Consider the following 144,179-nt stretch of genomic DNA (forward strand, 5'->3'; position numbering starts at 1 on the left):
TGTGTGTTCTTCGGGGGTCTATGAATTGTCACACCTTTACTACCGTGGGGGATTATCAGTTGTGTTTATCTGATTGGTCAGTTTGAATGTCTCTCATTTGGGTTTTAGTCACATGGTCAGGGAAAGGATAAAAGAAGATTGTAACTGTTGCTCTGGCTCTTTGATTCTGTTGTTGATGATTCTGTTTAGTTTAAAATGTTCTCCTTGGGTCGAAAAAGAGCGGCAATACGGTGGTTGCATCAATTTTTTCTTGTTTTCCTTATAATTTTATACTTTCCGAGCAACATAGGAGAGACCATGGGTCGAACTACAGTCAGTTTATGTTCATTTGAGATGCAAGTCTAGATGTCAACAGGGACCCCATCAAGAAATTGATTATTTTATGTTTTATTGATATAATTTTTTCCCTCTCTATGTCTATGTTCGTAGAGTGAGTGTTGCGCTTTTGTTCTGAAGTTTGTCAGTTTTAACACCGCCAGTTTAACCACTTAGAAATTAGGGATGAAATCAAACTCTCTTGCATGAGGACAAGCCTTCTGAGATTGCAGAAATCTGACATACAGAGGATTTACACGACTATGAGACAGTTACATCTGGTTTAAAATCTGATGAGGGTCTTCTTCAGACTTGACCTCTTCTTTATAGTCTTCATACTTTATAGTCTTTAGTTATATTCTCTAATTGTGTTCACAAAACGTTAGCACAAAAACGTTATTTATCGTTCATGGAAAGTTTTAGCTGTATGTTAATTTTTCAAAAGTTGCTACTTTCAGAACATTAAGAGAAGATTCCAAAGTAACATTCCCAAAATGTTTGCAGAATGAATGGAATGTGTCCTTAACGTTCGCATAACCAAGAACGTTTTTAAACATTTAACACAAAGAAAAGAACATTCAGAAATAACGTGTTCATGGGAACGTTAATGGGAACTTAATGGGAACGTTAGCAATAGTCTTTTGTTAACAACTGTTGTAGGCGTCACTGATTATGTGCTTTTGACGCCCAACGCGACGCGCCTAAACAGAGTCCACACACACACACACACACACACACACACACACACACACACACACTCACGAGCAGCATAACGTCTGGTGATTTTACCATGGATTTTACCCGAACTCTTTAGCAAAGTAGCAAACTAGTTCAGTTTACAAGCTGTTTACAAGTCTCCCCAGAACAGTGTGAATCTCGACATGTGTGAATCTCGCGAGAGTTTGACAGTGAGAAACGCTTCCGGCGCTGGACGCTCACGCGAGGTAACAGAGAACACGATCGGTCATTATATGTGAAAACAAACACGACCATTTCATGATTTCAGTAATAATACATAAACGTGACCTTTAAGGAGGCATTGTAGTATGTATGACATTTTAACACGCTTCTATCATTTGCTTTTATTTGATTTTCAAATGGTTCCAAACCCCCATAAAAGCCGTGCAGTATGGCAGCTAAAGTATATAATAAAGTGGTTTCAGTGCCACTGGTCTGATGTTACTGAGCGACTGTGGACCACTAAACCCCTCTCTCCTCTCTCTGACGCCTAGTGAACACGATCTGTGTTCCCCAAGACTGAACTGACATTATAAAGTCCGAGTCTTTGTGTGTGTCTAAACCCAGCTAACACTTCATGTTCTAAAAGCGTGAATAGTGATTGACAATGTTTCTGAAATGTCTACATTTCTTGTCGTGATTAGAACACTATTGAAAGGATACGATAATGTTAGTACAAACTTACTTTTGTTCGCAGTTCAACGTTATTTTAATGTTTATTTGTAACATTCCGAGAACGTTGGAATAGCAAAAATCAACAACAACATAATACTTGATGTTGTTGTTCTAGCTAAGGACATTTCCTGTTAACATAGAGAATATTTAAGAGCAAACATCATTAACATGTTTCAAGAATGTTGTTCTAAGAACGTTTTCTCTCAGCATCATGAAAATGCATATAAAATATTATTAATATAAGAATGTTCTATAAATGTATTTTAAAGAACGTTTCACATAACATTGCAAAACATTAGTGAGCGTTGTGGGAACGTTCCCTGTTAGCTGGGAATGTACAGCATCAGACCAGCCTTAAACCTGGCGGTTGTCATTAGAACATATTATTATATTGTAATATTTTTATTTAGAATCCTATTTACAATTTTATGTTTCCATATTGTTTCTTGCTTCAATCATGACTTCTATTACAGTTCATGTGTGAATACATACAGTCAAACCAAAATTTATTCAGATTTCAGACACCTTCAACATTTCTCACATTATCACAGTTTATTCGCTATAAGTTAGAAAATGGTAATAAAACATGAGCAGAACTCAGAGTTATCAGATCAGTGGATATTTCACTGGTTTTGTCTGTCCTTCTGTTAGACTCTCACACATGAATTATGTTGAATATCTGTCAGCTGTTAAATTTAACTCCACAATTAGATAATACCAGTTTAGCTCAACCAGTGACCAAGCAATGCTTCATGTTGTTCAGTCTGTGTGTAAAAAGAGCATTAGCAATTACAGAAAACACACTTCAGCAGAACATGATCAGCTCAAAGTGGAGGAATCATATTTGGTCCCAAATTTTTACAGGTAGTCACTGTATGAAGAATATTTGGGTATAATATGTCACAGTTTACTTTATTTTGCTCTCCTCACTTACAGAAATGAACTATAGAACTATCTGGTAGTCTGAATAATTTTTGGTTTCGGTGTAAATGCCAACTCTTCTCAGTTTGTGTATATGTTTTTGTGGTGTAATATGCAGCTTGTGTGTCAGTTTTGCAGTGTAAAGCCAGCAGGTGTGTGTGTGTGTGTTTCAGATGTGTGACGGTCTCCTGATGGAGGTGTGTGTGGACTCAGTCGAGTCAGCCGTAAACGCAGAGAGGGGAGGTACAAGTTCACACATATTCTTGAATATAGTTTAGTGAAAATTATATATATCTTCAGATTGGTGGCATTGAATATTGCACATTTCTGTTGAGTGTTTTGTAATTGTTTTTTGGGCAGCTCTCATGTGTTATCGTGTGTGTGTGTGTGTGTGTGTGTGTGTGTGTGTGTTCAGGAGCGGGTCGTATCGAGCTGTGCGGTAACCTGCTGGAGGGAGGGACGACGCCCAGTACAGGTCAAAACACACACACACACACACACACACACACACACACACACACACACACACACACACACACACACACACACACACACACACACACACACACACACACACACACACACACACACACACACACACACACACACACCTGAGACCATCAGTTCAGAGGGGTTCTTTAAACCACAGACGATGAAGAGGATCTACTCTGTTTTCCCATGTTCATCTTTCTTTAGTGTGTGATGTTGCTGTTTGATCATGAAAAAGGGAGTTATTCTCTATATGAGTGTCAGTGTTTCTGAACTCCTGAAACGCCTCCATTGTAGTCTTGAGTTTCTTCCGGAAAACGAACACGTCACAATATTTCTCATTATAATAATTCATACGCAGAATAAAGGGGCGGGGCCTGGTTGAGTTAGTTAGTAGCGTGTGTGTGTGTGCTCAGGTCTGCTGCAGGTGGTGAAGGAGAGCGTGCGGGTCCCGGTGTTCGTGATGATCCTCAGTGTGTGTGTGTGTGTGTGTGTGTGCTCAGGTCTGCTGCAGGTGGTGAAGGAGAGCGTGCGGGTCCCGGTGTACGTGATGATCCTCAGTGTGTGTGTGTGTGTGTGTGTGTGTGTGTGTGTGGTGTTCGGGATGATCCTCCGTGTGTGTGTGTGTGCTCAGGTCTGCTGCAGGTGGTGAAGGAGAGCGTGCGGGTCCTGGTGTACGTGATGATCCTCAGTGTGTGTGTGTGGTATTCGTGATGATCCTCAGTTTGTGTGTGTGTGTGTGTGTGTGTGTGTGTGTGTGTGTGTGGTGTTCTTGATGATCTTCAGTGTGTGTGTGTGTGTGTGTGTGTGTGTGTGCTCAGGTCTGCTGCAGGTGGTGAAGGAGAGCGTGCGGGTCCCGATGTACGTGATGATCCTCAGTTTGTGTGTGTGTGTGTGTGTGTGTGTGGTGTTCTTGATGATCCTCAGTGTGTGTGTGTGTGTGTGTGTGCTCAGGTCTGCTGCAGGTGGTGAAGGAGAGCGTGCGGGTCCCGGTGTTCGTGATGATCCTCAGTGTGTGTGTGTGTGTGTGTGTGTGTGTGTGCTCAGGTCTGCTGCAGGTGGTGAAGGAGAGCGTGCGGGTCCCGGTGTTCGTGATGATCCTCAGTGTGTGTGTGTGTGTGTGTGTGTGTGTACTCAGGTCTGCTGCAGGTGGTGAAGGAGAGCGTGCGGGTCCCGGTGTACGTGATGATCCGGCCCCGTGGAGGAGACTTCATGTATTCGCACTGGGAGGTGGAGGTGATGAAGAGGGACATGGAGCTGATGAAGAGTCACCGGGCCGACGGGCTGGTGTTCGGGGCGCTGACGGGGGACGGCCGAGTGGACACTGAGCTCTGCGTCGAGCTGATGGGTAAGACATCACCGCAGTTTCACTGACGCCTACAGCTCTGGGCTCTTTGGACCGGACCAAAGAGGAAAAGTCATTTTAAGGATGGAAGTTTGGATGGATGGATGGATGGGTGGGTGGAAGGATGGAAGGATGGATGGATGGATGGAAGGATGGGTGGGTGGGTGGATGGATGGAAGGATGGATGGATGGATGGATGGATGGAAGGATGGATGGATGGATGGATGTGTATTACTGAATTGGTTTTGTATGATTACAGAGTTCTATCATTTGAGCATATTTCCAAATCTCTTGCAAAATTGCCAAGTTTTATCTTCAATTTTAATTGATCATTTCTTTCCCCAATGTTATCAGAGAGAAAATGTTTTGTTTTTTAAAGAAATTTTTCTTTTACCCATTATTTTCAATTCTTGCTCCCAAAGTAAATTCTTATAAGTGGGAATGTGAACACATCATGTTTTAGTAATGCATATATTTATTTATTTTTTATTTTATTTTTATTTGTTATTTATATTTAACAGCCGTCGGATGCTTTATCTCTGTTCTCCACAGCGGCTTGTCGACCTCTACCGGTTACATTCCACAGAGGTAAAACGGCTCTTACTGAACAGGATGATGAGTGTGTAATAAACAGCAGTAAGAGGTCATTCTCTGAAGAACTCCTGTGTCCTTCAGCCTTCGATATGGTCCAGGATCCAGTGGCTGCGCTGGAGGTTCTGGTCTCGCTGGGCTTCGAGAGGGTTCTGACCAGTGGCTGTGACAGCTCTGCACTGGAAGGCTTACCTGTGATCAAACGACTGGTGGAACAGGTCAGGTGGCACTTCATCTGGACTACTCTAAGCTAAATGGAATCCATTTTAGAGTTGCCTTTTATTGTGGACAGCCTAAGGCACACCTGTGCGATAATCCTGCTGTCTAATCTCAGCATCTTGATATGCCACACCTGTGAGGTGGATGGATTATCTCGGCAAAGAAGTGCTCACTAACACACATTTAGACAGATTTGTGAACAATATTTGAGAGAAATAGGCCTTTTGTGTACATAGAAGAAGTCTTAGATCTTTGAGTTCAGCTCATGAAAAATGGGGGCAAAAACAAAAGTGTTGCGTTTATAATTTTGTACATTCAAATTGTAAAGGCAATATTTAAAGGTGCTGTGTGTAACCTTTTCACTCTACTAAAGCATAAAAATACCATAATCTGTTTGCATATATTGAGGAAACATGCTGAGTTCACACACTCGTTTCTCTGAGAAACACTTCTACAGCCGGTTATTTTACTCTGAAATGTGTGTTTCCAGGCTGGAATGTTTGTTATTGTTTTGATCTGTGATACCGCACGTTTCCAATGTGCCAATTTTCATTGTCCATTGCGCTCGTTCCTGTTGCGTGTCTCAAACTGGCGACCCGTGAGTCTGTGGAGGCGGGAGAAACCACGATCTCTGATATGTTGAATCGGACTGCAGTACCTCTTTTCACCACTAGTCAGTGTTGTAGTCGAGTCACCAACTGTCGAGTCCGAGTCGAGTCTCGAGTCCCAGTGTTCGAGTCCAAGTCCGAGTCACCAAAGAAGAGTCCGAGTCGAGTCACCATTACCTGAGTTCAAGTCCGAGTCGAGTCTCGAGTCCCGTGTTCAAGTCCGAGTCGAAATTATATACACTTAAGCCAAATCAAGCAACATTTTTTAGGCACTCTTTCTTGCAGCTAGACATGTTCATGATATCACTAGAATTGCCTTTGACCTTAGTTCAAATCATTGTCAACTAGCTGTGGCACGATTATTTATTTAATTGTTTAAATACATTTTTGGATGATCAGTCAAGTGGAATGGATAAAGAAAACAAAAAAGAAAGCCTAATTGGACAGAGGAGGAGAAATGCATTCTTCTTGACGAATATGGTAAAAGAAAAACAATTTTGAAATTTTGAAAAGCAAACTAAATCCCAATGTAACTGCGGCAAAAAAAACAGAAAATGAAGTGCTATAAGCAGTTGTAACTCCGCAGGAAAAGAGTGGTTGCGATGTGTGACATAGTCAAGGTCGCCGTCTAGTTTGTTAGCTAAAATAAACATAATTGTGTTATTGTATGATAAGCGGGATTAAGCGCTGAGCGCGTCTGATTTTGGCTCAGCGCCAGCCATAGCACGAAAGCACAGTTTAAATCTGGTACCTTTTAATGTCACGTCACTGTACGTTCGCTCCTTAGTGGTCAGCTCAGCTGCTGCAAAGCGTGCCAAAATCGAAATTACTGATTAGATGTAGAGGAACTTATCTAGTGTTAAATGAGTGTTACGTTAACTCTCTCACGAGAATGCGGTGTAAAGTGAGTGACGTCAGTGAGTGTGTTGTCAAGCGAGGAGAGCGAGCGGTAGCAGTGTCTGTGGGGGAAAAAATAGATCACGGCCGGTCTTGGACCCCGAAACAGGAAAAGTTTAACATCTTATATACATTTTTTATAACCTATTTAGTCAGAAACAATGTCATTCATTTGATGAATGCTCAAGTCCGATTTTATATATTCTCGAGTCCGAGTCCAAGTATAGTCATCAGTCCGCGAGTCCGAGTCGAGTCACGAGTCCAGAGAATGAAGTGTCGAGTCGGACTCGAGTCCAGAGAATAAGGACTCGAGTCGGACTCGAGTCCGAGTCCAGGACTCGAGTACTCCATCACTGCCACTAGTGTCATTCTTACAGACTGCACCTTTAATGTTAGAGGGAAAAAGTACTGTATTGTCTCCTGTGTCCACAAGAAAAGCAAATATAAACCAAATCAAGCATCGCATCTTTTATTAAAATTAAACGACATTCACTATTTAAAGTGCATTAACTTTTGAAACAATTTTGTTCTTAAAGGTCCCCTGACATGAAATCTTCAGTTTCTGAGGGTTTTTAACATTAATATTAGTTCCCCTAGCCTGTATTTGGTCCCCTCGTGTCTAGAATTTTCAATCTGTGTAAACCGAGCTTTGGGTATTTTTCTCTTCTCTGCAGCTCAGACCCGCTGATCTTGAATCTCCTCCTTATGACGTCATAATGAGGAAAGGTTACCTCCCCTTTCTCTGCTTTGCCCGCCCGGAGAATTCGGCTTGCCCATGAGAAAACGAGCTAGGAACAGGAAGTACGAACGCGCCGGCGCGATTTTAGTTTTTCCTAGAGAAATAGCTTTGAGATTTGAGTTTTTCCTCGAGAGATATCATGGCTTGCAAACGAGCGAAGCATGGAAGTTGATCAGTGTTCGGATGTACAAATGAACACAAAAGTATTCTTTAGTTCCTTCATCCGAGCCTCTGAAGAAACAATGGGTTAATTTTATTTTCTCTGGAAATGCGCCGACACAACTTCCCAAAGTTTTGTATGGTCCAAACATGTTTCCTCAACTCGATGAACGTCTGAAAATAAATCGATCGAGCTACCAAGCAACAATTTCTGATGTGTAGCCTAATTGTTCAAGTTCAGACAGGTACTTCAAAATCGTTCAATACTGTTTATGCATCAGTAAGTCAAGCCAGTGACTAAAATATCAACTTCACATCGTTTCTTTTAGTAGGATGAAAATAATCTTATTTAAATTCTGAACAAATTATACAGAAAGCGATCAAAGAACAATCTTTCCACACAGCGCGAGTTTATCTGGACAACTCGTTATAAAATCAATGACGCACGTTACTGCACAACGAAGCTCTTACTGTATGTACATCATCGTGTTTGCATTGGTGAAAGCATTAGAGAGAGTGCAGAAACTGCGTTGCAAAGATAAGATCTTCATTCTCGCGATCAACAGACTGTGATCTGCTGCTCAATGCTCATCACGGCTATAGTATCAGATCTAAATACTTTAAAAACTTCTCACGATTCGTTAATCTCGATAGCTGTAATAGTAAAAATGTATAATAGCTGTAGTAAAAGTATTCAAGAAAGTTTCACATGTAATGCGTAGCTATTTCATATGCAAGCATGTCAGCCAATCACAGCAGTGGGCGGTTCCACTGAATCCCACAGCAGACACGCCCCTTCAAACAGAGCGTTCAAATCAGAGGCTAAAATCAGGCTAGGAAAAATGCCTTTTATTTCTAAATTATGACTATTTTTTATCTAAAAAAACATACTAACAATATAAGGGCAACCCAGGAAACATTATAAAATAATAAAATAACCCCATGTCAGGGGACCTTTAAATAACATATAATTTCCTCAATGTGCATGCAAGTAAAATTAGGCTACAATAGTGCGTTAAACTGTGTTTGTGCATCAGTAACCTGAGAAAACACACTTCGACACACAGTGTAATGTAACGTTACTACATGAACACACAACAGCAAACTGCCATTCAGAAACACTCTCTTCTGCTCACTACATCTACGGTACATACAGTTCATCAAAACACACACACACACACACACACACACACACACACACACACACACACACACACACACACACACACACACACACACACACACACACACACACTGAGATTCAGAAACACTCTCATCTGCTCACTACATCTACATACAGTTCATCAAAACACCAGACGCTCTTGATCTGAGCGAGTGCTGAGCGCTTTCTGTTTTAGCTGATACACACACACACACACACACGCTGAGTGCTTTCTCTTCACAGTGTTTCAGCTGATAAACACACACACACTGTATACTGGATAAGCTAACAGAAACACACCGTGTCAGTGACGGCATCATCATGTCTCACGCGAGCGACTCTTGACACACCAAAAATTCGAATGCACGCTTTTTGCATTCGAATGTGCAATTTTTTTTAATTCGACGAATATTCGAATTTCAAATTTTATTGGACAGCCCTAATAAAGACGTTCAGTAGAAGGTATAATGTTCTGCATCAGTTCAGTTTCATCCTTCAGTGGCGATCGACCAGAGCATCGAAGGCTGTCCCGAAACACACAAGACAACCACAGAGTAGCTTTATGACAAGTGCGCTGAAAATGTTGTGCTCAGAAGTTATGAATTGATATTTTGACTTGTTTCCATTATATTATATTTGCTTTTATGACAAAACATTCCAACTGTAATGCATTTTCTCTCTTCACTCTAATAGGCAAAAGGCAGAATAGCAATAATGCCAGGTATGTTTGAATCTAGTTCCTCGTTAATGTAATAACACCTGCAGTGTCCAGACGAGCTCCTGATGATGTTTGCGTGTGTGTGTGTGTGTGTGTGTGCGTGTGTGTGTGTGTGTGTGTGTGCGCGTGTGTGTGTGCGTGTGTGTGTGTGCGTGTGTGTGTGTGTGTGTGCAGGCGGGGGAATCACCGAGAGAAACCTTCAGAGGATCCTCGAGGGCTCGGGCGCTCAGGAGTTTCACTGCTCCGCTCGCTCCAGCAAAGACTCCAGCATGAAGTTCAGGTGTTCAACTCTATTCTCACTGTCCACAACAACATTCTGCTCAACTCTACTCTCACTGTCCACAACAACATTCTGTTCAACTCTACTCTCGCTGTCCACAACAACATTCTGCTCAACTCTACTCTCGCTGTCCACAACATTCTGTTCAACTCTACTCTCACTGTCCACAACAACATTCTGTTCAACTCTACTCTCACTGTCCACAACAACATTCTGCTCAACTCTACTCTCACTGTCCACAACAACATTCTGTTCAACTCTACTCTCTCTGTCCACAACAACATTCTGCTCAACTCTACTCTCTCTGTCCACAACAACATTCTGCTCAACTCTACTCTCACTGTCCACAACAACATTCTGCTCAACTCTACTCTCACTGTCCACAACAACATTCTGCTCAACTCTACTCTCTCTGTCCACAACAACATTCTGCTCAACTCTACTCTCACTGTCCACAACAACATTCTGTTCAACTCTACTCTCGCTGTCCACAACAACATTCTGCTCAACTCTACTCTCGCTGTCCACAACATTCTGTTCAACTCTACTCTCACTGTCCACAACAACATTCTGTTCAACTCTACTCTCACTGTCCACAACAACATTCTGCTCAACTCTACTCTCTCTGTCCACAACAACATTCTGTTCAACTCTACTCTCGCTGTCCACAACATTCTGTTCAACTCTACTCTCACTGTCCACAACAACATTCTGCTCAACTCTACTCTCTCTGTCCACAACAACATTCTGTTCAACTCTACTCTCGCTGTCCACAACATTCTGTTCAACTCTACTCTCACAACAACATTCTGCTCAACTCTACTCTCGCTGTCCACAACAACATTTTGCTCAACTCTACTCTCGCTGTCCACAACATTCTGTTTAACTCTACTCTCTCTGTCCACAACAACATTCTGTTCAACTCTACTCTCGCTGTCCACAACATTCTGTTCAACTCTACTCTCACTGTCCACAACAACATTCTGCTCAACTCTACTCTCTCTGTCCACAACAACATTCTGCTCAACTCTACTTTCGCTGTCCACAACAACATTTTGCTCAACTCTACTCTCGCTGTCCACAACAACATTCTGCTCAACTCTACTTTCGCTGTCCACAACAACATTTTGCTCAACTCTACTCTCGCTGTCCACAACATTCTGTTTAACTCTACTCTCACTGTCCACAACAACATTCTGCTCAACTCTACTCTCACTGTCCACAACAACATTCTGCTCAACTCTACTCTCTCTGTCCACAACAACATTCTGTTCAACTCTACTCTCGCTGTCCACAACAACATTCTGTTCAACTCTACTCTCGCTGTCCACAACAACATTCTGTTCAACTCTACTCTCGCTGTCCACAACAACATTCTGTTCAACTCTACTCTCGCTGTCCACAACAACATTCTGTTCAACTCTACTCTCGCTGTCCACAACAACATTCTGCTCAACTCTACTCTCGCTGTCCACAACAACATTCTGTTCAACTCTACTCTCGCTGTCCACAACAACATTCTGTTCAACTCTACTCTCACTGTCCACAACAACATTCTGCTCAACTCTACTTTCGCTGTCCACAACAACATTCTGCTCAACTCTACTCTCGCTGTCCACAACAACATTTTGCTCAACTCTACTCTCGCTGTCCACAACATTCTGTTCAACTCTACTCTCACTGTCCACAACAACATTCTGCTCATCTCTACTCTCACTGTCCACAACAACATTCTGCTCAACTCTATTCTCACTGTCCACCACAACATTCTGTTCAACTCTACTCTCTCTGTCCACAACAACATTCTGCTCAACTCTACTCTCGCTGTCCACAACAACATTCTGCTCAACTCTACTCTCACTGTCCACAACAACATTCTGCTCAACTCTACTCTCACTGTCCACAACAACATTCTGCTCAACTCTACTCTCTCTGTCCACAACATTCTGCTCAACTCTACTCTCTCTGTCCACAACAACATTCTGCTCAACTCTACTCTCGCTGTCCACAACAACATTCTGCTCAACTCTACTCTCTCTGTCCACAACAACATTCTGTTCAACTCTACTCTCACTGTCCACAACAACATTCTGTTCAACTCTACTCTCTCTGTCCACAACAACATTCTGTTCAACTCTACTCTCGCTGTCCACAACAACATTCTGTTCAACTCTACTCTCACTGTCCACAACAACATTCTGTTCAACTCTACTCTCACTGTCCACAACAACATTCTGTTCAACTCTACTCTCGCTGTCCACAACAACATTCTGTTCAACTCTACTCTCGCTGTCCACAACAACATTCTGTTCAACTCTACTCTCGCTGTCCACAACAACATTCTGCTCAACTCTATTCTCGCTGTCCACAACAACATTCTGTTCAACTCTACTCTCACTGTCCACAACAACATTCTGCTCATCTCTACTCTCACTGTCCACAACAACATTCTGCTCAACTCTACTCTCACTGTCCACAACAACATTCTGCTCAACTCTACTCTCGCTGTCCACAACAACATTCTGCTCAACTCTACTCTCACTGTCCACCACAACATTCTGCTCAACTCTACTCTCACTGTCCACAACAACATTCTGCTCAACTCTACTCTCTCTGTCCACAACATTCTGCTCAACTCTACTCTCTCTGTCCACAACAACATTCTGCTCAACTCTACTCTCGCTGTCCACAACAACATTCTGCTCAACTCTACTCTCACTGTCCACAACAACATTCTGTTCAACTCTACTCTCACTGTCCACAAGAACATTCTGTTCAACTCTACTCTCTCTGTCCACAACAACATTCTGTTCAACTCTACTCTCGCTGTCCACAACAACATTCTGTTCAACTCTACTCTCACTGTCCACAACAACATTCTGTTCAACTCTACTCTCACTGTCCACAACAACATTCTGCTCAACTCTACTTTCGCTGTCCACAACAACATTCTGCTCAACTCTACTCTCACTGTCCACAACAACATTCTGCTCATCTCTACTCTCACTGTCCACAACAACATTCTGCTCAACTCTATTCTCACTGTCCACCACAACATTCTGCTCAACTCTACTCTCACTGTCCACCACAACATTCTGTTCAACTCTACTCTCACTGTCCACAACAACATTCTGCTCAACTCTACTCTCGCTGTCCACAACAACATTCTGCTCAACTCTACTCTCACTGTCCACCACAACATTCTGCTCAACTCTACTCTCACTGTCCACCACAACATTCTGTTCAACTCTATTCTCACTGTCCACCACAACATTCTGCTCAACTCTACTCTCACTGTCCACCACAACATTCTGTTCAACTCTACTCTCGCTGTCCACAACAACATTCTGCTCAACTCTATTCTCACTGTCCACCACAACATTCTGCTCAACTCTACTCTCTCTGTCCACAACAACATTCTGCTCAAATCTATTCTCACTGTCCACAACAACATTCTGCTCAACTCTACTCTCACTGTCCACCACAACATTCTGTTCAACTCTACTCTCACTGTCCACAACAACATTCTGCTCAACTCTACTTTCGCTGTCCACAACAACATTCTGTTCAACTCTATTCTCACTGTCCACAACAACATTCTGTTCAACTCTACTCTCACTGTCCACAACAACATTCTGTTTAACTCTACTCTCGCTGTCCACAACATTCTGTTCAACTCTACTCTCACTGTCCACAACAACATTCTGTTCAAGTCTACTCTCACTGTCCACAACAACATTCTGTTTAACTCTACTCTCTCTGTCCACAACATTCTGTTCAACTCTACTCTCACTGTCCACAACAACATTCTGTTCAACTCTACTCTCACTGTCCACATCAACATTCTGTTTAACTCTACTCTCTCTGTCCACAACATTCTGTTCAACTCTACTCTTACTGTCCACAACAACATTCTGTTCAATTCTACTCTCACTGTCCACAACAACATTCTGTTCAACTCTACTCTCACTGTCCACAACAACATTCTGTTCAACTCTACTCTCACTGTCCACAACAACATTCTGTTCAACTCTACTCTCACTGTCCACATCAACATTCTGTTTAACTCTACTCTTTCTGTCCACAACATTCTGTTCAACTCTACTCTCTCTGTCCACAACATTCTGTTCAACTCTACTCTCTCTGTCCACAACAACATTCTGTTCAACTCTACTCTCACTGTCCACATCAACATTCTGTTTAACTCTACTCTCTCTGTCCACAACATTCTGTTCAACTCTACTCTCACTGTCCACAACAACGTTCTGTTCAACTCTACTCTCACTGTCCACAACAACATTCTGTTCAACTCTACTCTCTCTGTCCACAACCTTCTGTTCAACTCTACTCTCACTGTCCACAACAACATTCTGCTCAACTCTACTCTCGCTGTCCACAACAACATTCTGCTCATCTCTACTCTCACTGTCCACAACATTCTGTTCAACTCTACTCTTACTGTCCACAACAACATTCTGTTCAACTCTACTCTCGCTGTCCACAACAACATTCTGTTCAACTCTACTCTCACTGTCCACAACAACATTCTGTTCAACTCTACTCTCGCTGTCCACAACAACATTCTGCTCAACTCTACTCTCGCTGTCCACAACAACATTCTGCTCAACTCTACTCTCGCTGTCCACAACATTTTGCTGAACTCTACTCTCGCTGTCCACAACAACATTCTGCTCAAGTCTACTCTCTCTGTCCACAACATTCTGTTCAACTCTACTCTCGCTGTCCACAACAACATTCTGCTCAACTCTACTCTCACTGTCCACAACAACATTCTGCTCAACTCTACTCTCTCTGTCCACAACATTCTGTTCAACTCTACTCTCGCTGTCCACAACATTCTGTTCAACTCTACTCTCGCTGTCCACAACATTCTGCTCAACTCTACTCTCGCTGTCCACAACAATATTCTGCTCAACTCTACTTTCGCTGTCCACAACATTTTTCTGAACTCTACTCTCGCTGTCCACAACAACATTCTGCTCAACTCTACTCTCGCTGTCCACAACAACATTCTGCTCATCTCTACTCTCACTGTCCACAACATTCTGTTCAACTCTACTCTTACTGTCCACAACAACATTCTGTTCAACTCTACTCTCGCTGTCCACAACAACATTCTGTTCAACTCTACTCTCTCTGTCCACAAATAACATTCTGTTCAACTCTACTCTCACTGTCCACAACAACATTCTGTTCAACTCTACTTTCGCTGTCCACAACAACATTCTGCTCAACTCTACTCTCGCTGTCCACAACAACATTCTGCTCAACTCTACTCTCGCTGTCCACAACATTTTGCTGAACTCTACTCTCGCTGTCCACAACAACATTCTGCTCAACTCTACTCTCTCTGTCCACATCAACTTTCTGTTCAACTCTACTCTCGCTGTCCACAACAACATTCTGTTCAACTCTACTCTCGCTGTCCACAACAACATTCTGCTCAACTCTACTCTCTCTGTCCACAACATTCTGTTCAACTCTACTCTCGCTGTCCACAACATTCTGTTCAACTCTACTCTCACTGTCCACAACATTCTGTTCAACTCTACTCTCTCTGTCCACAACATTCTGCTCAACTCTACTCTCGCTGTCCACAACATTCTGTTCAACTCTACTCTCTCTGTCCACAACATTCTGCTCAACTCTACTCTCTCTGTCCACAACAACATTTTGCTCAACTCTACTCTCACTGTCCACAACATTCTGTTCAACTCTACTCTCGCTGTCCACAACAACATTCTGCTCATCTCTACTCTCACTGTCCACAAAAACATTCTGCTCAACTCTACTCTCTCTGTCCACAACATTCTGTTCAACTCTACTCTCTCTGTCCACAACATTCTGTTCAACTCTACTCTCTCTGTCCACAACATTCTGCTCAACTCTACTCTCTCTGTCCACAACAACATTTTGCTCAACTCTACTCTCGCTGTCCACAACATTCTGTTCAACTCTACTCTCGCTGTCCACAACAACATTCTGCTCATCTCTACTCTCACTGTCCACAACAACATTCTGCTCAACTCTACTCTCTCTGTCCACAACATTCTGTTCAACTCTACTCTCGCTGTCCACAACATTCTGTTCAACTCTACTCTCTCTGTCCACAACATTCTGTTCAACTCTACTCTCGCTGTCCATAGGGGTGGGAATCTTTGGTCACCTCACGATCCGATCCGATTCCGATTCTGGGAGTCACGATCCGATTCCAGAACGATTCTTTATCTACCCCCCCCCCCCCCCCCCCCCCCCCCTTATTAATTAATTAGTTTACATGAGTAATTAAGTACTTTTTTTAAAAATAATTACAAATTAATTGTTTTTTATTAAAACAGTTGTATGTTAAGAATTTTAAACTAATATAGGCTAACTAATATAACAAATAATAAAGAGGAGCATTGAAAAATATAACAAACAACAAACAAAAAGAGCTTTCAGTAGCCTATAGATTATCTGAACGTTTTCCATTCAAGAACTGTGAGTGATTTTTCTTCATCTTTACTGTTGTTTTTTACTATGACATCATAGACTGCGGGAGATCTATTAAGCTGCATTCACGCACGCATCTCTTTTGAAATAAAAGAAGTAATGCGGTGTGTCCTGTCCGTTTAATCCCTTAAGACATAACTGGCTGTGTTTACGTTAATTTTGCACAAGTAGGCTACATTAAACCACTACACGGAGTCGCACAGCCGCATGCGCGAGCAGTCTCACGACACAAACAAAGCGCGCGTCAGCATTTGAAATTGAAAGCAGCCTTCTGTTAGTGAGGTTCATATTTTAAATATAAAGTCCACTGCATTCCAAACCACATAAACGATGACTTCGTAGAGCATTTGTAAGGAAAATACCGACGGGCGAGACAGCACACTTCAAGTGTAACATCAAAGAAAGCGCGCGTCTCTCACAGCGTATCCTGTGCAATGAAGCCTGTGAATGTCCTTGTAATTCGCTTCAACCTTTCCGAACTTTATGAAAGATTATTTACGGAAGGTTCGAGTGGTGTATGTGTGTGAGGAATTGGAAGCAAGCAGAATACGGGTGTTTCTAAAGCAAACTCAACGTCATCGCACATCTGGTTAAAAACTAAGCTCAGAAACGATCCAGAATCGTTGGAGAGAGAATCGCGATGCATCGATGGATCGATTTTTTCTCCCACCCCTAGCTGTCCACAACATTCTGTTCAACTCTACTCTCGCTGTCCACAACATTCTGTTCAACTCTACTCTCGCTGTCCACAACATTCTGTTCAACTCTACTCTCGCTGTCCACAACAACATTCTGCTCAACTCTACTCTCACTGTCCACAACAACATTCTGCTCAACTCTACTCTCGCTGTCCACAACAACATTCTGCTCAACTCTACTCTCACTGTCCACCACAACATTCTGTTCAACTCTACTCTCGCTGTCCACAACAACATTCTGCTCAACTCTACTCTCGCTGTCCACAACAACATTCTGCTCAACTCTACTCTCGCTGTCCACAACAACATTCTGCTCAACTCTACTCTCGCTGTCCACAACAACATTCTGCTCAACTCTACTCTCGCTGTCCACAACATTCTGCTCAACTCTACTCTCGCTGTCCACAACAACATTCTGTTCAACTCTACTCTCACTGTCCACCACAACATTCTGTTCAACTCTACTCTTACTGTCCACAACAACATTCTGTTCAACTCTACTCTCGCTGTCCACAACATTCTGTTCAACTCTACTCTCGCTGTCCACAACATTCTGTTCAACTCTACTCTCGCTGTCCACAACAACATTCTGCTCAACTCTACTCTCGCTGTCCACAACAACATTCTGCTCAACTCTACTCTCTCTGTCCACAACAACATTCTGTTCAACTCTACTCTCGCTGTCCACAACATTCTGCTCAACTCTACTCTCGCTGTCCACAACAACATTCTGCTCAACTCTACTCTCGCTGTCCACAACAACATTCTGTTCAACTCTACTCTCGCTGTCCACAACATTCTGCTCAACTCTACTCTCGCTGTCCACAACAACATTCTGCTCAACTCTACTCTCGCTGTCCACAACAACATTCTGCTCAACTCTACTCTCTCTGTCCACAACAACATTCTGCTCAACTCTTCTCTCTCTGTCCACAACAACATTCTGCTCAACTCTATTCTCACTGTCCACAACAACATTCTGTTCAACTCTACTCTCTCTGTCCACAACAACATTCTGCTCAACTCTTCTCTCTCTGTCCACATCAACATTCTGTTCAACTCTACTCTCTCTGTCCACAACAACATTCTGTTCAACTGTACTCTCTCTGTCCACAACAACATTCTGCTCAACTCTACTCTCTCTGTCCACATAAACATTCTGCTCAACTCTACTCTCTCTGTCCACAACAACATTCTGCTCAACTCTACTCTCACTGTCCACTCTACTCTCTCTGTCCACAACAACATTCTGTTCAACTCTACTCTCTCTGTCCACAACAACATTCTGCTCAACTCTATTCTCACTGTCCACAACAACATTCTGTTCAACTCTACTCTCTCTGTCCACAACAACATTCTGCTCAACTCTACTCTCTCTGTCCACTCTACTCTCTCTGTCCACAACAACATTCTGTTCAACTCTACTCTCTCTGTCCACAACAACATTCTGCTCAACTCTATTCTCGCTGTCCACAACAACATTCTGTTCAACTCTACTCTCGCTGTCCACAACAACATTCTGCTCAACTCTACTCTCTCTGTCCACAACATTCTGTTCAACTCTACTCTCGCTGTCCACAACATTCTGCTCAACTCTACTCTCACTGTCCACAACAACATTCTGCTCAACTCTACTCTCTCTGTCCACAACATTCTGTTCAACTCTACTCTCGCTGTCCACAACATTCTGTTCAACTCTACTCTCGCTGTCCACAACAACATTCTGCTCAACTCTACTCTCGCTGTCCACAACAACATTCTGCTCAACTCTACTCTCGCTGTCCACAACAACATTCTGCTCAACTCTACTCTCGCTGTCCACAACAACATTTTGCTCAACTCTACTCTCGCTGTCCACAACAACATTCTGCTCAACTCTACTCTCGCTGTCCACAACAACATTTTGTTCAACTCTACTCTCGCTGTCCACAACAACATTCTGCTCAACTCTACTCTCTCTGTCCACAACAACATTCTGCTCAACTCTACTCTCGCTGTCCACAACAACATTCTGCTCAACTCTACTCTCGCTGTCCACAACAACATTCTGCTCAACTCTACTCTCTCTGTCCACAACAACATTCTGTTCAACTCTACTCTCGCTGTCCACAACAACATTCTGCTCATCTCTACTCTCACTGTCCACAAAAATATTCTGCTCAACTCTACTCTCTCTGTCCACAACATTCTGTTCAACTCTACTCTCTCTGTCCACAACATTCTGTTCAACTCTACTCTCTCTGTCCACAACATTCTGCTCAACTCTACTCTCTCTGTCCACAACAACATTTTGCTCAACTCTACTCTCGCTGTCCACAACATTCTGTTCAACTCTACTCTCGCTGTCCACAACAACATTCTGCTCATCTCTACTCTCACTGTCCACAACAACATTCTGTTCAACTCTACTCTCTCTGTCCACAACATTCTGCTCAACTCTACTCTCGCTGTCCACAACATTCTGTTCAACTCTACTCTCTCTGTCCACAACATTCTGCTCAACTCTACTCTCTCTGTCCACAACAACATTTTGCTCAACTCTACTCTCACTGTCCACAACATTCTGTTCAACTCTACTCTCGCTGTCCACAACAACATTCTGCTCAACTCTACTCTCGCTGTCCACAACATTTTGCTGAACTCTACTCTCGCTGTCCACAACAACATTCTGCTCAACTCTACTCTCTCTGTCCACATCAACTTTCTGTTCAACTCTACTCTCGCTGTCCACAACAACATTCTGTTCAACTCTACTCTCGCTGTCCACAACAACATTCTGCTCAACTCTACTCTCTCTGTCCACAACATTCTGTTCAACTCTACTCTCGCTGTCCACAACATTCTGTTCAACTCTACTCTCACTGTCCACAACATTCTGTTCAACTCTACTCTCTCTGTCCACAACATTCTGCTCAACTCTACTCTCGCTGTCCACAACATTCTGTTCAACTCTACTCTCTCTGTCCACAACATTCTGCTCAACTCTACTCTCTCTGTCCACAACAACATTTTGCTCAACTCTACTCTCACTGTCCACAACATTCTGTTCAACTCTACTCTCGCTGTCCACAACAACATTCTGCTCATCTCTACTCTCACTGTCCACAAAAACATTCTGCTCAACTCTACTCTCTCTGTCCACAACATTCTGTTCAACTCTACTCTCTCTGTCCACAACATTCTGTTCAACTCTACTCTCTCTGTCCACAACATTCTGCTCAACTCTACTCTCTCTGTCCACAACAACATTTTGCTCAACTCTACTCTCGCTGTCCACAACATTCTGTTCAACTCTACTCTCGCTGTCCACAACAACATTCTGCTCATCTCTACTCTCACTGTCCACAACAACATTCTGCTCAACTCTACTCTCTCTGTCCACAACATTCTGTTCAACTCTACTCTCGCTGTCCACAACATTCTGTTCAACTCTACTCTCTCTGTCCACAACATTCTGTTCAACTCTACTCTCGCTGTCCATAGGGGTGGGAATCTTTGGTCACCTCACGATCCGATCCGATTCCGATTCTGGGAGTCACGATCCGATTCCAGAACGATTCTTTATCTACCCCCCCCCCCCCCCCTTATTAATTAATTAGTTTACATGAGTAATTAAGTACTTTTTTTAAAAATAATTACAAATTAATTGTTTTTTATTAAAACAGTTGTATGTTAAGAATTTTAAACTAATATAGGCTAACTAATATAACAAATAATAAAGAGGAGCATTGAAAAATATAACAAACAACAAACAAAAAGAGCTTTCAGTAGCCTATAGATTATCTGAACGTTTTCCATTCAAGAACTGTGAGTGATTTTTCTTCATCTTTACTGTTGTTTTTTACTATGACATCATAGACTGCGGGAGATCTATTAAGCTGCATTCACGCACGCATCTCTTTTGAAATAAAAGAAGTAATGCGGTGTGTCCTGTCCGTTTAATCCCTTAAGACATAACTGGCTGTGTTTACGTTAATTTTGCACAAGTAGGCTACATTAAACCACTACACGGAGTCGCACAGCCGCATGCGCGAGCAGTCTCACGACACAAACAAAGCGCGCGTCAGCATTTGAAATTGAAAGCAGCCTTCTGTTAGTGAGGTTCATATTTTAAATATAAAGTCCACTGCATTCCAAACCACATAAACGATGACTTCGTAGAGCATTTGTAAGGAAAATACCGACGGGCGAGACAGCACACTTCAAGTGTAACATCAAAGAAAGCGCGCGTCTCTCACAGCGTATCCTGTGCAATGAAGCCTGTGAATGTCCTTGTAATTCGCTTCAACCTTTCCGAACTTTATGAAAGATTATTTACGGAAGGTTCGAGTGGTGTATGTGTGTGAGGAATTGGAAGCAAGCAGAATACGGGTGTTTCTAAAGCAAACTCAACGTCATCGCACATCTGGTTAAAAACTAAGCTCAGAAACGATCCAGAATCGTTGGAGAGAGAATCGCGATGCATCGATGGATCGATTTTTTCTCCCACCCCTAGCTGTCCACAACATTCTGTTCAACTCTACTCTCGCTGTCCACAACATTCTGTTCAACTCTACTCTCGCTGTCCACAACATTCTGTTCAACTCTACTCTCGCTGTCCACAACAACATTCTGCTCAACTCTACTCTCGCTGTCCACAACATTCTGTTCAACTCTACTCTCGCTGTCCACAACATTCTGTTCAACTCTACTCTCGCTGTCCACAACATTCTGCTCAACTCTACTCTCGCTGTCCACAACATTCTGTTCAACTCTACTCTCGCTGTCCACAACATTCTGTTCAACTCTACTCTCGCTGTCCACAACATTCTGTTCAACTCTACTCTCGCTGTCCACAACAACATTCTGCTCAACTCTACTCTCGCTGTCCACAACAACATTCTGCTCAACTCTACTCTCGCTGTCCACAACAACATTCTGCTCAACTCTACTCTCGCTGTCCACAACAACATTTTGCTCAACTCTACTCTCGCTGTCCACAACAACATTCTGCTCAACTCTACTCTCGCTGTCCACAACAACATTTTGTTCAACTCTACTCTCGCTGTCCACAACAACATTCTGCTCAACTCTACTCTCTCTGTCCACAACAACATTCTGCTCAACTCTACTCTCGCTGTCCACAACAACATTCTGCTCAACTCTACTCTCGCTGTCCACAACAACATTCTGCTCAACTCTACTCTCGCTGTCCACAACAACATTCTGCTCAACTCTGCTCTCTCTGTCCACAACAACATTCTGTTCAACTCTACTCTCGCTGTCCACAACAACATTCTGCTCAACTCTACTCTCGCTGTCCACAACAACATTCTGCTCAACTCTACTCTCGCTGTCCACAACAACATTCTGCTCAACTCTACTCTCGCTGTCCACAACAACATTTTGCTCAACTCTACTCTCGCTGTCCACAACAACATTCTGCTCAACTCTACTCTCGCTGTCCACAACAACATTCTGTTCAACTCTACTCTCTGTCCACAACATTCTGCTCAACTCTGCTCTCGCTGTCCACAACAACATTCTGCTCAACTCTACTCTCGCTGTCCACAACAACATTCTGTTCAACTCTACTCTCGCTGTCCACAACAACATTCTGCTCAACTCTACTCTCTCTGTCCACAACAACATTCTGCTCAACTCTACTCTCGCTGTCCACAACAACATTCTGCTCAACTCTACTCTCGCTGTCCACAACAACATTCTGCTCAACTCTACTCTTGCTGTCCACAACAACATTTTGCTCAACTCTACTCTCGCTGTCCACAACAACATTCTGCTCAACTCTACTCTTGCTGTCCACAACAACATCCTGCTCAACTCTACTCTCGCTGTCCACAACAACATTTTGCTCAACTCTACTCTCGCTGTCCACAACATTCTGTTCAACTCTACTCTCGCTGTCCACAACAACATTCTGCTCAACTCTACTCTCGCTGTCCACAACAACATTTTGCTCAACTCTACTCTCGCTGTCCACAGTTAGCTTTCACTGTTATGCCGATGATACTCAGCTGTATATTTCTTCAAAACCCAAACGAAACTTACCAATTCACAAAATTAACGGAATGCATAGCTGATATAAAAAATTGGATGACTAGTAATTTCCTACTACTAAATTCTGAAAAGACAGAGATTCTAATTATTGGACAAAAAACTTCCACACGTAATAACCCAGAATACTGTCTAACACTTAATGGCTGCTCTGTCAAGTCTTCGTCGTCGGTTAGGAACCTGGGTGTGCTCTTTGATATCAACCTTTCTTTTGAAAGCCACGTGTCTAGTATCTGTAAAACTGCATTTTTCCATCTTAAAAATATATCTAAATTACGCCATATGCTCTCATTGGGAAATGCGGAACAATTAGTCCATGCGTTCATGACCTCAAGGCTAGATTATTGTAATGCTCTACTGGGTGGTTGCCCTGCACGCTTAATAAACAAACTACAGCTAGTTCAAAATGCCGCAGCTCGAGTTCTTACCAGAACCAGGAAATATGACCATATTAGCCCGGTTCTGTCAACACTGCATTTGCTCCCTATTAAACATCGTATAAATTTTAAAATATTGTTGATTACCTACAAAGCACTAAATGGTTTAGCTCCGCAGTACTTGAGCGAGCTCTTAACGCATTATAGTCCTTCACGTCTATTGCGATCTCAAAATTCCGGCCAGTTGATAATACCTAGAATATCTAAATCGACTGCTGGCGGTAGATCCTTTTCCTATTTAGCACCAAAACTTTGGAACAGTCTTCCTACCATTGTCCGGGAAGCAGACACACTCTGTCAGTTCAAAGCTAGACTAAAAACACATCTCTTTGACCTAGCATACACATAATACATTATAGACTTCTATAAATTCAATGCTAGGCTGCATAGATTAGGTCAGCCGGAACTGGGAACACTTCCCTTAAATCTTGATGTACTCGCTACATCATAAGAAGAATGGCATCTACGCTAATATTAGTGTCTTTGTTTATCTCGAGGTTTTCCCGCAGCCTGCCGGATCCAGGCCGTGTCCAGATCTGACGAAGGAGATTCGCCTGGACCCGATGACAATGCAGTGCTGAAGTATCCACTATCCTCTCCCTATGGAGGATCCCTTTCCCACTCTACAAATAAAGCGCTGTGAATTCCGGCTCGCGTACCCCGAAGTGATAAAATAAAACAAAATTCTGTATCAAAATTTATAGGCAAGAAAAGTAGTTTGTTTAGGCTGGGTTGTATAAATTACAAACCTGCGCACATATTTTAAAAAGCACATAACTATAGAATTCTGAATGAGCATGTGAACGCCGTCAGCGTTAATCACAGGTTCGCGTTTAAAGTCTGATCATTTCGACGGAGGTGAATCAATCAAAGTTAACTTTAGCTGGAAGTAACATTATTCAAGAACCGCTATAACGCCAAAACAATCTGTTACCTTAAATTATATGTTTATCTCTGTAAAGCTGCTTTGAAACAATTCATTGTTAAAAGCGCTATATAAATGAAGATGACTTGACTTGACTTGACACAACATTCTGTTCAACTCTACTCTCACTGTTCACAACAACATTCTGCTCATCTCTACTCTCACTGTCCACAACAACATTCTGCTCAACTCTACTCTCACTGTCCACAACAACATTCTGCTCAACTCTACTCTCTCTGTCCACAACATTCTGTTCAACTCTACTCTCGCTGTCCACAACATTCTGCTCAACTCTACTCTCGCTGTCCACAACAACATTCTGCTCAACTCTACTCTCTCTGTCCACAACATTCTGTTCAACTCTACTCTCGCTGTCCACAACATTCTGCTCAACTCTACTCTCGCTGTCCACAACATTCTGCTCAACTCTACTCTCGCTGTCCACAACAACATTTTGCTCAACTCTACTCTCGCTGTCCACAACAACATTCTGCTCAACTCTACTCTCGCTGTCCACAACATTCTGTTCAACTCTGCTCTCGCTGTCCACAACATTCTGCTCAACTCTACTCTCTCTGTCCACAACATTCTGCTCAACTCTACTCTCGCTGTCCACAACATTCTGTTCAACTCTACTCTCGCTGTCCACAACAACATTCTGCTCATCTCTACTCTCGCTGTCCACAACAACATTCTGCTCAACTCTACTCTCTCTGTCCACAATACTCCGCTGTCTACAACATTCTGCTCAACTCTACTCTCGCTGTCCACAACAACATTCTGCTCAACTCTACTCTCTCTGTCCACAACATTCTGTTCAACTCTACTCTCGCTGTCCACAACATTCTGCTCAACTCTACTCTCGCTGTCCACAACATTCTGCTCAACTCTACTCTCTCTGTCCACAACATTCTGCTCAACTCTACTCTCGCTGTCCACAACATTCTGCTCAACTCTACTCTCGCTGTCCACAACATTCTGCTCAACTCTACTCTCTCTGTCCACAACATTCTGCTCAACTCTACTCTCGCTGTCCACAACATTCTGTTCAACTCTACTCTCGCTGTCCACAACAACTTTCTTTTCAACTCTACTCTCTCTGTCCACAACATTCTGTTCAACTCTACTCTCGCTGTCCACAACAACATTCTGCTCAACTCTACTCTCGCTGTCCACAACTACATTTTGCTCAACTCTACTCTCGCTGTCCACAACAACATTCTGCTCAACTCTACTCTTGCTGTCCACAACATTTTGCTGAACTCTACTCTCGCTGTCCACAACAACATTCTGCTCAACTCTACTCTCGCTGTCCACAACATTCTGCTCAACTCTACTCTCGCTGTCCACAACAACATTTTGCTCAACTCTACTCTCGCTGTCCACAACAACATTCTGCTCAACTCTACTCTCGCTGTCCACAACATTTTGCTGAACTCTACTCTCGCTGTCCACAACAACATTCTGCTCAACTCTACTCTCTCTGTCCACAACATTCTGTTCAACTCTACTCTCGCTGTCCACAACAACATTCTGCTCAACTCTACTCTCACTGTCCACAACAACATTCTGTTCAACTCTACTCTCACTGTCCACAACAACATTCTGTTCAACTCTACTCTCTCTGTCCACAACAACATTCTGTTCAACTCTACTCTCGCTGTCCACAACATTCTGCTCAACTCTACTCTCGCTGTCCACAACAACATTCTGCTCAACTCTACTCTCTCTGTCCACAACATTCTGTTCAACTCTACTCTCGCTGTCCACAACAACATTCTGCTCAACTCTACTCTCACTGTCCACAACAACATTCTGTTCAACTCTACTCTCACTGTCCACAACAACATTCTGTTCAACTCTACTCTCACTGTCCACAACAACATTCTGCTCAACTCTACTCTCACTGTCCACAACAACATTCTGCTCAACTCTACTCTCACTGTCCACAACAACATTCTGCTCATCTCTACTCTCTCTGTCCACAACAACATTCTGTTCAACTCTACTCTCGCTGTCCACAACATTCTGTTCAACTCTACTCTCACTGTCCACAACAACATTCTGTTCAACTCTACTCTCTCTGTCCACAACAACATTCTGTTCAACTCTACTCTCGTTGTCCACAACATTCTGTTCAACTCTACTCTCGCTGTCCACAACATTCTGCTCAACTCTACTCTCTCTGTCCACAACATTCTGCTCAACTCTACTCTCTCTGTCCACAACAACATTTTGCTCAACTCTACTCTCGCTGTCCACAACATTCTGTTCAACTCTACTCTCGCTGTCCACAACAACATTCTGCTCAACTCTACTCTCGCTGTCCACAACAACATTCTGCTCAACTCTACTCTCACGATCCACAACAACATTCTGTTCAACTCTACTCTCACTGTCCACAACAACATTCTGTTCAACTCTACTCTCTTTGTCCACAACAACATTCTGCTCATCTCTACTCTCGCTGTCCACAACATTCTGCTCAACTCTACTCTCGCTGTCCACAACAACATTCTGCTCAACTCTACTCTCTCTGTCCACAACAACATTCTGTTCAACTCTACTCTCGCTGTCCACAACATTCTGTTCAACTCTACTCTCTCTGTCCACAACAACATTCTGCTCATCTCTACTCTCACTGTCCACAACAACATTCTGCTCAACTCTACTCTCTCTGTCCACAACATTCTGTTCAACTCTACTCTCCCTGTCCACAACATTCTGTTTAACTCTACTCTCTCTGTCCACAACATTCTGTTCAACTCTACTCTCGCTGTCCACAACATTCTATTCAACTCTACTCTCGCTGTCCACAACAATATTCTGCTCATCTCTACTCTCACTGTCCACAACAACATTCTGCTCAACTCTAATCTCTGTCCACAACATTCTGTTCAACTCTACTCTCACTGTCCAGACCAAAATTCTCCTCATCTCTACTCTCACTGTCCACAACAACATTCTGCTCAACTTTACTCTCTCTGTCCACAACATTCTGTTCAACTCTACTCTCGCTGTCCACAACATTCTGTTCAACTCTACTCTCGCTGTCCACAACATTCTATTCAACTCTACTCTCGCTGTCCACAACAACATTCTGCTCAACTCTACTCTCGCTGTCCACAACAACATTCTGCTCAACTCTACTCTCTCTGTCCACAACATTCTGTTCAACTCTACTCTCGCTGTCCACAACATTCTGTTCAACTCTACTCTCGCTGTCCACAACATTCTGCTCAACTCTACTCTCGCTGTCCACAACAACATTCTGCTCAACTCTACTTTCGCTGTCCACAACATTTTTCTGAACTCTACTCTCGCTGTCCACAACAACATTCTGCTCAACTCTACTCTCGCTGTCCACAACAACATTCTGCTCATCTCTACTCTCACTGTCCACAACATTCTGCTCAACTCTACTCTCGCTGTCCACAACAACATTCTGCTCATCTCTACTCTCACTGTCCACAACATTCTGTTCAACTCTACTCTTACTGTCCACAACAACATTCTGCTCAACTCTACTCTCGCTGTCCACAACAACATTCTGTTCAACTCTACTCTCGCTGTCCACAACAACATTCTGCTCAACTCTACTCTCGCTGTCCACAACATTCTGCTCAACTCTACTCTCTCTGTCCACAACATTCTGTTCAACTCTACTCTCACTGTCCACAACAACATTCAAAGGCCAGAGTTTTGTTGCTCTATGGACACTCCTAGTGTCTGTAATGTAAAATAAGTGACCTAACGTGATAAAAATATTGAACAATTGCATTTTAGGAGAAGTTTTAAGAGCTGAATGTTCAATTAATTTAAATGTCTTTTCCAGTCGGAAAAGGAGAAGGATTGATTACACTTTATTATAAACTTTATAACTTTACTATTATGCATTTATATACTGAGTGAGTAATAATATTTAGATACATGTACTTACTCTAGATTTGGAGTTAGGATTGGGGTTTGGTTCGGGGTAAGTTACATGTAATTAGGCATAATTTATAGTTATTACTACAGTAACTACAGACACTGTAAAAATAAAGGGTTACCGAAGGATTTTTAAAATTTCTACACGATTAGCATAACTACACAAATGTCTCGGAAAAACTGTACAAGATGGTTTCATTTGTTAAGATTAGTCCCTTAAAACTCATCTTTAATAATCAAAATTACATATTGAAATGTTTTTCCTTGCGCGGTTCTATGAATATGCAGATGAGCCCCGCCTCCACTCACTCACTCAGCTCAGAGATCCACTGGTTGACGATCACACGTTGATCTGATTGGTTACAAGGTCGTTTGTGACGTCAGAAACGCCAGCGATTTCAAACCGTGTTTTTGAGACTGTCTTTGGTTCACTGCAGTTTTAAGCAGAAAATACTCAGCAATGCTGTCGACTTATGAACTTACACATGGTGTGTCTTAAAGCGTATTAAAAACACCACATAGACACATAAACTACATTAAAAGCTTGATTTTCACCACAGGGGGACTTTAACTACTTTAGTTAACATGAACTAACAATGAACAACAGCATTTATTATTCTTAAATATAATCTCAGCATTTACTAATACATTTAAAATATCTAAAGTTGTATCTGTTAACGTTAATTAATGCTCCGTGAACTAGCATGCAACATTTTTATTAACTAACTTAAAGGTTAATAAATGCTGTCAAATATATTGCTCATTGTTAGTTTATGTTAGTTAACTAATGTTAACAAATGACACCTTATTTTAAAGTGTACCAATGTATCACAGCAGAAAATGCCATTGAAGTGCTGCACAGGGTGTGAAGACTCGGTGCTCTTTGGTTGCTTGGGATAATTTAACTCAAAAATCAAAGTAATAGACCAAGGCACTCGAATTGTGTATAAAAAAAATTAAAAAGCCTTTATTGAATCATGGCTTTTAGTTTTATCTTTAAAATTGGTGACAGATACACCTACGCGTTGCGGCTATTGCCTTCGTCAGGGTGTGTGTAACAAACAAAGTCACAGGTGCATTTTAAGTAGCAGTTCATCAATCTAAATAGCAAACACCTGGTCACACTATGTAAAGTAACCAGCAGGGAGCAGAGTTCAACAAATGAAAGAATATCTTACATAATGAAAGGTCAAATCACAAAAAAAATAAAAAAAATAATAAAAAAATAATAATAATAATAATAATAATAATATATATATAAAAAAAGAAAAAGTTATATAAATCCAAAATGAAATATTTCGTTGATATCTTAATTACAGTATACAAATCAAAGCATAACAAATCGATATTATATATTCAATTAAATAAAGTAGAACAAATAACACAAATCAAAATATACACATCAATGGATGAATACATCTAATAGTACACAATACGACTAGTTTCATGAAAAATATTTTCACAAAAATGGTACAATATCTAGTTCTCCATTTAAACCTGGAAATGTAGTAGCTTTCAGTGAGTAAATTGATTTGTACACTGTAATTAAGATATTGACGAAATATTTCATTTGGATTTATATAACTTTTTTATTTTTTATATATTTTTTTATATTATTATTATTATTATTTATTTTCCTTATTTAATGGTTTTTTTTTGTTGTGATTTGACCTTTTATTATGTAAGATATTATTTCATTTGTTGAACTCTGCTCCCTGCTGGTTACTTTACATAGTGTGACCAGGTGTTTGCTATTTAGATTGATGAACTGCTACTTAAAATGCACCTGTGACTTTGTTTGTTACACACACCCTGACGAAGGCAATAGCCGCAACGCGTAGGTGTATCTGTCACCAATTTTAAAGATAAAACTAAAAGCCATGATTCAATAAAGGCTTTTTAATTTTTGTATACACAATTCGAGTGCCTTGGTCTATTACTTTGATTTTTGTGTTACCAATGTATCTTCCTTATGGCGTTTTAAGATTCTATTAATTTACATGAAACTATTCCAGGTCTAGAAATCACAATTTTAAAGTTTCACGATGTCTTATTATATCGAGGTTTTCTAAGATTGTGGGAACTGTTGTTGAGAGGTTGAATTATCTTGAATTTTAGTTGTTTTAACTTATTTGAATGGCTTTGTAAGCACTCTGTTTGTTCGTCTGTAGGAACTGTAACGTCAGTATGGGAGGCTCTCTGGCCGTACCGGAGTATGCAGTGAAAGTGGCCGACGTGACAAAAGTGCGGACGCTGAACGCCATCGCGAGGAACACTCTCTAGCATGCATGGAGAATCCTGCAACACTCCTGTACAAACTCTTCGACTTCTTCTTCAATAAGGAAATTACTGTGAAACTGCTCTGTGACGATTCAAAACGACAGTTGTAGACGTCAAGATCAGCGTAGCCTTTGGCATTGAGATGATTTGCAGGTGTGAAATAAAATCTCCCAATACTTTTGATTCTCTTTGTAAATGGAACTTTTCTCGCACTCTTGATGATGATGATGATGATGATGATGTCATAGTGGCCACACAACACTATACATCGAGGCAATCACTTTTCAACACACTTTTTAAACTTTTTTGGTTGTTACCTAGTAAATATTGACTACGAACAATACAAACTTTACATAGGTGTGTGAACATAACTAGATGTGAAATACAGTCAAACCAAAAATTATTCAGACACCAGATATCATTTTTTTTATATTGTTTTACTAGTGTGTGCAGGACACTATAGTTCATTTATGTAAGTGAGGAGAGCAAAATAAAGTAAACTGTGACATATTACACCCAAATATTCTTCATACAGAGACTACCAGTGACATTTATACACATTTGGGAGCAAATATTATTCCTCCACTTTGAGCTGATCATGTTCTGCTGAAGTGTGTTTTCTGTAACTGCTAATGCTCTTTTTACACACACACTGAACAACATGAAGCATTGCTTGGTCACTGGTTGAGCTAAACTGGTATTATCTAATTGTGGAGTTAAATTTAACAGCTGACAGATAAAATACAAGTGTTTACAGAGCTTTATTTTGATTTTCAATACTTTTCATTTTAAAATAAACTTCTAAATGTCTGGTCAGTAGTCTCTATGTAACTGAAGACACAATTTAAAATTGTGTGCTTCTAATTAGGTGATAAAAAGCTGTTGCAAATGTTGTATAAAATACACATAGCCCACTCATCTTTGCACCAATAAAATGATACTTTAACAATTTGATTTACTACCAAATTACATGTAATATCTAATTAATTGAACTTACAGTGGAATGTTTTCCAAGCGATTTCCCGAACCTAATGCATGATGGGATACGCTTAGCCTCGAATACTGCTCCGGTGCAGTTTTCACGATAATGCGCGTTTAGTGTGTGTTCAGGGTGAGTGTGACCAAGTGTGGGTATTTGGAAAGGCCATGTCTACTGTTTTAGGAGTACTATGAATTCTGATATAGTCATTTTCACATACTATTTTGTAGGGAAGTATGCGATTATGAATGCAGGACTAGTGTTTCCTGTGTTTATTGTCAGATCTTTTTTATTTATTGATGTATTAGGCACAGGGGCGTAGCAGCCATTATACAAGTGGGGGGGACAAAATGGTGTGGTGATGTGACCCAAAGGTCAGTCCTTCCAGAAAAATGCGGAGTTTTTTTGTGATTGTTGCGGGCAAAAATCCTTGATTATGCGGCAATGGAATATGCAGGATATTTGCAATTTTATGTGATGAAATTGCGGGAACTTGCAAAAACTGCGGTTTGATGAAAAAGAGAAAAACTGTTCTCACTACTACTACCTTAATGTAAAGAGTCATTTCTTATTACTTCCTATGATAAGCAAACATACTACATCACAGAAAGTGCTGGAATATTTCATCTAGTTTTATTTTTTGTTTTATAAACTTACAAAACATTGATGAGTCAAACAAGTTCTGTAGCTTTACAAAAGGAATATGCTACAACTTCTGTAAAAATGAATAAATAAAATATGAAAAAAATGTTTCCTGTTTTACAGCTTTTCAATGATGTTCATGTCGCGTAATTACATCACTTCATAATGTTCCCATGGCAACAGGGGTAAATGGCTGCTCTTGTGTGAAGTAAACGCAACATTTTTCAACTTTCTGCTAAGATATGTGACTTTTTTTGCAACAAAAATGCGGGGATTATGAAATCATGCAAGCCCCACATATTTTGCGTGGAAATCGTCAATTTATGCGACAAAAGTGCGGCGTATTTGAAAAAATGCCCCCGCATAAATATGCAGACTTTGGCTGATTATGCATTGAATCATGCGATCGCATAATCGCGTTTTTCTGGAGGGACTGAAAGGTGATGTTCATAATAATAAATTCTAGATGGAATAGCAATTGGCATTTTACAGCACCCTAGTGCCAATTTTGGGAACATGCCATGATAGCTTAACAACCTATTTTTGTGAAATCATACTCGAAATAAAAAAAATACTGCAGGACTTGGGACTTTCAGACCACTGTGGACATCTATACTTTATTTTTATGAAATAATGATATTTTATGATATTTATTATATTTCAGTTAAACTACACTTGAACAACTTGTATCTTACTTAACAGTTGGACCAAAAAAAAGTGTTCAATGAGTAGGCTATACAGATTACATCTAGCCTACAGTAATTTTATACAACAGACATTTTATAAAAATATATCAATAAAACCTAATCAATGTATTCGGTATTGGACATCAATTTAACATTGACATTAGATGTTGAATTTACATTGAATTTTGGTCACCCGACGTCGCAACCAAAATTTAACCAAATCAACGTCTTTTGACGTGTGCCTGCTGGGAATAATCTGTTATGTCTCATTTAACAGACTATAGACGCTTTTATCCAAAGCAACAAGTAGGAGAGCATTTACACACACTCGGCACAATCCGGCGCGACGTGACGAGGTCCATACGGGTTCTGTTGTCTTACACGTCTTACTGCGTTACAGTAGGTTAAATCATAACAAGGAAACTTTACGTGTGATTCATGTCATCGCGTCGCGACATACTGTAACACATTATACTTACAGTGTGTGTTTGAAAAAAAATAATGTAATCGTCCTCTGATTTTTTTCTGGGGTGCATTAGACGGCCAAACAGGAAAGCGACTAAACGAACACGAAAATTCGCAAGAGCAACAAGAGATTTGAAGCTCATGGCAGACGCGCCCAATAGATGCTTCGCGCTGTGATTGGCTGAATGTTAGCTCACTCAAGTCTAAGTAAAAAATCAGAGAACACAGGCGGAAATATTGGCGCTGGGTCAAAAAAAATGCGGGGGACAGAATCACCTGTTTCTAAAAGTGCGGGGGACGTGTCCCCCCCCGTCCCCCCCGGTTGCTACGCCCCTGATTAGGCATAAACAAAAGAAAAGATAGAATCACAGGACCATTGCTTATTGAGCCAACATGGGACTGCTCTACATCCTCCAACATCTGGATTCCTCCTGGATATCTTTGCCCTGACAGACTCGCTGCTCTTCTGCCTCTACACAAACGACTGCACCTCCAAAGACCAAAGAGTATTTTCCCAGGACATTCAGAGTGCAGTGTTGAGGACCAACCTGAGTCTGCAGTTGAGACTGTAACCAACACTGGGACAGAAGGTCCACAGGATCCTTTGTTAATCTTACAACTTTATTAGATCTCAAGATAAAGAAACAAGAACGTGTTGCCGAAGCTGAAGCGGACAGAGATATTAAATAGAGCAGATCAGACCTGGAGGCTCAGCGATTGGATAAAAGCCTGTGTCAATGCCTTGTCCCCCTATATTTCTTCGCCTTCGCCTGTATCTGGTCTCACCTTCTCTGATGATACTGATCCCAGCACCTCCAAGTCTGACTTTGATGCCAGTAAATGTATCAAACTTGTAACACCATTTAGAGAAGCAGAAGTCAACGCTTGTTTTGTAGCTTTCGAGTAAGTTAAAATGGCCTAAAGACGTGGGCTTTATTGATGCAGTGTCATTTCACTAGAAAGGTACAGGAGGTTTGCTCTGCGTTACCATTGGAACAATCTCTTGACTATGATGTGGTGAAGTCCACAGTTTTAAGTGTATAAGAGTTGGTCCCATAGGCTTACAGCCCAAAATTTTGTTCGCATTAAAAACAGTCAGACAGACGTACGTGGAGTTTGCGAGAGAGAAAAGGACACTTTGAGAAGTGGTATTTTCCCAAAAAGGTTGAAACTTTTGAGCAACTTCAGGAGTTACTCTTCTTGGAAGACTTTAAAAATTGCGTACCAGAAAGAGTTATTGCCAATCTAAATAAACAGAAAGACACTTCGCTTCTGGATGTGGCAGTTTTGTCTGATGAGTTTGTGCTGACGCACCAGAATATTTTCTATTTAAATGGTCAAACTCCTGTTTCTACTCCTTCTGCTGTGAGTTCTGTGATGAAAGTATCCCTCAAGTTTCCTCACACTTGATTAAAAGTGGCACTCACTCAAATTCCAGTGGCAAACCTTTCACACGTACCCGTGACAGGCGAGTTTGTTTTTATTGCCTGGACTGAGTTCCCTGTAAAGAGTGGAAGCAGACAAGTTTGACATCTGCGACTGAAAGTGTTGCGCTTGTACAGTCTCTGCCTAAGTTGAATGATGCTGAAGTTGTTGCAAAGAAAAATTAACTTCACCTGTTGCTCGCAGCGTTTGGGATCTGTTTGTTTACTGTGTGACAGAACGAACTGACCAAAGATTAACCCAGCAAGGGCAGAATTAAGCAAGTTTGTTACCAGCAGCAACACCCAAATAGCTCATCGGGAAGAGCAAATTCTCGCTGTGGGGCGAGCTGTTCTTCTCCTGCAGGGGCAGGATACTTCTTTGTGGAAAAGTCCAGTTCATTATGTCCCTACATCAACTATCGGGGTCTGAATGATATATCTGTAAACACTAACCTGTTGCCGTTAATGTTATCAGCCTTTGAGTGTCTGCAAGAGTCCACCTTTTTCACGAAGTTGGATCTTCGCAATGCTTCCAGGCTCTCGTCAACAATGTGCTGAGCGACATGGTGGACCATTAATTTTTTGTGCGTTATATATCAGTTTTCTTGTGTAATCAGATATCTCTCATACACAGCTTAATTAAATCAGTCACACGCTTGATAGCTTTCTGAAAGACATCTTTACTTTCTTAATGTGACCTTCCCTAAATATCCAGTCCCATTATGCATAGTACACTCACATCTTAAAGATACTGACGATCATTCTAATACATGACAGTCTATTTGGATGATATATAGATTTTTTCGTCATCCTGCCAGGAACATACCTAGCTCGTCAGACAAGTGCTTCTGAAGTTGCTGGAGAATGGGTTGTTTGTCAAGACCGAGAAATGCGTCTTTCATGCAGTCTGTTCTATTCCTGGGGTACATCATTTCGAGGGTGTGTGCATGGATCCCGCCAAGATTCAGGCTGTGGTAAATTGGTCAATTTCAGATTCCCACAAGGCCCGGCAGAGGTTTCTGGGCTTTGCCAATTTTTAATGCCATTTTATTTGCAGTTATAGCCAACTAGTCTGTAACTAAACTGAAGGCCTAAAATATCCTCTGCCAGAGAGACAGTGGTTGTGGTCATTGACCACGTCTTTCGCAATCATGGCCTCCAGACGTCGTGGTCTCTGATGGAACCCCAATTTGTTTCCACATATTGGAAAGAGTTTTGTTGGTTCCTGGGGGCCACCGTTAGAGAAGCAGTCAATCTGAACGGACCAACCAAGCCTTGGAGCGCACATTGTGGTGTCTTGCCTTCTTCACTGGAAACCAATATCACAGTCCCCTCTGCTCACGCCTTTGTCTAAAGGTGTCGACGCACATGGAGAAGGCCAGACAGATGCTTTTCCAGGTGGGTGCACGCACAAAGGTTAAGCAGATTGCCTCCGGTTGAAACCTCCTATATATGCCGTCGGGCGTCGGTCAAAAAGAGTGGCTTTCTTCCAGTGACATTCCTCTCCGCTCCGTTTGTAAGAAATTGCCTCCCAAATTCAAAGGCCCATTTCCCATCACCAAGATTATCAGTCCGGTAGTTGTTCCTCCAGTGTACAGGAAAATTCATTCAGCTTTTCATGTCTCCAAATTAAAGCCTGTTTTTCATTCTCCCCTTAATCCGCCTGCTCCAGTTCCTCCACCACTGTGTGTTGTAGACGAGGAACCAGTATATTCGGTTTATTATATACTGGACTCGAGGCGGAGGGGATGCAGTTTCCAGTATTTGGTGGATTGGGAAGGTTAGGGGTTACGGTTCCTGGAAGAGACATAAGCCGCTTTTCCACAGTCGGGCCTAACAGTTCTCATTGCGTAACTTTTCAATTCCGTGCCGATCCGGGCCAGTTGGTACGGTTACAGTTTCATTTTCCACTGTGGGGCTGATAGCGGCCGCTCTTTGTAATGTAATACAAACGCGTCAGTCGTTTCCTTTGTAACGCGATGGTTTACTGATGATGTAAGATGTAAATAGCGACCGCGTTATGGAGAATGATCAGCTATTGCTATTTAATTTTATTATTGCTTTGTTTACTTCACTCAAATAGCGCGCTTAACCAGCTACAGAGAAACTGGATGTCAGACAACAGACTATATTATATTAATAATAATATTATACGGTTAGCTAACCGTGCTGAGTATTCCGGGCCGATAACGGTTTGTAATCGCGTCATGCTGTACCAGGCTCAAGTGGAAACACAACTGGAACGGTTCCTTACCATTCTAAGAACCGTTCGGCCCGACGGTGGAAAAGCGGCTATATTGGATCACACTCTGATTGATGATTACAATCAACATGTAAATTGTCCTATAATCGCCAGGAGGCAATCTTAGGTGGAGGGGTACTGTCATGGTTCAGGTCTGTATTTTCATTGCTGTCATCTTCCTATTGTGTCTGTCACCCTTGTGTGTGTGACTGACTCATTCAGCATCGAAGCAGCTGAAGAGCTCATACTCACCTGTTCCTCATTTGTTTTCCCCCATGTGAACCCTAGTTCATTCTTTATCAGTTTGTTGTTGTTGTCTCAACGTTTTTGTTCTCTTTTCTAAAGTTTGTTGTTATTGCTCCATCTCTGTGGGCTTCGATTTCGCTCTATGTTGAATTTCTTGTTCATTACTAACCTGCCTGGATCATACAGATTGGACAGTCTGACTGATTTCTTCCTGTGCAAATTCATCGTCTTAATCCAGTCGGCCTTATCATCTGTTATTTGGATTTATTCATATTCCTCCAGGATTATCATGATTGTGTTCACTGTGGACAAAATAAACTCTTTAATTGCTCTCGACATTTAGGTTCAGTTTGTTTACGTTGTGACACCATGTTTAGTACGAAATTGTTGGATGTAAGATTACTTTACATTTTTTCTGTAGTTAATTTTGATCTAGTTGTCCTCTTGTGGCCATGGTGGCAGTCTAAACTGAGGTTGGACCCACTCCTCACCCGAAGACTGAGCTATAATGCTTACTGTAGCCTGAGAAGCAGGTCATTTTGGTTGCAAGGCCTGTTGCCCTCCGATATGCATTAGTGCCCCGCATGAGGCCTCTGAGCTTTAGTGCTTAGATTGTTTGTTAGTTCGAGAACAAGCAAGCATTGGTCAGCATGGCGTAGTCGGCATGGCGTCCCCATAGTCTCCTTCCCTTTCTCTGGGAACCGGGTTACATGCGTAACGTAACCCTAGGCGTTTTGGTTCCACTTTATATTAAGTGGCTTTAACTACTATGTACTTACATCGACAAATAAGTACAATGTACTTATTGTGTTCATGTTGTATTGTAAAACACTTTTGCTGCTATTGAGGTGTGATAGGGCTAAGGTTAGGGACAGGTGTGGTGTTATGGGTCGGTTTGAGGGTGGGTTAAGGTGTAAGGGAAGGGTCAACTGTGTAATTGCATAAACTAATTACAGCTCTAATTACATGCAGGTATTTTTTTAAATATAAGTACAATGTAAAAACATGTATGTACACAATAAGTCCATTGTACCAAATTATTAATTTCATTGTAAGTACATAGTACTTAAAGCCACGTAATAAAAAGTGGGACAAAAATCTTTTTCATTAGAGAAACAATTATGAAGCAAAATGCTGTGTAATTGTCTTTTTGCCTGTCATGCTGATGTGTCCTTGAATGCTCATGGACTCACAGCACACACTGTATCTTATCCTGACAGATGTAATGATTAACTGTAAACATTTTCAGTAGGCAGAAGATCACAATGTGAAAAAACACCTGTCTTACAGTATTTTGAAGAATTTAAGTTATATTTTATACATATACACTGCCTATATATTTTTCTTCATACCCTAACCCTTGTTTGGTATCAATAGTCTTGTATCAGCTTTGAATTTAGACAGCATTTAGTGTGATGTTTTCGTTGTACAACATAAACCTAATCTAATCTATAAAGCAAGAATGTACAGATAATTATTAATTTATTTATTTGTGTGTGTTGAAACTTTTGTGGAATTAAAAATATCCTAAATAAATTACATTACATTTGTTTTTTATATTATTTAATTAAATGTTTTGGTTATACTTTATTTTGATATTCCCCCTGTGGACATTCTTTTGACTATAAATAATGTTTACATGTCAACTAACTCTCAGTAGAGTATTAGTAGACTGTTAGTGTTAGTAGAATAAGTTGACCTGTAGTTGGAAAGTTACTTACAGTTAAGAAAAAGTCTGTTGGTGGACCATCAAAATAAAGTGTTCGCAATGTTTTAAATCAAACAAATTGATAGTAGTTTCATGATTATAATTATAATATTTTTGTTATATAAGACTGACCATAAGTAGCCATCCTTTGTTTATCTTTCTTTAATGATTTTATAATGGCAGGAAACCCTACCTACAACAACACAAGCAAGAGAAAAGAAAACGGAAAATAGCTGTTTCCCATTGTGTGTGTGTGTGTGTGTGTGTGTGTGTGTGTGTGTGTGTGTGTGTGTGAGAGTGAATGAATGAGTGAGTGTATGTGTCTGTGTGAGTATCTCGGTGTGTATGTGTGTGTGTGTGTGTGTGTGTGTGTGTGTGTGAGTGTCCATCCCTCCCCCTCCTCACATGTACATAACCATGGTGCATCTGGACTTTAGACTGGTGAGTAATGAAAACTGAATAGTAATCTCTGGGCTGTTTCTTTTTCAATAAGTGGGGAAAGGTTACATGTGTGTGCATTTGTTCTGTCACAGGGACAGGAGCTCTGAGACGACACTGTCCCTCAGTTAGAGGAGCCGATGTGGGGGACATCTCTCAGAAGACCAGAGTTCAGGCTAGGAAGAACCGCACAGATCACCTCGAGGTTTATGTGACGTGTCCACAAGAGTAAGAACTCCAGCGCTGAGAGAGTCAGTGTGTTTAGTGGAAGAAAAGCATCATCTGTGTTTGCTGCTGGTCAGAGGGATGGAAGAAACATGTCTGCTGCTTTAGAGAAATACTGCGGCTCTGTTTTCTGGGTGAGTTTTGTGTTCAGCTTTTTAAGTTCTGAATGATAATACAGTGAAATTCCACAATATAACAGGCTAAAGTCATGGGAAATTCAGAAAAGAGAGACCAAATTATATTTTATCCAGCTCAGAGTCAAATTATGTAGCTGGAATGCATTTGAATATGACCTTGCTTTATGCGTTCTACACAAAATGCAGCCCTAAATGGTACGACTTAAACGTTTTTAATTTATGATTATTTTGTTTTCCATGACAACTGACATTGGTTCTGAGCAGGATTATTATTGTTAACTAAAACTATTCAAAACATTTCTGTTCATTCATGAAATAAAGCTGAAATAAAATAAAATATAAATATTATTTGAAAAACTTAAAAACTAAACGAAAACGTGAAATGTTGCCTTAGCAATAAACTGAAATAAGTTGAAGTTGAAGCACTCAAATTATTAACTGGAAATAAATAAATAAATAAAAATAAAGTTGAAATAAAAATAAATTAAACCTAAATACTAATATATAATATAACTATATAACTAATACATTGACAAAAGTACATAAGTAAACTTTAAACTAGAATAAATGTGAAAATTTAAAATATAAAATAAAAGCTAATTCTTTAGCCTATTAATAAAACATAAATTAACACTGGTTTTGATCAGTATGTGGATTTGATGCAAGTTATTTCAAGAATATGTAAAATGAATTAAGTCTTAGGCATAATTATTGTAAATTAAAGTTGTTTTAATGAAAGTGATTTTTCAAAAAAAAAAAATACAAATTTAATAGACTAATAGCTAGAATTACATTTCCATTTATTAATTTGCTGACTAACAAAATTTTTAAGTGAATCATTTGAAGCAGATTAAGCTATATATATATATATATATATATTATCACTAGATCCATTATTTGATTCTTTATTTATGTCATGATTATTTCTTTGTTTTTCTTGTTAGAAAAACAAAGAAAGAATCATGACTTATATAAAGAATCAAATAATGGATCTAGTGATAATCATGAAAGACAGACAGAGACAGTTATGGAGTTGTTAGATTATATATATATATGGTGCCATCGACAAAATTTGACATGCAATGCTCAGTATGTCCAGATGTTTACCCAGTATTCTTAATTTTATACTTCATGTTCAAAAGATAAAGGTACGTTAAAAAATGTGTGTGACAGACAAAAACTAGACAAATTAATATACGGTCTGAAGCCTAATGTCCTAAGCTGCAGTTTATAGATAAAAGGTCATTTATGAAAGAAAACAAAAACATTCTATGTTAGATCATGACATTGCATATGATAGTAATAAAAGCACTTGAGTCACACAGTGTTTTCTGAGTGTAACTACAATAACAGATTTAATCATTGACACACACACTCAGCAACATCAGGATGACTTCTGCTCTGAGTTGAACTCCGGCCAGTGTGTCATGCCTTTCATTCACTCTAACGTGTGTGTGTGTGTGTGTTAGAATGCCTCGTACCTGCAGCGGCCGGACCCGGATCTGCCGGTGTGTGTAGAGAGGACGGTTCTGGTCTGGTTCCCCGTGCTCTTCCTCTGGCTCTGCGCTCCGTGGCACTTCACGAGTTTCTGCAAGAAATCTGCCAAAGCTCCGGCCTCACGACTCTACATCTGCAAACAGGTGAAATCAGATCCCTATCATTCATCTCACAACAAGGCAACACTTTATTTTACACTGTCCACACTGTCCTTGTTACATGTTACATTTACTTACATAGTAATGCATAGTTATGCATAATTACACGCAACTAACCCTCAACCAAATCCTAATCCTACCCAAACTACACTGAACAAAATTATAAACGCAACACTTTTGTTTTTGCCCCCATTTTTCATGAGCTGAACTCAAAGATCTAAGACTTCTTCTATGTACACAAAAGGCCTATTTCTCTCAAATATTGTTCAGAAATCTGTCTAAATGTGTGTTAATAAGCACTTCTAATTTGCCGAGATCATCCATCCACCTCATAGGTGTGGCATATAAAGATGCTGATTAGACAGCAGGATTATTGCACAGGTGTGCCTTAGGCTGTCCACAATAAAAGGCCACTCTAAAATGTGCAGTTTTACTGTATTGGGGTGGGGGAGGGGATGGTCCAGTCAGTATCTGGTGTGACCACCATTTGCCTCACGCAGTGCAACACATCGCCTTCGCATAGAGTTGATCAGGTTGTTGATTGTGGCCTGTCGAATGTCGGCCCACTCCACTCCAACGGTTGTGTGAAGTTGCTGGATATTGGCAAAAACAAAAGTGTTGCGTTTATAATTTGGTTCAGTGTATATAGTAAGTACATGTAGTTGCTCAATATTACTCAGTACTTAAATATATAAATACACTGTAACAATGACACCTTAAAATAAAGTGTAACCCACAACAACCATCTTTTTAAAACACAGTCAAATAAATATCAAGTGGAAACTTCTTACTGTAATAACATGTTCTCAGTTCTGTAGGAACAATATCGCTGGATTCACTTTCAGAACGTCTATGTTCCAGCTGGAACACTGACAGCCAATCAGAATCCATCCTGGTTTAACGAGCTCGGGCATTTAAAGAGACAGCGCGCTTATAATAAACAGAAAGATATTGTGTGCTGCTGTTGATGCTAATGTAGTTATAGTTATAGTTATCGTTCTTAATGTGAATAGGCCTTTACAGTACGTGTCCACTGGCGCGGAAACCTGTTCGGTAATCAGAACCGCAACATCCTAACATCCTTTCAAGTGCCAGGACATTACCGTAATCCTACTAATGTAAACAGACAAATATACAACAAATGTTACTACAAACAAAGGACATTATGTTATTTGTTTCAGTGCATCTTTACAATCCATTATCTTACATTCTTATCATAATTAAAACTATCTTTTATGACCTTTTAAATTAATAGTGAATCAGTTTATATATCAAGCCACATAAACATTTGACATTCATGGTCTATTACTCATTCATACCTTTGAGATTTTTATTTTGTTTGATTTTTTTTTGGAATATCATTTCTGTGAGGTTTTGAGCACATTGTTGAGTGCAGATCCTAGTTTTCCCCGTCTGATGTTTGGATGGGTGCTCCTGGTTGGCCTGTTTAGGTTTGTGTATGAACCCCACGCTGTTCATCACATTGTTCACTCGAACTCATTTCTCCTTGGGTCCATCAGATTGTGTGTGGGCTGCTGTTCCTGACAGCGGTAGCGGAGTTAGCGCTCACTCTGGGAGAGGATTACGGGCCGTCGAGTGAATCCACCGCACAGAAACACCCAGCCGTGTTTTACACCAACCCTGTTCTCTTCGCAGTTTCATGGGTACGTTCATCAATCCTGTAGGCAAGCAAAAACACACAGAGCTGCAGACACTGGATGAATGTGTGATGTGTGCAGATAGTGGTGATGTTGTGCCAGGAGTCGATGCGGCGCAGGGTGAAGTCTGTGGACTCCGGGAGCCTGTTCCTCTTCTGGCTCCTTCAGGTGCTGTGTGCAGTTTTCCAGTTCCAGACGTTACTGAGGGAAGCGCTGGCACAGGTACACAAAACACTCACAGAGAACCAAGATACTGTACAGGAGAATGCATGGCAAAAAGTCTCCTTCATTTATATAGCGCTTTTAACAATATGGACAAAGCAGCTTTACAGTGATAATAGGAAATTACAGTAACAGAGATTGTTTTGGCTTTACAGCAAGTCTAGAATAAAGTTATTGTCCAGCTAAAGTTAGTTTTGATTGATTCACTTCCTTGCAGAGATCATTAGTTATTAACTTAGCGGCCGCTAACACGACACCGCTCTAACAGAAAACTCAGTTCATTTACACAACAGTGTTTAGTGCTCGAGAACGCAAACCTTGAAACAGGTTTTAAGGTGATTAATTGTTATAGGTGCATAACAGTAAACTGTAAACCCGAATAAGTTGGCAAAACTTAAATAATTTGAGGTTATCAATTACATCAATTTTTTTAAGTTAAGAAATTTAACGTTTAAGTAAGCAGAACTTGCAGATTTTTATTTTATAATCATATATTTGAATTGCTCTTAACTTGAAATATTTGAGTAAGCTAATTCAGACACAATTTAGAATTATCATGTAATCTCAACTTAAATATTTTTAGTGTAGAAACTTGACTAGCTTTAACCAGCTAATTCAAAAAATGTGACCTTGCTAATTGGTGACATAATGCTTTGATAGCATTAGCATAGAATAGCACTCGATGAATGAGTACATCACTTTAAAACATTTAACATACACTGTTCTCAAACCGAGCTCACGCTCCACTCGTCACATGATGAAACCCCCAAAACCCAACAGAAACTCTTCTAAACGAGCACAACAAAACATTAAACACGACTAAAAACACCTTTTCCCCACTCTCCCTTTTCAGTGTCATGGCAAAGCATGCTATATCAGGCTATATAAGCTGTAAAAAACCCTGATGTATCAAATATGATACTCAACATAAAACACATATGCAAACTTTTTTCAGAAATGGTTATTTTTTCAGAAATGGAATAAATGGTTCCATTTAAAAAAAAAAGGAAGATTTTCTGACTATTATTTCATATGTCATGCGTTACAGGGTAGGCTATATAACGGCACGGTACATGTACTAGTAGGTGTGTCACTACACCAAAAAATTATAAACTAGACACTTTACAAATTTCATAATCCTAAATATCACCACAAAGCAAACCACTAACTTCATCTTTACATATATTCACATATTTACTGTATAGAAAATCTAATCTGGTTGATTGTGTTTTTTTTTGTCTTCAAATGTAAACTCATAATTTTGTCCAGCTCTCAAACAAACATTATGAATTTCTGTAAAGCTCTTTGAAACTGTGTGTATAATGAACATTGACTTGACTTAATTTCATGTTTTTTAAATTGACGGTAATATTGAGAAATGCTGTAACATTAATAAACATTGTTGTTCATTAATAGCGCATGACACAGTGTGTCTAAAGGATCAACGCATGTCTGATCATTCCTGAAATGATTTCCCGCAGGATGAAGTGCCGGATGTCCCACGGTTTTCCCTGTTCTACATCGGTTATGGACTGCAGATCATCGCTCTGGTTCTATCAGCCATCGCTGACCTCTCACCGGAAGTTAAGAAACGCTCACAAACGGTACAGAAAGCATGCGAGAAATGCCACTTGATGTCACTTGTAATAAACGTATATTTCTCTTATGTACTTTCTCTAATTCTTCACAGAATCCCGAAGCAAAAGCAACGTTTCTCAGCAGGATCACCTTTAACTGGTTTAACAGGTGGATCTGAGTTTATTGTGTTCCTTATCTTGCTTTTTATAGTTATTTTGACTGATTAGACCATGTGCCGATGACTTTCTGCGAGTCACTGTTGTGTCTGTATTACACACAAATTATGTGTATATATATACACACATACAGTCAAACCAAAAATTATTCAGACACCAGATATAATTGTTGATATTTTTTACGGTTCGCGTACCAACCCCGAAGTGATAAAAAAAAAATTCTGTATCAAAATTTATAGGGAAGACAAGTAGTTTGTTTAGACATGGTTTGTAGGGAATTACAAACCTGCGCACATATATTCAAATGCACATAACTATAGAATCAATTCTTAATGCGCATGTGAACGCCATCAGCGTTTATCACAGGTTCAGTTTAAAGTCTGTTTAGAGAGAACGGTGTCGTCTTAGCGGACCCTAATTTAATAACAAATGCTCATTTCAACGGAAGTGAATCAATCAAAACTAACTTTAGCTGGAAAAAAATCACATTATTCAAGAACCGCTATAAAACCAAACCAACCCAGCTAACAATGACCTGGCGGTCCACCAGCGTTTTTTGGGCGGCACAAAGTCAGCGGCTTGACACGGTCGGACCTCCGGCGGCACACCATTGGCAAAACGACCAATCTGAAAATGCGGTCGGTCCGCCAGCGTTTTTTGGGTGGCACGCCACCGGCGGCTTTCCGCGGCTGGGCCAACGTCGGCACACCAGTGGCAAGCCGATAGTCGGTCCAGTGTTGCTGAGCACTTACAGGACATCTTTAATTTATAAATGTATATTTATTTTTAATTTATTTTTTACAGTTAAAAAGAATCTGAAAGCACTGAATAAAAAAAATGTGAAACTGACATAGCTGCAAGTAGCTATATCAAAAGTGTTGGTGGTATAAAAAACACTGCCTATAAGCATTTTTAGCACGCGTTCAAATGAAATATGGGGCTTGAGTGTTCGTAAAAACAATAATAAAAAAATCTGATATTATAAAAGTGCCACAATTGTCCCACTATCACGTGCTGGAGTGGTAATTTGCACCGAACGGGTCATATAACTTCAAAATAAGTTTTAAATTCATGATTTAATAATGAGATTTTTATTCAAGTAAGGTTCTAATTCTAGATGTATGTTTGTAAATGCTGCGTGACTTTGACGCGTTTTAATGGACGTGCGCGTGAATATTCGAGTCGCCTTAAAACACTGGAGCAGAGATGAGTTACCATGGAAACGGCGCAGGACGCGTCACCAGTGCAACAGACAAGCAGCAAAACTCCGACTCTCGCTGTTGATTTCACTGCTTTCAGGTGAGTTTAGTCCCTAAAATCACACAAATAATACACACAACTGTTCTTGACACTTCTCTTACTTGTAATTGACACGCTTCTGTTGAATATTTACTTTATAGAAATGGTTTACTGTCTTCGAGAAAGTCCGTTAGCATCTCAACCGTTTTCAGAAGAGGTAACGTTGTTAGGCTAACGTTATAGCTTGCTTTTGTTTATGAAGGTTTGGGCTTTTAATCACATCTTATGTGTAGATGAGAGGTTTTGATAGTTTTGTAAAGATTTTGCTTGGAAGTGAGCTAATTTATTTAACATAAACGTATGTATTTAACATAAAAGTGCTGTTAATCGATGACGTCACTTACACGACTGAAACTAGCTCAATGGTTAATAAATATTGATAAAAATTGTTCTGTGATTTCAGCAGCAACAAAATAATCCCTCTACAACAGAGGAAAAGTTCCACTACTTCAACATTTCTGAAGAAAGCTGCTGCTGGAGAAGTGGGAAACACAGGTGAAGTGAGGAAGCTCATTAAATAATCTCATATCATTTTTTTCACTATATTTTTCACCTATATCACCATGCATCTGTTCTCATTTTTTAAATTTCTCATATTTACATTTTTTATTTGTTTAATTTATTTTAAGGTTTTGACATCCAAATGTAAGTTACACTGTTTGAGCAATATTAACCCTCATTTTGTGTTTGGGTCATTTTGACCCAGAGAAGATTTTATTTTTCCCTAAAATACTAGTTAATGTCATTGCATTGGACTGAAACTTGGTGACTTTGTTCACAAAGGATATAATTAAGTTATATATCTATGCACAAACTGGTTTTAGTCTGCAGTGACCCTGTTTCAAAAGAATCTTTCTTTCATGTTCTTAGTTTCATCACAGTTTTCAGACAAAATATTATGACATTGTGTTTTGGGACTAAAATGTAAAAATATAGATGTTATAGAACAGACACATATAAATGCTTCACAGTGTCTTGCTTGGCATTCATTTTGTAGCAGCACAATGGCGAATAAGCTCTCTGTGCATGATGTTCTTCATCAGATCATTGATCGAGACACCAGTGAGGAGGAGGCGATGCAGGATGAATCTTGCAGTGAAGGAGCATTAGAAAGATGTTTTAGAAGAAGCCACCACTGAGCTAGAGACCTTGAAACCACTGATGAGCAGCATCTTCTGATGATGAGGGCCAGCTGATGCTACGGTTACATTCTGGTCGAAAGATGTAAGTTTGTCCTGGTCTTCATCCCCACGAGGCAAGGTAGTTTTTCTTCTGAGATTCATCCTCACTAGAATCTCGATCAATGATCTGATGAAGAACATCATGCACAGAGAGCTTCTTCGCCATTGTGCTGCTACAAAATAAATGACAAGCAAGATACTGTGAATCATTTATATGTGTCTGTGCTATAACATCTATATCTGTAAATTTTCATCTTTTTCTGTGTGAGAACATCTAGTCCCAAAACACAATGTCATAATATTTAGTCTGAAAACTGTGATGAAACAAAGAACATGAAAGATTCTTTTGAAACAGGGTCACTGCAGACTAAAGCCAGTTTGCGTGTGTGTGTGTGTGTGTGTGTGTGTGTGTGTGTGTGTGTGTGTGTGTGTGTGTGTGTGTGTGTGTGTGTGTGTGTGTGAGTGTGAGAGTGTATGTCAGATAGATGAATGGATATTAGATGCAGTTCAGGGTAGGATCAAGTTTCTTTCTGTGGAAAAGAATGTGTAATACTCAAAATAGTTTGTGTGTTTTAATGTGTGTGTTTGTTTGGGAAGCGCGTTTGCATGTATCGACACATGCACAGATCCAAGGGCTCAATGTTTGCAAGCACACATGTACATATGTGTACATGAAGATGTTCATATTGTATTTAATATTTTCGAAATTATTTATAAATAATGCTTTTTTTACAAAGAAAATGAGATGCCTACTCTTAGATAAATGAGGCCTATGATTAATCAGATGCAAACAGAATTATAAAACCAGTACTAATTAAAAGAGAACAAGTTGACAAAAAGATTGAATCCAATATTGGGTGATAATATGCATAACAAGTGATTTATAAGCTATTTCTTTAAAGGCCGGTCATTTTTTACCAGGAACACCACAAGTGTTATAGGGGTTTGAACACAACATAATGGATAAGTAAACCTAAAAACATAAATTCTGTTATCCTAATTAAGAAATCATTTTCTGTATATTCTTTCTCTTTTCTGCAATTCACTTCTGCTGTAGCTTCTTTCCTTTTAATAAACCTGTTATTGTATAATATTGTTGGCTCTGTAACAAATGGTTTGTTGTGTTCCTAGATCTTCCATGCTGATGCCCTGCATCGTAGCAGAGTTGAGCTGATCATCATCTCTAAGGCACCATCAACCATACATGACTAGTAAGTAAAACTAAACCAAAGACAAATTTCCACTTGTGGACAAAGGAACTAAACTAAAACTTCAAACATACACTAATGTTAAACACACTAATGTTGTTGGTACAATTTTTTTATGTTTTGAAAGAAGTCTCTTATGCTCACCAAGACTGCATTTATTTAATTAAAAATACAGTAAAAACAATAATATTGTGAAATAATATTAAAACATTTAAATAATTGTTTTCTATGGAGAAGCATCAAATCATCCTTCAGAAATCATTCTAATATTATAATTTGATGAAACATTTATGATTATTATCAGTGTTGAAATCAGTTGTGCTTGTCATATCTTTTCTTCCTTAAGCAGTAATGACCACTGACGACTTGAATTACATAAAACTAACTGTTTACTGAAGTTTACGAACAGGATTACAAATGAATACAGCGCACACACATGGATGTCAATCTCATCACTCTTCTCTCTATTCTATCTGCGCGCTCTCGCCCCGATGCATTTTGGGTCGACTTTTCTTAAAGCTGAACAACCTTGTAAATGACAACACTGTTTCTGTTATTATTAAAGATAATTAATTAAACATTTCTATTCTAATTAATTCACAACAGTGCTGCTTCATATTTTTGTGTTTTTCAGGATTATTTGATGAATAGAAAGGAAAAAAGCAGCATTTATTTGAAACAGAAATCTTTACTCTCTCTTCTGGTCAATTTAATGCATCCTTGCTGAATAAAAATATGAATTTATTTAATTTTTTTAATTCTATTGAACCCAAACTTTTGAACAGTAGTATAAACTACCATTTACGTATGTTGGGTCTATTTAACAATTAATTCTGGAGAGAGAAAAAAGAAAATGGAATAAATTGTTACACTGGTTTACACAAAAATATTAATCAGCACAACTGTTTTTAACATTGATAATACTCAGAAATGTTTAGGACGTTTGCATTGTAATAATGTATGGTGTTCAAATATAAAAATGCTGACTCGTTAGTCATGTTTTCTCATTAAAATCAGACAAGTTCCTATTAATTCAATTGAATGTGAGGGAATAACTCTAGAATAACCTTCCTGATAATGTTTGGGGCCCAGAAACACAATCCTAATTTAAATCTAGATTAAAGACGCATCTCTTTATTCAAGCATTCAATTAACACATCTCATAATCTTGCACTATAAGACTATAAAATAGTAAAAAGTGCACATGATCATCTTTTGCCTGAAATATTACAGCAGGTATGCTAATCTTTCTCCTATTGTTTCCCTGTTTCTATCTCAGGATGCTCGGCAAGTTTACTAGATATTACAGCAGCTCCAGTTTGGATCCAGCCTCACTTGTGAAGACTTCTAATGACACCAACACTCTTGAAGACTTCAGATGATGACAACTATAGATGGACATAAAAAACTGCCAGATATTAACCTTATATTGCATTGGCCCGGTTTCACAGACAATCTGCAAACTTGCCCTTTTGAAATGTTGAAGGATAGCAAAAATTTGTCTGTTTAAAGCCTGGAACACACCAAGCCGACGCTGACGAACTAGCGCCGATGAAAGCCGACTGTGTTGTCGCCTCTCGTCGGGGTAAAAAGCTGCACTTGAACACACCGAGAGAACTACAGGCGACTGTCAGCTAGAATGCGCGTTCTGCGCCTGCGTGTAAATGAGACAATTAACTGTCTATTTCTGCAGATATATTCTCTATATTCGTCATTCAAAAAGGGAAACCGACGCTGTCGGCTGCAGATACACAAACCATAAACAAAGCAGTGTGTGCTTACCGTTCTGAATATCAATCCTGCTAAACACTTTCTTTATTCCACTCCGCTCGTGTTAATATTGAAATATTCAAAGAAGTTTTGACTTCTTTGCTCGCTGTTTTGCTATTATTCTCCTGCATTGACTCTTTCACTAAGCTGAACAGCCAATCAGAGTTCTCTCTTTCACCGACGGCCCGACGCCGATTCAACATGTCGAATCGGCCGAAACAAAGCCGACGAGGACCAATTTCAGCCGACGGCACGGAACCGTGCGGAACACACCGAGGAAACTCAGTCGGACGACGCACAAAAACTGCCCGACGGCCGACCGTCGGCTTGGTGTGTTCCAGGCTTAACTGAACATGACTTTAAACTCATGACTTGTATCTTATGGACTTTACTTTGTTGCCAGAAGATGCTCTCCAGTGAGTAGCAGTCGCCTCTGGCTGATTAAATTATATTTTGTGATTGTAACCATGAACATGCATTTTCTGTAAAGCTTCTTTGAAACGATTTGTGTTGTGAAGAGCACTATATGGTTTTACTATGGTAAAACTATCAACCATGTTATTTTTTTTCAAAACCATGGTTCAACTAGTAATATTGCTGTAATAATTGCTGTAAAATTATGGTAATCATGACTATAACCATAGGTTTTTAAACCTTGGTTGTTGTGAAAATGCTGCAAATGCTGTGGTAAAACCATATGGTTAATTTTCATAAGGGTACTACAAATATACTTAAATTATCCTATAATGTACTTGACTAATAGTCACGTTGAGTAAAATAATCTGATAAATATAAATGTGTTGTTAATTTAATCTGTCCACTGAAAATTAATCTAATAAAAATATATTTGCAACTGCTATTGAGACTGGTGTACATTGCTTATTTTTTTTATCCATTATAGTGTAAGGCCATTTTGGTTAGCATGAGTAACTGATTATAAACCGTGGACCGACCGTGGTCCGCCAGAAAACACTTATTATAAACCAGCGGCACGATAGCGGACCACCGTCGGGAAAGCGGCGTCTGCCGCTGGAGGTCCGCTAGAATAACGATGAGCAAAACGCCAGTGATCCGCCGGCGGCGTCCGCCAGTGGGCCGCCGACTTTGCCACCGGTGGTCCACCACTGGACCGCTGGACTCATGTTAGCTGGGAATCTCTGTTACCTTAAATTATATGTTTATCACTGTAATGCTGCTTTGAAACAATCTACATTGTTAAAAACGCTATATAAATGAAGATGACTTGACTTGAGTGAGTGCAGGACACTATAGTTAATTTATGTAAGTGAGGAGAGCAAGGTGTCTGAATACATTTAGGTTTGACTGTGTGTGTGTGTGTGTTCTGCATAACAGCGTTGTGAATGTTTTCCCTCAGCATGGTCCTCAAAGGCTATAAGCGGCCTCTGGTTCAGGAGGACATGTGGGATCTGAACGAGGAGGACTCCACTCACTGGATCTGCCAGCAGTTCGAGGACGTCATGGCGAGAGAGCTGAGGAAGGCTCGCGGCGTCTTACAGAAGAAGCGAAGCAAGCGGCCGACGCGCGGTGAGGCTCAGAACGGCTTGGCCAAAGGAGTCAGTCAGGATGTTCTAGTTATGGTACGTCTTAGAAAAGTGTGTGTTCACTGCTCCTGTTTACTGCGAACTATTAGTGTTGGTTTGCATTGCACAGACTGAGAAAAACTTAAAACTTAAAAAAACAAACCTCTAATTTATTACAGCCAAATTTATTCGTTTTTCTCATTGTATGGTTTGGGTTCAAACCTTTAATTCTGATGAAATATCTGCAAATATAGATAAACAAATATAAACAAAATCAGCTACAATAATATAATTTTCAATTAGGAGAAAAGATTTAGTTTAACTAATATAAATAAGACCTTAATGTTTGTTGTAATGTCTTTTTAAAATGCGTCATATTTTCTGTTAGGTACTAACAACAAAAGAAATATGAAGAAAACCCACAATAATTTCAGCAGAAAGTAAAACTGTGAAGAGAAAATACTATTAAATCGAAATTGTGTCTCATTTTTTTCTTTCTGTAATAGTAATTCATTGTTTGATTGATTAGTGTTTTGTGATTACCTGTTTTGTATTTAGTTGATTATTTTGTGTATTTAAGAGCTTCATTTCACTCTATTCATTGTTGTGTTGATTGTGGTTTACACACTGTTTCGTTCACCTTCAATCTCTTTCTACCTTTGTATTTCGTTTCTTTTGTTTGATTCAATGAGTGTACGCTGCAGTCCGATGGGCTAATCCATCATAACCATACCATAATCTGTCAAAACCAAGAAAATCTAAAGACTAACTGACACACTCACAATGTTTCTTATTAGGAGGAGACGGGGAAAAAGAAAGACAAAAAGAAAGCGAAGAAGGATTCTGAATCCGACGACTATCCTCAGTCCTGGCTGATTCCCACCATCGTGAAGTCCTTCAAAGGTGTTCTTCTAGAGTCCGCGTTCTTCAAGCTCATACAGGATCTGCTGGCGTTTGCTAGTCCACAACTTCTCAAGTGCGTGCTCTGAACTTCTGCATCGTTTCTCGTGCACAAGACTTAAAGGGTTAGTTCACCCAACAATGAAAATGATGTCATTAATGACTCTCCCTCGTGTCGCTCCAAGCCCGTCAGACCTCCGTTCATCTTCAGAACACAGTTTAAGATATTTTAGATTTAGTACGAGAGCTTTCTGTCCCTCCATTGTAAATGTGTGTACGGTATACTGTCCTTGTCCAGAAAGGAGATAAAGACATCATCAAAGTAGTCCATGTGACATCAGTGGGTTAGTTAGAGTGTGTTGAAGCATCGAAAATACATTTTGGTCCAAAAATATCAAAAACTATGACTTTATTCAGCATTGTATTGTCTTCCGGTTCTGTTGTGGATCCGCGTTCAGTGCCGCTGCTGACGTAAGACGCTGCTGACGTGTGTCTGGTGTGTGTGTGTGTGTGTCTGGTGTGTGTGTGTGTGTGTGTATTCCGGTTCTGTTGTGGATCCGCGTTCAGTGCCGCTGCTGACGTAAGACGCTGCTGACGTGTGTCTGGTGTGTGTGTGTGTGTGTGTGTGTGTGTGTCTGGTGTGTGTGTGTGTGTGTATTCCGGTTCTGTTGTGGATCCGCGTTCAGTGCCGCTGCTGATGTAAGACGCTGCTGATGTGTGTCTGGTGTGTGTGTGTGTGTGTGTGTGTATTCTGGTTCTGTTGTGGATCCGCGTTCAGTGCCGCTTCAAAGCCATATTTATTTGAACCCGAATACACACACACACACCAGACACACGTCAGCAGCGTCTTACGTCAGCAGCGTCTTACGTCAGCAGCGGCACTGAACGCGGATCCACAACAGAACCAGAATATACACACACACACACACACACACACACCAGACACACGTCAGCAGCGTCTTACGTCAGCGGCGGCACTGAACGCGGATCCACAACAGAACCGGAATACACACACACACACACACACACACACACACACCAGACACACGTCAGCAGCGTCTTACGTCAGCAGCGGCACTGAACGCGGATCCACAACAGAACCGGAATACACACACACACACACACACCAGACACACACACACACACACACACCAGACACACATCAGCAGCGTCTTACGTCAGCGGCGGCACTGAACGCGGATCCACAACAGAACCGGAACACACACACACACACACACACACACACACACACACACACACACACACACACACACACACACACCAGACACACGTCAGCAGCGTCTTACATCAGCAGCGGCACTGAACGCGGATCCACAACAGAACCGGAATACACACACACACACACACACCAGACACACACACACACACACCAGACACACGTCAGCAGCGTCTTACGTCAGCGGCGGCACTGAACGCGGATCCACAACAGAACCGGAACACAATACAATGCTGAATAAAGGCGTAGTTTTTGATATTTTTGGACCAAAATGTATTTTCGATGCTTCAACACACTCTAACTAACCCACTGATGTCACATGGACTACTTTGATGATGTCTTTATCTCCTTTCTGGACAAGGACAGTATAACGTACATACATTTACAATGGAGGGACAGAAAGCTCTCGGACTAAATCTAAAATATCTTAAACTGTGTCCCGAAGATGAACGGAGGTCTGACGGGCTTGGAACGACATGAGGGAGAGTCATTAATGACATAATTTTCATTTTTGGGTGAACTAACCCTTTAATGTCTGCAAACATGAAATGTTCTCTCAAAGTTATGAACAAACGTTCTTCCAGTAACATTTAGAGAACGTTCGTTAAAAGTTTTCTGGCCTTTAATAATGTAATGTAATGTAAAAATGTAACTGCTTGTTTCAAAACGTTCAGAGAACATTGATAAGTAAATTTGCATAATGTTTGAAGAATGATTCAATGAAATGTTCCTTAACATTCACATAACCAAGAAAACATTAATGATCTTTAATGATCAGAGAACAAAGCTTTTATAACTTAATGGGACTGTTAGCAAAGCGTTCTTAGAGTATATTTGTGTTAGCTGGGCAGTTTTTATCAGTTATGATGAGTCGTTTCTGAATCTGGTGGAGCAATATGATGTGTTTTATCACAGGTTAATGATAGCCTTCGTTCAGGACAGATCGAGCCACGCGTGGACCGGATACCTGTACGCCGTGCTGCTTCTGCTCGTGGCGTTTGTACAGTCCGTTATTCTGCAACAGTATTTCCAGCGATGCTTTATCCTGGGCATGAAAGTTCGCACCGCCATCATGGCCGCTGTTTACAAGAAGGTACGCTGTAAGATCTCTGTTTTACACCAATTTATAATCTTCTCTGCAATATTCTGCATTTGTGGTTTTAGATATCTGCTGTCACTTTAAAGTGCCACTATTATGCACTTTTTGAGAGTTTTTGTCTCCTAAAAGAAAGAAGTGATTCTGAACCAGTTGTCATTAATTCAGTCTCACTTCTGGATGAACCTGCGTAGGTTTGTAACTAATTTGCATAATGCCAGCCTGTGGTGTTGATTGGCTGAACAGCGTCTCTTAGCTCCGCCCTCAAACACTGTAGTGTATCTGAGACTGGAAGAGTTCGGTTCGTGTTGTTCATGTCGAGAAGACGCTGTTCTCTTTCATAGGTTCACTCAACGCTGCGTAGCTTAAGACGCAGTGGGAACGCCCTCTGGGTGTGCCGATTGTCTGAAGCCCTCATAGAATCACGCCAATTCATTGGCTGATGGCGCGGGCGCCGCCCCGACGCTCTTGCGTCGTCATATTATATTAGCACGCGCGCGCCATCTGCTCCTCAGATCTCTCTGCCTTCACGAAGCGGCCATCTTAGCCCTTCGATTTCGTTTTTTCTGAGCCCGTATATTCGGATTATCACAAGTTTCTTCATCTGCTTCTTCATCTGCACTTCAGCGACTGCGATTAGTGGAACTCTGTTCTCCTTGCGGTGAAGTGCCATGGAGTTTCGTCATTGCCTGCCACCATGCGTTCGCTTTATTGCGAACCACGACCCGCACAGTAAGTGTGTCAAGTGTTTGGGTTTTTCGCATGGGCGTGAGGCTGTTCTGTGACAACCTCCTTCTCAAAACCCTCCGCTCTCGGCTCGCGGTGAGAAGGAGTCATTCGTTCCCCCCTGTCGCGCTCCAGAGGCTGCCGAGGCCTTGTTGGAATCCGCGACCTGGGGCTCGGATGTAGAGCTCGAGGATATAGAGTACGAGCAGACGGGTAGACGGGCCTCCCTCCCTTTCTCTCCCTCCCTCTCACGAGCACGCACGCGGTGTTAGGCCAGTCGAGTTTTCTCATGATTATTTATGCCCCAGCCCGAGAGCACGCGAGTAGGTTTCTTTCGGGCTGGAAGATAGTATTTACACCACAGCGTCCGACTCCGAGGATTTCGGGCCTGCTTTAGCTTCTGACGCTCTCCCGCCTAGCGGCCAGGAGGCACGGCCTACTGCGGCCTACACGGAGCTTATCGACGTGCTTTCGCGCGCTCCTGAAAAGCTTTCCATCGACTGGCCCGATGAGCCCCGCGAGTCACAATCGTCTAAACTCGACGAAAGATTTTTAAGTGGCCCTAATTCTATGCCTGAGCGGAGAAAGCTGCCCTTTTTCACCGATCTGCATCACGAGATCTCCAGATTCAAGGAGCTTCGCAAGGCCACGGATCTGGCCTTAAGGGCCACCAAGCATACTGCGCGCGCTATAGGGAGTTCTATGGCGGGGGCGATTGCTGCAGAGCGCCACCTATGGCTCAATCTCACGGAAATCCGTGATAAAGAGAAGGTTTTCCTCTTAGACGCCCCAGTGTGTCAATCTGGTCTGTTTGGGAAGGCGGTCAACACTGTGGTTGAAAAATTTCGGGCCGCAAAATCCCAGTCAGCTGCCCTCAGGCAATTCATGCCCAGGAGGGCTAGGGAATCCTCCAACCCCTCCCCATCTCAACCCAGAGAACGTTCTTCTCATAGGCTGGATTTTGCCACTAGGAGAAGTGACTCGGCTCATCCCCCGCCTGCTACGGTCTGGGGAGCCCGCGGTCGCCCGTTCCCCCGCCAGCGGCCCCATAAGCGTCTGGAGTTGAAGCGGTCTAACAAACCCTTCACCCCAGCCTCCTCGAATCGTTCCTGACCCGCGGGTCAGAAAAAGGAGAGCCTCCCTCGATCTACGAGGTTGGGACAGACCGCACAAGCGTTTCTGCCCACCTCTCACTTGCTCTCCTTCTCTAAACCTGTCACCTTCGCCACCCAGCGTGTTTCGAAGTGCAGTTACTCCTCAACTTTGTTCAAGCCATCTGGCGCAGGAGGAAGGAGACGCGTTCAGCTTTCTCCCCTCGCACCCGACACGTTTGATACCAGCCGCTCGCATCGGAGACACTTTAGTTTTCTCTCAGGAGCAGGCAGACCCTTTGGTCTTGGTCAAACAGGCAGTGGTGCGTCCCACTACGTGTCAGGACGTCAAGTGCTTTCCTTCACGCTGGACCGCGCCACCCCACGGGAGTCAGCGCATCACCCTAACTCAGGTATGTCCGCCGCATTGCATCACTCCAACTCCTCTATCTCACTTCTTTCCGGAATGGAGGCGTCTACCAGGGGTATCGCCCTGGATCCTCCGCACGGTTCGGCTCGGCTACACACTTCAGTTCTGTCGCCCGCCCCCTTGCTTCAACGGGGTCTGTCCAACCGTAGTCAACAGCGCCTCAGAGGCTTCTGTTCTACAACGGGAGATTTCGTCCCTTCTCCTCAAGGGAGCTATAGAAGAGGTTCCTCCGAAGGAAGTCAAGCAAGGCTTCTTCAGCCGCTACTTCTTGGTCCCGAAAAAGGGTGGAGGTCTGCGACCGATACTAGACCTGCGCCGGCTGAATTTCTCTCTTACAAAGGGAAATTCAAGATGTTGACGCTAAAAGCTATCATATATCAGATTCGGGCAGGGGACTGGTTCGTGACAGTAGACCTGAAGGATGCGTATTTTCATATTCAGGTCGTACGGCGACACAGGAGGTTCCTCAGGTTCGCCTTTGGAGAGAAAGCATACCAGTACAGGGTCCTCCCCTTTGGTCTCGCTCTAGCACCGAGAACGTTTACAAAGTGTATGGATGCTGCTCTGGCCCCGTTGCGACTCCAGGGCATCCGTATACTCAATTACCTGGACGATTGGCTCCTTTTAGCCAACTCCAGGGAATTAGTGACTCACCACAGGGACATTGTCCTTCGTCACATTCAGTCTCTCGGCCTGAGGTTGAACACAGAGAAGAGTGTTCTTGCCCCAGCTCTATGCACAGTCTTCTTAGGGGTGCGCCTGGATTCCGTTCTGATGCAGGCCCGCTTGGCTCCTGCCCGGATTTCCAGTCTTCTGACATGTTTGGCCCGCTTCACGCTCGGCCATCATGTTTCTGTGGGCACTTGTCGCAGGCTGCTGGGTCTCATGGCCGCAGCATCCCCCGTGCTCCCCCTAGGGTTGCTCCACATGAGACCGTTTCTGTGATGGATGAAACTCTCAGGTGCCCGGTCCACAGGACCGGTTTTTCGCCTGTTGAAGGTGTCGCGCAGTTGCTTCCGTGCGCTTTCAATTTGGCGGGACCCTCTTTTCCTTCAGAATGGTGGGTGAAAGCATGGGTGCAGTTTTCAGTCGCCAAATGATTACGACGGATGCCTCTCTAACTGGATGGGGTGCGGTTTTCGAGGGCAGGCCAGCATGTGGGGTGTGGACTGGAGAGACTCTCGATTGGCACATAAACAGCTTGGAGCTGAGAGCTGTTTCCCTGGCCCTCCTTCACTTTCTCCCCTTTCTCAAAGGGCAGCATGTCATTGTCAGAACAGACAATATGGCGGTGGTGTCTCATGTAAACCGACAGGGGGGTTCACGGTCGCGTACCCTGGACAGGCATGCACGCCGCCTTCTCCTATGGTCTCAGGACAAATTCCTGTCCCTGAGGGCAGTCCATGTTCCGGGGGTCCTGAACCTCGCAGCAGATTTTCTGTCGAGGCAGAAACTCAGGTCAGGGGAATGGATGTTGAACCGCCGAACAGTAGCCCTGATCTGGGAAGTGTTCGGAATGCAGAAGTGGGCCTTTTTGCATCTCAGGAGTCATCCCAATGCCCACTTTGGTTCTCCCTGAGCCCCCCAGCACCACTGGGGATAGATGCATTCGCCCACCAATGGCCGATGCGGAGGCTATATGCATTCCCGCCTGTAAAATTAATCCAGGCAGTTCTGTCCAGAGTTAGGGAGAGCGGAGCTCGTCTCCTACTTATAGCCCCATTCTGGCCATCCCAGCCGTGGTTCTCAGAGCTGGTTCCTCTCCTGGAACTCCCCCCTTGGGAGATTCCAGTCAGGGAGGATCTGCTGTCCCAGCTTCAGAGCAGGATATGGCATCCTCGCCCCGAAATTTGGAAGTTATGCGTGTGGCCCATCAGGGGCCGTTAGCTTTAAACTTTGGTCTTCCCGTACAGGAGACCATTGCGAATGCGAGAGCCCCCTCCACGAGAAAGTTGTATTCTTCTAAATGTTTTTTTTTTTAATCGTGGTGTTCGGCACACGCTATAGACCCAGTCAACTGCCCAGTCGGTCCAGTGCTGGAATTCCTACAGGAGAAGTTTGCTTCTGGAGCGGCTGCTACTACTTTGAGAGTGTACGTTGCCGCTATTGCTGCTCATAGAGAATCGGATGAGATCCCCCTGGGCAAGTTGAGGTTAGTCTCAGCTTTTATGCGTGGGGTTAGGCGCCTGAAGCAGTATGCTCCCCTGGAATCCCCTCCAGGGACCTGTCGGTCGTCCTGGAGGGCTTAACGGAGCCCTTAGAGTCAGCTCCAGAGCGGATTTTGACTCTCAAGGTTACTCTTTTGTTAGCCTTGGCCTCTTTGAAGCGGGTGGGGGATTTGCAAGCTCTTTCTGTTAGCGCGTCATGTATTGATTTCGCTCCTGGCTTGGTCAGAGTGACTTTGAGACCGAAACCAGGATATGTGCCCAAAGTTTTGTCCACAGCTTTCCGGTCTCAGGTTGTTAACCTTCGCTCTTTCCATCCTCCTCCTTTTGTCTCTGAGGAAGACAGAAAGCTTAACTTGCTCTGCCCGGTCCGGGCATTGAAGTTATATGTGGATCGCTCTGGTGGTTGGAGAAAATCCAACCAGCTCTTGGTATGTTTTGGTGCTGGGCGCCGCGGGCTTGCCGCATCAAAGCAGAGAATTTCCCACTGGGTTACAGAAGCTATTTCACTGGCTTATGAGGTGTGCAGTCTACCTTCACCTCTTAGCATCAGAGCACATTCCACCAGGGGCGTGGCTTCCTCTCAGGCCGTCTTTAGAGTTGCCCTCCTGGAGGATATTTGTGTGGCGGCAGGATGGTCCTCTCCGCACACTTTTGTCAGATTCTACAGTTTGGATCTTGACACGACTCCAGGTTCCCAGGTTTTGAATGCTTGAACCAGTCGTGTGAGCTATCTGGTCTTGTACTAGTTACGGCAGCGCTTAGCTTGGCGAGTTTGGTATTTCATTCCCACTGCGTCTTAAGCTACGCAGCGTTGAGTGAACCGATGAAAGAGAACGTCTCTGGTTACTGGTGTAACCTATGTTCTCTGAATGGGGAACGAGACGCTGCGTTCGCTGCCAAGCTCCTTGCGCTGCCGACAAGCTTCCTTTTTCGGCAGAGAAATCTTAGGAGCAGATGGCCCGCGCTAATATAATATGACGATGCAAGAGCGTCGGGGCGGCGCCTGCGCCATCAGCCAATGAATTGGCGTGATTCTATAAGGGCTTCAGACAATCGGCACACCCAGAGGGCGTTCCCACTGCGTCTTAAGCTACGCAGCGTCTCGTTCCCTATTCAGAGAACATAGGTTACACCAGTAACCAGAGACGTTTTTTGCTCACAAACCAAATCCACTGTGATGAGATTGATACGGTAAAACCCTCGCCATCGTTACTGTTCGTATCACTGTGATCAAGAGCTGAGATTCAGATATGATAATGAGCGTTTGCTTTCTGACCAATCAGAGCAGAGCAGCTCTCAGAGAGGCGGGGTTTAGAGAGACTGAATCTTTATCGGAGCATTTCAGACACTGAGAGAAAAGAGCTGATGCTGCAGTGGAGATTATGAGTTAAATAAAGTGTTTTTGACCTTAGATGTGTTTAAACCTGTTGTAGGAGACTCTGAAACAACATTAGAATAGCATACGAGGGGCATTTTAACAGTCTAATCATAACCAGTGGATGATTTTGTGATTCCCCTCAGGCATTAGTTGTATCTAACGACTCTAGGAAAGAGTCGACCGCTGGGGAGATCGTGAACCTGATGTCAGCGGATGCTCAAAGGTTCAACGACGTCACAAACTTCATTCATCTGCTGTGGTCGTGTCCGCTGCAGATCGCCCTGTCCATCGCCTTCCTCTGGATCGAGCTGGGCCCGTCTGTGCTGGCGGGCCTGTTGGTGATGGTGCTGATGGTTCCCATTAACGGCTGGCTGGCCACCAAATCCAGGGCCTTCCAGGTGATCACGCTTCACCAACCATCACTCTTGTGTTAGGAAAGACAAAAGAAAACACGGTGACACTTTCTATGAAGCCCATCCTTATAATGAATTATAGATCCATTTATAGTTATTTATAAGTCTGTATTATACATATATTTATAAAGACTCAATAATACCTATACGGCATTATAAGAACAGTTATAGTTAGGTGTTCAAGCACGAAGTGCTGAAAACCTATTGTAATTGTAAGGATTTTTATTATTATTCTTCTGCCGTAAAACGCATCGTGCAGACCAAACCGTAAGAGCTAGAGACTTGATATTTGGGATTAAGGTAGCACAAAAATCGAGGAGAGGTTATCAAAGTATGAGCCCGATTGGCCCATAGGTGGCGCTACAGCGACCAAAAGTACTAAATTGGCCATAACTCCTCAACCGTTTGACCTAAAATCAAGACGGACAAGATGTATATCTCGGATTGTCGATTTGAGCAAAAAAAATTTTTGTCCAAAACCTACTTTTGCGAACTAGTCCCTGGTTTTTTGCCTGATCGGACCATAGGTGGCGCTATAACCGTCAAAAAGGTCTCATTCTTATTAGGTGTTCAAGCACGAAGTGCTGAAAACCTATTGTAATTGTAAGGATTTTTAGGTGTTCAAGCACGAAGTGCTGAAAACCTATTGTATTTGTACCGATTTTTAGGTGTTCAAGCACGAAGTGCTGAAAACCTATTCTAATTGTAAGGATTTTTGGGGAAAAAAAATCCCCTAAAACGCATCGTGAAGCCCAAACCGTAAGGCCTAGAGACTTGAAACCTGGCCAGGTGGTAGGGCCTCAGTTTGGGGAGAACCTATCAGACTATGACCCCGATTGGCCCATAGGTGGCGCTACAGCAACCAAAAGTACTAAATTGCTCATAACCCCTAGACCGTTTGACCTAGAATCAAGATGGACAAGATGTATATAACTTCTGATATAACTTCTTCATTTGGATGGCTATAATAGGGTCACTTCAATATGTAGCCTTGACCAAGAAAGCCTATATCTCTTCAATGAATGCTCAGATCTTCTTAAAAACAAGTCAGAACATGTGACTCTAAATAAGATAAGAAATAATGCATCTATAACAGTTAAAAAGGTGAAAATTATAACATAATGGCATATTAAGCCAGTAAGTGGTATTCTACTGGCCCCTGCTGTTTAAAATAGTCATTTTGTCATGCTACTAACTAATAATTTTCTGTAATTCTTATTTAGACTTTATAAAATCACCATTTTGTCCAAATTCATCTATTGAAGTATTACTATTGACCATTGTGTCACGGACAAATGTTAATCCTGAATGAGACAAAGTTCAAATCACTTTATCTACAACAGAATGTGTGTGTAGTCCCATGTTTCTGGATAAATCCTGAATAATCTGATTAAAAGCTTGCAAAGACATATATTTTAATGGTCTATAAGCATTTCATATATTTTCATAATGACTTGTGTGTGTGTGTTTGTCTAGATATGAATGCAAAAGCACATGTGAAAAGACTTTATTAATAAGTAGAGTGGCCAGCAGAGGGCAGTAGAAGACCACTTATTGGCTCACTTTCATTTTAACAGCCTTGAGTTTCAACAGGATTCTGCACTAAAGCAAACCAGTTTTTCCATGTTAACTGCATTATCCATGCTTACTATAAAATCCATTATATAACAATTACTATTATAACACAATCATATTTTGTCAGAGTGTATCACTTCATTTGTACTGACACTTCACATCAATGCTAGCAATGTGGTAAATCATGGTAAACTGTGGTAGAACATTAGCCTGGTTAAAACCAGACCATCTCAGTTGTAACTGAGTTATGGTCTGGCAAAGCGTCATAGACAAATCATTTCCAGAGGGGCGTCACCAACGGACGTCGCGAATAGACCTAAACCCAATCAGAGCGATGAAGGAGATGACGTATGCAGAGCGGCAGAAACATCTCTGAGTGTTGTTTTTTGCTCGGTTTTTAACAAAAGGGAAGGTTCAAATCGCTTAAAACAGACGCGATAGCTGATTCGACCGAGTGATGTTCGACGGCGGCATCCATCTTTGTAATGTAGGCTACAAAATCTGCTTCAAAATCCCAGCGCTGTCGTCATCGTGTAAAGCCCGCCCCAACGTTTCTGATTGGTGCCTTGATTTCGGCGGATTGGAAATGAGTTTGAATGAGCTCTTTGCCAGACTAACTTTCAGAGCAAATCTAAATTTGCCGGAAGTTGTCTGGGTTTTCCCAGGCTAGTAGAACATGGTAAATCATGGTAAACTATGATAAATCATGATATACTAAGGTAAATCATGCTAGAATCACGGTACTCTATGGTAAATCATCCTAGAACATGGTAAATCATGGTAAACTATGGTAAATCATGCTACAATCATAGTAAATCATCATAGAACATGGTAAATCATGGTAAACTATGGTAAATCATGTTAAACTATGGTAAATCATGCTAGATTTATGGTAAATCATGCTAGAACATGGTAAATCAAGGTAAACTATTGGAAACTGTAGTCAATCATGGTAAACTATGGTAAATCATGATAAACTAAGGTAAATCATGCTAGAATCACGGTACTCTATGATAAATCATCCTAGAACATGGTAAATCATACTAGAATCTGGTAAATCATGGTAAACTATGGTAAATCATGCTAGATGCATGGTAAATCATACTAGAACATGGTAAATCATGGTAAACTATGGTAAATCATGCTAGAACAGGGTAAATTATGTAAAGCATACTAGAACATGGAATATCATGGTAAAACTATGGTAAATCATGCTAGATTCATGGTAAATCATACTAGAACATGGTAAATCATGGTAAAACTATGGTAAAGCATGGTAAAACTATGGTAAATCATGGTAAACCTATGGTAAATCATGCTAGAATCATGGTAAATGGTTTTCCATCTATTATGTCAGTGGTTACATGCTTGCTAAATGTCTTTAATGCTTATGTGCTATAAGGGCTTAAATGCTTGAACACCGCTAAATGCTGCTAGCAGCTTTAATTATTATTATTTTTATAATTACTTCTAAGTCATGCATTTGCTTTTTCAATGCGCATCATAATCCATTATACACTGATTTATAAGTATTAATTAGTCAGTCGTACGGTTCCATGAATGTATTTGTAAAGATGCAGCCTGCATTGCTATAATGCTATTATATTATAGTTACAGTGACATTTATAGAAAGTGTTACCGAAAACACAATAGAAATATAATGTACTGCATCATTATCCACTAAACGCCACATGCTTCTTTTCAGGTGGAAAACATGAAATTTAAAGACTCACGCATGAAAATTGTGAATGACATATTGAATGGGATCAAAGTAAGTGGTTTCCTACACTCCTCTATCACACAGGACACATGAAAATATGTTTTTTTTACGTGTATCTTCTCATTTCTTTGTTATCTGTGTGGTAGATCCTCAAGTATTACGCCTGGGAATCCTCTTTTGAGTCTCAGGTTCAGGGGATTCGAGAAAAGGAGCTGAAGGTGATGAGGAAGTTTGCCTACCTCTCTTCTGTCTCCACATTCATATTTTCATGCGCTCCAGCTCTTGTGAGTATAATAATGTTTTATATACAGTATGATTTTCTATTTCAAGGTACCCCTCAGTCGGCAACACTTTATAACACTGTTCCTTCATTAAAGGGGTGGTTGATTATGATTTCACTTTTCTAGCTTTAGTTAGTGTGTAATGTTGCTGTTTGAGCAGAAACAACATCTGCAAAGTTACAATGCTCAAAGTTCAAAGCAAAGGGAGATATTTGCTTTTAAAGAAATCGTTTTTTTAAGGACTACAACAAACGGCCGGTAGGAACTACACAAGCTTCCTCCCGGGTTAGTGACATCACTAACCCTAAAATTTACATAAGCCCCGCCCCCGGGAACGCAGTCCATGTTGAGAAGAGGAAGAGCTGTTGTAGTCACACTGTGTGCGTCTCACAACAGTTCCTATACAAGCGATTTATAGATTATCCTGACAGAATATGCTAATTGAAGATAGTTAACTCCACATCAGCTGCATAAACTCATTAACTAACCATTTAGAGATGTCCTGTTGCTTCTACATGTTGTCACTTCTTCTTAGTCTCTCCATCTTTGTCTGACTCCGGTTTAAACATAAAAGGCAGAACAGTTTCTGACATTTTAGCGTGTGTCTGCGTGAGGTAATAGCTGCGAGAGCTGCTAACACACACACTCTTGAAGCTCCGCCCACTGTGTCGGGAGCTGCAGCTCATTTGCATTTAAAGGGCCAGACACAAAACGGTGCGTTTTTGCTAACCCTCAAAAAGTGACAACTTTAACATGCTATATAAAAATATCTGTGGGGTATTTTGAGCTAAAACTTCACATACAGACTCTGGGGACATCAGAGATGTATTTTACATCTTGTGAAAAGGGCATTATACCACCCCTTTAATGAATAACTACACAGGACTACACAAAATAGCAGTTATTGATTATCTAATAGTGAACTTCCACATTCATCTTAGCGCTATTACTTACTAATTCATTAATCTGAGTTTCTTGTTAGTTAATAGCAGTTACTAGAGTGTTAATAGTGCGTTACTCGTTTAGTTATTCATTAATGAAGGAACAGTGTTATAAAGTGTTACCACTCAGTCAACAGTGGATTGACAGCAAAGTTAAAAACCTTTTGAAATCCTTAATGAATGAATGTCAGAAAGCAAGCACCCCCTGATAGACACTGAGGTCATGTGGGGTCATCTTCAGGTTTCTCTCGCCACCTTCGCTGTGTTCGTGTCTGTGAGTCCGGATAACATCTTGGATGCAGAGAAAGCTTTCACCTCGATCTCGCTCTTCAACATACTGCGCTTCCCACTCGCCATGCTTCCACAGCTGATCTCCATCATGGTTCAGGTACTGCGCTATCAAGCTATTATTACACCCTAAAAGTGATCAGTTGACTTAACTTAACATTTTTTAGCAAACACGTTGCCTTAAAATTATATAGTAAAATTATTAAGTAAATAACTCCATGCTTAATCGAAAAAATTAAGTAATGTGGAATTGTCAAGTTCAGATAACTTAATTTGTTCAATTAAGCATTAAGTTTATCTACTTAATAATTTTAAGGCAACGTGTTCACCAATTTTCTTTAAGTTAGTGAACTGAACACTTTTTACAGTGTACAATGTAAAAAAAAAGTTGCTGCCTTAAATTTATTTCAAGTACAATCAACTTGAATGTTTAAGTAATTTCAACTCAAAATACATTGTTGAATCTTGTATAACTTTAACTTATTTTGATGAGTTAAACCAATGTAAAAACATATGTTGTCATTACTTATTGATCATATAATTTTTACAGTGTATATATTTATATGGTTATCTATACGGAAGCATTGGGAACACTTTACAATAAGGTTTGTTAGTTAGCATTAGTTAAATACATTAGATAGCATGAACTAATACTGAACTGCAGGTATACAGCATTTATTAATCTTTGTTAATGTTAATTTCAACATTTACTAATACTTGATTAAAATATTGTTAACATTAGTTAATGCACTGTGAACTAACATGAACAAACAACGAACAGTTGTATTTTTATTAACTAACATTAACAATGATTAATAAATATTGTAACAAATGTATTGCTCACTGTTAGTTCATGTTAGTTAATAGATAAACTAATGTTAACTAATGAACCTTATTGTAAAGTGTTACCGAAGCATTTTATTGCTACCTTTCAATAAGCTTTGTTTGCGGTTATAAAAGTATTTTTGACCTTGTTCGAAATCTAACAATACTTTTTCCCATGTTCAGACCACTGTATCTAAGAAAAGACTTGAGAAGTTTCTGAGTGGGAGTGATCTGGACACGACGGCGATAAAGCATGACGACAGCAACAGTGAGTCGGGAACTCTTTTCAGGATTCTAGCTGATTCTGATGGTTTTAGAAAAGCTGCCGTACTCATAATAATTTGTTCAAGTCCAAGTTTCCAGCCAACATATTACGTTCTAAGAATGTTTTGCTAACGTTCACATGGTTATGAAAATGTTATTTCTGAATGGTTTCTAAATGTTCAAAAAACAAAAATGTTTTAAAAATGTTTTTTCTTAATTATACAAAAGTTAAAGTGCCCCTGTAGTAAATAATTACATCAATTAAAACTCATCTTTAATCACCAAAATGACATATTTAATCACCAAAATGACATATTTAAGCATTTTTTCCTTGAAAAAATGTCTTCGTCTTAAAATATCTTGAATGTAACTCGACACCCTCGCCTCATTTAGCATGCGTGGTTCTATGAATATGCAAATATGCCCCGCCTCCACTCACTCACTCAGCTCAGAGATCCACTGGTTGACGATCACACATTGATCTGATCAGTTTTTGAGACTGTCTTTGGTTCACTGCAGTTTAAAGCAGAAAATACTCAGCAATGCTGTCGACTTATGAACTTACACATGGTGTGTCTTAAAGCATATTAAAAACACCACATAGACACATACACAACGTTAAAAGCTGGATTTTCACCACAGGGGGACTTTAAGGGAACATTACATTGTATCATTCTTCAAACATTATGGGAACGCTACTTTTAAATGTTCTCTGAACGTTCTAAAATGAGTAGTAACATTTCTCAAAGTTATGAACAATTGTTCTTCCAGGAACGTTAATAGAACGTTCTTTCAAAGTTATCTGGTTTTTAATACCGTTCTGGTAACACTTTACTTGAAGGGGTGTGCATAAGTCTGACATGACACCTTCTTAAACACACATGTAATGAATATGAAGGAGGGTTTATGCATGTGTATGACAACTGTCATTAATTGTCATTCGCTCAATTATGACATTTTTAATGCAAATATGACATAAGTTTGAGATGTCTTTGTTATGACAACTTGACATTAACCAATACATCATAACCTGTCAGTGTCTTTGTCAAGACAACTTGACATTACCAAGACAACATAAATTGTCATAAACATGGATAAAACCTCCTTCATATTCTTGACATGTGTCATGTCATGATTATGAAGGTGTCATGTCAGTCTTATGCACACCCCTTCAAGTAAAGTGTTACCAGAATGTTTCCATAACTTAATGAGAGCGTTATCAGAACATTATTAGAACATATTTTTCTTATCTGTGATCCAACTATTACATTTCAGAAAAAAAGACTGATGTATAGATAATGTTTTTGTGCTGATGTGATTAATAGAAGCTGCGGTGAGCATGACCGATGGCACGTTTTCCTGGGAAAGAGAAACAGAACCAGTGCTGAAACAGTGAGTTTTGCCCTTTCACTCACTATATCTTTACACTATTACAGTATAAAACAGATGCTACAATGATGAATAAATCGTGATTTAGGATTATTCTGGTGTGTGTGAGTGTGTGTGTGTGTGTTTGTGTGAGTGTGTGTGTGTGTGTGTGTGTGTATGTGTGTGTGTGTGTGTGTGTGTGTGTGTGTGTTTGCATGTGTGTGTGTGTGTTTGCATGTGTGTGTGTGTTATCGTCCAGCTCAGTTTAGTTCTCATATAATGGTGTCAATGCAGGCAGATCAATAATATTGTTGAATATTAAATTAAATGTCCCCAACTAAACAAGCCAAAAGCAAATGGGGACAAAGGCGAAAAAAGGCGACAGGGGCGAGGAACCAAAACTCCATCAGTGACAGAATGGAGAAAAAAAGTGTATGATTATGATTCCGTCAGCATTATAGGTCAGAAGTTTGGAAGAAGATTGGATTGGAACATTCAGAATATTATCCAGTTCCCTCTGGTTGAAGATCGGAGTCACGCCGGTATATAGACGAGTTTGTTGAGGATCAGTGCCGATGGCTGTCGTGTCGATGAGGCCTTACAGGGGAGAGTCTAGATCACACAAGCTCTGCTGACACTTCAGGGATGCGTTGTGGTCGTGTCCAGGCGCAGGTCCTCCATCTGATTTGGATACGGCCCGTATTCGGCTGTAAACCTCGGAATAAACAGAAAGACTAACATTAGCGTAGATGTTTAATAGGGAGCCAATGCAGTGTTGACAGAACCGGGCTAATATGGTCATACTTCCTGGTTTTGGTAAGAACTCGAGCTGCTGCGTTTTGAACTAGCTGTAGTTTGTTTATTAAGCGTGTAGGGCAACCACCCAGTAGAGCATTACAGTAATCTAGCCTTGATGTCATGAACGCATGAACTAATTGTTCCGCATTTGTCACTGAGAGCAAATGATGTAATTTAGATATATTCTTAAGATGGAAAAATGCGGTTTTACAGATACTAGACACGTGACTTTCAAATGAAAGATTGCTATCAAAGAGCGCAAACACACACACACACACACACACACACACACACACACACACACACACACAGGTTCCTAACCGAAGACTTGACAGAGCAGCCATCAAGTGTTAGACAGTATTCTGGGTTATTACGTGAGGAAGTTTTTTGTCCAATAATTAGAATCTCTAATTCTTATTATGAATCATTATTCAATTATTATCTTATTAGAATCTCCAATGCTACATTACTAGAGAGAAGGAATACCATGTCTTTTCAACAGGTCAGGTCTGCCCCAAAAACTTTTCCAATTGTCTATGAACCCTATATTATTCTGCAGACACCACTTAGACAGCCAGCCATTGAGTGAGCACAGTCTACTAACTATCTCATCACTCCGGCGAACGGGAAGGCGGACAGAGCAAATTACAGTGCCTATCATCGTACTTGCGAGTTCACACACATCTTTAACGTTAATTTTGGTGATAATTCTGGCGGAGGTGAACATCATTAGTGCCGACGTGAATAATAATCTTAGAGAATTTACGATTAGCATTAGCCAGCCGTTTTAAAAGGCAGTGTGTGTGTTTGCATGAGTGTGTGTGGGGGAGTGTGTGTGTATGTGTGTATGTGTGTTTGTGTGTGTGTTTGCATGTGTGTGTTTGCATGTGTGTGTGAGTGTGAGTGTGAGTGTGAGTGTGTGTGTGTGTGTGTGTGTGTGTTCTATCTAGCGGTTTTCACTCTGGATCTTAATCGATGTGTGTGTTGTTCAGTGTGTCTCTGGACATTACCCCGGGTCGTCTGGTGGCAGTGGTGGGAGCTGTGGGATCGGGGAAGAGTTCACTGATATCGGCTCTGCTGGGAGAACTGCACTGCCTCAAGGGAAACATTAATATAAACGTAATCAAACGCATCTTATTACGAACGATTACTGTAACTCTTCTCTTCCGACTGGACGTTAGTGGTGTGTGTTTCTCTGCCGCTTGACATTAGTTTTGTGTGTGTGTGTGTGTGTCTCAGGGGTCGGTGGCGTATGTCCCTCAGCAGGCCTGGATCCAGAACGCCTCACTGAAGGATAATGTCCTCTTCGGCTCTGAGCTGGATGAAGAACGGTACCGGTCCGCGGTGGAGGCCTGTGCTCTCGGGCCTGACCTGGACCTGCTGCCCGGGAGAGATCAGACCGAGATCGGAGAGAAGGTGAAGAGCACTGCTTCCCCACCGTCAGTCCTTGAGTCTTTACATATCAGAAAACTGAGACTGGCAAACATTTAGGGCCGTATCATACACCCGGTGCAATGCAGCGCCAGGCGCGACGCAAGTGTGTCTGCCAGTTTCACTTTCAGCCCGACGCAGTTTTCATTTCATTTATTAAGCCCAAAACACACCCATTACTCATTAAGAGAATAAAGGACAACCCTTTTAGACCATGCTCTGCGTGCCGACCATCTATCCTGTCGTTAAACTAGCAAAAGTGTATTCGAGCCGACCTAAGTGCACTTGTGCTGTGAGCTTTAGACCATGAGCTTAGATCCTTAAAATAGGATGAAAAGTCACAGTTGGCATATTCAGTGGTGGATGTAGGCATGATTATAAGGTTATAAAAATAAAACCGGCAGGGAATGTTCTGCATAAGTTTGCTTTTGGTTGTCACACAACCTCCCTGCAACGTTCTGGGAAGGTTAGCTTTTTTTACAATAAGAACCAAGAGAGAACGTTTCCCAGAATGTTCTTATTTGATCATGCACTTAATCAAATGGGAACCTCATTTATATTGAAAGCCAAATCAACAGACTGTCTTTGGTTCACTACAGTTTTAAGGAGAAAATTCTCAGCAATGCTGTCGACTTATGAATTTACACATGGTTTGTCTTAAAGCATATTAAAAACACCACTTTAGTCGCGTTTCCACCGAAATTACCTGGATCAATTTGTCCCAGGGACTTCTTTTCCCCCAGACCTGTTGCTGTCTGCGTTTCCACCGCGGTCTAATGTACCGTGAAGATTAGGCAAATTAGTACGGTGACGCGCACTACTTTACAGTTCCGGCTGGATTTCACCATCTGAATTTAAGCTTAATAAACCCTGAACCTTGTCGTCCATCGGCCGCAACTCCATTGTTGATTCGAATAGCAAACAACTGTTTCTGCATGCACCATGGTGGTTGAAATAAAATGCGGCATGAACTCGACCAATCAGCATGTTCAGCGCCCAAGTCCCCCCTCTGAAAGTTCCTGAACTTTGATAAAATTTCTGAGGGGGAAATATTTACCCGGAACTTCATGTAGACCCTGCGGTGTAAACACACCGAGTACCAGCCCAAAGTCCCTAGATCCTGCGGTGGAAACGCGGCTATATACACATAAACAACATTAAAAGCTGGATTTCCACCCCAGGGGGACTTTAAATACAGTTACCAATAACACCACTCCAATACTTTACACCACTGGCTGTTGGTCCTGACAATGCAACTGCAATAGTGCATATTCACTGTATTTAGGCATTTCCACGGCTTATTCTCTCACCCAGGAAGAGTTCACACATGTGTGGAACGGGAACGGGGTTGGGAAACACTGACTTTGAATGTTTGATGTGTGATCTGCTGTGCCTCAGGGCATCAATCTGAGCGGCGGACAGAAACAGCGGGTGAGTTTGGCCCGGGCGGTTTACAGCTCCGCTGACGTGTTCCTTCTGGATGACCCGCTGTCTGCTGTCGACTCACATGTGGGAAAACATCTGTTTGAACGGGTGATCGGACCCAAAGGACTGCTCAGAAATAAGGTAGGAGACTAATGTCAAAGTCAATACTCAGGCTGCCATAGTTTCTTGAAAAAAAATATCTAATCCAAGGCTAAAAAGCTTACAAATTATAGGCTAATTTCACTGCTTTATTTTCTGTCATATTTTGTTTAGGCTAGAACTTTAGTTCTGAGAAAGTTATGAACAAACGTTCTTCCAGTAACATTGAAGGATTAGTTCACTTCAGAATTAAAATGTCCTGATAATTTACTCTCCCCCACGTCCTCCAAGATGTTCATGTCTTTCTTTCTTCAGTGGAAAAGAAATGAAGGTTTTTAAAAAAAACACTCCAGGATTGTTCTCCATATAGTGAGTTTAATGGGGTCCAACGGGTCGAAGGTCCAGATGTGAGTTTCAGTGCAGCTTCAAAGTCTCGACACGATCCAGCCGAGGAATAAGAGTCTCATCTAGACAAACCAGTGGACATTTTATAACAAATACATAATATATACTTTTTAACCAAAAAGTATGAAAGAAAGACATGAACATCTTGGATGATGTGGGGGAGAGTAAATTATCAGGAAATTTTAATTCTGAAGAGACCTAATCCTTTAATAGAACTTCTGTTCAAAGTTATCTGGTCTCAAAACATTAGCACAAGAAGTTATTTATAAATCATTCATGTATGGTTTTATTTCAGAAACATAAATGTTACTACTTGTTTCAGAACTTTCAGAAAAAATTCAAAAGTAACATTCACAAAAATGTTTGAAGAATGATGAAACGCAATATTCCCCATTCAACCAAGGAAAAACGTTTTTAAAACATTTTGAGTGTTAATAACTTAATTAACTTAATGTAACTTAACTTTAACAAATAGCTGGGATACTCACTATATTATTATACATGTCAAATGCACATTTTCTGCTTGACTTAAATTTCTGCATTGCTGTTCATTTTTTTCCCCTTCTCTTTCCTTGTAGACTCGTATCCTGGTGACACACGGGATTAGCTTCTTGCCGTTTGTAGATGAGATTGTGGTGTTGGTGAATGGGGTTGTGTCCGAGGTGGGATCATACGACGCTCTTCGAGCCAGTAAAGGCGCTTTCAATGAATTCATGGAAACTTACGGCAAAGAGGAAAACAATGCTAATGGCAATAAAGGTTTGTCTACCATCGAACATTTGCATTTCCTGCTGAGCTTCAGATATTGTCCTGAATTCTAAAATAGCCATCTGAACACATTCTGAAAGTTTTAGTACAGGACTTGCAATGTCTACATGATTCATGCTTTATATCTTGGTGCGAGTGGTCTTTCCTCAGTAACACTTTATTTCGATGGTCCACTTTAGACATTCTACTAGCTATAAGTAACTTTGCAACTACAAGTCAACTTCAGAGTTAGTTGACTTGTAGTTGCAAAGTTACTCACAGTTAGTAGAATGTCTGAAGTTGACCATTGAAGTAACCCTTTCCTCATGCTATTCTGATTGTGAATGCCTGAATCTGTCAAGCGGAGTGCAACAGACACATTTACCTTACATTACATTTTGTTACAAACTGCTCCGAGACTTGGGTTGAAGATCCAAAGGCAGCTTTATTGGGACAGTCCAGAATCGTAATCAATATAACGACAAAGGGTCAAACAACCCAAATGAGCAACAGGGCAGAAAACACAGACAAAAGGAAATACAGAAAACAGGCATAAAATTAAAAAAACAAGACACAGGAAACCAGGAAAACGCTCAGAAATACAGTGTAACAACATACAAGACTTCGCAAAGAATGACTGAAAACACAGGGCTTCAATAGACAAGAGTAAATGGGATAATAACACACAGGTGGAAGTAATCAGAACATGATGAGTCCAGGCAATGGTTTATGGGAAATGCAGTCCATGATGTGATAAAGCAGATGGAAGGAGCGCCCTCTGGTGGAGATCATGGGCACTCCAGCTGGTGGTTGTGACAATTCTATTGATTTAGTTTTAACTAATTTTTAATTAAGCTACTTTTTATAACATTATAAATGTCTTTACTGCCACTTTTGATCAATTGAATGCATCCTTGCTGAATAAAAGTATTAATTTCTTTCAAAAATATATTTTTGAAATGTTGTGTGTGTTCATAGATTTGGGATGCATGAACAATAAATGATCTCTAAAGCATTACTTAGAAACAAGTAAATGAAATTAAACAAAGAAATGCAGTATGTTTTTGCACTACTTGCATCAAAACACATGTGCACAAGTCTTCATGCACATAAACGATGTGATTGATTGTAATTGTGTGGTCAAACAGCAGCAGCTCGGGGGTCCGACTATGAAGATATCGACACCCTGCCGGAGGGTTTGGAGCCTCAGGCCGACAGCTCTCCAGAGGACATCGTCTCAAACACACTAAAGAGAGAAAACAGCCTCCGTCACTCTCAACGGAACGGAAGGTAAACCAAACACACCATCGAGAGACATGTTAGAACAACAAAAGATTTTACTCCAGACATGCACTATTTCACACAGATAAACTGAATCCTGCCCCACGTGAGCAAGTATAGAGTGCAAGTCGTCGCACTAATGCACTCTATCGTCATCATGATCTTCACAAATGCAACTAAAATGCAACAACAGACTTTGTTTTGTGTTCACCAAGATTTATATTTATATTTTTTGTCTTTAGTGTGAGAGTAAGGAAGAACAGCTCTCTTCGAAGTAAAAAAGACTCAGACGATAAGAAAGGACAGCGACTGATTGAGAAAGAGACAATGGAGACCGGAAGGGTACATAATAAGCTATTTTGATTCTCCATGTTTTGTCATCTATTTTCCCCCTCAGTAATTGTGTAAATTATTTTTTGATCCATGTACAGGTGAAGTTCTCAGTGTATCTTCAGTATCTGAGGGCGATGGGATGGTGTTACGTCACCTGGAGTTTCCTCATCTACTTCATCCAGAATGTGGCCATCATTGGTCAAAATCTGTGGCTCAGTGACTGGACTAATGATGCCGTAGATTATTTCAACACAACCTACCCGAATCATATTAGAGACACGAGAATAGGTGTCTTTGGAGCCCTGGGAATTGCACAAGGTATGAGCAGAAAGAGGTTTAATAAATACTTTTACAAACAGAATGAAATCGAGGACATGATATTTTTGTGATTTAAAGAGGCTAGTTCATTATTTTGGGTGTACTAGAATAGGTTAACATGCTTTTGTGCAAAAAACACATACTTTCTTTACATACTGTACATTATTGCAGCACCTCTATTTCCAGTCTGTCTGAAACGAGCTGATTTCTACAAAGCCCCACTTACACCTTCTGAAATGCAGAGAGTGCTCTGATTGGCCCGCTGAACTAGTGCGTTGTGATTGGCCTAGATTAGTGTTCTCTGTTTGACAGAATAAGTCCCTTTGTGCAAGACTATGAGCTTTGCGACTCTGCGCTGTGACCATGGACCACAATAGTCATATCCATGTGATCAGCCTCTATGGCCAAACAAACATCCCCAGTTTGATCTAAACCAGATAAAGAACTTAGAAAATATGAGAATTTTCCTGCTTACATTTTGACAACAATGTTTGACATATCAAAAATCTTGTCGCAATTAGCATCTCCAATGTGTGTGAGAATTGCATGAATCCCCATCAACGAAAAAATTCACATTACATCCAAAATGGCAGACTTCCTGTTTATGGCTCGATGAGAACAATTTGTCTACAGAGTTTGGTGGCTGTAGGTAAAACCAACCCCAGCACTTTTGTCATGGTGGCGCTACAGAAACCCCCCAATTCCCCAAACCCCCCCCCCCCCCCCCCCCCCCTTTTAGGCCTTTTCGCAGCTTTTGCCAATGTCTAACTCTGATTTGTGTGTTGAATTTCATTAAATTTTAAGCATGCTAAGAGCCTCAAAAACAGCCAAAATACATGGTTTGGAATTGACTAATGCTGGCGATTGGAAAGAAAACAGACTTGTAAGTGAATGGATATTATGCAGTAGGGAAGTTAATTGAGGACAGTGAAGTGAAAAACATATGTTCTAAGAAATGTTTGCGTTATTTTTGAATGCTCTCTGAATGTTCTAAATGTCCAGATTTTTAAACGTTTTAAAAATGTTTTATTTCCTTGGCTATGTGAGTGTTAAGGGATTCCATTTCATCATTCTTCAGACATTATGTGAACTTTAGACTCTGAGACTCTCGGCTGAAGAGAGATGGACAGTCTATCACAGGGATATAATTTGGTCATGAATTTTATAATAAGAATAAATGTTACCCAAATTTAGTTCACATCAATTACATATTATATACTTGTTAGTCATGATGATCTACATATTAAATGATCAGAAGCATAATAATACAATTGTCATAGCCATGGTGTAGAACATGATAAGTGAAGGCCAGTCATATTGGCATCATCATCAAAGCTATTCTTGGTTTAGACCATAGAGAGTGATCTGATGTAGGAAAATAGGTCTTGTGAAGTTTGGAGAGTTTTAGCTCTTAGTGATGACATGGAGAGTTTAAGTCTTTTGTTTCACAGAGAAAAAAAACGGTGAAAGAAGTATATGAATTATGACTAAGTGACGTTATGTCTTTCTCTGCCAGGATTTCTGGTGTTTTTAGGCACTATACTCCTAGCTGATGGATCCATATGTGCGTCCAGGACTCTACACACAAATCTGCTGTCTAATATTCTGAAAGTACCCATGGTGTTCTTTGATACCACACCTTCAGGACGAGTAGTCAATCGTTTCGCTAAGGTATATATGGGCCCACTTTTAACACTGAACAACACACTTTTGTTGATGTTTGCTATAAAGCCAAAACAAAGATCTACATTGCATTTTGCATTTTGTATGCAATTGCATTGAGTTTTATAATGAGTGGGTCTGTATGAAGGCCAGAGACACGCTCTATAGCATTCTATACACTCTTAAAAATAAGGGGTCCAAAGGGGTGTTTAAACAGTGATGCCAAAGAAGAAGCATTTTTTCCACAAAGAGCACACACACACACACACACACATGATTAAAAAAGTTTAAATTTGTCCTGAAAAAATAGTCACACTTTGTGCTCCTCATGGTAAAAAATGAGCACATAAAAAATCAAACTAATCTAATGGAAACATTCTGCGTCCAAACATATTTATGACATATTTATGACAGGTTGTGTTGTCTTGGTAATGTCAAGTTGTCGTGACAAAGACACTGCAGTTTATGATGTATTGGTTTTTTGGTCAAGGTGTCATAACAAAGACATCTCAAACAATGTCATATTTGCATTAAAATGTCATAATTGAGCAAATGACAGTTAATGACAGTTGTCATAAACATGCATAAACCCTCCTTCATATTCATGACATGTGTCATGTCAGTCTTCAAGTGTTACCAACATGTTTTTGGAAAATATTTATTTCTTATCAAATTTTAAAAAGTATTTTTGTGCAATTTTCATGACAATAAACTTACTTTCATCAGCAATAATCTGCCACATGTCATCTTTAAAAAGAGACCAAACTGCTCCAAAGCATTCAAGATTTAGGAAGTTAGAATTTGGAAATTAAATTTTCTATGCTCAAAAAGTATTTTACAGATTCATATAAACATAGCAATCTAATTGGAATGTAAACGCATCCCAAGACTATGAAAATGACGAAATCTAATGAAAAATTCCTCCTATGATTGGCTGTACTTTGCCTGTTCTTAAACTGAAATTTCGTTTTTCGATTTGGCTTATATTTAGGATATCTTTACTGTGGATGAGATGATCCCGATGTCCTTCAGATCCTGGATTCTCTGTCTTCTCGGAGTTCTAGGGACCTTGTTTGTCATCTGTCTGGCTACTCCAATCTTCACTGCAGTTGTTGTACCAATGGCTGTTATCTACTACTTTGTGCAGGTAAGACAGCTTACAGTAATGCTAAAACAAATAAACTGTATTCTGTGGACACTGGGTTTTTAAAAACTTGGCAACATGTTTTTCTCACATAAGTAAAATAATAAAAAAATTGTCTAAACCCACTTCCTGTATTTCAGAGGTTCTATGTTGCTACATCCAGGCAACTCAGACGACTGGACTCTGTGTCTCGATCTCCCATTTACTCTCACTTTGGAGAAACGGTATCAGGCCTCTCTGTGATAAGGGCGTATGGGCATCAGCAGCGTTTCCTAAAGCAAAATGAGGACACCATTGATCAGAATCTCAAAAGCGTCTATCCTTGGATTGTTTCTAATAGGTCAGAATTGGTAGTAGATACGGAGCTTTTCGTCAAGAGATAAATCTGTGTTTGCTCCTTAAGCATCTAATGTTGCTTGTTGGATTTCAGGTGGTTGGCCATGCGGTTGGAGTCTCTGGGGAATCTGGTGGTGTTTTTCTCAGCGTTATTTGCTGTAATCTCTCGAGACTCTTTGAATAGTGGATTGGTTGGACTGTCCATCTCATACGCCTTAAATGTAATTTTTTCTTTGATTTTGAGCTGCTTGTGAGTCAAATAACATTGCCATTTAGTAACACTGCTTCTTATTAGGTGACGCAAACTTTGAACTGGCTTGTGAGAATGACATCAGAATTGGAGACCAACATCGTCGCTGTGGAAAGAGTGAGCGAATACACAGAGATAAAAAATGAGGTAGAGAATTAAAATCATTTTCATGTGTCAGTTTCTGGATTAATGTCCTAATATTGTTTTTTTAATCTCCCAAACATTATGAACTATAGACAAGCCAAAAACTACATACTACAACTACAATATTTGTGTCTCCAGGCTCCGTGGATCACCAGTAATCGTCCTCCTGACGACTGGCCCTCCGCCGGGAAAATTCGCTTTGAAAACTACAAAGTTCGATACCGGCCTGAATTGGAGCTCATTCTCCATGGAATCACATGTGACATTGAAACCACAGAGAAGGTGAGGAGACACATCAGATTCTTAATATTTTTTATATTGAAAATGCCATGGAGTGATGAATGGTATTATACACTGATCATTATTATACAAGACTTATAGGGCTCTAGTTCTGTATCTACCTTGGTTGTGTTTGACACAGTTGGGTTTTTGGAAGAAGCGATGACTCAAATGCAAAATTAAAGGTGAAGTAAGCGATTTCTGAGAAACACTGTTGATTTTTTAAATCAACCCAAACAAACACGCCCCTCCCTTCATTGCTCCAGCCCCAAAGGGTGTCTCTTTATCATAGCTGAAGTGAAGCAAAATAATGCTTTGTGAAAAAAGCAAAGATGGCGAACGAACGATACGGAAGAACAAAAACTGAACATACAGTAAACAAACCAATGTTATCATGTATAGAACAGAAACAACGTAACCTTGGTGTCTGTTTTCAGGCCTTCCCGCTTAGGTCTCTCCAGCGCTGGAAAGCTCTTCTAATAAATAATTTGAGTCCTGAAGATCTTGGTTGACCATAACCCTTCTGATATTCCTCTGAGCTTTTCTCTATTGTAACATCTCTTAGCCATCACTTTCTACAGTCTTTCTTTAAATCTCCTCTTGCTCACTCTCTCTCCTCCTCCATCATGAGTGGACACGCCCCTACTGCTGATTGGTTTACTATCTCCTCCATCATGAGTGGACACTCCCCCTACTGCTGATTGGTTCACTATCTCCTCCCCCATCATGAGTGGACACTCCCCCTACTGCTGATTGGTTCACTATCTCCTCCCCCATCATGAGTGGACACTCCCCCTACTGCTGATTGGTTCACTATCTCCTCCCCCATCATGAGTGGACACTCCCCCTACTGCTGATTGGTTCACTATCTCCTCCCCCATCATGAGTGGACACTCCCCCTACTGCTGATTGGTTCACTATCTCCTCCCCCATCATGAGTGGACACGCCCCCTACTGCTGATTGGCTCACTCGCTCTCCTTCCCCATCATGAGTGGACACTCCCCCTACTGCTGATTGGTTCACTATTTCCTCCCCCATCATGAGTGGACACGCCCCCTACTGCTGATTGGTTCACTCTCTCCTTCCTCATCATGAGTGGACACGCCCCCTACTGCTGATTGGTTGACTCTCTCCTCCCTCATCATGAGTGGACATGCCCCCTACTGCTGATTGGTTCACTCTCTCCTCCCTCATCATGAGTGGACACTCCCCCTACTGCTGATTGGCTCACTCTCTCTCCTCCCCCATCATGAGTGGACACTCCCCTACTGCTGATTGGTTCACTATCTCCTCCCCCATCATGAGTGGACATGCCGCCTACTGCTGATTGGTTCACTATCTCCTCCCCCATCATGAGTGGACACTCCCCCTACTGCTGATTGGTTCACTCTCTCCTCCCTCATCATAAGTTGACACTCCCCCTACTGCAGATTGGTTCACTATCTCCTCCCCCATCATGAGTGGACACGTCCCCTACTGCTGATTGGTTCACTCTCTCCTCCCTCATCATGAGTGGACACGCCCCCTACTGCTGATTGGTTCACTCTCTCCCTCCTAAGTGTATTATGTGTTCAGTCTATAGCAGGGGTCTCAAACTCAACTTAACTGGGGGCCGCTGGAGGTAGAGTCTGGGTCAGGCTGGGCCGCATCAAGTATTCCACAAAAAATAGTATTCAAGTATTCCAAAAAAGGATTCAAAAAGTTTAAATTTGTTCTGAAAAAATAGTCACACTTGTGCTCCTCATGGTAAAAAATGAGCACATTAAAAATCAAACTAATCTAATGGAAACATTCTGCGTCCAAACATACAGGTCCTTCTAAAAAAATTAGCATATTGTGATAAAGTTCATTATTTTCCATAATGTAATGATAAAAATTAAACTTTCATATATTTTAGATTCATTGCACACCAACTGAAATATTTCAGGTCTTTTATTGTTTTAATACTGATGATTTTGGCATACAGCCAAAAAATTAGCATATCATGAAAAGGGTCTCTAAACGAGCTATTAACCTAATCATCTGAATCAACGAATTAATTCTAAACACCTGCAAAAGATTCCTTAGGCTTTTAGAAACTCCCAGCCTGTTTCATTACTCAAAACCGCAATCATGGGTAAGACTGCCGACCTGACTGCTGTCCAGAAGGCCATCATGGACACCCTCAAGCAAGAGGGTAAGACAGAAAGAAACTTCTGAACAAATAGGCTGTTCCCAGAGTGCTGTATCTCCTCCCCCATCATGAGTGGACACGCCCCCTACTGCTGATTGGTTCACTATCTCCTCCCTCATCATGAGTGGACACTCCCCCTACTGCTGATTGGTTCACTCTCTCCTCCCTCATCATGAGTGGACACTCCCCCCACTGCTGATTGGTTCACTATCTCCTCCCCCATGATGAGTGGACACGCCCCCTACTGCTGATAGGTTCACTATCTCCTCCCTCATCATGAGTGGACACGCCCCCTACTACTGATTGGTTCACTCTCTCCCCCCTAAGTGTATTATGTGTTCAGTCTATAGTGTTTCATCGCCATCTACTGGCCTGGCAGCAGAATACAGCCGTTTTAGTCGTTTTTGTGGATCCGAGTGAATGGGGATCGTTTTGACAATGGTATCGTCTGTACGCGAAAAACTTAAAGAAAAAACTTCTCCATTTTAAGCATATCATTGTTGTGTAAACGTACTTTGAGTTTCAGAATAGGTCAAACAAATGCAAATCAGTTTGTCATCTCTAGAATTTATCTGCAGTGAACAGTTGCACATTAAACAATTTAACACATGATGGAACACAATTAGAGGGATAGTTCACCCAAAAATGACATTTCTGTCATTATTTACTCACCCTCAAGTTGTTCCAAACCTGTATCATATTCTTTCTTCTGTTAAACACAAAAGAAGATATTTTAAAGAATGTTGGTAACCATAGTATTTTTTTCCTGTTTCCCTACTTTCCCAGATCGGCATTGTTGGTCGAACTGGTGCAGGGAAATCCAGTCTGACGAACTGTTTGTTTCGCATCATTGAAGCTAGTGAAGGTCGAATCATCATCGACGGTATTGACATCTCCACCCTGGGGCTTCATGACCTCAGGAGTAGACTTACCATCATTCCACAGGTGCGTTGAGTACACAAGATGTTTGTGAATGGGGCACGGTGTCGAGTTAAAACAAATTAACTCGTGAAACAAATATTGTGTGACACATCATGACACGTGATAGACATTTGAAAGCAAAACTTTATTTTTATATTTCAGCATAAACTGGTAGTAAACAATCTAGCTAACATTTATAATTAATTTACAGCTGAAATATTGAAGGGAGATGTAACAATCAAAGTATCTATCATAATGTACTTTATTAGCATTACAAAAATATCAGCATTGCTGTTGTTCATAAATCTTATCTTGGCTTAAATTTGCAAAATCATTGTTGAATCGAATCGATTTGCTGTCTACTCAAAGATTCACAGCACTAGTAGCTACGTTTACATGCACACCTTTTGTTTCAATCAGAATTAAATCATTCCGATTGGTGAATCCAAACGCAATGTTGACATGAACGCTAAATAAAGCGATCGGATTGATATGCGCATTTATATGTGACAAACATGCTAAGCATCATGAACAAATACATTTCTTGGAAAGCAGCATCTGAGATTGTCCCGCAATGCTGATAAACGAACGCTTTATTCTAGGACCCAGTTCTCTTCTCTGGAACTCTGCGGATGAACCTGGACCCTTTCCTGAAGTTTAGTGATGAGGAAATATGGAACGTTCTGGAGCTGGCTCATCTGAAAGATTATGTGCAGGGTTTGCCGACAGGACTTCAGCACGAGGTCTCGGAGGGGGGAGAGAACTTAAGGTTCGTGAGCTGAATAAACATGAACATGTTCATATGCATTGAACACATGTGCTTTGAATGTACATAATTCAAATGAGTGCATCTTGAGGTAATTCAAAATTGTGGTGATTAATCGTAATACTGATACTTTTCAGTTTGTTTAGATTTTAGGAGTCGTAGCACAATAATAATGAAAGTTAGCTACAGCTAATCCTCTCAGTGTATCTTCTTTGGTCAGGCCATTTGAATTAGAAGCAGCGCATCCTATAATAGACACATTTTAGTGTGTAATGTTGCAGCATGACTTATTCTCTACATCAGTGTCAGTGTTTCTGAACTCCTGAAACGCCTTCATTGTAGTCTTGAGTTTCTTCCGGGTACGAGCACGTCACAATATTCCTCATTATAATAATTCATACGCAGAATAAAGGGGCGGGGCCTGGTTGAGTTAGTTAGTAGTGTGTTAAACTGGCGGATATGGGAAGGGGCGGGACATTTCCCAAACACACTCGAAGTGCTCGACCAATCACAACACACTGCTCCAGCCGACCAATCAGATCACAGTGTGCTGTTCAGAAGGAGGGGCTTCATAGAGACAGGAAGTAAACAGAGCGTTACTGACAGACTGGGAAGAGAGGAGCTGCAACAATGGAGAATATGAGGAAAATAATCAACATTCAAGCAGGAAAACCTGTAAGTCTAGTTTCTGATCTTGACATGTTTATGTGTTTCCACTAGTCTTGGTCAGAGACAGCTGCTGTGTTTAGCCCGAGCTTTGCTCAGGAAATCCCGTATACTCATCCTGGATGAAGCCACAGCAGCCGTGGATCTGGAGACGGACGATCTCATCCAGAGCACCATCCGCAGGGAGTTTTCCCACTGTACTGTTCTCACCATCGCACACCGGCTCAACACCATTCTGGACAGTTCACGGTGAGCCAAGTCCTTTTTATTTATATAGAGTCATTGAATCATTCATTCAAAGATTCGTTCAAAAACACAGATTCATTTGATAATATGAGAAAAAACACTTCAGCAAAACATGGTCAGCTCAAAGTGTCTGAATAAGTTTTGGTCCCACATTCTTATCACAATTTTACTGGTAGTCACTGCATGAAGATTTTTTTTCTGTATAATATTTCAGTTTACTTTATTTTGCTCTCCTTACTTACATAAATGAACGTCTCGGTTACATATGGTAACCCTCGTTCCCTGAGGGAGGGAACGGAGACGTAGGTCAGACTGACCAATTGGAATCTCGCTAGAGAGGCCAATCTACTTCGAGTGAAACTAAAACAAGCCAATGCACATTGGCATGCAATCATTTGCATCAGCTGCGCGTCCTCGTCAGCACGGGTATTTAACAGCAGCTGTTATGATTGCACACTAGTTTTTTGCTGAGGAGCCAAACCTGAAAAAGCTGGCCGCCCCAGCGGGCGGCAGCAGATGTGGCGACGGGACCTAGGTCTCCGTTCCCTCCCTCAGGGAACGAGGGTTACCATATGTAACCGAGACGTTCCCTATCGGTCAGTCACTACAACGTAGGTCAGACTGACCAATAGGAATCCCTACCAAAGCGCCACAGCTGCTGCACCCCATCCAGCGCCCCATGCAAGCCTCTACACCTTCTTGCCTAGAAGGACGATAGGAGGAGGCTACACACAGAGTGTATCTGTCACTGTTGTTCCGTAATAACCCATACAGTGAGATTATTGGATAACACTGGGAAAGCGTGCCCTTCAGTTAGGAAGGAGGACGCTGCGGAAGCCACTTACTTCAAGGAGTTATGTGGGGAATACATATGGACTAGCCCGAAGGCTGTACTACATATGAGATAGTGGGTGACTTAGCCCAAGGGAAAGACACGGGCTTCCGTTAGGAGCAGCCGTGGAAATATACACATATGGGATCCCCGTAGGGTCACACATATGGAACCCAGCCCAGATCCGGTTCTCAAGGATTCAGCGGATAAAGGCCTGGCACCTGGACGCTCCGCCATGTCCGGGCCGAGGGGTTTTTGGAGGACTCAACAGGTTTTTCACTCTGGAGCAATAAGGGTGCACAGTAGGGTGCAGCAAGCCGACAGAGCCGGGCCTCTCGGTGCTTCTACCCGTTTAGGGTGAGAACACGGGAGGAGACCGGCTCTACACGTAGGCTATAATATCTAGCGAACGTGTTAGGTGTCGCCCAGCCCGCAGCTCTACAGATATCTGTTAGCGAGGAGCCACGTGCCAGCGCCCAGGAAGATGCAACGTCTCTCGTGGAGTGTGCATGCAACCTGAGCGGGCAGGGCACGCCTTGAGCTTGGTAAGCCAAGGCGATGGCATCCACTATCCAGTAGGCCATCCTCTGCTTGGAGACAGCCTTTCCCCTCTGCTGGCCTCCGTAACAGACAAAGAGCTGGTCTGAGGTCCTGATGCTTTGAGTTCTGTCCACGTACATACGCAGAGCGCGAATGGGACAGAGCAAAGCCAGGGCTGGGTCTGCCTCCTCCAAAGGCAGCGCTTGCAGGTTCACTACCTGGTCTTTGAAGGGAGTGGTAGGAACCTTGGGCACATAGCCAGGCCGGGGTCTTTGTACCACATGGTTGTCACCCGGCCCGAACTCTTGGCACGATTCGTCGACCGAAAATGCGTGCAGGTCTCCTACCCTCTTGACAGAGGCCAGTGCAACCAGCAGCAAAGTCTTCATGGAAAGAAGCTTTAAGTCTACTGACTGCAGAGGCTCAAAGGGAACATCCTGAAGTGCTCGAAGCACCAGGGAAAGATCCCAAGAGGGTATGGAGGGGGGTCGAGGAGGATTTAATCGTCTCGCCCCCCTAAGAAACCTGACGACCAGGTCGTGCTTCCCCACTGTTTTGCCATCTATGTGGTCGTGATAAGCTGAAATAGCGGCAGCATGTACTTTGAGGGTGGAGGGAGACAGCCTTCGCTCCAACCCTTGCTGCAAGAAGGAAAGCACAGACCCTATCGAACATCTCCGGGGGTCTTCTCGGCGAGAAGAACACCACTCGACGAACAGGTTCCACTTCAGGGCGTAAACACGTCTCGTGGACGGCGCCCGTGCTGAAGTGATGGTGTTAAGTACCTCAGGGGGTAAGTCACCTAGAACCTCCGCGTCCCGTCCAGGGACCAGACATGAAGTTTCCAGAGGTCTGGACGCGGGTGCCATAGGGTGCCCCGTCTCTGAGTCAGAAGATCCTTCCTCAGAGGAATGGGCCAGGGAGGGACTGTCCCAAGGAGCATGAGTTCTGGGAACCAAGTCCGGGTGGGCCAATAGGGAGCCACCAGAAGGACCTGCTCCTCGTCCTCCCTGACTTTGCACAGTGTCTGTGCAAGTAGGCTCACTGGAGGAACCGCATATTTGCGGCGGCCCCGGGGCCAGCTGTGTGCCAGTGCGTCCGTGCCGAGTGTTCCCTCGGTCAGGGAGTAAAACAGCTGGCAGTGGGAGGTCTCTGAAGAGGCTAACAGGTCTACCTGAGCCTCTCCGAACTCTCTCCAGATCAGCTGAACCACCTGGGGGTGGAGTCGCCATTCTCCCGGAAGCACAGCTCGTGATAGCTCGTCGGCCACACGGTTGAGCACGCCAGGGACATACATGGCTCGAAGCGACCTCAGACGCTTCTGACTCCAGAGGAGGAGATGGCGGGCGAGTTGCGACATGCGACGGGAGCGTAGACCACCTTGTCGGTTGATGTACGCAACGGTCGCTGTATTGTCCGTACGGACCAGTACGTCCCTGCCCTGTAGCGACCTTTTCAAGCGGCTCAGAGCGAGATGTACTGCTAGCAACTCGAGGCAATTGATGTGCCAATGTAGTTGGGGAGCCGTCCACACCCCTGACACTGCATGCCCGTTGTACGTGGCACCCCAGCCGGTGGCGGAGGCATCTGTGAAAACCACAGCATGCCTGGAGACCTGTTCCAAGGGGACTCCTGCCCGAAGGAACGAGAGGTCTGACCACGGGCTGAAGGTCTGGCGGCAGGCCGGTGTGATTGCCACCCGGTGAGTGCCATGATGCCACGCCCATCTCGGGACTCGGCCGTGAAGCCAGTGCTGAAGCGGTCTCATATGAAGCAAGCCGAGCGGAGTTACCGCTGCTGCCGCCGCCATATGCCCCAGGAGCCTCTGAAAAAATTTCAGTGGGACCGCTGTCCTGCCTTTGAAAATGTTCAAGCAGTTCAGCACCGACTGAGCGCGCTGCTCTGTGAGGCGCGCTGTCTGTGCGACCGAATCCAACTCCATACCGAGAAAAGAGATCCTCTGCACAGGGGCGAGTTTGCTCTTTTCCCAGTTGACCTGAAGGCCCAACTGGCTGAGGTGCGTGAGCACGAGGTCCCTGTGTTCGCATAACTGATCTCGAGAGTGTGCTAGTATAAGCCAGTCGTCGAGATAGTTGAGGAGGCGAACGCCCTCTTCTCTCATGGGAACAAGGGCTCCCTCCGTGACTTTCGTGAAGACACGGGGAGACAGGGACAGCCCGAAGGGCAGGACCTTGTACTGATATGCTCGACCCTCGAACGCAAAGCGCAGAAACGGCCTGTGTCGAGGAAGAATCGAGACATGAAAGTACGCGTCCTTCAGGTCGATCGCTGCAAACCAATCTTGGGGACGGATGCATCCGAAAATGCGTCTCTGCGTGAGCATTTTGAACGGTAGCTTGTGGAGGCTCCGTTTCAAAACTCGCAGATCCAAGATTGGTCGTAACCCACCACCTTTCTTGGGTACAATGAAGTAGGGACTGCAATGCCCTGACCTCATATCGGCTGGAGGGACCGGCTCTATCGCGTCCTTCGCCAGCAGGACTGCGATCTCCGCACGCAAGACATGGGCATCGGCTGCTCTCACTGTAGTGGAGTGGATGGCCCGAAACTTGGGGGGGCGCCGGGCGAACTGAATCGCATAGCCGAGCCTGATGGTCCGAATGAGCCAGCGAGACAGACTGGGGAGCGCTAACCAGGCTCTCAGAGACCGTGCAAGCGGGACCAAAGGGACCGTAGGCGTACCCGGAGTGGGGCAGCGAGGTGGAACACAGGGATGCGGCTCGGGAGGCTCTCTCTGGGAGGCCGCCCGTAGCAGGGTCTGTGTGTGCTGTGCAGCACTTACCTGGTACCTGGTTGGAGGCAGCAGCTGACCGCCGCGGCAGGATATGCTTGATGGCCTCAGTCTGCTTTTGTACAGCCGAGAACTGCTGGGCGAAGTTCTCGACCGCGTCGCCGAAGAGGCCGGTCTGGGACACGGGGGAGTTGAGGAACCGGAGCTTCTCAGCCTCACTCATGTCTGCCAGACACAGCCAGAGATGGCGCTCCTGGACCACCAAGGTGGACATCGCATGACCCACTGACCGCGCGTTGACCTTCGTCGCACGAAGCGCGAGGTCCGTTGCGGCACGAAGTTCCTGGAGAACTTGTGGATCATGACCACCCTCATGCAGGTCCTTCAGTGCCTTGGCCTGATGGACATGCAGCAACGCCATGGCGTGCATGGCAGAGGCAGCTTCCCCACAGGCCTTGTAAGCCTCGTCGAATAGGTCCGACGAGTACCTACAGGCCCGGGAAGGAAGACACGGTTCTCCGCGCCGAGTGGAGTTAGGGCACAGTTGCATAGCAACGGCCCGTTCTACTGGCGGGATGCGCGTGTATCCCTTAGCTGCCCCGCCATCAAGGGTGGTGAGGGAGGAGGAGCCACCGGAACGGTTTCTGGCAGTAAAAGGTGCCGTCCACGTTCCCGTAAGCTCCTCATGCACTTCCGGGAAGAAAGGCACTGGGGTGGGTTGCTGAGAACCAGCGCGCGCCACCCCGAGATACCAATCATCCAACCTCGAGGGTTCGGGACACGGTGGAGGATTCCACACGAGCCCGACCCCGTTGGCGGCCCTGGAGAGCATGGCCATCATCTCCGGGTCCGTCTCAGGCACCGCTGGCACCCCCGAAGGAGGCAGCGGTGCCGAGTCGTCGTCCGCAGAGAGGTCTGACCCACCCTCCGATGCAGCGATCGACATCTGGTCACTGGGAGCCCCAAAGGAGACAACCGGTACACACCTCGAGGATGGTCCAGCTTTCTCCAATGGAAGCTCAACTGGCTGCGGAGCATGAGAGGGGTGAGGGCTCCTAGGGGGTTGGTTCCCCGAAGGAGACGCGCTCACCGTGATCCTCAGGTCACCCGCGCCCCCGCCCGAAGCAACCCTCTGAGGAGGATTGGAATGAGGCAGAGGCACGGGGACTCCGCCCCTTTGCAGGAACAGGAGTCTCGACCGTAGCTCCGCGATGGTCATCTTCCCACAATGGGTACATGACTCATCCACAAACGCTGCCTCAGCGTGTTCAATGCCCAGACACACGAGGCAGCGTTTGTGACCATCCTGTGAGCCCAGGTAACGACCGCATCCAGAAAAACACAAATAGAAAGTCATCTTTTTCTTTTTAAAAGACGCTCTCTATTTGTGTAAGCTCTTTTAGGGACTGCTCTCACTGGTGCTGAAATACGCAGGGGAACAGTCACTGTGAACACAGACAGGAATGTGCACCTGTCTGTGCGCGATCTCTCTCTCTCTCTCTCTCTCGCTGTCTTTCCAGCTGTGAAAACAGCTTTTGAGCGCTCGTACGGCGCACCTTACCAGCTGTTACAACAGCTTTTTGGTTTTGCCCAACACACCACAGACAGGAGAGAGAAAAAGAAGACTGCTCGCGCTGCCGTGCTGTAACGCCCGCACCGGGAAGGAGAGGTCCAAAGAAGAGGCTCGTAGTCACACTCTGTAGAATTAAACATGAAGCGTTTGGCTCCGAAGCAAAAAGCTAGTGTGCAATCATAACAGCTGCTGTTAAATACCCGCGCTGACGAGGACGCGCAGCTGATGCAAATGATTGCATGCCAATGTGCATTGGCTTGTTTTAGTTTCACTCGAAGTAGATTGGCCTCTCTAGCGAGATTCCTATTGGTCAGTCTGACCTACGTTGTAGTGACTGACCGATAGGGAACTATAGTGTCCTGCACACACTAGTAAAAAAAATCTGGTGTCTGAATAACTTTTGGTTTCATTGTATATGATATAAATGGATTATATCTGCATATTTTAAAATGAACTCCATGCATGTGGAATCTAAACTAAAGCCGCATGTTCTGCTGTCGGTGGTCCTGACCTCTCCTCTGGTCTGTGTTTAGGGTGATGGTCCTGGATTCTGGGAAGATCGTGGAGTTTGATTCGCCCAGTACTTTGCTTCACAAACAGGGACATTTCTATTCAATGGCGAAGGATGCTGGAATCTGAAGTGTGTTCTGATGTTCAACGTCTGTATTTCTCTTCTAGGACCAGGAGGACCAGACCTCTGAAAATGTTAAAGATTTATATACTGTTTGGGTGTTATCCTGTTGTTTTTTTGCTGATGTGTTCTGGCAATAAAGTTTATTAGATTTTGCATTTTGTGTACACCTGTATATTTATATAAAGCCCATGTCAGTTTTGCTCTTTTCAAATAAAAAGAGAGTGTATGAATCAGATTAGGAGCTGTGTATATAAATCCTTTTAAAGGTTCCCATCATGGGATCATTTTATGGATTTAGTTTTAATTCATTTTTATGATACGATATATGAATGTTATGAATTAAGCGTTTTAATTTTTTTATGCATAGAAAGTTTTTGGCATAAAAGGTTCTTTAAACTTGAGTCAAGAACCCTTAAAACCACATTTAACCTTTATTCCAATAGTGTTTGTGTGAAGTTACAGTGGAATGATTGAGGATGTTTCTTTCTCCATAAAACACACTATCAAAACAGGGACTTTATTTGTAGGGAAAATACAAGGAAGCAAAACAACTTTGAGAGGAGAACAGAAAACAACAACAGAGCTGGTTAAAGGGGTCATATAATGGTACATGCACTTTTACAAGTTGATTGTACTGAAATGTGTGTTGGCAGTGCCTGTACACAACCATCATATAATGATAAAAATCCATCCAGTGTTTTTGTTTTAATCTCCTTTTATGTTTTCCCCTGCCTCAAATCGAGCCGTTCGACCGTGTGACGTCACACGCTCGGAAGCCCCTCCCACGATTGTTGATTGACAGGAGCGTTTCAACACAGACCCGCCCTCGCTCGTGAGAGCTGTCAATCATAGTCTGCGCGGACCGGCGCGGTCATTGTTGATATGCTGGAGCACTGTCTATGAGCAGAATGGCGTCTAAGCGATTGTGGTGTTCTGTTCTTGGGTGTAATAACGAACACAGCAGTCATTTTAATGTTCCTAAATCCGAACCGCTGAAGACGCAGTGGCTGAGTTTGTTTTCGAAGGGAATATTCCCAGAGAATGCATAGACAGTATAAGAAGTGGACAGAGCCATCTCATTGGAACTCAGTTGAGACAGTTGAAGCCCATTTTTAGCGATTTTTGAGCACTTCCGTTCCTGACGCGCAGACTCAAACCGACTCAAACTAAGCTTGATGACGTGAGCAACCTGTCTGACAGACGTTAATCTTCTAGTAGCTCTGCGTGAAAATTGCCAACGTTAATCTTGCAGAGACGGGGGAACTTGAGCAAAGAGTTCTTTGGCGTGAGTGAGCAGGAGTAAGTATTCCGTTGCTTTTATGGACTCATTATCTATGGGCTTCTCCCTTGACGGGACGTCCCCCCGATTGCCTGCGAGCTTCTCCTCCTGTCTTTACGGTAATTTCTGTACAGCGCGACAGAGAGTCGAGTGGTTATGACGCAATCGTTAGCCTATTTTTACTAAATCTGTTTCTACGGGGCCATAATGTAACATAGAAGGTAATGGAGCCCTTTATACATTGTCGTGTTTCTTTAGAAATAAATAATGGACAAATGGAGTCTTTAAACGCCTCAGATGTAAAGTTATTCGCTGTCAAAGTGACGCCAAATTGAATGGGAGTCAATGGAAATGCTAACGCAAGTGAAGTTCTGCTACAACATGGCGGCACCCGGCCGGCTCAACTTCCGGTCGATGGATTACCCCCTTGAGAGAATGTCTAGTTGAAGAGAATTGGCACTTTCTGGTTACTTCCGGTTTCTGGACTGGCTGCAGTAACACGTCTCTGTCCATGCGGGGGCGCTCGCAGGCGAGTGCAGAATGAATGGGAGTCTGTGGGGTTTCACCCCCAGAAATCCACTTTTCTCAGGATGTAATTTTTTGTCAAGTAATTTGAAAGTTGCATTCAAAAGGGAGGGCTAAGATAATACACTCAGCTGAAAATTGCATTTTTAAGTTCACTTATCTGTTCTAAAAATCCGTTCAAAAATGTGATGACGTCACATAATAGCAGAATGCTAGCGTGTTCCGGCCAACAAAATCCTAACCTGTAAGAAATCGAAAGGACATAAGTACTCGTTCATTCGACTTTTGGCCTATAATCTATATTGCACTTGTGGAATCAACAATAAAATCTATGTTGATTCAACGACAAGCAGGAGAAAGAGATACATTTAGCCGTTTAGCTCCATAGACTCCCATTCATTCTGCACTCGCCCGCGATCACCTCCAGTGGAATTCTAATGGAACTGCAACCAATATGATACACAATGGGGCTAATAGGAAGTGCCAAGGCTCTCCGTTAGACGGGCTCTGATATTCCCCACGAGCAACGTCAATGCTTTCATGTTTGCGCAAATCATTTCTCACCAGACTGCTTTATAAATGAGGATCAGTATAAAGCTGGTTTTGCTAAGAAGCTGCTCATGAAAAAAGGATCGGTACCAGCTATTCGTGTTCCTGCTGAACCTCTAGAACAACTGAAGTGAGTGTAACGTTTTATTAAACTTTATATTAATATTTATATTAATCTTTGCAAATCGCTAGCTGCACGCTTCACAATGAATGCGTCTAAGGTTTACACTTAGGGTACATTACGGCATGTTTTCTATGTATGATGTTCTCAATATAATTCATAATCTCACGTTTATACTGAACAACACGTTATGGTTATTGTGTTCTCTTACGAGAGTATCTCTCGTACTGCGTAATATCTTACGCTATGGGGAAAACCTCTTTTCCTCGAGATATTGAAGCCAAAAATTATCTTTAATTTTTAATCAATGTAAAACGCTTTGCGGCAGCATGCAGACATAGGCGAGGCGGCTCGCGCGCCTATTGGCTGCCCTGCGGCAAAAGCAGCAGCCTATCGAGAGCGGCTCTGCGTGACGTCTTGACCAATGGGGGCACTTCGCGCCCATTTCGTCACGTCCTGCCAGAAAGGGCGTGGTCTCGCCCTATATAAGCAGGTCGATAGCTGATACAAACTGATTTTCATCTCTTCAGCGAAGCTACACGCATCGCTGGATCCGGAGTGAGAAGCCGCGCCGTCGACGCAAGCCTTCAGCGGGACGAGCCCTTGAGCCTGAAGTCGCTGGCTTTCACCTCGCCGCCTTCAGCCGCCGTACCTGCTGCGCTTTCCGGCGTACTATATATCCTTTACTCTGCTCTGTGTGTGTGTGTGTGTGTGTGTGTGCTCGCCCCGCGACTCACACGTCTATCATCTAAAAGAGCCGCGTCTTTTTAAAGATGCCATCCTCCTGTGGCTCGTGCCGAGCCACACTCAGCGACGGGGACCGCCATGTGATGCGTTTCCTGCCTGTGAGAGGATCATGCAGCTCTCGCGCTCGCCGACGGCGGCTGCCCTCACTGCGAGCTATTGCCTACGGTGACTCTGAGGACTCGCCTGGCATCCTTCAGCGAGACTGCACTTCCACCCGCTACAGTGCCGCGCCGTAAAGCGCCGTACTCAGCGGGTCCCCGAGCCTTCTCCAGCCCGTGAAAGCTCGCCGGTTCACCCGCCAGCTTCACCAGCTTCACTCGAGTCGCTCACTGACGGATAACGGCCGCCGCGCGCGCGCCGCTTCCGCCATTAATGACGACGAGATAGCTGCATCTGTAGAGGAGACCTGCTGCTCTATCCTGGCGTCGTACAGTGAGGACTGGGCGAGCTCTGTGGACCTCCACCTTCTGTCCGCGAGTCGTCAGGGAAACGGGCGAGCATCAAGGCCGCGAGCCCTAAAACCGCGGCTAGCTTTTTTTACGTTATAAGAAATCTACCCCGCCACCCATGGGCGTGCGTCACCGGCAAAATGAGGAAAGAGTGTGTTTTAGTCCCGCCGAGGCCGGACTAATCTCCATTTCTCAAACATTTCTCAGCTCCTCTTAGTTTGAGTGGCTGAAAATGTCAATATTGCAGCAATGAGCCTGTTGTATAACACGCACACCTGCAAACATACCTTCACCTTCCCTGTGGCTCAGTGGCGGGACCCGAAGCCTTCGCGCGAGAGACCCGTGTTCGATCCCGGCTCTCGCAGCAGATAGAAATTTAGTCTCGCCGCGGCCAGACTTCCACTGAAACTTTTCGCTCGTTCAGTTCCAGAAAATGCGACTGTTCCAGTGTATTTTGCAGTAAACAAGCCGGTACCACAGCCCGCTTGCCTGCACATAAATGCCGTTTCCACGGCGACCCAGAAAAATCTTATAAGCATTGTATTTTCTGGTTTTCCGGCCACAGCCGATGGTGTTATGAGTGTAATAAAATGCCCACAGCCCAGTGTTCATTTCTACACACAAACACAGCCCACCACGGTACAGGGCTCGCACAAATGAAATCGACGCATGTCAATTGTGCATTAAATGTAGTGAATGTGCCCACAACCCAGTGCCCACAAACACTACCACGGTTACCCAACTAGCCCACCCTAAAACCCTGCAGGATGCCTTGGAGATGGCTTTGGAGAGGGAGATTGTTTGGGGAACTTGGATGCCGAATGAAAGCCAGCGGCAATCTGTGTCGGTGAGGTCTACTGACGTGGGGGAGGGGATAAGCGAAAGGCCAGCCTGGGTTTCTAAGAGTACTGAATTAATTCGCGCGGTGGCACTGCAACCTGATCAGCGTCCTCGCACACGACCAAGGATGTATTGGGGTTGTGGGCAGACGGGACATTTAGTTCGTCAGTGTCCTAAGCTAGCCAGTAATCCGGGAAATGGGACGGGGTCCGCATGATCGGGGCCATGCGGACCCCCAACACTCATCCCAAATATGAGTTATCACCAGCAGGAGTCTCAAGGGATGGACGGAGGGAAAATGATCAAGGACTGTTGGGGGAGGGTGAATGTGGCCCTAAGGAGTCTGTGATTGTGGTAGGACGAACATGTGTTAGTGATTTTTGTCATGTGCCAATTTTGGTGGAGGGAATTCCATGTTTAGCATTGGTGGATACGGGATCAACTGTGACAGTTATAAGACCAGAGGTAATTCCTGCTAATGCCAGTCTGGAACCCACCACTGTCCGACTACGCACAGTGACAGGTGAACTGGCGCCAATGAAGGGTAAGGGTGTGGTGGGGCTGACTGCAGGGGGAAAGACATCACGTCATTCAGTGTGGGTGGCTGCAGTCCAGGACCCTTGTATTCTTGGTCTGGACTTCCTTAGAAGTGCAGGTTGCCAGTTAGACCTGAGAGATGGCCTGCTCCATTTTGAAGGGGGTCCTGAGGTTGCCATGTCCACTGAAAGGAATGTTGATATGTCTTTTACAGGTCTGCTGGATGCAGCAGCTGCACCTGAGGACCCTAGTTTGGAGCACCACACACTACACTCGCGGACCCATCTCAGCGCTGTCGCCAGGCAACCACAGGTAGATGTTTGCACCACCCCCTTATCCCACACCCCAGCTGACATGCAGCAGGCGGGGATTATTGAGCTGTCAGAAAGCGCATGGGCTGCACCGGTGGTCATGGTGCCTAAGAAGGGGGGGCAGTGGAGGTTTTGCGTTGACTATAGGCGCCTTAATGAGGTCACCAGGAAGGACTCCTACCCCATTCCTCGGGTGGATGAGTCACTGGATCTCGTAACCGGGTCGTCATGGTTCACTTCACTGGACCTGCGCACTAGTTATTGGCAGGTACCACTTGCTCCCGATGCCAGACCGAAAACTGCTTTTTGTACGAGCAGGGGGATATGGCAGTTCAGGGTGCTCTGCTTTGGTCTCTGCAAAGCACCAGCCACTTTTGCCAGGTTAATGGACAGGGTGTTATCGGGTATTCCGCGGTCAGAGTGTCTGGTGTACCTGGATGACATACTGGTCCATGGCCGATCATTTCAGACCTCGTTGGAGGCACTCAGGCGTGTGCTGGTTCAAATAAGTGAGTCTGGCTTGAAGCTGCACCCAGAAAAATGTCATTTGTTTAGGAGGGAGGTGACGTTTTTGGGGCACAAGCTGGGGGGCCAGGGGATTGGCTCGATGGAAGAAAAGGTGCAGGCGGTAAGCAACTGGCCCACTCCTACAACTTCACAGCAGCTCAAAAGTTTTTTAGGGTTGGCCTCATATTACAGGAGGTTTGTGCAGGGTTTTTCCAGCATCGGGGACCCACTTTTCTGCCTGCTGAAGAAGGATAAGTCCTTTGCTTGGTCTGAGGAGTGTCAAAACTCTTTTGCTGCCCTGAAACAGGCTCTAGTCACAGCCCCTGTATTGGTTCCCCCTGAGCTCGCACTGCCCTTCATTCTGGACACAGACGCCAGCAATGTGGGTATGGGGGCGGTTCTCTCTCAGGCGGGGGTTGGGGGAGAGCGAGTTGTGGCTTACTGCAGTAAAGTGTTCAACAAGGCCAAACGCAGATACTGTGTCACCAGAAGGGAACTTGTTGCGGTGCTGTTTGCATTCCGGCACTTTAAGTATTACCTGTGCGGGCTACCTTTTACTGTACGCACTGATCATTCAGCTCTCCAATGGCTAATGCTATTTAAAGAGCCAGAGGGCCAGCTGGCACGCTGGATTGAGGAACTTCAGGCATACAATATGAGAGTAGTACACCGTCCAGGGTCAGGCCATTCAAATGCAGACGCTCTTTCTCGTCGGCCATGCTTTGCCAACGGTTGTCGGTACTGTGATAAAAGAGAAGCCAGGGAAAGAGAGCTGGGGGACCCGGATGCCAGCGGGGCTTCTGTGGTTTGCAAGCATGGCAATACGCCGGCGTGTTTGACGGTGGGGACAGTGGGAGTAGAAGACTGGAGGCATCTGCAAGAGGAAGATGCAGACCTACAGCCAGTAATCCAGTGGGTCCAAACACAGCAGCGACCCCTGTGGGAGGAAGTGGCCATTCCCTCTTTGCCCACGAAGAACTTGTGGGCAAAATTCAAAGAGCTGCGTCTGCAAGATGGGGTGTTAGAGAGGGAGTGGAAAGACCCTGCCACTGGGGAGGGGAGGTGGCAGGTGGTGTTGCCCAGGTCGCTGCGGGAGGGGGTTATCAGGGCTGCCCACGGGACGGTGGGGTCTGGACACTTTGGGGTTTCAAAAACACTCAAACGTGTCAGAAAGAGTTTTTATTGGGGGCTTGCGAGGAGAGATGTGGAGGATTTTTGTCGGCAAAGTGATGGTTGCACTGCCCGCAAGGGCCCGCCTGGCCAGTCCCTCGCTCCCCTGCAACAGTTCCCCGTAGGAGGCCCTATGGATAGAGTGGGGGTAGATGTAATGGGTCCTTTTCCATGTTCCGAGAGGGGTAACAGGTTTGTGCTGACGGCTATGGATTATTTCACTAAATGGCGAGAAGCTTACGCACTGCCTGACCAAGAAGCCAAGACAGTGGTGAACGCGTTGGTGGATGGCATGTTCAGTCGGTTTGGGGTGGCTGAATCCATACACAGCGATCAAGGCCGGAATTTTGAGTCGCGTGTCTTCTCGCTAATGTGTGAAAAATTAGGGATTCACAAAACAAGGACCACCCCTTTGCATCCCCAAAGTGATGGCCTCGTTGAGAGGTTTAACAGGACACTGGCGGAACAGCTGGCCATTGTGTCTGCCAACCATCAGCGAGATTGGGATACGCACTTGCCATTTATCTTAATGGCGTGCCGATCCGCTGTGCAAGACTCAACCTCTTGCACACCCGCCCTTTTGATGTTGGGGCGGGAGATCAGAACACCTGGGGAAATGGCTTTTGGGAGGCCACCTGATGCGCCTGCTGTGCCCCCGGGCCCTGAGTATGCTAGGAAGCTTCAGGACTCATTGGAAGCCGCTCATAATTTCGCAAGGGAGCAGTTGTTAAAAGCGGGGACCCGGCAGAAGCGAAATTATGATCTGAAGGCAAAAGGGCGGGATTTTACAGCGGGAGAGCTGGTGTGGGTGTACAGCCCGCAGAGGAAGATGGGCAGGTGCCCTAAACTGGACTCCAAGTGGGTTGGGCCGTGCAGTGTTCTGGAGAGAATTGGAGAAGTGGTTTACCGAGTACAGTTGCCTCCGAGGGGTAGGAAGGTGGCCATTCACCGAGACAGATTGGCACTTTATAGAGGAAGTACCTCTGAAGCCCAAACACCGGGCTCCTCTACAGTTGTGCCTACCCCGGAGGGGGGGGGGGGGGGGCCCGGTTGCCAGTCGAGCACTTCCAGTCCTCTGGCAGACCCACATGCAGCCACACCAGTTCTTGAGCTGCGAACCTCACATTAAGGTAGCCCGGTTTCAGTTACACAGGAAGGGCAACTGCGGCCTCAGCGTGTCAGAAGGCCGCCGAGACGGTTCAGGGACTTTGTTTGTTCCCTCAATGTCGAGGAACTTTGTGAAGGGGGAGCAGTGTAGCAAGTCTAAAGACGGTTTATGTTTAATATGTAGATGCATGTATTTTCTTTCATGTGTTATGTGTTCTGGTTGTGTGGGGCTTTAAGGCATCTGCTGTTCTTCTGGAGAACGAGCCTGCGCAGTTATGCGGGGCGAGGTTAAAAAAAGAGAAGGGGGTTTCCCTGAAGAATGTTTTGTTTGGATTTTGTGAGGCAAGAGCATCGGGCACACGGGTGCTCACGAATAAAAGAGAGCATTGAAACTGCTAAGTGCATCTATCATTTTCTCCGATCGTTACAATACAATTTAAGGTAACAGAGATTGGTTTGGTTTTATAGTGGTTCTTGAATAATGATTTTTCCACCTAAAGTTAGTTTTGATTGATTCACTTCCGTCTAAATGATCATTTGTTATTAAATTAGGGGCCGCTAAGACAACACCGTTCTCTCTAAACAGACTTTAACGTGAGCCTGTGATAGACGCTGATGGCATTCACATGCGCATTAAGAATTGATTCTATAGTTATGTGCATTTGAATCTATGTGCGCAGGTTTGTAATTCCTTACAAACCATGCCTAAACAAACTACTTGTCTTGTCTATAAATTTTGATGCAGAATTTTATTTTATTTTATCACTTCGGGTAGGTACGCAAACTGAAAAATTCCACAACGCTTCATCTGTAGAGTGGAATAGGGATCCTCCATAGGGAGAGGCTAGTTGGCACTTCAGCACTGCATTGTCATCGGGTCCAGGCGAAGGTCCTTCATCAGATCTGGAAACAGCCTGGATCCGGCAGGCTGCGGGAAAACCTCGGGATAAACAAAGACACTAAAATTAGCGTAGATGCCATTCTTCTTATGATGTAACGAGAACATCTGGATTTAAGGGAAGTGTTCCCAGTCCCGGCTGACCTAATCTATGCAGCCTAACATTGAATTATAGAAGTCTATAATGTATTATGTGTATGCTAGGTCAAAGAGATGTGTTTTTAGTCTAGCTTTGAACTGACAGACTGTGTCTGCTTCCCTGTCAATGTTAGGAAGATTGTTCCAAAGTTTTGGTGCTAAATAGGAAAAGGATCTACCGCCAGCAGTCGATTTTGATATTCTAGGTATTATCAACTGGCCGGAACTTTGAGATCGCAATAGACGTGAAGGACTATAATGCGTTAAGAGCTCGCTCAAGTACTGGGGAGCTAAACCATTTAGTGCTTTGTAAGTAAACAGCAATATTTTAAAATTTATACGAAGATTAATAGGCAGCCAATGCAGTGTTGACAGAACCGGGCTAATATGGTCATACTTCCTGGTTCTGGTAAGAACTCGAGCGGCTGCGTTTTGAACCAGCTGTAGTTTGTTTATTAAGCGTGTAGGGCAACCACCCAGTAGAGCATTACAATAATCTAGCCTTGATGTCATGAACGCATGAAGTAGTTGTTCCGCATTTGTCAATGAGAGCATATGACGTAATTTAAATATATTTTTAAGATGGAAAAATGCAGTTTTACAGATACTAGACACGTGACTTTCAAATGAGAGATTGGTATCGAAGAGCACACCCAGGTTCCTAACTGACGACGAAGACTTTAAGGGATACTCCACTTTTTTTGGAAATAGGCTCATTTTACAACTCCCCCAGACTTAAACTGTTGAGTTTTACCGTTTTTGAATCCATTCAGCCGATCTCCGGTTCTGGCGGTACCACTTTTAGCATAGCTTAGCATACATCATTGAAGTGGACAAGACCATTAGCATTTCTAAAAAAAAAATGACCAAAGAGTTTCGATATTTTTCCTATTTAAAACTTGACTCTTCTGTAGTTACATCGTGCACTAAGACCGACGGAAAATGTAAAGTTGCGATTTTCTAGGCTGATATGGCTTGGAACTATACTCTCGTTCCTGCGTAATAATCAAGAAACTTTACTGCCGTACCATGAGAGCAGCAGGCGTAATGATATGACGCAGCGCCTGAAAATAGGCTACCTTCCGTCAACACAATGGAACTATTTTCAGGCGCTGCGTCATATCATTACGCCTGCTGCTCTCAAAAACAAAAAACTGCCCTGCTCTGGCAAAACAGTTGGAATGAATTGTCTATGAATTCTATATTATTTTGCGGACACCACCTAGACAGTCAGCCATTGAGTGAACACAGTCTACTAACTATCTCATCACTCCTGCGAACAGGAAGTGGGCCAGAGCAAATTACAGTGCCTGACATCGTACTTGCGAGTTCAAACACCTCTTTAATATTAATTTGGGTGATCTCCGATTGGCGGAGTCGAACATCATTAGTGCCGTCGTGAATAATAATCTTAGAAAATGTACGATTAGCATTAGCCAGCACTTTTAAATTTGCTTTGATGTCAGGCGCTCTGGCTCCCGGCAAACATGTGACTATGGTGGCTGGTGTCTCTATTTTCACTGTTCCGTGTGAATGAATCACCAATTACCAGGGCACAATCAACAGAATTCTCAGTGGGTGTTTCACTGAGCGGGGCAAATCGATTTGTTATGGTAATCGGAACGGAAGAGTGGTTTTTTGATCCGCGACTTGAGCGATCCCTCACTGTCACCCATTTGCCTTGCTGCACAGGCAATAATTCAGCCGGAACCGAATCATGTAAAGAGTTCACTATGCTAGGCGCATCCAAAATAGTATATAAAGCTTTAGAACACTTACTATCCTCAATTAAAGTTTGGATGCGGGTCTCTAATTCTGAAATCTTCTCCGTCAGCCTGACTGTCTCCTTGCATTTATCACATATATTACTCACCATGTTTGTTGACTGATTCTTACTCACCTGGGCTTTTTATGAACTCAGAGGCGCGGGCGCGCAATAGAAAAATAAATAAATAACAGCGCACGGGTGGCGCGTTGACAGGCTAGCGAGTTACTAGCGTGTTGTGAACATGGTGCATGAACATGAACATCCTAAAAATCTATGTACCACCTGTCCAGCAAACACAGAGCTACCTTGTTGTCGGATTGGAAGGTCCGGAGTTCTTGCCAGCTTTCGAAGACTTCTCCGATGTAAATTCGGGACTTTGCGCGTTTCTTATCCTTTTCCCTCTTTGCTGTTTGTTCATCGGAACGTCGTCTCTTTGGTCGTGTGTCGGCCATGTCAAACTTAAAGAGAATATAATTCAAACTTTCTTCTTCATGCTTCTCTCTTCTCCACACACCCCGTCACGTGTACGCGCACTAACCCCTCAAACCCCGGCCCCAAACCTTTCTTATCGGTTATTGGTTTGAACAGTGTGTTATGTTTCGTGGTTTGGGTTAGCCTAGTTTGTTTCTGTTGCGGTGTGTGGAGCCTGGGGTGTGTGTGGAGACCGCGTGTTTTACAGTGTGTTCAGGGGACCGGCAGCTAGCGGATAGTGAGGATATGTTTAAAAAATGTTTTGGCCTAAAAAACGTGTGACATCGCTTAGAGCACCTTAAATTCTGAAGTGAACTACTCTTTTAAATTACAGTGTGTTTGATCACATGCAGATTGCCTTTACACAACGCTGGCCTGTTTTCCACAGCATGAACCACGACATGACCCTGACGGAGTTTAAGTTCATCTTCTACATGGAGTGGGGTCACCGCATGTGGGGCCGGCTGGTGGGGTTAGCATACATTCTCCCTGCGCTGTATTTCTGGAGAAGAGGATTCTTCAGCCGCTCCATGAAGCCGCAAGTTCTGGGTCTTTGTGGCTTCGTCGTCTTCCGACTCTCAAGAATCAGTGAGCTACCATTTATCTACACGTTGGCTCGGCAAACGTGAGAAGAGCCACTTTATAATGGAGATATGCAGACCCATAAATTATAATCACGCGCTGCCTCGGCAAGCGTGCGATCTGAGCCATAGATTCTTATTGTAGAGATGCAGACCCATAATCAACGCGCTGCCTCGACAAACGCGAGATCTGAGCCAATAGATTCTTATTGCAAACCCGTAATCTACGCGGTGCCTCGGCAAATGCGAGATCCGAGCCACGACTCTTATGCAGCCCGTAATCTACGCGCTGCCTCGGCAAACGCGAGATCCGAGACCGAGTCACAGAATCTTTATTGCAGACCCGTAATCTATGCGCTGCCTCGGCAAACGCGAGATCCGAGACCGAGTCACAGAATCTTTATTGCAGACCCGTAATCTACGCGCTGCCTCGGCAAACGCGTAGATCCGAGCCAAATCTTTATTGACTTTCTTCCCTCGAGAAGAAAGCCAACTAGAGCAGAGCTAAAACTCTCGATAGTGCATATGTTACACGTCGGGAATTCAGTCAAACCCAACTTACTAGAGCTGACCGTGCATGCTTCACTCCCAAACAGACAACACATGAATCGCGTGTGTCCCCACTCGTAATGAAGCGAGGGCAGGGACGAACACACGATCCAAGGCTGTTTGCTCTCCATACTCCTGTCTAATATACACTCACCGGCCACTTTATTAGGTACCCCATGCTAGTAACGGGTTGGACCCCCTTTTGCCTTCAGAACTGCCTCAATTCTTCGTGGCATAGATTCAACAAGGTGCTGGAAGCATTCCTCAGGGAGTTTGGTCCATATTGACATGATGGCATCACACAGTTGCCGCAGATTTGTCGGCTGCACATCCATGATGCGAATCTCCCGTTCCACCACATCCCAAAGATGCTCTATTGGGTTGAGATCTGGTGACTGTGGAGGCCATTTTAGTACAGTGAACTCATTGTCATGTTCAAGAAACCAATTTGAAATGATTAGAGCTTTGTGACATGGTGGAAGTAGCCATCAGAGGATGGGTACATGGTGGCCATAAAGGGATGGACATGGTCAGAAACAATGCTCAGGTAGGCCGTGGCATTTAAACGATGCCCAATTGGCACTAAGGGGCCTAAAGTGTGCCAGGAAAACATCCCCCACACCATTACACCACCACCACCAGCCTGCACAGTGGTAACAAGGCATGATGGTTCCATGTTCTCATTCTGTTTACGCCAAATTCTGACTCTAACATCTGAATGTCTCAACAGAAATCGAGACTCATCAGACCAGGCAACATTTTTCCAGTCTTCAACTGTTCAATTTTGGTGAGCTCTTGCAAATTGTAGCCTCTTTTTCCTATTTGTAGTGGAGATGAGTGGTACCCGGTGGAGTCTTCTGCTGTTGTAGCCCATCCGCCTCAAGGTTGTGCGTGTTGTGGCTTCACAAATGCTTTGCTGCATACCTCGGTTGTAACGAGTGGTTATTTCAGTCACTGTTGCCCTTCTATCAGCTCGAACCAGTCTGGCCATTCTCCTCTGACCTCTGGCATCAACAAGGCATTTCCGCCCACAGAACTGCCGCTCACTGGATGTTTTTTCTTTTTCGGACCATTCTCTGTAAACCCTAGAGATGGTTGTGCGTGAAAATCCCAGTAGATTAGCAGTTTCTGAAATACTCAGACCAGCCCTTCTGGCACCAACAATCATGCCACGTTCAAAGTCACTCAAATCAACTTTCTTCCCCATACTGATGCTCGGTTTGAACTGCAGGAGATTGTCTTGACCATGTCTACATGCCTAAATGCACTGAGTTGCCGCCATGTGATTGGCTGCTTAGAAATTAAGTGTTAACGAGCAGTTGGACAGGTGTACCTAATAAAGTGGCCGGTGAGTGTATATATATATATATATATATGCTTGTGGACAAACAACAATAATTATTATACTTATTATATATGTATATGTATAATTATTATAATTATACACGTGCTTCACGACGCAATCACGCAGGGGCGTTCCCACCGCGTCTTGAGCAGCTCGAGTTCCCTTGAAAGGGAACACGGATCAACATCGGCATGCGTTTGAATTATGGAGAGACCTCCGCTTTGTTTTAGGTATAGGTATATATTTAGGTATAAAAACAGACCGGAGTTGGCTTTCATCTCTATTGTGATTCTCCGGTGTGTTGAAAGTCTCAGTGTGGCCAGTACCATGAGTGCTCGCTCTTGAGTTCGAGCATGCGCACGAGCGCTATTGTAAAAATTGGTTGCAATCTGAAACATCACCGCTAGAGGCCGCTAAAAACTACACATAGACCCTTTAACTAGACTAAACACTTAAACTACTCTAGCATCAGTGTTGTGAGTAACGCGTTACAAAAGTAATGCATTACAGTAACATTACTTTTTGCTGTAAGGCAGTAGTGTAAGGCATTACTAATCAATTTTCAGTAATATTTTACTCGGTACATGTTCAGTTACGCTTGCGTTACAACACACTTTTAGTTTTAATTGTAAAAAAACCCCCACCAAGACCACGAGTAACGAATGAAAAAATGCAAGTAGGTTAAGTTACCTGTTCGTGGTCAGTCAATAGCCGCGTGTGGTGTCCAAGTTTGTAAATAAAGACTAAATGGCAGCGTCTGATATATTTGTATAGCGATTTATTTTCTACAGGAGTGCCGTGAGGCATGATTTCGGCCTCTGTGCTTGCGCTGGCCAGTGGAAAAGCGGCTAATGGGTAAAGAAGACTGTACATTCGCGAGATGGAGGTCTGCGCATTAGGCTACTCTATTTGTTCTGTGTTTTCTTTATAAACAGTTAGGCTATGTTTAGGTGGCATTTTTCTTGTTTTCATCACGCAATCATGTTTTTGATGCGGTGGTGACGCGTTCACGTAACATGATGAAAGGGTGGCGGCGGCGCTGCCAATAAAGCACCTAAAAGCTGTCACAAAGAACCGGTAAAAGCAATGAATGATTATGAATATGTCAAATATAGCAAGGAGACTTTTTAATTGTTTATTAATAAAGAAGAAGTTGACGTTGCTGACTCGCGATCTTCGCCAGAGAGAAATGCAGATTTCATAAGCAGAGAGCAGTCCGTTTTCTTTCGTTTTGAATTGTTCTGTTTACAAGTAGACATTTCAATATAGATATATTTTTCAGGTCAGTGAAGTAGGCTACCTTATACGCTGAGTTTCGGTTCATTTATGAGACGCGCTTCAGTTCACGCACAGGCGCCTCCGTGTCGTGATTAGCCTATCTATTGTCTGCTATATTTACTTCTTATTTATTAAAACCAGGCAATTGGTTGATGAAATATTGATTAAAATTAAGATACAATTAGTACAAATCGAAATTCAGTTTAAAGAAAGGCTTTGTGTCTTCTGTTTGAGGTCTCTGTGAAAGTTTTAAAACAGTTTTTATTAGTGCCGCTTCGCCTCCAAATATAGGTCTCTGCAGGACAGTAATAGGAGTAACCAGATCAGTGGGCGAGGCCCTAAACAGAGGGGCGTGAGTGTCCATCCCTCCCCTTCCTCACAAGTACATAACTATGGTGCATCTGGCATCTAGACTGGTGAGTAATGAAAACTGAATAGTAATCTCTGGGCTGTTTCTTTTTCAACAAGTGGGGAAAGGTTACATGTGTGTGCATTTGTTCTGTCACAGGGACAGGAGCTCTGAGACGACACTGTCCCTCAGTTAGAGGAGCCGATGTGGGGGACATCTCTCAAAAGACCAGAGTTCAGGCTAAGAAGAACCGCACAGATCACCTCGAGGTTTATGTGACGTGTCCACAAGAGTAATAACTCCAGCGCTGAGAGAGTCAGTGTGTTTAGTGGAAGAAAAGCATCATCTGTGTTTGCTGCTGGTCAGAGGGATGGAAGAAACATGTCTGCTGCTTTAGAGAAATACTGCGGCTCAGTTTTCTGGGTGAGTTTTGTGTCTCTAAATCTTCACTAAGTTCTAAGTAAAACTAAGTTCTGAATGATAATACAGTCAGATTACACAACACAACAGGCTAAAGTCATGGGAAATTCATGAAAACAGAGACCAAATTATTTTTTATCAAGAGTCAAATTATGTTGCTGGGACGCATCAGAATATGACTTTGCTTTATGCGTTCTACACAAAATACAGCCCTAAATGGTACGAATTAAACGTTTTTAATTTATAATTATTTTGTAAAAGATTATTTTGTTTACCATGACAACTGATATTGGTTCTGAGCAGGATTATTATTGTTAACTAAAACGATTCAAAACATTTCAGTTCAGTTCTTGAAATAAAGCGAAAATAAAATCAAATATAATCATTATTTGAAAAACTTATAAACTAAACGAAAATTAGAAATGTTGCCTTGGAAATAAACTGAAAGAAGTTGAAGTTGAAGGACTCAAAATATTAACTATAAATAAATAAAAATAAAGTTGAAATAAAAATAAATTAAACCTAAATAGCAATATTAAAAAAATACTAATACATAGGCTACTATATATAACTAATACATTGACAAAAGCACATAATAAATTGACTAAACTTTAAACTAGATTTAATGTGAAAAATACAATAAAAATAAAAGCTAATTCTTTAGCCTATTAATAAAACGTAAATAAACACTGGTTCTGATCAGTGTGTGGATTTAATGCAAGTTATTTCAAGAAAATGTAAAATGAATTAAAGGACAATTTGGGCCCAAAATGAATCTAGGGGTTAATAACACAAGGATTCTGAGTCGACCGTTCTCTTGGGGTGCGTTCGTGTTTCGACTGGTCGAAGGCATAATTATTGTAAATTAAAGTTGTTTTAATGAAAGGGATTTTATATTATTTTTAAATACAAATTTAAAAGACTAAAAGCTAGAATTACATTTCCATTTATTAATTTAGCAGACACACAAAAGATTTTTTATTAATCATATATATATATATATATATGATCCATGAGAAAAACAAAGAAAGAATAATGACGTAAATAAAGAATCAAATAATGGAAAGTGTTAATCATGAACGAAAGACAGACAGAGACAGTTATGGAGTTATTAGTTTATATAGCCTATATATTTGACATGCAATTCTCAGTATGTCCAGATGTTTACCCAGTATACTTAAAACATTAGTATGGCTCCTTCATGTTCAAAAGATCAAGGTTAGAAAACGTGGGTGACAGACAAAAACGAATAAACGGACGGTCTGAAGCCTAATGTCCTAAGCTGCAGTTTATGAGCCATTCCACCGAAAGGGTGACATTTCTGTCCCCAGGACATTATATGTATAAAATTGCATGAAAATTAGTAACTCTAAAATACATTTGATTATTACTGTAAGCAAAATGTCCGGCACATTAAGCTAACTACAAATTCAAAATGTATAATTAAAAACATTAATAAAAACTACATAGAACACTAAAAAATAGCATTTTCTGCATGTCCCCACTCTCTATCTCTAAACTTTACCATGATATATGATGATTAAAATCCTTCAGAAAATCTTTATTCTTTCATGAGAAAAAAATATTTTATCTAATATTTTAGATAAAATCCACATTTTAGTCTTGTCCCAGGCTTTTCACTCAGTCCTGTTTTATTTTGTGATTTTACCGGAATGAATAGTCTCCGCAACGGCGATAGATTGAAGCGCGCGTCCGAGTGAAGACTGTGCGCGCCACAGAGAACGCTGTATCCATGACACTGATCGCAGCGGCGACGAGCGCTCAGCTTGAGTTCAAAAACAACACATTTTAGCGCTAGATCTCTTATTTAATAGCGAACTGGAATCTGCTAGTTAATGTTTTATTTATTTGTATTAGACCACTTGAGAAAAGGTGGTGGGAAATGACTTCACTGGATCTAAACAAATCAATCTAACCATAGATGTGACCAGTAGGCCTAGTGGTGGCTTTCTTAATCTATTTAAAATAATTTTGCAAGGGTTCTTGCAAAAAAAAAAAAAAAAAAAAAAAAATTAGGTCCCACTTCGCCCCTGGTAAATGTTTACCCGGCAAAGCTTTAAAGTACGAGCAAATAATGAACTTTTGTGATTGCGAATGTGCAGTGTCCTGTAACTCTACCGCTGCATTAACATATGATGTGGTGAGAAGAAGTAAGTTACACATGTGAATGTTTATTTTACACTTCACTAAAACCACATGCACTACAAAAGGATCGTGTAAAGCAGTAAACTTTGAAATTATTAGGCTATTACATTAAATAAATGAATCTGAGAACATAGCCTATACAACTAAATAACGATAACTTAGCCTACATATTTTCTAATTTCACAAAAACATTTTCATTTCGTTTCGAGAATTTTTTTTATAAAACATGGACCATAATTAAAATGGCTTATGTCTGGTATTGTAGGCTCATTTGGTAAATTTAAGCAACTACTAGACTCACAAACTGTGCCGGTGTGATGAGACGTATATGCTCGGCCAGATTCGGCTCGAAGTCGTCCATCTTCGGATGCGGAGCCGCGCGCGCAGTTACAAAATCTGCCGTGCACGCGCCAAACAAAATAGGCCCTTCACCTTCGCGCGGACGCGGCGAGTAAACAAGCTCGAGGCGCCAGAACTGCAGCTGATAATGTGCGCTGTAGCGATGCTACCATATTTCTTCAAAAGCAAATCGTGGAGACTTTAAATCATCCACAATCAAAAATCGTGAAATCACACAAAGCACAAGTATAAAACGACTGTTATCATGTCTGAAAACAAACACAAGTAATGGAGTTTACAAAACTGTATCGCACACGTGCTACAGTGGTAGATTTATTCATATTCATACAGCGGTACACTTTTCGTAGATGTCGCACTGGACAACCATGGACAACCCTGTACAGGACCCTTTTTAATGACCGTTTGGTGTAGGTCTATATGCATAGAGGTATCTGAACATATTTGCCAAGGGCAAACCAGTACAGAAGTAATGAGTAAATTACCGGGGAGGGTCATGCCTTTTTTCACAATCATTTTGGAGGGTCGTAGAAAAATGTATTGCTGGCGAAGGAGGGTCAAGTCTATTTTGACTATAGATCTCAAAACTCATCCGGTAGCCCCTTAAATAAAAAACGAACAGTCCCTAATATGAAAAATAACAGGAGTGAGTTAAAGTAACAGGCGTGAGTAGAGTCCTCTGTTTTGTTGATTTAATACTGTAAATATTAGTTGAACATTAGCATTAGTTGTATAATGTGAACATCATACTTCCAGGAAGCCAGTCCACCACGAGGTGACGTAAACGTTTTCTTTGTCTTTCTTATATTTGGAAGAAGTTGGAGAAACCCATGCTGGTGCCAGAAACACACACCTATGGGATATTGCAATGGAAGGAGCGAAACACACACGCAAACCCTCTCTTTTCCCTCTTTTTTGTCTTAACTTCCCTCTTTCTCGCTCCTTCTCTTCTTCTCTCTCTCCTTCTTTCTCTTTCCACCTCCTTCGCTGTGAAGTACTAGCACATAGTACATCACTTCAACACAGAAATCTTATGAACACAGTCATGTGTGACTCAGACTCTCTCTCATACACACAGCACGTGCACACACAGACACTCGTTCATGTTACCCAATGTTCATTCCTGTTACCAAGCGTTCATTCCAGTTACTATTTATTTTTCTTTTTCTAAAAAAAAATACTGTTTTTATCAGTTTTGTTTGGTCCATCATTTATACAATTGTTTAATAAATTTAATTATAAAAAAAATTATTAACTTCTTTAAAATGAAAAAATGGCTTTGTGTTTTTTTTATTAAAATACACCTTGCCTTAATATAGTGATTTTTGTCACGAATATCAATTATCTGAACATATAACCAACAATTTCTTTCAAATAAACACTTTCTTGTGGGGAAAACAAAGGAATTAATCGACATGCTTTTACAGTTTTTTTCGATTGCTAAACGAGAGTGAGCACAACTGGAGCTATATGTGCAAAACTCTAACTCCAGTCTGCACAGCAGCAGTTCATGTGGACCAAACTCTGGTTCACATCACCTGCAAAACTCATTCCAAGCAACACAACTCTTAACACACGCTCAACACAGGCTCAGTGCAGATAAGCCAAACACTACACAACCCTCACTGAGATAACACACACGGTCACTCAGAACACACTGAGAGGAAAAACACTACACAACCCTCACTGAGATAACACACACGGTCACTCAGAACACACTGAGAGGAAAAACACTACACAACCCTCACTGAGATAACACACACTGTCACTCAGAACACACTGAGAGGAAAAACACTACACAACCCTCACTGAGATAACACACACTGTCCCTCAGAACACACTGAGAGTAAAAACACTACACAACCCTCACTGAGATAACACACACTGTCCCTCAGAACACACTGAGAGTAAAAACACAAGCATCAAAGACCAAAACAGAAAATACAAACTTTTCATCTTTACAGTTTGAACAATTTCAGTGACGTCATACAAAGTAATATTTTCTTCAAAGAAAAGAGTGACATTCTTTCATATGATTTAGTTAAATTTTTTAGAACATAACAATTCTTCTTTAAGGTAAATGAAAATTAGTAGTTTGCTTCAATAGTCTGTAGTAATTTACGGAATTACAGTAATGAGAAAAAAAAGCTAGAAACTAAAAGTACATCCTGTAATTCGAACAAATAACAAACAAGAAACTGCTCAGCCTTTCAGCTGAAATTGCACTCAGCAGTGTTTGAAAGGCACACGGCTGAAATCTATTCTGTTTTGAATGTGTGGTTCACAGTTTTGACAGCAGTGTGTTAGCGTTTGAACAAAGTGCTGTAAATCAACAGGGATTGTGCAGGTTGTGGTTAAAGTCATGGGGTAAGTGTGTAGAGTTTTGAAAACTGTGTTCAAGCAATGAAGAACGAACTAGAGTTTGGTCCACATGAACTGCTGCTGTGCAGACTGGAGTTAGAGTTCCCTTTCGAGGGAACTCGCGATGCGTCAACAGCGCTTTGGGAACGCCCCCAGCGTGAATGCGTCTGAGCCTCAATGTCAACTAGTCCAATGGAAAGAATGAGCGTCACGGGCGGGTGACGTCATGACCAGGAAGGGATAAAAGCACATCCGGTGCAAACCGGCATTAGCTTTTGTGCCTCAGCAAGCGATCTGTGTTACTCTGTCTCTGTCTATTTACTGTTGTCTGTTCAGTATTATTGGGAAGAGTTATGGCGAAACAACTTTACAAACTCTGTGCTTCTCCCTGCCCGCGTTATTTGACGGGTGGGGACACACACAAGCTTTGTGTAGTTTGTTTGGGAGTGGAGCATGCGGTGTCAGCCTTTGAGAGGGCTGATTGCCAGCATTGCGAGATGCTTCCGCTCCGCATGCTCCGCTCTCGCCTGTCACTCTTTGACGAGAGTGGTCAGAGAATGCATTCCTGGGGATCGCAAAAGGATCTTTCAGAGGGGTTGGAGACGGGTCCCCGGACCTTATCGGCTTCCTTTTCTGGAGGATCCTGTGCTCTCCCTCTGGTGTCAGAAGCCCGTGCTGCGGTTCCTTCTGCCCGGGAAGAGAGCCCGATGCTTCAGTGCTCTAGCTCTGAGGAGGTAGATGTGCTGGACGTCGAAAGTGAAGCAAGCACACACATGGGGGAAAGAGATTCGCCAACTATTTCCCCCGCATATGAGGAGCTGGTGGATGTGATTACTCGGGCTGTACATAAATTACATATTGAATGGCCAGCCGAGAAAAAGGGTGCTCGTCCTAAAAGCAAGTTAGACGAGCGCTTTTTACCATCTAATATATCACTTTCATCATGAGGCCTTCCCTTTTTTCAGTGAGCTGTGAGCTGTCCAGATTGTGGCATAAGCCATACTCTGCACGTGTTTTCAGTCCCAAAGTGCATACTTATTCAGGTATATGGGGGCTGAAAGAGTATGGTTATGAGTCGATGCCCCGGGCTGAACAGACGCTCGCGAGTTATCTGTCACCTGTTGCAGCATCGTCTCTGAAGGCCTCAGCTTTACCCACTAAGCCATTAAAAGCAACATCTAATTTAGTGGGCAAAGCATATATGGTAGCAGGTCAGGCTGGAGCATGCCTTCACACTATGGCGGTGCTTCAGGCGTATCAGGCTGATCTGCTGGGGGATTTAGACAGGAGTGAGGGAGTTGGACCCGATGAAGTTCGAGAACTTCGTCGGGCCACTGATTTGTCTCTCAGGGCTACCAAAGAGACCGCCAGAGCAATTGGGCGGTCTATGGCAGCATTGGTAGCTACTGAGAGGCATCTTTGGTTGAATCTCGCTGAGATCAAAGAAAAAGATCGTTCTTTTTTATTAGATGCCCCAGTCGATCCTTCTGGTCTCTTCGGCGACGCTGTTGACGAGGTCGTCGACAGATTCCAGGAGGCTAAAAAACAGGCTGAGGCATTTAAGAAATTTCTCCCTCGCCGTGTCTTACCCCCTGGGGCTGCTGGGCGTGAGCAGCCCCAGCCGTCGAGCTCCTCCTATCGTGCTCAACAAAAAGAGAGTGTTGTGTCTCGTGCACCACCACAAAAACACTGGAAACAGGCACAACACTCTCAGCCGAAGTCTTCTAAGTCGAAGCCGGATCTGAGGACCGTTCTTCAGGCGAAGAAGGCTTCGGCTCAAAAAAAGAGGTCCTGACGTCTACTCAGAATACGGTGCCCGTTCCACTTCGGGGTCCTCACAGGACCGTTCTGCCAACCCCGCCACCCTTGGTGCTTCGGGGCGCAGCGGTTTCCAGCGAGTCGCTGATGCTATGCTGCGGCACTGCATCGGTTTCGCGCCCTCTGAGGGGGGTTTTAGAGCAGCCAGTTTAGGTAGTTCCTGCCATTATGTTTCAGGCTCCAGAACTGGCTGTCTCTTTAACACCAGAGACCAGCCTCGAGAGGCTGGTTCCCTTAGTAGATTTTCTGGCAGCGTGGAAGCTACTGCCAATTATTTCTCGTTGGGTCCTGCGGATTGTAGAGGAAGGATACAGAATCCAGTTCGGTTCTCGTCCTCCTCGCTACAACGGGGTGTTGCTCACAGTAGTGCATCCCGAGCAGGCTCTGGTAATGGAGCAAGAAGTAAAGGCCCTGTTAGCAAAGGAAGCTATAGAACAGGTGTACTCACCCGACAGAGAGTCGGGTTTTTACAGCCGTTATTTCATTGTTCCGAAAAAGGATGGAGGGTTGCGTCCCATTTTAGATCTTCGTCTGTTAAATCGTTCAGTACAGAAACTCAAGTTCAAGATGATCGTGACTCAAATCAGATCCGAGGACTGGTTTGTCACAATAGATCTGAAGGACGCTTACTTCCATGTCTCCATTCTCCCTCAGCACAGGAAGTTCCTAAGGTTTTCTTTCGAGGGCAAATAATACCAGTATCGGGTACTTCCTTTCGGTCTAGCTCAATCACCCCGCACGTTCACGAAATGCGTAGATGGAGCTCTAGCCCCGCTCAGGCTGCAGGGCATACGTATTCTGAACTACATCGACGACTGACTGATTCTAGCGGAATCAGAGCAGTTGGCGGTTCGGCACTGAGGTGTCGTTCTCGCTCATATGCAGATGTTGGGGTTGAGGCTCAATGGCAAGAAGAGTGTGCTTTCTCCAGTACAGAGAACCACTTTCCTTGGTGTGGTATGGGATTCAGTGACGATGCGGGCCACTCTATCGCCCGTTCGTGTAGCTGCTATCCTGACAGCCACAGAAGAGCTGGGGCTAGGCCAGTCACGCACTGTAAAACAGTTCGAGAGACTGTTGGGTCTCTTAGCAGCAGCGTCCAACGTGATACCTTTTGGCCTGCTGTACATGAGACCTTTACAGTGGTGGCTCAGGACCAGAGGGTTCTCCCCGAGGGGAAACCCACTTCGTATAATCAAGATCACGCGGCGGTGCCTCCGCGCCTTGGTTATATGGAGAAAACACTGGTTCTTAACCCAGGGTCCGGTGTTGGGAGCTCTTTGCCATCGAGTTGCGATCTCGACAGATGCTTCCCTCACCGGCTGGGGAGCGGTAATGGAAGGCCGCTCGGTTCAGGGTCTGTGGAGGAGTCATCATCTTTCTTGGCACATAAATTGCCTGGAGAATGATGGCTGTCTTCAATGCGTTGAGGCAATTCCTCCCAGACCTGAGGGGCCATCATGTGCTCGTCCGTACAGATAACACATCGGTGGTCTCTTAGACCCCCTGATTACACGTTTCCTTCATGGCACATTGAGGCTGAGGCCTGCAACTCGCACTAGGGTGCCAGCTTGGGATCTTGCTATAGTACTAGAAGGCCTGTCTAGGGCTCCATTCGAGCCGTTAGATTCGGTTTCAGAGAAATTTCTTACCCTTAAGACTATCTTTCTGCTAGCTATTTCGTCCCTTAAGAGAGTTGGGGATCTTCAGGCCCTTTCGGTTTCCCCCACTTGCCTTGAGTTTGCACCGGGGATGGTCAAGGCATTCTTATATCCAAAACAGGGATACGTCCCTAAGGTGCCGACCTTGATTCCGAGGCCTATTGTGCTGCAGGCTTTCTGTCCTCCTCCTTTTACATCTGCGGACCAGGAAAGGCTGAACCTCTTGTGTCCAGTGCGAGCACTGGATACTTATGTTCATCGGACATCTTAATGGAGGAAGTCAGACCAGTTATTTATTTGCTTTGGATCACCTAAGAAAGGTCTTCCTGCTTCTAAACAGACGGTTAGTAAGTGGATAGTTGAGGCTATTACACTTGCATACGAGTACTCTGACCAGCCGTGTCCTTTGGCGGTCAGAGCTCACTCTACGAGGGGTATGGCGGCCTCTAAAGCTTTACTATTTGGGGTTTCTCTTCAAGACGTTTGTGATGTGGCAGGCTGGTCCTCACCGCTCACATTCGTTAGGTTTTACAGCTTGTAAACCTGGACCTGGACCTGGATGCTGCCCCAGGTTCTCAAGTGCTTAGTGCTTAGTTACAACTGACTAACACTCAGGTACTTGGAATTCTGGTGTTTTGGGTATTCTCATTCCCAAAGCGTCGTTGACGCATCGCGAGTTCCCTCGAAAGGGAACGTCTCAGGTTACGACTGTAACCATAGTTCCCTGAGAAAGGGAACGAGACGATGCGTCACCCTGCCATACTTCCTGCATCCCTGTGACCGGCTTGCTTCGGAAATTTTCGAAGCTAATGCCGGTTTGCACCGGATGTGCTTTTATCCCTTCCTGGTCATGACGTCACCCGCCCGTGACGCTCATTCTTTCCATTGGACTAGTTGACATTGATGCTCAGACGCATTCACGCTGGGGGCGTTCCCAAAGCGCCGTTGACGCATCGTCTCGTTCCCTTTCTCAGGGAACTATGGTTACAGTCGTAACCTGAGACGTTTTGCACATGTAGCTCCAGTTGTGCTCACTGTCGTTTAGCAATAAAAAAAAAACAGTAAATGCCACATGAGTTTCGGTAACAGGACTGAGAAAACATGTGTCCATCTTCTGCTCAGAATTAAGATTATTAAATAAAGTTACTTGAGATTGACCAATGCACATTTTGAATAGTTCAATATGTGTAGTATGTCTTTGCCGGCATAGTCTGAAGATGTCAGACTAGTCTAGATTAATTCAAATAGAATTAATTGGGGGGGGGGGAGGACGTGTTTTCGCTGAGCTCCCGCTCCCACACAACATTAACTAGACTTCCTGCAACTTACTACACCCCTCTTAGCTTAAAATAGCAACTACATAAGTGGCAACAAACAAGTGAACTTTGCTGGTGATTAACCATGTCGAAACAGACGAAAATTCAGTCATGGAAGCTGACAAATATTTCAGCTGCTAATGCTAGCTCAGTTAGCGACTCTCCATTACAAGACGATGGGCCTCTGCCTATTGTGGACACCACGACTCTGATCCGCGAGGTAACCCAAAGTTTTACTAATGCCATGGACGAAAAGCTCTCTAAATTCTCAGAGACTCTAGAAAAAATCTCCTCAACTTTGGAGAGCCAGTCCAAACGCATCACCGCGGCAGAGACATTGAATACAAAATATCACTTTATGCTGATGATATATTACTGTTTATCACCAAACTAGAGAATTCTATACCCGTTTTGGTAGCAATTATAGGTCAATTTGGTCAAATCTCAGGGTACAAAATTAACTATGACAAATCAGAGGCCCTGCCACTGGGTGACTTTGGAGATCGTGCAACCCTTGTTAATTTTCCATTTAGATGGTCGAGTGCTGGCTTTGTTTACCTGGGCGTCAGAGTATCAGCTAAAGTTGAAGAATTGTATAAATTGAATTTTAAACCAACTTTGACAGCAGTTAAATGTGATCTCGAAAGATGGTTCGATCTCCCTCTGTCATGGAGGGGCAGGATCAGCCTGATAAAGATGAACGTGCTTACCAGAATATTATATCCAATGCAAATATTTTAAATTTTTGGTACTCAAAGGGGCTACGATTCGTGGGTAATTTATTTGAAAACAGTAATTTTATGTCATTTTCACAACTTCAAAATAAATACCAAATACCACACAACCACTTTTTTGGTTTTCTTCAGGTTAGACATTTTGTACAGTCCAATCTTGTACTCTCAACAGACCAATCAATAGAGAGTCCAATTGATGGCTTCCTCCTTACTTTTAATTCAATTGCTTCCAATAACAGAAAATTTATCTCACTCTTTTATGTAAAACTGTACTCTCTTAATTGCGCCAATGTTATCAAAAGCAGGGAGTCATGGGAAAAGGATTTGGAGATTGATCTTGATATTGATATCTGGTCAGATGCATTTGAATCTGTTAAGAAACTGTTTATGTGTAATAGACTTAGAGAGAGTCAGTACAGGATATTGCATAGATTGCAGCGCACTCCTCATTTTCTAAACAAGATCAACCCTCAAGTCTCTCCCCTCTGTAGGAAGTGTAAGAAGGAAGTAGGGACCTACTATCATTGTTTTGGCAATGTCCCTTAATACTCAGGTATTGGAGGAATATTTCTCAGGAACTAAGTTCAATTTTTCACAAAACAGTTAAATCAGAACCAGTCTTGTTCCTTCTGAATCTACATTTAGAGCAGCTCTCTCTATCTGCAGGGCAACTGTTGTTAATGGGTAAACTCTTACTTCTAGCAAGGCGTTGTGTTTTGTTCCAGTAGATTGAGGAAAAACCTCCCTCGGTCACACAGTGGTACAGAGAAATATTTAAGGTTTTTCCTCTGGAACGCCTCAGTGCCATATTAAGGGGCAAGGCCAATTTGTTTTATAATGTTTGGCAACCTTTTCTTGACTACCTTCCTGGTGATCTTGCTGGTTTGCTGCAGAATGGGAGACCACATTTTGTCTTCACCAATAAGTCATAAATTCTTTAGAAATTTCCTTTTTTTTCTTTTTTTTATGTATGTGTTTTGTTGTAAACAATAATGTAGATTATGTGATGTAACATGTGATGTGCAATTTGTGTGTTAAAAGATTTTCCCCCTGTTTTGTATGTTGGTAATAGCTGGGCTTGTTTGTTTATTGTTTGTGTAAAATCAATAAAATATATTTAAAAAAAAAAGGAAATATGTGTAGTATTAGGCAAGGCAAGGCAAGTTTATTTATATAACACATTTCATACACAATGGTAATTCAAAGTGCTTTACATAGAAGAAATTAAAATAATCAAAAGAAATCAGAATAATAAAAACAGTTTAGAGTAAAAGATAAAATACAGAAATAATCAAATGAAATCAGAACAATCAAAACATAAAATAAAATACAGTACAAACAGTCGGACGAACAGTGGCACAGTGCTCATTCAGTAAATGCATAGCTAAACAGATGTGTTTTGAGTCTGGATTTGAATGTGACTACTGTAGGAGCACATCTGATCTCTTCTGGAAGCTGGTTCCAGCTGCGGCTGGCATAGTAGCTAAAAGCAGACTCTCCTTGCTTAGAGTGAACCCTTGGTATTTCTAACTGATGTGATCCTAATGATCTGAGTGATCTGTTGGGTTTATATTCAGTGAGCATATCTGCAATATATTGAGGTCCTAGCCCATTGAATGATTTATATAGCAGTTATAATACTTTAAAATCAATCCTAAATGTAACTGGGAGCCAGTGTAAAGACCTGAGGACTGGTGTGATGTGTTCATATGTTCTGGTTCTGCTCAGCGTTCTGTGTGAGCTGCAACTGTCTTATGGTCTTTTTCGGAAGGCCAGTGAGGAGTCCATTACAATAATCCACCCTGCTGGTGATGAAAGCATGCACGAGTTTCTCTAAGTCTTGACTGGAAACAAAGCATCTAATTCTTGCAATATTCTTCAGATGATAGTATGCTGATTTAGTTATTGCTTTGACATGACTACTGAAACTAAGATCTGACTCTAGAGACACACCCAGATTCCTTACTTGATTTTTAGTTGTTAGACCCCTAGAGTGAAGGTATGCATTCACCTTGAGAACTTCATCTTTGTTTCCAAACGCAATAACTTCAGTTTTGTCTTTTTTTAACTGAAGAAATTTTGGCACATCCAACTGTTTACTTCATCAATGCATTGGCAAAGGGAGTCAATGGGGCTGTAGTCGTTAGGCGATAGGGCTAAGTAGAGCTGTGTGTCATCTGCATAGCTGTGGTAAGAGATTTGGTTCTTTCTCATTAATTGGCTCATTGGGAGCATGTACAGGTTGAATAGGAGTGGCACAAGAATTGAGCCTTGAGGGACTCTGCATGTCATGGATGTCCACTCAGACTTATGGTCTCCTATACTCACATAATAACCTCTCCCTTCTAAGTATGACCTGAACCATTTTAGGACTATCCCAGAAAACATGACCCAGTTTTCCAGCCTGTCAAGAAGTATGTTGTGATCGACAGTGTCGAATGCAACACTGAGGTCGAGTAGTACCAGCACTGATAATTTGCCTGTATCAGTATTTAAGCGAATATCGTTTATTATCTTTATGAGCGCTGTCTCTGTGCTGTGATGCGATCGGAAACCAGATTGAAAATTGTCCATTCGAGCTTAAGAATTTGTTCAGCTGATTGAAGACAACTTTTTCAATGATCTTGCCTATGAAAGGAAGATTTGAGATCGGTCTATAGTTGTTTAATATGGTCTTATCCAGATTGCTCTTTTTCAGGAGGGGCTTGACAACTGCAGTTTTCAGGGAGTTCGGAAAAAGATGTGGGAAGTGCGTCAAAGGTGCTGTACGGTTTCTTCCAAAAATTTGCCATCAATTTCTTCTAAATCAGACATAGTGACTACTTTCTCAGGCTGTTGTCTGATCTGTCTGACCCCAGCGCAACTCAAGGATGAGCTGATCACCTTTCTGATATTATTGATTTTCTCAGAGAAGAAGGAAGCAAACTCACTGCACTTGCTCTCTGAGAGCATTTCACTGGGAATCTGGCTTGGGGTTTTATCAGTCTCTCTACAGTAGCAAAAAGAGTGTGTGTGTTGTTTATATTGCTGTTTATAATATTCGAGAAGAAAGTAGCTTTGCCTAGTTCCTTATTGAAAGCATGGATGCTGTCTTTGTAGATGTTATAATGGACTACAAGTTTTGTCTTCCGCCACATGCGCTCTGCTTTTCTGCATTGTCTTTTCATATTTTGCACTGCTGTTGAGTTTCTCCAAGGTGCTTTTTGTCTGCCATTCTTCTTCCTAACTTTCACAGGAGCAATATCATCAATTACACTCTTTACTTTTGAGTTAAAAGAATCAATGAGAAAATCAACAGAGTCAGCAGATATAATAATAATAATAATAATGCATTTTATTTAAAAGCGCCTTTCTGGACACTCAAGGTCGCTGTACAAAGTAAAAACACCAGAATATGTAAAATTAATCAAGAGAATAAAATAAAACATAAAACATAGCACAAATACAAGTAAACAGGACAATGGATGTTTCACAGTAAATAAGATAATTTGAACAGGTAAGACTTGAGTATGGATTTGAATTCTGTGAGCGAGTTTATGTTCCTAATGTGAGATGGAAGAGAGTTCCACAGTTTGGGTGCAGAGCAGCAGAAGGCTCTGCTCTCCATAGTACTGAGGCGGACAGAAGGAACAGAGAGATGAATGGAAGAAGAGGATCGGAGAGTACGGGACAGGGTAACAACATGGAGGAGGTCAGAGATGTAAGGAGGAGCAAGATTATGGATGGCTTTGTAAGTAAGCACGAGAATTTTGAACTCAATTCTACGTTGAACCGGTAGCCAATGTAATTGTTGAAGAATAGGAGTAATATGGTGAGAAAAGGGAGGTTTGATTATAACACGTGCTGCCGAATTCTGGGCCAACTGGAGCTTATGTAGGGTTTTATGAGGGAGACCAAAAAGAAGAGAATTACAGTAGTCAATACGCAAAGTAACCAGGCTGTGAACAAGGATGGAAGCAGAGTCAATGGTAAGGGAGGGGCGGAGACGGTTGATATTACGAAGATGGAAATAAGCTGACCGTGTGATGCTATTTATGTAAGATTGAAAAGATAGTGTACTGTCGAGGATGACACCCAGACTCTTGACCTGAGGGGAGGGGAAAACTGCGGTATCATCAATAAGGAGAGAAAAACTGTCAAATTTAGAGAGTGTATTTTTAGTGCCAATGACAAGAAGTTCTGTTTTATCGGTGTTCAATTTTAAGAAATTAGAACTTAACCAGGATTTTATTTCTTGTATGCAGGAGATGAGGGAAGAGGGAGGAAATATGGAATTTGGTTTACTGGAAAGGTAGAGCTGGGTGTCATCCGTGAAACAGTGAAATTGAATATTAAATCTACGGAAAATATTGCCAAGTAGTAGAATGTATGTGATGAAGAGGAGGGGCCCCAGGACAGAGCCCTGTGGCACGCCTGAGGTAACTGGAGACGGCTAGGAACTAAAGGATTTAATAGTGATGAACTGAGTGCGGCCAGATAGGTAGGACTGGAACCAATGTAAAGGAGTGTTAACAATGCCAATGGAGGATAACCTATGGAGGAGGATGGAATGAGAAATTGTGTCAAAGGCCGCACTCAGATCAAGGAGAACCAGGATGGATAACAGACCAGAATCAGCTGCAATGAGAAGATCATTAGTTATTTTGAGGAGTGCAGTTTCTGTGCTATGTAGTGGACGAAATCCAGACTGAAAAGGTTCATAGAGCGAGTTGTGGGTGAGGTAAGTGTGGAGTTGAGCAGCAACTATTTTTTCTAAAGTTTTAGAAATGAAAGGTAAATTAGCAATGGAACGAAAATTATTGAAAATATTTGGATCTGAACCAGGCTTTTTAAGTATCGGAGTGACAGCAGCAGTTTTGAAGAGTGAAGGAACAATACCAGTGGTAAGAGATGCATGTATAATGCTGGAAATAAGGGGGAGCAGGGAGGGGAGGCAAGATTTAACCAAATTAGTGGGAAGGGGATCTAACAGAGAGGTAGAAGGCTTTAACTTACGAATTGTTTCAGCGATCTCAGAAAGACTGGGAAGTTGAAAAATGGATAATAATTGTAATGGTTGGGGAGGATCATATGAGGAAAACGGAAGGATGTTAGGATCAATGTGACAATGGATGTTACGAATCTTATCATTAAAAAATATCATGAGGTCATTACAAGTGGCAGTAGAATACATGTGCGAAGGAAAAGAATCAGGTGGCTGGTGAATCTTATTAAGTATGTAATACAGTGACTTAGTGTTGCCTCTATTGGAGTTAATTAGACCAGAGTAATAATGTGATTTAGTTTGTGCGATTGAGTCCTTGTAATAAGATATGAGCTTTATGCATTTCTTTATGGATAGTGAGACCAGTTTTCCTATAAAGGCGCTCGAGCAGTCTAGATTTAGTTTTCAAAGTCCGGAGTTGAGGAGTGAACCAGGGAGCAGACTGAGTGAAAGAAACCGAACGAGTTTTAACTGGAGCAAGAGAGTTTAAAATAAAAGCTAATTGATCATTATAGTGTGTAACCAGGTCATCCGGTACGGAGTTATTGACCAGCAGGGGAATATTATCAATGCAGGAGGAGAGAGTATCAGGATTAATGTCCTTGATATTCCTAAAGGAGATAGACCGGGTTGGTTTGGTAGAGAAGAGCTGAAGTGTAACACTAAAAGAAATAAAAAAATGATCGGTGATAAGGAGATTGTCAACTGTACAGTTAAGAGGAGTAAGTCCAGAGCAGCACAGTAAATCCAGACAGTGACCTTTGGAATGATTTGCACAGTTAATGTATTGACTAAATCCAAAGCTGTCCAGACAAGATGAGAAGTCTTTGGTGAGAAGAAGATTGCTATTGTCCAAATGAATGTTAAAGTCCCCGAGCACTATTACATTAGATGAAAGTGTAGATAAGTAAGTGAGCAAAGTCGAAAACCCAAGCAAAAAGTCCTTGTGTGGCTTAGGGGGACAGTAGACTGATGTGATGATCGTTGGGGTTGGTCCTTGTAATTTAAAAACCAAAGACTCAAATGTATTAAAATCAGGAACAGACACCGGCAAGACTTTCCATTTCTCGCGATGGATTATCGCGAGACCTCCTCCGCGAGAACCGCGTGGTTTGCAAAGGTAAACAAACCCCGGAGGAGTAGCGTCATTAATTTGGGAAAAGTCATTTGGCTGTTGCCAGGTTTCAGATAAACACATAAAATCAAGGTCACGATCATTGATGAGATCGTGAATGAAATGAACCTTTCCAGTGAGAGAGCGGATATTAAGGAAGCCAAAGTTGACGGTAGTGTTGCCACATCCATACGTGGTATTAGCCGACCTGGCTAGGCTGGCCAGCGAAGAATGATCAGCTGCCCGGCTGGAATTCCTGTGAGGACGACGACGAGAAGTGGACCAGAAGGATTTAATTGCAGTGGAGTTTCCATAGTGATAGTTCCTACGTGACCCGCGGTGGATGTATCTCCGGCGGAAAGGATGAACGCTGTCCATATCGGGATGTAGTGGAGCCGATCGAGTTCCAGGTAGATGGCGAATCCAGAGGAGCTCGTCGACTGAATACTGGTACAGACCAGCAACAGGTTGGTGGAGGATTATTGATAGAATCCAGATGAGTGCAAACCAAACGTAGATAGCGTTGGTCCACATGGTAAGCAGTTTCAGAAACAGAGCAGAGTAGAAGCCGGAGGTAGATAAGTGTTCTCTCACTAAGCATTAATGGTTGGATGAGTGAAAATCCATAATCCAGTAATACAAGTACAAAATCAAAGCTTAAAACATTAAAAATTCACCAGTGAGTAGCAGCAACTAAACGTGCCAGCGTGCACTTAAACCGGAGATTAGAAATTAACCCCAGATATGCTTGGTGTTAAAGATATAGTCTTCATAAATAGTACACTAGTGTTCTCATTTAAGCATCTCTTCTTGACAGACACAGATCTAGCTTCAATGGCAGGAGAGATCAATATATCAAAGAAAATACAAAAATGATTAGACAGTGCTACGTCCTTAAAAACTGTCACGTTTTGATGTGTTCTGTTATGTTCTGTGATCTTGTTTCCCCCTGTCTATTGTGATTTTGGTTTAGTCCTGTTAGTTTTTCCCGCTCCTCGTTTGTATTCAGTTTCTTCACCTGTGTCTAGTTAATTATCCCGTTAAGCCCCAGTTCTTTTAAGCCCTGTGTTTTCCCTCAGTGTTTGTTGATTGTCCTCTTTGTATGGTTGTGTGATCTGAGTTCCTGGAGTTTTCATTTGTTTCTGTTAAGTTTGTTATTAAAGGAACTATACTGCAGTGCCCGTGTCCTCGTCTTCGGTATCCTGCAACAACCTGACAAATAACAATCGATGTAATGTTTAGATCCTTACTGATAAGTAAATCTAGAGTGTCCACGATTATGTGTGGGTCCATGTACATGCTGAGTCAGATCAAAAGTTTTTAAAACAGTTTTGATTTCTTTTGCCATATTGGTTTTTGCATTATCTATGTGTATGTTAAAATCTCCAGCAATGGCAAAGCAGTCAAACTCTGAGGAAATTGTTGATAACAGTTCTGTAAAGTCCTTAGCAAAAGCTGGAGAGTTTTTTGGAGGCCTGCAAACAATGATAAGTAAAATGTGTGGAGCACCTTTTAACACAATACCCAGATATTCGAAAGACGGGTTATTCCCAAATGATGTTTGCTTACATTGATAGACATCTTTAAAAAAAGAGCAGCTAAACCTCCACCTCTTTTAACAGCTCTGCAGACACTCATAAAAGTAAAGTTAGGAGGGGCTGTTTCATTGAGGACTGTTGCACTGCAGCTTTCTTCTAGCCAAGTTTCATTTAGCAACATCAAATCCAGGTTGTATGTGGTTAAGTCGTTGACTAGAAGTGATTTGTTTTTAAGTGAGCGGATGTTTAAAAGTGCTAACTTAACAGTCTTACTTTTTATCCCCACATCAATCTTAGTTTGGCGTGTAATAGGCACCAGATTAGATGGGTTTACTGTATGGCTTTTGAAGGCCTTAGACTTTCTATCATGTAATTGAACAGCAATAGAGAAAGATAAAGATACAGGCACACTGGGTTCCCGCTTGTTCTGTAAACATTTGAGAAAGTTCTTGTTATCATAGCGGGGACCCGACCCATATAACTGAGAGCTGGTATCAGTTGTTTTTGGTTCACCTCGAGCCGCTGGAGGAGGGTGTGGGCCCTGGCGCTGTGGCAGAGGCCGAAGAGCTCTCACAGGAGGAGGACGAGCTGGGCCCGCAGGCTTTGGTGGTTGCAGGGCCTGCTGTTTTTTGGTTGGTATCTGGGGGCTTGCAGCAAAAGAGTGGGATAGTCTAGTTCCAGCATACACCAGTTGTTGTTCCAGTTGACACCAGTTGTTCCATTTTCTCCGAGAAGCAGAGAAGTGGAGATGCTGCAGAGAGGGATAACGTGTCTGTTGAGAGGGGCTGTTGCTCTGGTGTTATCGGAGGCGGTAGTATGCTGTCCTGGATTTCCTGGCTGTTTTCCAGAAAGTCGTCCTTGGGTGCTGAATCTTGGAGCAGTTCTAGTATGTCACAGTCTGTCTGTAGTGAGCTCTGTGGACAGGGCTCAGCTGAGATTGTGTCCGTGAGCAGAGGTTGTTGTGGCTGAGTGGTGTTATCATTGTCCTTGTGTTATGTGTATGAATGTCCATTCAGGTGCTGAAGTGAAATCCTGTGGTCATTCATACTGTATCCAGGTGTGTGTGTGCCATTCAGGTTGAGTGGATTGGCACGCATTGCAGAAGGATGACGGAGGGAAAGGTAGATATTGTCCTTTAGCACTCTTGAACCAAGTTTGTTTGGGTGGTGGCCATCCTGTTGAAACAGTTGCCTCTAACTCCAGAAAAGATTGAAGTTGTCAATGAAGTTCACTCCTTTTATATTGCGGGGTGTTTTGCAGCCATGTATTAAGCCCAAGATACCGTGAAAACCTGTTTGTTCCTCTTGCTGGGAGTGGTCCACTAATGAATGTTTGAACTTTCAGTCTTTTAAGCGTTTCAAAAAGTTAATTGAAATCCTTCTTAAGGAGTTCTGACTGCTCTTTATGAATATCATTCTTCCCCACATGAATGATGAGTCGATTTGCAGTCTTATGTTTCATCAGAATGTTCTGAAGTTCTCTTTACATCAGAAGTTGTTGCTTGTGGAAGGCAGGACGCAGTTGTATCCCTGCTACTAATGTTTCTGATTATGGAATCACCCACTATCAGAGTCCTGGGCTCGGCTGCGCTCTGAGCTGAGTGCCGCTGTCTGCTCGACCTTGAGCCCCAGTTAGCATCAGTGTTAGCTACAGGCTGATTCAGTCTGTGTTCAATCACATTCATCAAATTTGGGGATTCCTCATTCATTAATACTTCAAATCTGTTCTCAAGATGTATAGGTGGTGGTAGGAGACCAGTATTTGTAATCCTTGTCAGAGCCGTATCTGGGGTAGAGAATGCTACTGCAGCAATATGTGATGCTCGTGACAATCTGATGTCTCGAGTGCCTTTGGGTCTCGCTCCCTGTTTGTGCCATCGATTTGTAAGTCGGTCGGCTTGTTTCTCTACACTCAGTATAGCCTGTCGAGGAGCCCTAGATTCATGGGACTCACCGGCTGTATGCTGAGGGCGTCCATGACAAAGCTCTGTTGTGTGTTCTGTCTGGTTTGGTGGTCACGCAATTTACTTTGTTTCAAGAACTGCAATCCTTTGTAAAAGTCTGTGGCAGTTAGAGCACCAAGTAGATTCCAGAGGAGGCATTTTCTTATCCTTATGAATGTAGGCAGTTGTGTTTTCTCTTCCCCGGAATGTAAGCTTTCAGTGGGAGGCTGGTCGAATAAAAGGATTCTGCTTTTTTTGTAGTAACCCAAGCGTTTGAGCACTGTGCTGAATTGCTGAAGTTAAAATTAGGTGATAAAAGGAGATAAAATATAAAAATATAAAAGCGATAGAGCAAAGCGCGGAGCAGTAAGCGAGAGCGTCCGAACAGTAGCTGAGCAGAAAGTGCCCCCCATAGTATTAGATTCAGTGTTGAAAAAAGATAAAAAATAAAGTTTAATTTTGAAGAGTTACAACAAGCAAATATCACCCATTCGGTGGAATGGCCCATATAGGTAAAAGGTAATTTATGAAAACAAAAACAAAAAAAACATTCTATGTTAGATCATGACATTGCATATGATAGTAATAAAAGCACATGAGTCACACAGTGTTTTCTGAGTGTAACTACAATAACAGATTTAATGATCTGCAGCGCGCGGACCCGGACCTGCTGGTGTGTGTGGAGAGGACGGTTCTGGTCTGGTTCCCCGTGCTCTTCCTCTGGCTCTGCGCTCCGTGGCACTTCACGAATTTCTGCAAGAAATCTGCCAAAGCTCCGGCATCAAGACTCTACATCTGCAAACAGGTGAAATCAGATCCGATATCATTCATTTCACAAGGTAGCACTTTATTTTACTGTGTCCTTGTATGTTACATTTACTTACCATAGTAATAACAGTAAATCATGCATAATTACACGCAACTAACCCTCAACCAAATCCTAATCCTACCCAAACTATATAAGTACATGTAGATGTTTAATATTACTCAGTACTTAAATATATAATTGCACTGTAACAATGACACCTTAAAATAAAGTGTAACCCACAACAATCTTTTAAACACAGTCAAATAAATGTTAAGTGGAAACTTCTTACTTTTGTTACATGTTCTCAGTTTTGTAGGAACAATATCGCTGGATTCAATTTCAGAACGTTTTTGTTCCAGCTGGAACACTGACAGCCAATCAAGATCCATCCTACTTTAACGAGCTTGAGCATTTAAAGAGACAGCGCGCTTATAATAAACAGAACAATACTGTGTGCTGATGTTGATGTTAGCTAGTTATCGTTATAGTTGTTCTTAATGTGAATAGGCCTTTACAGTACGTGTCCACTGGCGTGGAAACCTGTTCGATAATCAGAACGGCAACATCCTAACATCCTTTCAAGTGCCAGGACATTACCGTAATCCTACTAATGTAAACATACAAATACAACAAATGTTACTACAAAGGACATTATGTTATATGTTTAAGTGCATCTTTGCAATCTATTATCTTACATTCTTATTATAATGACATATTAATTATTATACATCTTATCTTTTATGACCATTTAAAATAATAGTGAATCAGTTTATATATCAAGCCATAAAAACATTTCATTTGACATTCAAGGACTATTACTCATTCATACTTTTGAGATGCCTCGATGGAATATCATTTCTCTGAGCTTTTGTGCACATTTTCACATGCAGATCCTAGTTTTCCCAGTTGAATGTTTGGATTGGTGCCCCTGGATGACTTGTGTTTGAACGCCACGCTGTTCGTCACATTGTTCACTCGAACTAATTTTTATTTTGGTCCATCAGATTGTGTGTGGGCTGCTGTTCCTGACAGCGGTAGCGGAGTTAGCGCTCACTCTGGGAGAGGATTATGGGCCGTCGAGTGAATCCGCCGCACAGAAACACCCAGCCGTGTTTTACACCAACCCTGTTCTCTTCGCAGTTTCATGGGTACGTTCATCAATCCTGTGGGCAAGCAAAAACACACAGAGCTGAAGACACTGATGAATGCTCAGAGGTTGTGTGTGTGTGTGTGTTTGGTGTGTGTGTGTGTGTGTGTGTGTGTGTGCAGATAGTGGTGATGTTGTGCCAGGAGTCGATGCGGCGCATGGTGAAGTCTGTGGACTCCGCAAGCCTGTTCCTCTTCTGGCTCCTTCAGGTGCTGTGTGCAGTTTTCCAGTTCCACACGTTACTGAGGGAAGCGCTGGCACAGGTACACAAAACACTCACAGAGAACTGTTGTGGCTTTTTCTTACCAACAAACATCATCACTGAGTAAGAGACACTCTGAGTCCAATTTAATAGTTTATAAAGTATTTATTCTCTTGCAAGAGAGATCTTCGTCACCAATACACATTCGTGAGTCAGTGAGGAGAGATAAGGGGCAGCAGTGTCTGTCTTTTTTATATCTTATGTCCTCCAAGGCCTTATTTCGTCCCTCCTCTCAGGGAGAGAGATATACTTTGTCTTTTCTATTTCTCCCTGGCCCTGAGAGGTAAATGCCCCCCTTAACCCTTTAGGCTCTAAAGTACAAATGCACTCAAGATGACCCCTTGACCACCTGCTTTTCCTTTCCTCCACTGACAACCAACCACAGTAAATTATCACACAAAGGCCCCCTCTCACTACAAGTGAGAGAACATATGAGGCCATCATTAGGAATCCCTGAAATCAGAGTAATCAAAGGAAAATTCCATAACAGAACCAAGATACTGTACAGGAGAATGCATGGCAAAATATGGCTACACTGTAGTCAAGTCAAGTCTCCTTCATTTATATAGCTCTTTTAACAATATGGACTGGTTCAAAGCAGCTTTACAGTGATAATAGGAAATTACAGTAACAGAGATTGTTTTGGCTTTACAGCAGATCTAGAATAAAGTTATTGTCCAGCTAAAGTTAGTTTTGATTGATTCCCTTCCGTTGGGAAGATCATTAGTTATTAACTTAGGGGCCGCTAACACGACACCGAACAGAAAACTCATTTACACAACAACAGTGTTTGGTGGCTTGAGAATGTAAACCTTGAAATTTTCATGCTGGCGAACGAAAGACAGGAAGCAAATTGCAAGTAACTCTGATTTATTGTAAACATAATATATTTGAATACACGGGCATGGATGGCTGGCGCAGGGACTTCGATGGTCAGATGGTGAAGACAGGAACAGTGAAGAGGTGAACAAAGATGACGAATAATCCACACGCAAACACAACAAATCCACAGGAAACACGAAGACTGGAAAGCAGGAAGATAGGACTGGAATGCCGACAAGGAGACATCAAACAACGATCTGACAAAGAGGGTAAAACAACGGTGAGTATATATAGGGTGATGAGATGAGCTGCAGCTGGTGATGATATGATGAACAGCTGGAGCGGATCAGGTAATGACGTACAATCACGCCCACTACACACGTGCACTCGTACAACAACATAAACACGAGACGAGAAGGAACCAAGGAATAGTATACCGTGACAGTACCCCTCCTCCTAAGAACGCCTCCTGGTGTTGTCAGACTCCCTTACCTGTCGATTGTAATCATCGATAAGGGAGTGATCCAGGATATCTCTAGCAGGTACCCAACTTCTCTCCTCCGGACCGTAACCTTCCCAATCCACTAGGTGCTGGAATCCGTGTCCCCTCCGCCTAGAGTCCAGAATGTGGTTGACCGAATAAGCGATCTCCCCTTCCACGAGTCGCGGCGTGGGGGCGGGGGGGAGGGGGGGTGGAGTGGACCGGGACTGGCGAGTTAATGTGAGAATGAAACACGGGCTTAATTTTGGATACGTGGAAAACGGGATGAATCCTCCTGTATGCCGGAGGTAAATTGAAGCGGACTGCCATCGGACTAAGGATCTTGGTGACAGTGAACGGGCCAATGAATTTGGGGGCAAGTTTATTGGAGACGGAACGGAGAGGAATGTTTCTTGTAGAAAGCCACAATTTTTGACCAACGACGTATACGGGAGAAGTTGACTGGTGGCGATCGGCCTTGGCCTTGGTGCGCGTCCCCACCTGGAGTAGAGTCTCGCGGGCTCTAGTCCAAGTGCGGTGACACCTCTGGACGAGGGCGTGAGCGGAGGGGACCGCAACCTCGGATTCCAGACAGGGAAAAATTGGTGGCTGGTACCCTAAACTACACTCAAACGGAGAAAGGCCCGTGGCCGACACTGGTAACGTGTTGTGGGCGTACTCCACCATGGAGAGTCGTTGGCTCCATGAGGAAGGATTCTTGGAAACCAAACACCGTAACACTCTCTCCAGATCTTGGTTGGCTCTCTCGGTTTGGCCATTGCTCTGGGGATGAAACCCTGAGGACAGACTAACCGTCGCGCCCAGTAATTTACAAAATTCTCGCCAAAATTTGGACACAAACTGGGGTTACGTCCATCAGGAGGCCATGTAAGCGAAAGACGTGATCTATGACTGTCAACGCTGTCTTCTTAGCTGAAAGTAATTTGGGCAAAGGAATAAAGTGAGCCGCCTTCGAGAACCGGTCCACCACGGTCAAAACAAATGTGTTACCCTGGGAGGGTGGGAGGGCGGTGATAAAATCTAGAGCGATATTGGACCAGGGTTTTGAAGGGACAGGCAGCGGTTGGAGTAACCCATTTGGGGGTCGATTGGAAGTCTTACCAGTGGCACAAACCGAGCAAGCCAAAACAACTGTGAATGTAACGGGCCATACGTGGCCACCAGAATCGTTGCTTAACTAAGAAGCTGGTGCGGTTAACTCGTGGATGACAAGCCACATTGGAGCAATGACCCCACTGAATGACGTCGGACCGTAATCCCTCCGGCACAAACAAACGATTCGGTGGGCAGCCGGGCGGAGGCGTTACCTCTTCTAAGGCAGTCTTGACCTTCGATTCGACCTCCCATGTGAGTGTGGAAACAAATAGTGTTTCGGGTAAAATACACTCGGGAGTAGACGGGCGTTCGGAACGATCCAAAATGTTAGATAATGAATGTGAGTTTGATGTTTTTGGAACCCGGGCAGTACGAGAGAACAAAATCAGAACGACCGAAAAAAAATGCCCACCGAGCCTGCCTGGAGTTCAATCTTTTGGCAGTTCTGATGTACTCTAAGTTCTTGTGATCAGTCCAGATTATAAAAGGTACCCCGACCCCTCTAACCAGTGACGTCATTCCTCCAATGCTAACTTGACTGCCAACAATTCCCTGTTACCAATGTCGTAATTACGTTCGGCTGGGGATAAACGATGAGACAAAAACGTGCAGGGATGCATCTTGTCGTCTGCAGAAGAGCGTTTGGACAGCACTGCACCTACCCCCACCTCTGATGCATCGACCTCCACCACGAACTGACGTGAAGGATCAGGGGCAAGGGCTGAAACAAAGCAGCCTTTCAGTTTAGCAAACACAGCTTCCGCTGTGTCTGATCACCTGAACGCAGTTCTGGGGGAGGTCAAGGCAGTCAGAGGCGCGGCTAGTTGGCTGAAGTTGCGAATTAACCGCCGGTAGAAGTTAGCGAACCCCAGAAACCTCTGTAGGGCCTTACGGGAATCTGGGCTTGGCCACTCCACCACAGCCTTAACCTTCTCAGGGTCCATACGCACTCCTTCAGCCAAAATGATGTACCCTAGAAAAGGAACAGACTGTGCATGAAAATCGCATTTCTCCGCCTTGACAAAAAGCCCATTCTCTAGAAACCTCTGAAGCACTCGTCGGACGTGTTGCACAGGTTCCTGGAGAGAAGACGAAAAAATCAATATGTCATCCAGGTAGACATATATGAACTGATCTATCATGTCTCGCAACACATCATTGACGAGTGCATGGAAGATCGCTGGGGAGTTGGACAGCCCGAACGGCATGACCAAGTATTCAAAGTGCCCCCTGGGGTTGTTAAAAGCAGTCTTCCACTTATCCCTCTCCCTAATGCGAACCAAATGATATGCGTTACGTAAGTCCAATTCATGAAGACGGACGCTCCCTGCAACCTCTCAAAAGCTGAAGACATCAACGGCAAAGGATAAGTATTCTTTACCGTGATGCTGTTCAACCCCCGGTAATCGATACAAGGTCGCAGAGAACCGTCCTTCTTCCCCACAAAAACAGAGCCACGCCCCCGCTGGAGAAAAGGAAGGGCGAATGAACTTGGTTGCTAGAGAATCAGAAATATATTTCTCCATAGCCTCCCTCTCTGGAGCAGAAAGCGAGTATAACTTGCCTTTAGGCGGAGACTTAACTGGCAGTAAATCTATGGCACAGTCATAGGGACGATGCGGAGGGAGAGAAGCAGCACGAGACTTACTAAACACCTCCTTCAGGTCAAGGTACTCTGCGGGCACGTTAGACAAATCCCCTGCTTCCTCCTGAAACACAGAAACAGGCACAGACAGACAAGCAGACACAAGACAAGACTTATGACATTCCTTGCTCCACTCCAACACAGATCTTTGGTGCCAGTCCACTCGAGGGTTGTGACGGATGAGCCAGGGGTGTCCAAGAACGATGGGTGCAAAGGGTGAATCCAGTATGTAAAAAAAAATGGTGTCGGAGTGATTGCCTGACGTGATGAGGGTGATGTCTTCAGTGGTGAATAAAATGGTGGGGAGTTCTTGACCGTTCAGTGCGTTTACTGCAATCTTGTGTGTGAGGGGTTTGAGGGGAATCTGAAACTTGTGTGCAAAAGAGTGGTCCATACCTTCCGCCCCGGAGTCCAAAAGTGCTTTACAGTTGTGCTGGTGGACTGACCATCTTAGTCTTACCGGGAGGAGTGTAGATGTGGATGAGGTCTTCTCGGTGGAGATCCCACCCGATAGTAGCCTCATACTTACTATCGGGCTTGACCTTTTACCGGGCAGTTGTAAGCATAATGTCCCGTTCCTCAACAGTACAGACAAAGGATCTCCGCCTCTCCCTCTCATCCTGGGAAAGCTGAGCTCGTCCCATCTGCATGGGTTCATGATCGTAGATGGGGCTGACCACGTCCCTGCCGCTGGACCGTGGACCCTCGGCTCCTCCCAGTGTACGGGTGGACGGAACTCGTCGCTCGGCTCGTCAAAGTCGAGCGTCCACGCGCAGGGCCAACTCAATGAGTGCGTTTAACGATGTGGGGATGTCCAGGGCGTAGATCTCTCTCTGGACGTGATCAGCCAACCCATGCAGGAACATGTCCCACTGCGCCTCCTCGTTCCATTGACATTCAGCCGCCAGGGTCCGAAACTCGATGGAAAAGTCCGAGACGACCTCTCTCCCTGCTGTAGGTCAGCCAACACCCTGGCAGCTTCTCTCCCCGCCACGGCACGATCGAATACCCGCCTCATCTTGGCGGAGAGTGTCTGGAACGAGGCGCAGCACGGGTCTTGGTTGTCCCACACCGCCGTTCCCCATAGCGCCGCTCTCCCAGTCAGCAATGTTAACACAAAGGCCACTTTGGCTTCTTCAGTGCTAAAAGTTCTCGGTTGCAGAGCGAAATGCATAGAGCATTGTGTCAAGAATGCCCGACAAAAAGCGGACTCACCAGCATAGGCTTCCGGCACTGGTAGGCGAGGCTCTGACTGGGGATGGTCTTCTAGTGGTGTGGGGGAAACGGCTGGTGTGGGCGGCGTAGTAGGAGCTCGCAGAAGTTGGATTTGCTGGGTAAGCTCACCTGCGCCACCAAAGATTGTACTGCACGACCCGTGTCATTCAAATTCCTCTCTTGGGAGTCCATTCTTTGTATGCTTTGTATGCTTTGTATGCTGTGATGAATGAATTCCTCCAACGTCACTCGCTGCTTCCATTCCTTGGTCAGATCGTTCTTTCAGATTCCGTTCCTTGGTCAGATGGTGAAGACATGAACAGTGAAGGGGTGAACAAAGATGACGAATAATCCACACGCAAACACGACGAATCCACAGAAAACACGAAGACTGGAAAGCAGGAAGACAGGACTGGAACGCCGACAAGGAGACATCAAACAACGATCTGACAAAGAGGGTAGAACAACGGTGAGTATATATAGGGTGATGAGATGAGCTGCAGCTGGTGATGATATGATGAACAGCTGGAGCGGATCAGGTAATGACATGCAATCACGCCCACTACACACGTGCACTCGTACAACAACATAAACACAAGACGAGAAGGAACCAAGGAATAGTATACCGTGACAGAAATAGGTTTTAAGGTGCATAACAATAAACTGTACACCCGAATAAGTTGGAAAAACTCAAATAATTTGAGGTTATCAATTACATCCAATTTTTTAAGTTAATACAAGTAAGCCAATTCATACACAACTTAGAATTTTCATGTAATCTCAACTTAAATATTTTTAGTAGTGGAAACTAGCCTTAACCAGCTAATTCAAAAAATGCTACCTTGCTAATTGGAGACATAATGCTTTGATAGCATTAGCATAGCATAGCACTCGATGAATGAGTACAGCAATACATATTTAACATACACTGTTCTCAAACCGAGCTCACGCTCCACTCGTCACATGATAGAACCCCCCCCCCCCCCCCCCCCCAAAAAACCCGACATAACAGAAACTCTTCTAAACTAGCATAACAAAACATTAAACACTACTAAATCTCCCACTTAACATCAGAGGTGGAAAGTCCAGGTTCAGAAAGTAAAAGTCCTCCTCAGTAGTTTGTTCCAATCGCCTGGATTTGCTAATTAGCAGTTTTTCAGCCACTAGGTAGAACTAATAAGTGAGATCAGCTGGCTGAGTTCATGGGTGGAATAAACTTATGGCAGGACTGTTACTTTCTGACCCCTGGACTTTCCACCTCTGCTTAACATTAATCTGGCACAAAAAAACCCTGTTATATACGTAACACTTAATTTTAGCATTTACTCTCCCTTTTAAGTGTCATGGCAAAGCATGCTGGGAAATAGAAATCCCAGCCTAGTTTCAGCTAAATTTAAGTTTGTCTAAATGAAAATAAATAAGTTCATAGAACTCAAAACAATGAAACAATTCAACTTACTGAAAATTTGTCAGTTTGTGAAATCAAAAACAATAGAACGTTCTAAATACTTATAAAAGTTAATTTGATGGAACTAATTTGAATAATTTAAGTTGGCCAGTGTTGGGGTAGTTACTCAAAAAAGGTAATTAGTTACTAGTTACTAGTTACTTCTGTAAATTGTAATGAGATTACTTTACTAGTTACTGCGTTTGAAAAGTAACTTCACTACTTATTACTTTACTTTCCCGTTTCTTAATTTATGGACAAATATCATAGCCCTATCATCACTTAGCCTGTCTACATAGTGTTTATTGTATACATATATACAAAATGGCATGTAAAACCATATGAAAGAACAATATCCCTGTCTGCACAAGGAAATATATCTCACTGTAAAATCCACAAACAACAGGATAAAGGAGGCTATGGTGCGGTCATTTTAAAATGGGGTCAACACACAAGTTTTAAAACACAGGCTTTGGGAAACATGAGAATAAACTCTTCTCCTGAGAACAAAACAAGCTTTTTATTCGACTCATGGTAATAAAAAAAAAAATGAAGTGGTCAATGAAAAATAATAAAATAAAGGTCACTTTTACATTTTTAATCTTAATTTAAAATGCATTTTTCTTGGCGATTCAATAGTCGGCAGGGGAAGCATTCCTCTACAATGAACCCTGCAACAAGCCTGTTCATTTTGTTTTGTGTTACCTGCTGTGCTCCAAGACTTGAGAAGAGTTTTTGTAACAGCGCGCGCGGCGCCGAATCCGAGGATGAACGACTTCAAGAAGCCGAATCTGCCCGAGCATGTAGCCTACGTCTCACCATGACCGCACCGGCACACAGTTTGCGTGTCTAAATCAGTTGCTTATGTTTACAAAATGAGCCTACAATAGCATAATAAGCATTTTTAATAGAAAGATGTTTTATAAAATGTCCACGAAACTTAATGAAATGTTTAGTGAAATTAGAAACTATTTAAGAGATCGTTGATTTAGTTCTATAGTCTACATACATGTTTTTATATCCACATTTTGTTCTAATGTCACAAGTAATAATCTCAGGGTTTACTGGATTTTACGTACACGATTCTTTTTGTAGTGTTATTGGTGGTGATGTAGCCTACTAAAATAAACATCGTCACGTGTGGACCTTTCTTCTTCTCGCCGTTGATTCCTGATGGTTAAGAGGACAATTACTCGAGTCGCCCCGTCGTTTCACAGAATAGTACAATGGCGAGCGCGTCGAGTATAAACGCCTCGTCCGTTTGGGGAGGTGCGCGTGCAGTCAGCGGAGACTCGCGCTGCAGAGACCCCCCTGTCTCCGTCTCCGTCTCCATTTCCCTCTCTCCTTCGCACCGGCAGCTATGTCACTCAAATCGATCTCTATGGCAACGGTGCGCACGCACCACTAGACAGAACTTTACACACAAGCAAACACGGCTTGGGTAACGCAGGAAAGCGCGTTCCTATAGTATAGTAAAGTAGTGTAGTTACCGATATTTTTAGTGTAATGCGTTACTTTACTTCGTTACCCAAAAAAGTAATATCGTTACTAGGGGTGGGAAAAAAAATCGATATTGCAATATATTGTTGTGCTCTCTGTCGCAATAAATAATCGATACACTAACGCCCAATATCGATATTTTATTACAACACAAAATGATTAATTTACCCGTTGTCAGTGTCACTGTCACTACCCAATATATACCATTCTGTTTGCGGGGGGCGCTGTTCGAGTAAATAGGGGTAAAGTGGCGCAAACAGCGGCCGGTGAAGAACACAAGTAACTAACAACAACAGAGAGAAGCGAGAAGAATGGCGGAAAACAATATAAAACGAATAAAAGACCCACCCGCTAGTTTCCACTCTAAAGTGTGGAGACACTTCGGGTTTTACGAGCAGAGAGAGCGCAACGGCCGCGCGCGCGCACTCTCACGTCTTCAAACAACACGAGCGCTGTCTTGCTCTCTCCCTCGCGCATATTAATCAAAATCAATTGACACGATAGTAAAAGGTCGGAAGACCGCAGTTTCACGTGGAGCATTTGGAGATTTTTAGAGATTAGAGACTCGCCTAAACTCAATGAACAACATCTAAACACTAAATTATAAAGGCCTGTCTCAAATAGACGCCTGTCTCGAATACAAGCCGGTGCAGTTCGACGATTTGGGAAAATAAAAACCCGGGAAGTTTTACGGTATATTAATTCTCAATATGTACACATGCATTGTTAATCTTTCTTTTCAGTCACATATATCGTGATATATCGTTGATGAAATTTCTTCCAATATATTGAATATCGTAGATATCGCGAATCGTGATATCGTGGACCACATATCGCCACAGAATTGAATCGTGAGGTACCTGTATCGTCCCACCCCTAATCGTTACTGTAATCCGTTACTTTGTAACTCGTTACCCCCAACACTGAAGTTGGCTCTACTCAAACCAATTAATTATTTTTGAGCGTTAGGGTTTACAGTGAGTCCAGTTCCATTATGTTTTAAAACTACAGAGCTTTGATCATTAAACTAAGCATTTAAATATCATCTTACTAAGACATTATTGGCATGATATTTATATGCATTTTATGCAAGTATCTGCTGTACTGGTATAAAGACGGTTATATTGACAAATGCTGTAAAACATTGTTGCTCATTAAAAGTGCATGACACAGTGTGACTAAAGCATCAACGCATGTCAACAAACTGATCATTACTGTAAAGACTTCCTGAAATGTTTTTCCTCAGGAAAAAGTGCCGGATGTCCCACGGTTTTCCCTGTTCTACATCGGTTATGGACTGCAGATCATCGCTCTGGTTCTATCAGCCATCGCTGACCTTTCACCTGAAGTTAAAAAACTTTCACAAACGGTACAGAAAGCATGCGAGAAATGCCACTTGTGATGTCACTTGTAATAAACGTATATTTCTCTAATGTACTTTCTCTAATTCTTCACAGAATCCCGAAGCAAAAGCAACGTTTCTCAGCAGGATCACCTTTAACTGGTTTAACAGGTGGATCTGAGTTTATTGTGTTCCTTATCTTGCTTTTTTTAGTTTTTTTTACTGATTAGACCATGTGCCGATGACTTTTTGCGAGTCGCTGTTGTGTCTGTATGACACACAAATTAGGTGTATATTATATATATACTCACAACCAGTCAAACCAAAAATTATTCAGACACCATATATAATTTGTGATATGTTTTTACTAGTGAGTGCAGGACACTACAGTTAATTTATGCAAGTGAGGAAAGCAAGGTGTGTGAATACATTTTGGTTTTGACTGCATATGTGTGTGTGTGTGTGTGTGTGTGTGTGTGTGTGTGTGTGTGTGTGTGTGTGTGTGTGTGTTTTTTTCCCTTAGCATGGTCATCACAGGTTATAAGAGGCCTCTTGTTCAGGAGGACATGTGGGATCTGAACGAGGAAGAGTCCACTCACTCCATCTGTCAGCAGTTTGAGGACGTTATGAAGAAAGAGCTGAGAAAGGCTCGCAGGGTCTTACAGAAGAAACGAAACAAACGACTGGCTCGTGATGATGGTCACAACGGCTTGGCCAAAGGAGTCAGTCACGATGTCCTAGTTATGGTAAGTTTTAGAAAAAATTGTGTTCACTGCTAATTATTAGTGTTGGTTTACACTGCACAGACTGAAAAAAAACTTCAAACTTTAGACCGACTTATAAAAAAACCCTCTAATTTATTACAGCCAAATTTATTAGTTTTTCTCATTGTGGTTTGGGTTCAAATAGTGTTTTTAAACATAGGTGTGAGAAAGTGAACCTCACTTCTCACTGTTACGCACCCCCGCATTGACTGTGAATGACGTTACACGCGTGAGCGGGAGAGACTCTGGACAGTTGCACACAGATACACCCGCACGCTCCTGTATAAGAAAATGATGCCTTGCTTAGGCTAATTGTGTTATTTTGTGAAGGTGTGTTTAAAGGCTGGCGCGAGGCTAGGCGCCATTAACTCATTCGCGTTGATTTGTTTGTAGCACAGTTAGTCCGCGATTTCATTCACAACACTCAAAACTAATTTGTCACTGCTTATAACTTCCTACTTTACCACCTCCATGACATGTAGTGCGGTACCCACTAGTTCATGTCCCATTTACTCCCTGTTTCTGTCTAAAATCCTAGTGAATTCATACATATTACGACTCACGCATTTCCTGCCGCCCGGTCCGGTTCGACTGCTCCTATGCGGATGCGCGCGCCACTGTAGGGGCAGTATTTATCTGTGTCATAGGGCAGAGGGTGCAGAGCATTGTTCACAGGGGTGTTTGTTTGTAATAATGTTTTGTATGTATATGGGTGGTGTGAATAGGTGGTGTAAAGGTTGTATAAAATGATAGTGATATGATGATAATATTTTGTTTTCATGTAATGTTTTTTTTTCTTCTGCTTAGCTTATAGCTTATTTATGGCCTTAGGCTAAAGATAATACCCTGATTGTTGGTATGGTCCAATTGGCCCTGAATGGGCCAATTTGGCTTAATGCTTTGGCCTATTTAAGAGGGCCTCATTCTGCATTAGAGAGAGTGAGGGTGAGTACTAGCTTGCTGTGAGGCTATGTACAAAGTGTTTGCTGTACTATCGTTGAAAGCTAGAAGCATTGTGCTATTTTGATTTATTTTTGATTATTTTGTTTTCTTGACTTCTGAGTTAAAATATAAATAAACTTTATTCTATTTTTTGGAACAATTGAGCTCCGGTAACAGTCTTTTCCTCCTCCACCACCTAAAGCCAGTGAGCCTACACATCCCAGTATTTGGGGTGACACTCGGTACCTCACATTTGGGGCTCTATCTTGCACTCGGCGCAAATGACTTTGTACACTGACGCATGTATCATTCCTATTTTGCAACCGCGCAAAGCGGACTTTTCCCTCCACAGACACACGTCGGTTAACTAAGAAATACACTTGCGCTCCCCGGGGCGGTTCAGCGCAAAGAGGAGGCGTGTTCCGGCGCAAACTTTCCCTCATGCTATTTTGCTGTTCTATAAAACAATTGCGCCACTGACCAGAAAAAAACTAGTCTAAAGTCAGTGGCGCGTTGCGCGTTGTTCATTATGCTATTTTAAGCGCGCATGCTTGGCCATAATGTAGCAGGTGCACAACGCGCATACACTTTGATTCTCTCATCAACAAAAAATCATTGTGGTGTCCATGAAATTTTAGTTTTTTTCCTCCCACGCCTGTTTAACCGACGCTGATTTGTATGGGGATGGGAGAAACCCACCCACGATAGATAGATAGATAGATAGATAGATAGATAGATAGATAGATAGATAGAGAGATAGAGAGATAGAGAGATAAATAGATAAGTCTGATTTGAACGTTGAATTTCTTGTTATTTCTGCATGCATTCAACTTCAGACAGTCAATAAACAGTGCCGTCTGAGGGTGTTACTGCATGAGGGTTTATGCCATAGTTTACAGGTGCACGCAAAACACGCAATACAACGTCACTTCTCTGTCTTTCACGGTCCTGAAAAGAACGTCGGTCTCCTCGGCTGTGAACCGCTCCTGACGCGCGCCTGGCAAATCCGCCGTTATAATAGCAATCAGCCATGCAACATGCGCACCTGCTCTTAAAGGGAATGTGAGATGACGCTCTGATTGGTTTATTTCACGTTACGCCCAAACCACACCTATGAATAATGAAGCTACTTCAGACCAACCTCTTTTAGATTTGCGCCAGGCGCAAGAGGCATTTATCCCGCCGGGAAAATAGCAACAGCGCCGGGATCCGCCCACAAAGTTACTTGCGCTTTGCGCTTTGACACTTGCGTTTCAGATCGTTAAAATAGGCCCCTTGGTGTCAGAAGTGGGATGGTACGCTGACCAAAACTGGCTGATAGAGGAGGAAAACGGCGCCAGTCCCGGGGGAGAATGGCATCTAGACGGCTAGCCAAAGGTGACCCGAAGGAGGATGAGAAGGAGACAGATGAATTCCCAGATGGCGATGCTGGGGCCCAAGCATTGGGCGGAGACCAGACAGAGGGGACTGATCTAGCAACCCTGCATCAACTCCTTGAGAAGACTCTGAAGACACATGAGAGGGAGGCGTACAAGCAGGAGCAGCGCTGGAGGAGTGTGCAGATACAGCTGAACCAGTTAAGGGATGATGTGGAGGCAGAGAGGAGGCATCCGCCTACGGCTCCACCAGGGCCTCAACCCGATGTGCCAGCTCAGCTGGCAGCACAAGCGCCAGCAGCGCCGGTGGCACCAGCACAAGCGCCAGCAGCGCCGGTGGCACCAGCACAAGCACCAGCAGCGCCGGTGGCACCAGCACCGGCACCAGCAGCTCCAGCGACCTGGGCCAGATCGGCCATACCAAGGTTCGAGGAAGGGGACGACATTGAACAGTACCTCACTACGTTCGAGCGGCTGGCCACAGCTTACCGCTGGCCTAGAGAGGACTGGGCAGTGGTTCTGGTGCCATACCTCACTGGGAAGGCCCGCAGCGCCTATGTGGCCATGGGTATGGACCGGTCGATGGAGTACGACAGTGTGAAGGAGGCAATACTGCACAAGTATGAAATCAACGAGGAGGTGTACCGGAGGAGGTTCCGTGAACCGGATGTCAGGCCAGGAGAGACCCCCCGTGAGCTGTACACCCGCCTCAGGGATTTATTTCAGAAGTGGATTAGGCCGGCAAATAAGTCGGTTGAAGAGATCGCTGAGATGCTCATAATGGAACAGTACCTCCGCACTCTGACACCGGACATTCGAGTCTGGGTGAAGGAGCACAATCCCCAGAATGGTCAGAGGGCGGCGGAGCTGGTGGAGAACTTCATGGCGGCCCGACGGGGCCACAAACACTTCCGTCTTGAGTCACAGGCAAGACCAGCAGCCCGTGGGAGGTCTGAGGGCTTTGGTCAGGGGAGTGGTGCAAAAGTTGGTGAGTCCAGTCGAATGCCTGCCCGTAACTATTTTGTTCCAACCAAGCCCAGAGATAGCCTAGAGCCAAGAACCGGAGGTCCGGTGGTATGCTATTTTTGTGGTCAGGAAGGACATATAAAGCCTGAATGCCCGAACAGGAAGCCGAAGCACTCCAGCCATAGCTGTATTCCCCGTCCAGAAGAGGGCGATATAGGTTTTAAGGGAAGGCTCCAGACAATGCCGGTCCTAGTTAATGGGAAAGATGCTACTGCCCTGCTAGACACAGGAAGTACCCAAACACTGGTGCAGCCCCACCTAGTGGAGAAGAGGGACTTGGTGCAGGGTAGGAAGCTGAACGTTCTGTGTGTCAATGGGGATGAACATGAGTATCCGACAGGCGAAGTATACCTATATATTAGAGGTCAGACATACCAGATGATGGTTGGGGGGGGTGGAGAGGCTGAGCCATCCTGTTGTAATAGGCCAGGACATTATTGTGCTACCAAAATTAGTGCAGTCCAGCAGGCCAGTGAATATGGTCATTACTCGATCCCAGAGCCAAACCCAGGACCCTAAGAAAGGGGAGACAGATGAGTCAAGTGAGCCAAATAGCCTGTCAGAGTTGCCTTTTCCAGAGGGGGAGGATACCCCTCCAGCCAAAACCAGGTGCCGGAAGACTAGAAGACAGCGGAGGCAGGCTAGGCTAGTGGGCGCCATGGAGAGAAATGAAGAACTACAACTTATCCAGCCAGTGGGTGATTGGGGTGAGGTCCCAGATAATTTTGGGCAGCTGCAGAGGGAGGACCCCACTTTGCTAAAAGCGTTTGACAGGGTCACACAAGTAGATGGTCTGTCCACTGGGATGCCTACTTCACTGTCTGGAGAAGGCTACGTAGTGAAGGAGGGATTGCTTTACCATGAGCCAGGAGAGGGCAGGGCAGAGCAGCTGGTGGTTCCTAGGCAGTTGAGAGAAAGGGTGTTAGCCATGGGGCATACCATCCCTTGGGCAGGTCACTAGAGCAACACCAAAAGCTATGATCGTATTGCAGCCAGGTTCTATTGGCCAGGGCTTTATAGTGAGGTGCAGCAATACTGTAAATCCTGTCCCGAGTGCCAGTTCACCAGCAAGAGGAAAACTAGCCCTTACCCCCTTCAGCCACTGCCGATCATAGAAGTTCCCTTCTCTCGCATAGCCATGGACATTGTAGGGCCCCTGGAAAGAACCCAAACAGGGTTCAAATACATTTTAGTCATTTGTGACTATGCCACCCGCTACCCTGAGGCGTTTCCTTTGCGCAAGGTTACGGCTGGTCCAATTGCACAGGCCCTGTTGCAGCTATTTTCCAGGGTTGGCATTCCCCAGGAAGTTCTAACCGATCAGGGCACCGCCTTCCTGTCAAAGACATTAAAACAGGTGTATAGCTTGCTAGGCATCAAAGGCATCCGGACCACCCCATACCACCCTCAGACAGACGGGCTGGTTGAACGCTATAACCAGACTTTAAAGGGCATGTTGAGGAAGTTTGTAGCGGTCAATGGTAAAGACTGGGACCGCTGGTTGCCTTACTTGCTCTTTGCCTACCGGGAGGTCCCCCAGGCCTCCACCGGCTTCTCGCCGTTTGAACTTTTGTATGGGAGGCAGGTGAGGGGGCCTTTGGATGTCCCGAGAGAGGCCTGGGAGGGACCTCAGACCCCCAAGTCCCACAGCGTCCTCATGCATATCCTCAAAATGAGGGACAAGATGGAGGAAATGACAGAGCTGGTGCGGGCTAACCTGGAGCAG

At 43.0% G+C, this 144,179-nt stretch overlaps 3 protein-coding genes across 4 annotated transcripts in view; all 3 read left to right on the top strand.

The window, feature by feature from the left end:
* The first annotated feature begins 1,180 nt into the window (after positions 1-1,180).
* cutc (cutC copper transporter homolog (E. coli)) lies at positions 1,181-30,876 on the top strand. Its single transcript, XM_056270195.1, has 9 exons — positions 1,181-1,259; positions 2,823-2,892; positions 3,065-3,124; positions 4,277-4,486; positions 5,036-5,071; positions 5,159-5,292; positions 9,552-9,579; positions 9,751-9,856; positions 30,585-30,876. The coding sequence occupies exons 1-9, from the start codon at positions 1,197-1,199 to the stop codon at positions 30,694-30,696; spliced, it is 819 nt and encodes a 272-aa protein (XP_056126170.1). The 5' UTR covers positions 1,181-1,196; the 3' UTR covers positions 30,697-30,876.
* An 8,757-nt stretch (positions 30,877-39,633) lies between these two features.
* Positions 39,634-90,635, top strand: LOC130103852 (ATP-binding cassette sub-family C member 2-like). Of its 2 annotated transcripts, none has more exons than XM_056270190.1 (32): positions 39,634-39,882; positions 41,355-41,525; positions 43,061-43,204; positions 43,280-43,420; positions 44,902-45,024; positions 45,111-45,166; positions 52,008-52,230; positions 52,971-53,149; positions 55,226-55,403; positions 61,343-61,597; positions 64,893-64,958; positions 65,054-65,191; positions 66,371-66,517; positions 67,426-67,510; positions 68,832-68,898; positions 70,665-70,791; positions 70,912-71,088; positions 72,502-72,669; positions 73,611-73,791; positions 74,928-75,069; positions 75,303-75,402; positions 75,492-75,711; positions 77,228-77,382; positions 78,365-78,520; positions 78,658-78,857; positions 78,948-79,074; positions 79,149-79,250; positions 79,386-79,529; positions 82,487-82,645; positions 83,224-83,390; positions 84,108-84,302; positions 90,530-90,635. In XM_056270190.1, exons 1-32 carry the CDS (start codon positions 39,841-39,843, stop codon positions 90,633-90,635), a joined length of 4,641 nt encoding a protein of 1,546 aa, XP_056126165.1. In that variant the 5' UTR covers positions 39,634-39,840. The 2 variants fall into 2 exon arrangements, with proteins under 2 accessions (XP_056126165.1, XP_056126166.1); XM_056270191.1 differs by having other exon boundaries at positions 74,931-75,069.
* A 36,520-nt stretch (positions 90,636-127,155) lies between these two features.
* LOC130103813 (ATP-binding cassette sub-family C member 2-like) overlaps positions 127,156-144,179 on the top strand; it is a 79,869-nt gene continuing 62,845 nt past the window's right edge. The window contains exons 1-7 of the mRNA XM_056270143.1: positions 127,156-127,365; positions 128,373-128,516; positions 128,638-128,778; positions 131,108-131,111; positions 138,257-138,372; positions 138,461-138,516; positions 138,869-139,091. Coding sequence (XP_056126118.1) covers positions 127,156-127,365; positions 128,373-128,516; positions 128,638-128,778; positions 131,108-131,111; positions 138,257-138,372; positions 138,461-138,516; positions 138,869-139,091 — 894 coding nt within the window. The remainder of the gene's footprint in view (positions 127,366-128,372; positions 128,517-128,637; positions 128,779-131,107; positions 131,112-138,256; positions 138,373-138,460; positions 138,517-138,868; positions 139,092-144,179) is intronic.

The sequence above is a fragment of the Rhinichthys klamathensis genome, unplaced genomic scaffold, assembly GCF_029890125.1.
Source record: "Rhinichthys klamathensis goyatoka isolate OS25496 unplaced genomic scaffold, OSU_Roscu_1.1 h1tg000298l_1, whole genome shotgun sequence".
Classification (NCBI taxonomy): domain Eukaryota; kingdom Metazoa; phylum Chordata; class Actinopteri; order Cypriniformes; family Leuciscidae; genus Rhinichthys; species Rhinichthys klamathensis.

Bases quoted from the DNA above. Each gene is read 5' to 3' on its own strand.
- cutc (XM_056270195.1), top strand. From the start codon at position 1,197: ATGTGTGAATCTCGCGAGAGTTTGACAGTGAGAAACGCTTCCGGCGCT. The intron at 1,260-2,822 runs GTAACAGAGAAC...TGTGTGTTTCAG, and splicing joins GCGCTGGACGCTCACGCGAG to ATGTGTGACGGTCTCCTGAT. The intron at 9,580-9,750 runs GTATGTTTGAAT...GTGTGTGTGCAG, and splicing joins CAGAATAGCAATAATGCCAG to GCGGGGGAATCACCGAGAGA.
- LOC130103852 (XM_056270190.1), top strand. From the start codon at position 39,841: ATGTCTGCTGCTTTAGAGAAATACTGCGGCTCTGTTTTCTGG. The intron at 45,167-52,007 runs GTGGATCTGAGT...GTTTTCCCTCAG, and splicing joins ACCTTTAACTGGTTTAACAG to CATGGTCCTCAAAGGCTATA. The intron at 64,959-65,053 runs GTAAGTGGTTTC...TCTGTGTGGTAG, and splicing joins ACATATTGAATGGGATCAAA to ATCCTCAAGTATTACGCCTG.